Here is a 144179-nt window from a genome sequence, read left to right on the forward strand (position 1 = left end):
TCTCCTGAATAGCTGGAACCATAGGTGTGCACCAGCACGCCTGGCTAATTTTCGGGGTTTTTTTTGTAGAGATAAGATCCCATTATGTTGCCCAGGCTGATCTCAAACTCAAGACCAAACGTGGGCAACACAGTGGGACCTCATCTCTACAAAAAAAGGCTCAAGTGATCCTCCTGCTGCAGCCTCCCAAAGCGCTGGGATTAAAGGTGTGAGTCACCGTAACCAGCCAGGTATCCTTTATTTAAACGCTTGGGACCTCCATAAATATATACACCCACCTGTATACCCACAAAAATTAAAATTTTTTTTTTTTTGAGATGGAGGTTCACTCTTGTTGCCCAGGCTGGAGTACAATGGCATGATCTCGGCTCACTGAAATCTATGCCTCCTGGGTTCAAGTGATTCTCCTGCCTCAGCCTCTCGAGTATTTTTTAAATTAAAATAAAAATAAATAAATAAGTGTTTTGTTTTGTTTTTTGAGACAGAGTTTCTATCTTGTTGCCCAGGCTGGAGCGCAAAGGCTTGATCTCAGCTCACCAAAACCTCTGCCTCCCAAGTTCAAGCAATTCTCCTGTCTCAGCCTCCCGAGTAGCTGGGATTACAGGCACGTGCCTGGCTAATTTTTGTGGTTTTAGTAAAGATGGGGTTTCACTATGTTGGCCAGGCTGGTCTCAAACTTCTGACTTCATGATCTGCCTGCCTTGGCCTCCAAAAGCGCTGGAATTACAGGCGTGAGCCACCAACCCTCGAATAAATATTTTAAATGGGTTATCTCATATAATCCTCACAATGAGTTTCGGAATTAGGTTCTGTTATACAGTAGTCTCCTCTTTATCCAGTTCAGATTTCTGCAGTTTCAGTTACCCACAATCCAAAGATATTAAATGAAAAATTCTAGAAATAAGCCATTTATTAGCTTCTTAAAAATGCATTCATTCATTAAACTTTTTTTTTTTCCTTTTTTAGCTCTGTTGCCCAGGCTGGAGTGTAGTGGTGCAATTTCAGCTCACTGCAAGTTGGAAAAATAATTCTAAGACTTAATCGTGATCTGCAAATGAACTTTTTTTTTAATTGAGATGGAGTTTCGCTCTTGTTGCCCAAGCCGGAGTGCAATGGTGCGATCTTGGCTCACCTCTGCCTCTCGGGTTCAAGTAATTCTCATGCCTCAGCCTCCGTGTAGCTGGGACTACAGGTGTATGCCACCACACCCGGCTAATTTTTATATTTTTAGTAGAGACGGGGTTTCTCCATGTTGGTCAGGTTGGTCTCGAACTCCTGACATCAGGTGATCCTCCCACCTTGGCCTCCCAAAGTGCTGGGATTACAGGCATGATTACACTGGGCCCGGCCAAAAAAAATTTTTTTTTTGAGACAGAGTCTTGCTCTGTCCCCGAGGTTGGAGTGCAGTGGCATGAGCTCAGCTCACTGCAACCTCCGCCTCCCAGGTTCAAGCAATTCCTGCCTCAGCCTCCTGAGTAGTTGGGATTATAGGCATGCAACACTACATCTAACATAATTTTGTTTTTAATTTTTTAATTTTTTTTTAATAGAGATGGAGTTTCTCCATGTTGGTCAGGCTGGTCTCGAACTCCCAACCTCAGGTGATCCACCCGCCTCAGCCTCCCAAAGTGCTGGAATTACAGGTGTAAGCCACCTTGCCTGGCCTAAACTTTGTATTTTTTTTTTTTTCAGTAGAGATGGGATTTCACCATGTTGGCCGGGCTGGTCGTGAACTCCTGACCTCAGGAGCTTCGCCCACCTTCGCCTCCCAAAGTGCTGGGATTACAGGTGTGAGCCACCGTGCCCAGCCACATGTATTAGGTTAAAGTTGCATGCCAGGGTCTTCATTCTGAAGGCTCCTGTGTATACTTATTAAATAAATTTGTGTGCCTTTTCTCCTATTAACCAATCTGCCTCATGTCAGTAATTTTTCAGTGAACTTTTAGGGGACTGGGAGCCTATGGCCCCCACAGTATGGTGCAGTGAGCAGGGTGAACAAAGCTGCTATTCTCTTCTGGAAGCCACAGTGAAGAGAACCCAGGACACACACAACAGAGACACAATTGGGAACACCAGTTCTTTTACCAAGGCTTTGTCCAGAATGGCATATTTTACAATATGAGCAAATTACTTTGAGAAATTGAAACAGACTTTATAGAACTGACAAACGCCCCTTAGAAAGACGGCCTTGTGCCTTGTTTATGCAGTTCCTTTACAGAGTTCCTGACCTGTGGCCTGCAAGCTAAAGCTTATATCTTGTGATATAGAAAAGAAGACTAAGTTGGGCTGGGCGCGGTGGCTCACGCCTGTAATCTCAGCACTTTGGGTGGCTGAGGCGGGCGGATCACCTGAGGTCAGGAGTTCAAGACCAGCCTGGCCAACATGGTGAAACCCCATCTTTAAAAAAAAAAAAAGTAAAAATAAAAAAAAAAGAAGACTAAGTTGTGACCACAACTGGGCAGGTCTTTTTTGAGGATAATGACTGTCTCCAAGGATCATTTAAATTCCAAAGAAAACTATTTACAAGTTAATCCCTGTCCACCCATCCAATCATTCCCCTTCCCAACCACTTATTGCCCCTCAATAGAATTATTCTTCTCCCCCTTCCCATAGCCTGTTTTACCAGGATGCAAGCTCTCATTCTTTCTGTAACCTCAAGATGATATATAAATTTCTGTAATTAGCCCTGCGTGGTGGCTCACACCTGCAATCTCAGCACTTTGGGAGGCTAAGGGAGGTGAATCACTGGAGGTCAGGTGTTCAGACCAGCCTGGCCAACACGGTGAAACCCCGTCTCTACTATAAATACAAAAATTAGCTGGGCATGCGCCTGTAATCCCAGCTACTCAGGAGGCTGAGGCAGGAGAATTGCTTGAACCCGGGAGGTGGAGGTTGCAGTGAGCCGAGATCCTACCATTGCACTCCAGCCTGGGCAACAGAGTGAGACTCCATCTTAAAAAAATAAATAAATAAAAAAGTTTCTGTAATTCATGGGGAAGTTTGGTCTTCATTCTGAAGGTTCCTGTGTTTGCATGTTAAATAAATTTGTGTGCTTTGTCTCCTATTAAAAACAAATAAATAAATAATAAATTACATGCCATTCTGGGGAGGATGATGAAATCCTTTTTTTTTTTTTTTTAGACAGAGTTTCACTGTTGTCACCCAGGCTGGAGTGCAATGGCGCGATCTCAGCTCACTGCAATCTCCACCTCCCAGGTTCAAGTGATTTTCCTGCTTCAGCCTCCCAGTAGCTGGGACTACAGGTGCCTGCCACGGTGCCCAGCTAATTTTTGTGTTTTTAGTGGAGACAGGGTTTCACCATGTTGGCTGGGATGGTCTCAAACTCCTGACCTCAAGTGATCCACCTGCCTCGGCCTCCCAAAGTGCTGGGACTACAGGTGTGAGCATGATGAAATCTTATGCCATCTTGCTCCATCCCACTCTGGACATGGAATCTTCCCTTTGTTCAGCATCTCTACACTGTCTACGCTTCAGCCTCATTAGTCACTTTGTAGCTCTCTTGGTTATCAGATCAGCTGTGGAGGTATCTCAGTGCTTGTGTTTAATAATCCTTATTTTACCCAGTTGTTCTATTTTATTAGTAGCAATGTCATTATTCTCTTACTGTGCCTAATTTATAAGTTAAACTTTCTCATAGGTATGCATGTATGAGAAAAAAACATGGTTCTGTATATATAGCGGTTCATTACTATCCATGGTTTCAGGCATCCACTGGAGGAGTCTTAAAACATAGTTCCCTGCAGATAAGAGGGGTCTACTGTATTTCCTGCTGAAGCAGTAGGGAAACTTACTTGGAAGGCAGCTATGCTCACCACTCTATCACCAATGCCAGTGCTTCAGAGCAGACTTATTTGGGTTAGGTATGATAGCTTGCCCAATCTGGGAGTCTGGCAGTTTGCTAGGGAAGACCATATTGAGAACTGCAACACCACCCTTACCTCCCTGATGGGTGATGTAGAATCCAGACCAATGCTACAGATCCGTAAGAGGAAGGAAGGATAACTCCCCCTGCAAGGTGCAAGGAAGCTTCTTAAGGCAGATGGATATTTGAGTTGGGCCTTGAAGAATGGGTAGGAGCCTCCTTTTCCCATATCCACTTAGTATACAGTGTAGTGAAGAGGAACATAGGCTCCTAGAGAGTTGTGGTTTGATTCCCAGCTCCACCATCTTCCCAGTTGAATGACTTGTGACTCGTGGTTGGTTGTCCTCTAACCCTCAGTTTCCTGTTTTTTTTTTTTTTTTTTTTTTTTTTTTTTGAGACAGAGACATGCTCTGTCACCCAGGCTGGAATGCAGTGGTGTGATCTCGGCTCACTGCAGCCTCTGCCTTCCAGGTTCAAGTGATTCTCGTGTCTCAGCCTCTGGAGTAGCTGAGATTACATGTGTGCACCATTATGTCCAGCTAATTTTTGTGTTTTTAGCAGAGATGGGGTTTCACTGTGCTGGCCAGGCTGGTCTTGAGCTCCTGGCCTCGAGTGATCCACCCGCCTCAGCCTCCCTAAGTGCTGGGATTACAGGCATGAGCCACCGTGCCTGGCCCTCAGTTTCCTTATTTGGAAAATGGGGACAATGAAAATTATGTCTTGCAATTCTGGACGTGGCGGCTCATGCCTGTAATCCTAGCACTTTGGGAGGCCGAGGTGAGTGGATCACTTAAAGTCAGGAGTTTTGAGACCAGTCTGGCCAACATGGTGAAACCCCATCTCTACTAAAAATACAAAAATTAGCCAGGTGTGGTGGCGCATGTCTGTAATCCCAGCTACTAGGAGGCTGAGGCATGAGAAACACTTGAGCCTGGGAGGTGGAGGTTGCAGTGAGCTGGGATTACACCACTGCATTCCAGCCTGGGCAACAGAGTGAGACTCTGTCTCAGGAAAAAAAAAAAAATTAAGCCTTGCAAGACCATGATGAGTAAGTATGACTGGATATGAAAGCACCCAGCTAGGTGTCTGGCATGCAGTCTGGGATCTCAGTGACCGGTCAATAATATTGACAGATGGGTATAATACCAACAGCTAGTGTCTACAGACCACTTACAATCCAAGCGTTTACAGTCCAAGCACTTAAAATAGACTAATTTATCAATGATCCTATTCAATATTAGTTGGTACTAATTTTAGATCCATGGTTACACATGGGAAAATGGTCGTAATTAAGATCCATTTTTACTGATGAGGAAATGAAGCACAGAGAGGTAGTACATAACAGAGGCCCAGGCAGTCTGGCCCCAGAGTCCATGTACATAGCAGCTTATTCTGCTGCTGAAATTGCAGAACGCTGGGCTGAGACAGTCAGCAAATGGAACCACAGAGTCAGAGGTGGGAGGAGGAAAGTGTATCATCAGGGGAGGGTTACTGTAGGTGCCTTCCTGTCCTTTGGGAAACCTGACCCCTGTGAAGTGGCAGAATCATAAACACAAACCACCTGGCTTCTCAGACAGGGAGATCCCAATGGTATGTCAGGAGTACCTGAAACCATAGGATAAACACTCCATAAGTTTTTATTGTGTACCATGAGCTGTTTTCTGAGCCAGGAATATAGCCATAAACAAAACCAAACAAAAATCTCCACCCTCATGGAGTTTATGTTCTAGTGAGGGGAAGACAGCCAATAAGCAGATAAATAAGTAGATGTATATATCAGAGGGTTGTAAGTGTCATGAAGAGAGACAAAGTGGAGGGTGGAGTGAAAGATAGCAACTTGCAACGTTGCATAGGGCAGTGTTTCGGGAGAGCTCTCTGAGAAGATGACATTCGACCAAAGAGCCAAACAAAGTAAGGATGTGGGAGTTGCAGAAATTCTGGGGGAAGAATGTTCCAGAGAGGGAGAAGAGCAAGTGCAAAGGCCCTGAGGCCACAGTGTGTTTGGCATATTCAAGGACTAGAAAGGAGGCCAGTGCGGCTGGGGTGGAGAGCAAAGGGGAGAATGGTAGATGAGGTCAGAGAGGTGTGAGTGGGAGGAGACAACATGTCTCTACCTATCTTCAAGATTTCTGTGTGCTATAAAAACAAGCATGAGGGGCCGCGGTGGCTCACGCCTGTAATCCCAGCACTTTGGGAGGCCGAGGCGGGTGGATCACGAGGTCAAGAGATCGAGACCATCCTGGCCAACATGGTGAAACCCCGTCTCTATTAAAAATACAAAAATTAGCCGGGCATGGTGGCACGTGCCTGTGGTCCCAGCTACTCGGGAGGCTGAGACGGAAGAATTGCTTGAATTCAGGAGGCAGAGGTTGCAGTGAGCCGAGATTGCACCCTTTCACTCCAGCCTGGCGATAGAGCAAAACTCCAGCTCAAAAAATAAATAAATAAATAAATAAAATAAAAAATAAATAAAAACAAGCATGAGGGGCCACGGTGGCTCAGGTCAGTTGTCCTGGCGCTTGAGGAGGCAAGGCCTTGAGGCCAACCTGGGCAACATAAGAACCTCTCATTCATTTGAGGGAAAAAAAAAAAAAACCAAGCATGAGTAAAGAATGTAAAACAGGCGTGCATTTCAAAGTCCAAAGAGGAGACTTGACTGCAATGTGCTTAGGGAACCTCCCCTAAATATTCTCTATCCCTTTCACCTCCTCCCAGGACTGGCTCTGCCCATCCACAGGAGCCATATTGGGAAACTGTAGGTGTGACTGACTAGGTTTCTAAGCATAGACTCTGGGTCTGAGCCTCTTCTTGGGGGGCTTCCTGTTGGGTAGGAGGAGCCCAGGAGATTATCACCACCTCAGGGCTCAGTGGAGGGGAATGCCAGTGGCGTCCTCCCGGCTAAGATCTGTGTTTAGTCAATGAAGCCTAGAGAACTCTGGTCTGCTCCTTCTTCCATACCCTGGTGCTGTGAGGCCAGGTGGATGCTGCGATGGGCAACTCACCACTGGGAGTATTTGCTGCCTTTAACTAAAAAAAAATTTTTTTTTTTTTTTTTTTGAGACAGAGTTTCGCTCTTGTTACCCAGGCTGGAGTGCAATGGCACGATCTCGGCTTACCGCAACCTCTGCCTCCTGGGTTCAAGCAATTCTCCTGCCTCAGCCTCCCGAGTAGCTGGGACTACAGGTGTGCGCCACCATGCCCAGCTAATTTTTGTATTTTTTAGTAGAGACAGAGTTTCCCCTTGTTGACCAGGATGGTCTTGATCTCTTGACCTCGTGATCCACCCGCCTTGTCCTCCCAAAGTGCTGGGATTATAGGCGTGAACCACCGCGCCCGGCCAAAAAAAATTTTTTTTTAAGACAGATCTCACTCTGTCACCCAGGCTGGAGTGCAGTGGCATGATCTTGGCTCATGGCAACCTCCGCCTCCTGAGTAGCTGAGATTACAGGCATGTGCCACCATGCCCAGCTAACTTTTGTATTTTTAGTAATGACGAGGTTTCGCCATTCTGGCCAGGCTGGTCTCGAGCTCCTGACCTCTGGTGATCCACTCGCTTGTGGCCTCACAAAGTCCTGGGATTACAAGCGTGAGCCACCGTGCCCGGCTTCAATTTGATCAGTTCTCAGGCACAATGAGTTTCCGCTGAATTCTTTTTCAGCTGAGATCTGCTTTGAACTGATTGACCATTTGGTTCGTTTTTGGTAGGGTAGAGAGGGTGGAGTCTGGAAGGAAACTTTGCTTCAGCTTATGGTTCTATGAAAAATTAACACTGGGTTCAGTCCAGAGTCCACTCACTTCAGGTTTTTCATAGTTTAAGCCCCCATCTAAGGGAGCCTCCTGGAATTCATTTATTTTCAACGAACTAGCCGGGCATAGAGAAAGTTGAATATGATACTACATTCTAGCCTGCAGGGGTGGTAGGGACATGCAGATAACAGCCATACTGATGCAGCAGCACATATGGTAAGGCAAGAATCAGTAATTAGCCCCACCCACTTCTAGATAACGAAACTGAGGCTTAGGGGTTTTAAAGATATCGCCTGGTTGGATTTGAACTTAAACAGTCAAACTCCAGAGCTTGTGTTCCTGACCACTGGGATACACTGGCTCTTTCCCGGAGCCCCTGTGAGAAAATTTGAGCAACTTGCTTTGCGCTGGCAGAGGAAGAAGTTGCAAGTTTCACTGTATGTATTTTCATGCCTACATACAATTTCTTCAAACATTCTAATATGTGCTAGGCACTGAGGATATGGAGACACACCTCCCATGTGTGGGCCTTCTGGAACTCACTAGCCCAACCTGGGAAGTAGGGAGGAGTAGCTGTGAGTCAAGTATTGTGGAAAGTCAGAAGAGGGCACAAGTAATTGTTTCCAGAAGAGGTGAAATTTGCCCCAGGCACTCCACAGCAGCAAACCAGGACCAGGTGCCTGCAATCTCAAGGCAAGCACAGCTCTTATCCTTGGGGACTTAAATCCCAGTGCAGTTTAACTGGTTTGCGGACCACCTACTTCAGAATTGTTCTGGTGCTTGCTAAGATAACGGATTTCTCTCTTCCTCAGAGGATCTGGGAAACACAGAAAGCGGGGCTGCGTATAGTACCCAGGTGATTCTGATGCACACTCAAATTTGCCTGGTGAGCGGGGGCGGGGGGCGAGGAGGGGGAAGAAATGGGTGTGGGCAGTGGGGAACAAGATGGACAATGGCTTGAGAGTCCTTAGTGGCCTGCAGGCACTGGGATTGCAGTTCAAGATCGGGAGCTCTGGGAATTGTTACTCTCCGAGGGCTAGCCCAAAGCCTGGAACACAGAAAGGTTTCAAAAATATTTGTGAATATGCTGGCTCCCAAGATCGAAACGACCTGGAGCGTCAACGGGAAAAACAAAGTCAGAGGCAGAAGAAAAAGATGTTCCTCAGGCGATGAAAACTTTCCGGTAAGTCGTCTTGGAAAAGGCAACTCCGCGTAATAGAGGGAGTTGGGGAGGTGGCCGCTGCGGGAAAGAGCGATGAGTCCTGGGGTGCTTCAGTGGGGGAGCGCGCGGGAGGCGCCTCCTCGCTTCCCCAGGCCAGCCGAGGCATGAGGTCACCTGGCACAGCACCAGCAGCAGCTGCGGAGGACGCGCAGGCGCTGCGGAGAGAGGCAGTGTCAGGCTCTGGCCCCTGGGGAATTCCCCCTTCGCCCCCTAGGGAGGCGTGGCCCGGGTCACTCCCGCCTAAGCCAGCGCTTTGTACCGCCCACTAAGTTCACCACCACCGCCCAGGCCACGCCCCCTATCAGCTTAGAGGCTTCGCAGTGGTCCTTTCGTCGGCTCCAGAGCGCTCCCTCCGCCTTTCCCGCCCGAGGCCACGCCCCCATGCTCCAGCCGCACCGCTTTCCCCGGAGAGTCCCGAGGCGCCGCGCCTTGGCCCCGCCCACAGCCCGCGGCCCCGCCCGCGGCGCCCCGCCTCACCGCTTGAAGCGGCTCGAGCTGCGGCCGCCTCAGAGTCGCGCGCGGGGCGTGGGGCGGTGCTGAGGAGTTGAGGCCGCGGCCACCTCGACACCGGACAGTCCAGTGAGCAGCGCGGCGGGAACCGTCAGCCGGAGCAGCCCCGGAGCAGAAGCAGCAGCAGAAGCAGCCGTCGCCGTTCGCGGAGCGCAGCCGAGCCAGCCATGGCATTGTCGATGCCGCTGAACGGGCTGAAGGAGGAGGACAAAGAGCCCCTCATCGAGCTCTTCGTCAAGGTGAGCGAGCGCTCGCCTCGCGGTCCCTCCCTGCCGAGCCCCCAGCGCCCTCTGGGCTGCGAGGAGCGGCGTTCCGGGGCGCTCCCGAGGCGCCCCCGCTCGGCGCCAGCACCCGTCCCGCTGAGGGCTCCCGCGCCCCGGTCCCATTGTCCTGGGGCCGCCCGCGCCTTCCCGCCTCCGAGGGCCCGTTGAGGGGACCGGGGTGGGGACCCGGGCGGCGGCCACCGTCTCCAGCCGCGCGGGCTCCGGCGGACGCCAGACCAGCGTCCCGCGCCTCGGTGGGTCGGGAGGAGCCCGGGGACGGGACGAGCCTGCCCCCGGGCCCCAGCCCCGGGCGCGCGCGGGTCCTGTCACCACCCCCGCCCGGGCGCCGGGGCCCGGCCCCACCCGCTCGCTTCCCTGCGCTCCGCTCCGCTGCCCGATGAGCTTTCAAACGAACTTCTTGGAACGCTTTTTTGAAAAGGCATTTGCTCCCCGCTAGTCCGAAACGGAAACTTTAATTTTAGGTGCTATCTTAAAGAAATTTACGAAAGAGCAGGTGCTCCTGGACCTTTAGAAAAGACCGAGATTCCCAAGTTGTGTTTTTCTGTCTTGGGCATTTACTGGCTTTCTCATTTCTCAGGCGCGGAGTGTTCTGTATGATGCAACATTTTGGCTTCTCCCCTCGGCGTTGCTGCCTCGGGAAGGATTGTGTGTGCCCTTTTGTTTTGAAAGAAATTGAGGGAGAGAATTCTTAGCTTGCTTGGGCCTTAAAGGCTTGGCTTTCTGTTCTTGTGTCTTCAGCCCTTATGTCCTGGAACTTACTTGGTTACACATACTACCCCTCTTCCTTTCCTTTTCTCTTTTAATACTTTTCAGTTTAGCAAAGGAGAGAGTCGAAGTTATAAACATCTGGATCCAGCTCCTTCCCTCAAAACTTAAAAAAACACTGAGATTCTTCCAGCCGCTTAAAAAGCCAGGCTCATGCAGAGCTAGGCAACAGACTGGAAAGTAAAGGGGCATCTAGAACTATTTTCTTTTCCCCTGAGTTTACTTTAAAGAAAGGAAGACATTTCAGGGTGTGTTTAAGAGATAGAGAAGGGCCGGGCCCGGTGGCTCACTCCTGTAATCCCAGCACTTTCGGAGGCCGAGGCGGGAGGATTACTTGAGTACCAGAGTGCGGGTCCAGCCTGAGCAAGATGGCGAAACCCTGTCTTGACAAAAAAAAAAAAAAAAAAAAAAAAAACAAAAATCAGCCTGGAGCGATATTGACCGCCTGTACTACTCTAGAGGCCGAGGTGGGAGAATCGTTTGAGCCTGAGAGGTCGAGGCTCCAGTAAGTCCACGTCGCACCACTGCACTCTAGCCTGGGCGACAGAGCAAGACCCTGCCTCAAACAAAAGAGATGGAGAGAAGAAATAATCTGCAATTATTTCTGCAGCCTTCAGTAATGATTGAAGCAATGTTTATCTTAGGATTTTCTTTCAAATGTCAATTTCCTTTTTTTTTTTTGAGACCAGAGAACTGAAACAGCAGATAGGTAAAGAACTCCCAGAATATCAAAGAATTTTGGTTATTTTGAGTGGCAGACATAGTACTTTGAGGTGTGTAGAATGTAGGAAGGAACCTGAAATATAAGAAAGGAGGGGTCGGGGGTGGAAAGCAGCATGGAGAAGGGAAAAGAGTGGGCTAGAGGTGAGTTAGAAAAATTTTTTACTGAGTGAGGTATAGAAAGGAATTTCCATAAACTCAAAAAAAGTGCATCCATGAATAATCTGTAAAAACATGATACTTAATGGTGAAACTTTAGAACAGTATTAAACTTAGAATAAGATAATGCTACAATCGGGCTGGGCCAGGTGGCTTATGCCTGTAGCACTTTGGGAGGCTAAGGTGGGCAGATCACTTGAGGCCAGGAGTTCAAGACCAGCCTGGCCAGAATGGTAAAATCCCATCTCTACTAAAAATAGAAAAATTATTTGGGCGTGGTGGCAGGCCCAGCTACTCGGGAGGCTGAGGGCATGAGAATCGTTTGAACCTGGGAGGCAAAGTTTGCAGTGAGCCAAGATCGAGCCACTGCACTCCAGCCTGGGCGACAGAGCAAGACTATGTCTCATTTGAAAAAAAAAAAAAAAAAAAAAGCTATTATCAGTTATGGCTCTATTCAGCATTCTTTTGGAGGAGCTAATCAAAATAAGACAAGAAAAATGAAGTATCTGAATTAGGAAGAGATCAGTGCTTAATGCCCTGCTTACTATTAATTTGATCTTTCAGTTAAAATAGCAGAGGGGTGTGGTCAGTTTTCCAAACTTGAGTCACTTGCATGCCCCTTCTGTTTTTCAAATTGGTGTTGTGAACCACTTGAAATAGTCCTTCCTACCACTTGTTGTAAGCCTTTTGGGCTTGGTGGCAGAGGATCAGGGTTTAAGTCACAGTTCTTTACTCCTTGGTTGGCTTACCCTAGGTAGTTTTCATTCTTTAAGCCTTATTTTTCTCATTTGTGAAATAAGAAATGTTTTCTGCTACCCAGTGCTTCAACATAGGCAAAACTTTGCACTGATGCAGACCAATATTTTTTTTTTTTTTTTTGAGATTACGTCTCACTCTGTTGCCCAGGCTGGAGTGCTATGGTATGATCTCGGCTCACTGCAACCTCCACCTAACAGGTTCCAGAGGGTCTTCTGCCTTAGCTTCTCAAGGAGCTGTGATTACAGGTGACCACCACCATGCCTGGCTAATTTTTGTATTTTTAGTAGAGATCAGGTTTCACTATGTCGGCCAGGCTGGTTTCAAACTCCTGACCTTCAGTGATCTGCCCGCCTCCCAAAGTGCTGGGATTACAGGCTTGAGCCTCTGTGTCTGGCTCCTAGACCAGTTTGTTTGAAAGGGAAGAAAGGGACAGGTAAAATGTGGTAAAGGGCATTCTTGATCTCTTCTCAAAACCCGTGTGTGGGAAATGCAAATGGGGGAAATACCCTGGTAAATATAGTTATTTTGAAAGCAGTGGGCCGGGCGTGGTGGCTCCTGACTGTAATCCCAGATCTTTGGGAGGCCAAGGCAGGTGGATCACTTGAGGTCAGGACCAGCCTGGCCAACATGGCAAAACCCCATTTCTTCTAAAAATACAAAAATTAGCTGTGCATGTTGGCGCATGCCTGTAATCCCAGCTACTTGGGAGACTGAGACAGGAAAATTGCTTATACCCGGGAGGCGGTGGTTGCAGTGAGCTGAGATTGAGCCACTGCAGTCCAGCCTGGGTGACAAAGCGAGACTCCATCTCAAAAAATAAAATCAAAAAAAAGGAAAGTAGTGAGGGTGCTGAGGCTGTGGTTGTCCAGAGTGCTATGTTGAACAGTGTTAACCTGCTAAGAAGTATCTGAGTTTGTAGAAGAAAACTATTTACAGTTGAAGCACATAGCATGTATAGAAATTAGAAATTTGGCGGTGGTGATGGGGGAATGCCAAGGGATTTAACGGGGCTTTGAGCCTACCCGTTTAGGAGTGAGAGATGAGAGAGAGAGATGAGCACCTTCTCCAATAGCGTGACTGAACTCACAACTACATTTCCTTCCTTGTGAGTATTGTTTTTGGAGTTGTCTGCTCATGAGCCCAATAACTCCCCATCATCTATATAACGGCAGTATGGTTTTTTTGGTTTGCTTTTGTTTTGTTTTGTTTTAACCTCAACACCTAGAGGATAGATAGGATGCCCTCCCAAAAGTAAAAAAGGCAGCTGGGCCGTGGTGGCTCACGCCTGTAATCCTGGCACTTTGGAAGGCCAAGGTGGATGAATCTCTTGAGCCTAAGAGTTCTAGACCAGCCTGGGCAACATGGCAAGACCCTTCTCTAGCAAATTATTTAAAAAATTGCCAGGCACAGTGGCTCACGCCTGTAATCTCAGTACTTTGGGAGGCTGAGGCAGGCAGATCTCTTGAGCCCAGGAGTTTCAGACCAGCCCGGGCAACGCAGGGAAACCCCGTCTCTACAAAAAATACAAAAAATTAGCTGGGCCTGGTCCCAGCTGAGGTGGGAGGATTACTTTAGCCTGGGAGGTGCTGCACACCAGCTTGGGCAAGACTGTCTCTAAATAAATAAGTTAAGTAAGTAAGCAAGCTGGGCATGGTGGCCTGCTCTACCTGTAGCCCTAGCTCTAGAGGCTGAGGGTGGGAGGACTGTTTGAGCCCAGGAGTTGGAGGCTGCAGTGAGGTTATGATCATGCACCTGCACTCCAATCTGGGTGACAGAGCAAGACCCTGTCTCAAGGAAAAAAAAAAAAGGCTTAACAATGGCAGTCATCCTTAATCAACAGTGAAGATGGTCTCTACCCCACCCACAGGAGCCTGGTAGGTGTATATATTTCCACCTGGGAACCACCAACAGATATGGTAAATTTCAGACCTTTTAGCAAGGGCATAAAGTCCCTTATAATCTGACTACTGCCTGGGTTTCTAATCCAATATGTCTACTTCCTAATTGTATATCCCAAGATACATTACTTAAACCTCTCTGTGCCACATCTGTACAGTTGGGATATTAATAGAATAGTTCTATGGGATAAATTAAGGTATGTAGTATGCAGCAATCTTAGAAAAATGTCTGGTACACAGTAAGCAAATAAATGTTAGTGTGTATAATTTTGTATGTATATATTTATATGCAGATCTCCCCTGCTAGATAGACAATAAATTCCTTGAGGATAGGGTGTGCGTATTGTTCAGTGTGCCTACAGCTTAGAGAATACCAAATGTTTGAAATGAGATTGCTCCCTTCTTTCAGAGCATTTGGTTGTCAATGTATGTCTCTACCATGCTTTGAAATTAGAAACCGCTTACTGAGATCCTGATGGTTGGAACTTGAAGCATGGTTCATCACCTTATTTTTTTTAGCCTCCAGTCTCCAAACCCAATGTAATTTTATGTACTCACCTCTTTTTTTCTCCATTATTTAATACTTCTGGTTTTTGGCTTTTTGGTTTTCTTTTTTTTTTTGGACAGAGTCTTGCACTGTCATCAGGGCTGGAGAGCAGTGGCATGATCTTGGCTAGTGAGGCAACCTCTGCCTCCTGAATTCAAGTGATTCTCTTGCCTCAGCCTCCTGAGTAACTGGAATTACAGGTGCCCAACACCATGCCCAGCTAATTTTTTTGTATTTCTAGAAGAGATAGGGATTCATTATGTTGGCCAGGCTGGTCTGGAACTCCTGACCTTGTGATCCACCCTCCTTGGCCTCCCAAAGTGCTGGGATTACAGGTGTGAGCCACCACGCCAGTCTTTTTTATATTTACTAGTATTTCTTCTTGGTTGGTTTGGGGAACCAAGATTTTTGTTTGGGTAAAACCAAATATTAACTCTTGAACCACAAATGAGAGTAGTTGAGAAGAGACTGGAGTTTTAGATTTTCCTTTTGCCCAGCTCCTGTTGACACTGCCCCCACATCACCATCTCAGGTAAGTTTGGTATGATGTGATGGTATTCCTTTTTTTTTTTTTTTTTTGAGATGGAGATCGTGCCATTGCATTCCAGCCTGGGTGACAAGAGCAAGACTCCGTTTCCAAAAAAAAAAACAACCCAGAAAGTAATCCCTTTGCAGAGTTCAGTTTTATGGGTTGGAATATAAACTTGTTGCTGTGCCACTATGAATTGGGACAATCACTGTCAGCGAGTAGTCACCAAGCTGCTGGGATTGGGGTGGTGGTTGTAAAAAGGTAATCTGGTGCAGGGTGGCATAACACATAAGAGTCTGTTTCTTTCGACATATTTGGCAGAGGTTCCTAATGTTTATGGACCCTGGAGCCAGACTGCTTGACTTGGATCTGGCTTCTAATAATATGTCAGGCAAGTTTTTAAGCTCTCAATGCTTCAGTTTCCTAACTTCTAATATGAGGATGATAATAATAATAACAATTTTGTATGCTTACTGAGGGGATTAAAACTTAATCTGTGCATATTAATTAGGATAATTTAAGCTGCTGTAATAAGTCATCTCCCCACAAATAATGGTTCAAATAAGATGGAATTTTATTTTATTTAAAAAAAAAATTTTTTTTTTTTTTGTAAAGATGGGGTTTCACCATAATGGCCAGGCTGGTCTTGAACTCCTGACCTCAGGTGATCCACCCACCTCGGCCTCCCAAAGTGCTAGGATTACAGGTGTGAGCCACTACGCCCGGCGGAAGTTTATTTCTTAACCAGCGGTCCAGGAGAGTCTCTTAGATCTTGGGTTGGCTTTCCTCCTCAGAGTTATTAAGGGACCCAGGCTCTTTCTAGCTTATTTGTCCACTAGCACCCCAGAGCATATCCTCTTCTGAATTGTCAAAGTTGGTGGCTGACAAGTAATGTCCGCTGCCAGTGGGGGTGGAAAATATGGAGGAGGCACATCTTAAGTGCCCCAGCTCAGAAGTTCTACCTGTTACTTCCCGTTACATTCTCCTGAAGAGAACCTAATCACATAGCTTCATTTGCAAGAGAGGCTGGCAAGTATGGTCTAACTTTATATCATCCTATGTAAAGCTTTAGGAAGAGTGCTTGACACATAGTAAACACCTGTTTTTGTCATGGATAATGGTATATTATTTTTAAGTGTAGGCTCTATTAGTAGGGTCAGGGGGTTCTGTAAATCCTTGAAATTACATTAAAAATTCCAGGCTGGGCGCAGTGGCTCACGCCTGTAATCCCAGCACTTTAGGAGTCTGAGGCGGGCAGATCACAAGGTCAGGAGATCGAGAACATTTTGGCCAACATGGGGAAACCCCGTCTCTACTAAAAATACAAAAATTAACTGGATGTGGTGGCATGTGCCTATAGTCCTAGCTACTTTGGAAGCTGAGGCAGGAGACTCGCTTGAACCCGGGAGGCAGAGGTTGCAGTGAGCCCAGATCTTGCCACTGCACTCCAGCCTGGGCAACAAGAGTGAAACTCTGTCTCAAAATAATAAATAAATTTTAATGTGAGGCTTTTTTTCTGGGAATTCCTAAACCAAGGCTAAGAATCACTGTTTTAAAAGAAGTAAATAGTGGAATTCTGAGTGTCAAGAATACTTTATATAAGCAAGGACTAAAAGAAGGGCTTGGGTTGGATGATCACTAAGGTCACTTCTAGTTATTATTAACTATGACTTAAAGAATGTACTGGCATGAACTAAGTGCTAATACTTAGTTTAGTACTATAGAAGATATAAGAAATTATTAAACAGTTCATTTCTTTAGGTTGACAAATTTTATTGGAAAGAAAATAATGCAAGATGGTCCATGCTTAAAGAGTCAAGTGTGGCTCACATTCAGCTGGACTAGGATAGGGGAAAGGTGGAAGTAGGCTTCAACTTGACCTTGAGAAGGAAGGTGAATAGGTGGATTGGGAATAGTCAAGAATGGGAATGTGAGTTTTGACATCGTTTGGAAACTCCCTGTGCAGGAAACAATTGGTAGATTGATACCTAAGAGGGAACCAGGAGTGATTCACATCTATAGTGCCAGGGAAACAAATTATTTAAAAGTTGAAGATGAGACTTGTAAAACCTAACTTGGGTTTTTGTTAATATGTACATTTTCCTAGCCTTTTTCATCTCCCCACACTTTCCTAGTGTTTGGATTGCTATCTATTCAGCAGCTTCTCAGTGGCACTTGGGAAGGTGCAAATGGACTGTACAGATGGAGTGTTTGACAGTTTAAAGTGGGAATTCTTTATATTTTATTTCAAGGGGAGGCTTCAAACCTCCCCCCTTGTTTTTTCAAACAGAAAAAATGAAATAAATTTTCTATAAGAAATGCTGAAAACTTTTTTCTAGTAATTGAACAAAAACTAACTCAATATTTAGACAATATTACCTTGAATCTAATTGATTTGCCAGTTCATTTGAGGTTTCCAGGGGAAATTCAGGAGACAGAAATGAATGCAAAGTATGAAGTTAATGGAAACCTATTACTGTAACTTTTTGCCTAAGCTATTCCTGAAGACCTACCAATGCTACTTTTGGCAAAGGCCAAAGTTGATGATTTTGGTTTACTGTAAAAACCTCTCAAAAAGGAGCCTAGAATGGGAAAGAGGCAGGAGGCTTTTGAGCCAAGGAGACTGAGCACATGAAAAGCTTAACAGTATGAATAATGATAGGAAAGAGACAATTGGGAGAAGAACCTGACTGTCACGAAAAGTCACAGTTGGTTTGGAAAGATGCCCTCAGAGGTACCTAGAAGCCAGTAAAAGGATGGTGAGCCATACTTTCCCACTTCCTGTTTCATTAGAGCTGTGGAGCCTCTGTTCTGATATCTCCTGAATAGGGAATTATGAGTCCATAAAAGGAAAATGTGTTAGGCAGGATGGGAAGTGTGATTAAGGCATGAGTTAAGATTTTGGTCAAGTAAAGGAGTAAGCTAGGATGGGTTTGCCCATTTTAGAGGCTTGTATAGGGAATGAAAAGGGACTTTCTGAAGAAAAATAACATTAGGTCATGGTTACCTATTGTCCAAGTATGATTTAACAAATATAATTGTAATTTAGGGCATCAGCTTTTGAATTTTCTTGGGGCTTTTAATCATGTTGCCTGTTTCGAGAGTTGGCTTTTATTTCTCAGTGGTCAGTTCCAGATACTGGTATAAGAAATAACAATTGGCCGGGCATGGTGGCTGATGTCTGTAATCCAAGCATTTTGGGAGACTGAGGCAGGTGAATCACGAGGTCAGGAGTTTGAGACCAGCCTGGCCAACGTGGAGTAACCCGGTCTCTACTAAAAATGCAAAGAATTAGCTGGGCATAGTGGCAGGCGCCTATAATCCCAGCTACTTGGGAGACTGAGGCAGGAGAATCTCTTGAACCCAGGAGGCGGAGGTTGCAGTAAGCTGAGATGGCACCATTGCACTCTAGCTCGGGAGACAGTGCGAGACTCCGTCTCAAAAAAAAAAAAAAAAAAAAGAAAGAGAAAGAAATAACAACTATAGACTGGGTGTGGTGGCTCACACCTGTAATTCCAGCACTTTGGGAGGCCGAGGTGGGCAGATCACTTGAGATCAGGAGTTTGAGACCAGCCTGGCCAACATGGTGAAACCCCATCTCTACTAAAAATACAAAAATTACCTGGGCATGGTGGCGGGCTCCTGTAATCCCAGCTACTTGGGAGGCTGAGGCAGGAGAATCGCTTGAACCCAGGAGGCGGAGGTTGCAGTGAGCCAAGATTGCGTCACTGCACTCCAGCCTTGGTGACAGTGAGACTCTGTCTCACACAAAAAAAGAAATAACAATTACAGCCTGGGCAACATAGTGAGATTCCATCTCTATAAAAACTAAAAAATATTAGTCTGGTTTGGTGGTGATGGTGAGTGCCTCTAGACCTAGCTTTGGTGGCATGAGATGAGAGGATCACTTGAGCCTAGAAGTTCGAGGGTACAGAGAGGTATGATCGTGCCACTGCACTCCAGCCTGGGTGGCAGATGGAGACCCTGTCTCTTAAAAAGAAATACCAATTAGCCTTTGGTTTCTGTTTTTTTCCTTTATTTAAAATAAAACCACAAAAACAAAAAAACAAAAAAAAACTAATAAAATAAAACCAGGATAATTTATTAGTCTAATTCACGAAAGTGATAATGTAGATAAATAAGACTATATTTGAAAATTGTGTCAAATGTAGACTAAGACTATCTTAAATTTGAACATTAATGTTTTGAACAAGTATTTATTAGAACCAGGGCCAGGTATTGACTTGATTCAGCATGCATATATTTTGTACCTTTAAGCATCCTTTCATAGGTTTCTTTGCTTTTCTTAAAGTTGAAATAAGCTAGGAGTGTGACAGGTTTTCTTTCTCTTTTTGTGTAATAAAATTATTACTTCCAACTTACATGTGACTAACTCATTCTTATGAAAAGATTTAGTTCTCATAATAGAGTTGCAAAAATGTCAATCACCTGTAATAACTTAAGTATTGAGTTTTACCACTGTGCAGCATAGCTATTTACTTGTGTATGTGGGAGAAGAAAAAAAGAGAATCTGAACAAATATAGGAGAATACAAAACCAAACAATTAGATGAAGGCTGAGGTAATTAAAACCTTTTTTTTTTGGGACGGAGCCTTGCTCTGTCGCCAGGCTGGAGTGCAGTGGCGCAATCTCGGCTAACGGCAACCTCTGCCTCCTGGGTTCAAGAGATTCTTCCACCTCAGCCTCCTGAGTAGCTGGGACCACAGGTGCATGCCACCATGCCCGGCTAATTTTTGTATTTTTAGTAGAGATGGGGTTTCACCATGTTGGCCAGGATGGTCTCGATCTTTTGACCTCGTGATCCACCCACCTCAGCCTCCTAAAGTGCCAGGATTACAGGCGTGAGCCACTAAGCCTGGCCTTTTTTTTTTTTTTTTTTTTTTTTGAGACAGAATCTCACTCTCTTGCCCAGGCTGGACTACAGTGGCGCGATCCCGGCTCACTGCAACCTCCGCCTCTTGGGTTCAAGCAATTCTCAGCCTCCCGAGTAGCTGGGATTACAAGTGCCCACCACCACGCCTGGCTAAATTTGTATTTTTAGTAGAGACAGGTTTTACCATGTTGGCCAGGCTGGTCTCAAACTCCTGACCGCCTTGGCCTGCCAAAAGTGCTGGATTACAGGCATGAGCCACTTCGCCCGGCCTTAAGAACTTTTAAGGATTTGTGAGTTCTCTGCATGTTTTCTTCTGCTAATAACCAGTTACTTTATTTTGGAAGTAGAGAACAGGTGGTAGATTACGAGAGTGAATATTCATTAAAAACTAAAGATGGGCCAGGTGTGGTGGCACACGCCTGTAACCCCAGCACTTTGGGAGGCTGAGGCAGGAGGATCATTTGAGCCGAGGAATTTGAGACCAGCCTGGGAAACATAGTGAGACCCTGTCGCTACGAAAAAACTGAAAGTGAACCAAACTAGATTACTGTGCTGCCTAGGAAAATGGGAGAAGTGGTAGCTGTGAAAAAAAAGTGATTGGATTTAAGAAATTAAATTTAAGCCTTGACCATAACACACACCCAAGACTGAAATGAAATTTTTTCTTTTTATTCTCTTCTTCCTTTCTTCTTTTTCTTTTCTTTTTTTTTTTTTTGTTCATGATGTGGTCTTGCTCTGTGGCCCAGGTTGGAGTGTGCTGGTGTGATCATGGCACACTGCAACCCCAACCTTCTGGGCTCAATTGATCCTCTTACTGAGCTCAGTCTTCCAAGTAGCTGGGACCACAGGCACGTGCCACCATGCCTGGCTGCTTTTTGTAGAGATGAGGTTTCTCAGTGTTGCCCAGGCTGGTCTCAAACTCTGTGGCTGAAGCCATTTTCTCGTCTCAGCCTCTCAAAGTGCTGGGATTACAGGCATGCGCTGTTGTGCCTGACCCCATTTAACCTTTCTCTGTTTTAGTTTAAATATTGGTCTGAAGTTTGAAAAGGTACTGTCATTTCCTTTCTGCTTCCTAGTATATTTATTGTGTGTATCATGCTCTTTTTTAAAAAGTATATTTTTTCCACTTATAAAAACTATGTATGTTTACTCTAGACAACTTAGTAAACAACAGAAAAGCATAAATGAAAGTAAAAATTACTTATAACCCATTGACTAGAAATAGTTGCCATTGCTATTGTATGTCTTAGTCTTTTTTTTTTTTCTTTTGCAACAAAGACTTGCTGTTTTGCCCAGGCTGGAGTGCAGTGGTGCAATCTCAGTTCACTGCAACCTCTGCCTCCTAGGTTCAAGTGATTCTCCTGCCTCAGCCTCCCAAGTAGCTGGCGTTACAGGTGCCTGCCACCACGCCTGGATAATTTTTTTTTTTTTTTTTTTTTTTTTTTTTAGGCAGAGTATCACTCCATTACCCAGGCTGGAGTGCCATGGCGCAATCTTGGCTTACTGCAGCCTTCACCTCCTGGTTCAAGTGATAATCTTGCCTCAGCCTCCTGAGTCGCTGGGACTACAGATGCACACTACCATGCTTGGCTTATTTTTGTATTTTTAGTATTTAGTAGAGACAGGATTTTGCCATGTTGGCCAGGCTGATCTTGAACTCCTGACCTCCGGTGATCTGCTCGCCACAGCCTCTCAAAGTGCTGGGATTACAGGTGTGAGCCACCGTGCCTGGCCCTTAGTCTTTTTTTTTTTTTTTTTATAATTTTGCATGAATTATTAATGAGAATTTATATATAATATTTTAATGTTCTTCATGACAGAATACTTGAATGAGTGAAGAATGAGACCCGATCTGATGTGTAATGTGTGTTGAATTAAATGAGTTGCTTTAAAGAAATTTTATTTAGGTTTTGTAAAAGAAACTCAGGTTGTGTCTGTATATTCCTTAGAACATTTGATCTTTGGTGGCAGACAGCAGGGTTTTATGTCATGAAATGTGTCATCACCTAGAATGGATATTGATTACATGATTCGAAGGTAGATCCTCCCCTTGTGCTCTTTAGGAGAAATCCGTTCTAAAAATGAAAGTTGTTTTTCAGTATTAATTTCTTCCTTCAATATCTGTGTAATAGGTAAGATAAGCCCATTTTATAGTTCAAGCATAATAAGAAACCAATCTTTGCCTAGGAACAGTTCAGCACAGTATAGGGGATCATAATAGAAGCAAACATCAATTGAATACTTTCCATGCACTAAGTGCTGGAGAGGTAAAGGAATAAGAATGAGCCCCTTGTCTTCAAGAACTCTCACTAACCAAATAGACAGTCAGAGAGTGAGTAAATGAGCCATGGTTGATGGTGGTAGGTTCTTAGCATCATCTTTTTCCTATACAATACAGTGACTTTTTTTATCTCATGTACTTTTTTATTCTAGCTAAATTAAAAGCTTAAGAAATGATTCAAGTGGGAAATTAAATGAGGTAATTGATTTAGAGATGAGTTAAATGTTTGTGTTGTATTCTAACAGTTTAAGGGTTGTTAGTATTACTGAATCTATTACACTGCTTATCATCAGTTGTTTAAAGAAACTTTTGACCAGGCACTGTGGCTCATGCCTGTAATCCCAGCATTTTGGGAAGCCAAGGTGGGTGGATTGCTTGAGCCCAGGAGTTCAAGACCAGCCTCCGCAACGTGGCAAAACCCCATCTTTTTGTATTTTGTAAAAACACAAAATTAGCCAAGAATAGTGGCACGTTCCCGTAGCCCCAGCTACTTAGAGGCTGAGGCAGGAGGATCACCTGAACCTTGGGAGGTCCTGGTCACAGTGAGTCGTAGATCCGTAATCGTGTCAGCGCACTCCAGCCTGGGCCACAGAGTGAGACCCTGTCTCAAAAAAAAAAAAAGAAACCAAAACAAACTTTTATCTTTTCCCTCAATAATTAGTTGCATATTATATTTGCTAATTTTGATCTATCTAAAATGAAAGGGATACTTCTTGCCTCAAATCTTAAATAGGGATCAGGCACAGTTGCTCATCCCTGTAATCCCAGTACTTTGGGAGACTGAGGTGAGTGGATCACCTGAGGTCAGGAGTTCGAGACCAGCCTGGCCAACAAGGGGAAACCCCGTCTCTACTTAAAAAAAAAAAATCAGGTGGGCATGGTGGCAGGTGCCTATAATCCCAGCTACTTGGAAGGCTAGGGCAGGAGAATCGCTTGAACTTGAGAGGTGGAGGTTGCAGTGAGCCGAGATTGTACCCTTGCACTTCAGCCTGGGTGACAGACGGAGACTCTATATCAAAAAAAAAAAGCTCAGCTGTTACTGTAAAAAGAAAAAAGAAAATCTTAAATAGATTCTACCTTCCCTAGTTGTTTATTGAATTAGATACAAGTTTTAGATCTGGCATTTATCCAACTTGTATTTCCACTCTTAACCCCCCACTGCAGCTGCAGATATGCCTCATATTCTATCTAGATTGGTCTTAAACATGCCCTACATGGCTCTGCCTTCATGGAAGATTTTTGCTGATATTTCCTTCATTTGATATACTTTTGGCTTCTCCACCCTCTCCCTGCCCCCGATTTCTGCTTGCCAGAATAATATCTGTTCTTCATTCATTCATTCATTTAACAAATATTGAGACACTGTTCTAGGTGCTTGGTTGGATACACCTAGTGAACAAAGTCTCCACTTTTATGGCAGTCATATTCAGTTGAGGGAGGCAAACAATAAATGCTGGCAATTAAATGCTGTAAAGAAAATTAAGTAGGTTAAGGAGTATGGACAATGATAGGGGGTGCTGTTTTCAGTTTATGGGGCATTCTGTTAGCCCTGTGGAGAATGGCAATTAGGAAGGCAGGGGCAGAAGCAGGGAGACTAATCAGAGGTGTAGCCTTTCCAGTAATTCAGGCACGAGACGATGGTGGCTTGGAATAAAGTGCAAAGCTGCTGGATTCTGGATATATTTCTAAGATGGCGATAATAGAATTTCCTGATGGACTGGATGTGGAATGTGAGAGGAAGAGTTAAAGATGATTGACATTTTTGTTCTGAACAACCAGAATGATGGAGTTGTCATTAACTGAGGTAGGAAAGGCTGTGGGAAGGGCTAGTTCTAATGGGGAGAAGATCAGGAGTTTAGTTTTTTGACACGTTAAATTTGAATTTGTTAATACTTCATAGATCCTATTGTCTACTTGGAGAGGCATAGGTTAAAGAAATACATAAATAAGGATAGTAGATAATTACATCAAAGAAAAGAGCAGTACAACTGGAGAAAGAATGGCAGGAAACCCAATTTAGATAGAGGCAGAGTGAGAGCTTTTCTGAAAAAATGACATGTATGATGAGTAGTAATTAGAATCAGGGGAAAGCATTCTAGGTTAAAGGAATCAGCATGTGTAAAGACTGGAAATATTCAATTAAGGGTGTGACTGGAATATAGAGAACAGAAGTGAGGAGTAGAGTGAGGATTTGACAGGGGCCACATCATGGAGGGCCTTGTATGTCATGCAAATTTTGTCCTTAGTACAAATGTCAGTTCTCAGAAGGGTTTAAGTGAGGGAGTGTCGAGGTTAGAGTTGCATCTTAAGATGAGTAGCCTGGCTCTGTGTAAAATGAATTGAATGGAGGCAGGAGTGGCAGTAATGACAACTATTTGGAGGCCACTGCAACCAAGAACGGTGATGGTGGCTTGGATTAGGGAGATGACGGAGAGAAGAGAATGAATTTGAGGTAGATTTTGGAACTGGTGTCAATAGGAAGATGTTTCAGAAGGAGGGATGAGAGAGAGAGAAAAGTGTGAGAAATGACTTGGGTTTGTAATTAGCGTCACTGGTCAAGAGATGCCGTTCATAGAGAGGGAGGAGGAGCAGACAGTGTTCAGGTTTTGACTTGTGAGTTTAAGATGGTTGAAATGTCAAGTGGAGATGTTAGTAGGAAGTTGGATATGCAGATCTGTTCAGAAAGAAGTCTAGGCAGGATAGAGACATTTGGGACTTGACGACATCTATCTGTGTCATACTTGCTGACAGACATACATGCATAGATGACATACACACACTCATATATAATATTTGGTATTTAAAGTGCATGGGCTGGATGTGGTATCTCACACCTATAATCCCAGCACTGTGGAAGGCCGAGTTGGAAAAATTGCTTGAGACCAGGAATTTTCAACTAGCCTGGGCAACATAGCAAGACCCCATCCCTGCAAAAATAAAAATAAAAAATTAGCTGGGCATGATGTCGCATACTTATAATCCTAGCTACTTTAGGAGACTGAGGTAGAAGGATCCCTTGAGCCCAGGAGTCAGAGGCTACAATGAGATATGATCACGCCATTGCACTCCCGGATGACAGAGTGAGACTCTGTTTCTAAAGAACAAAAAAGTGTGTGAGATCATTCTGTGGAGGAGGAAAGAGTAAGGAAAATGCCTAGAATTAAGTTCTGAGGAACTCTAAACACTTAGAGGTTGGATAATGGAGGTGAAGCTAGAAAAGGAGAACAAAGAGGAACTGTGGGAAAGCAGTAGTGGTGAGAAGAAAGCTACTAGAGTGAGATATGAAAGAAGCTAGGAGAGGTTTGTAAGAAGGAGGGAGTGACGAGTTGTATCAAGTTTACTGTTTGTTGGATTTAACATCCTGGAAGTTATTGGCAACCTTAGTAGTAACAGCTTTGGTGGAGTAGTGGAGGAAGTTATAATACAGTGGGTACAAGAATGAAATAGGAAGAGACTGGAGTCAGTGTGTACAGCCAACTCTAACAAGAAACTTGGCTATGTAGAAGAGACAGGTTGATAGCTGTAAAGCGGGGTATGCATATGAAGGGAAGGCTTTAAAAAGTATGAGCTGTAAGAGCTGGGTTAAATGCTGATCTATTAGAGAAAGAGGTGGAAAATTAAACAGAGACATGGTTTAACGGATGCTATCCAAGGAATCTCCCAAATGGCCACCTATTCCACTAGGTCCCCCTCAGTGGTGTGTATTGCTTCTTCCTATGAACTCTCATACAACCTTTCCCCCTGCTTATTTACTTGAGGCCAAGTAAACTCTGAAAAAGATTTTGTTCTTCATCTTTGTATAGGCCAAACTGTCTAACATTGTTTTTTGAAGAACCAGCTAAGACAGGTTCTTCCATTTCCTTACCCCCACACTCTGCAAGTGCAAAAACCATTTTGTTGCTCTCTACTATAGAAATAATTAAGTTCAAATATATAGTCTGGCATTCAAGTCTTTAGCCTTCATGGTCTAACTCCAATTAACTGAACACATTTATCTCCTACTTCCTGGGTCTTACAATCCAGCTAAATTGAACTCTTCTTTGTTTCCACGTGAGCTACCTTGTTTCCCTGAAGCAACCTTTCCTATCTCTTCCCTTCCTATTTGTTTAAGCTCTACATAATCCTGTAAATCTCAGTTTGTAATGTGACTTCCTTTGTTAATCCTTCAAGATTCTTATTTCATGCTTCTTATGTGACTTCTTTGTTATCTATTTTGTTGATAGTTTTGCCTGTATGTCTTATCTTTGCTATAATAAAGTAAGCTCCATGAGGGTAGGTTCCTTGTTTTATTCATCTTTGCATCCACCACAGTGTTTAGTAGATTGCCTGCCTCAAAATAGGCATTCAATAAATCTTTCTTATTCAATGAGTAAATGCACTTAAGTATAGTTGATAGACCCTAACCTACTGCTAGTAATTATAGTTGGCTAAAAATATTCTTTGTAAGTGCTGTGCTTTGGAAAAGGATCATCTGCTTAGCAGCACTATTTGGTGGGTAGTTGATGGAAAGCAAAGCATGAACTGGTTGAAATTGCTGGCAGACATAGCATTCTACCAGATTTGGTTATGTCACTAAACACTGTCACTAAAAACGCTTTGGTGTAGATTTGAAGGGGAAAATGCTACCTTATTAGTTGTCAAGTCAGTATTTGTCAGAAGCCTTTTGCTCACTTTTTCTGGTGTGACAGTACTTTGTTGACAAGATCCCAGTTCATAGTGATAGAACCTTATACTCTAGACTTTTAAATTTGGGTCAGTACTGCTTACAATTATGTAAGCTTTTTAGTTACAGTGTCTTTTTTTCCCCACCTCAGGATGGAGTCTTGCTCTGTCGCCCAGGCTGGAGTGCAGTGGCGCCATCTTGGCTCACTGCAACCTCTGCCTCCCGGGTTCAAGCAATTCTCTTGCCTCAGCCTCGCAAGTAGCTGGAATTACAGACGTGCAACATTACACCCTGCTAATTTTTTTCTTTTTTTTTCAGTAGAGACAGGGTTTCACCATGTTGACCAGGCTGGTCTTGAACTCCTGACCTCAGGCGATCCACCCACCTCAGCCTCCCAAAGTACTGGGATTACAGGAGTAGGAGTTAGCCACTGCACCCAGTCCTTACACTATCTTCTAAGTCAAAAGCTGTGTATTAAAGAATTTTCTCCTGAAGCATGTGCACAGTTAGGCTTTGCAAGAGAATCTCTCCACAATATAAACATATTGTGTATTTTTTCTCTAAAGCTGGAACCAAGAGCAGTCTTCCCCGTAAATAAAATGAAGTTCAAGCCTGAGTAACATCTGCCCTTAAACAGTAATTTGACCTGTTAAAAATTTTTTCAGCCAGGCGTAGTGGCCCACACGAATCCCAGCACTTTGGGAGGCTGAAGCAGGTGGAATTCTTGAGCCCAGGAGTTTGAGACCAGCCTGGACAACATGGTGAAACCCTGTCTCTACAAAAGATGCAAACATTAGCTGGGTATTGAGGCACATGCCTATGGTCCCAGCTACTTGGGAGGCTGAGGTGGGAGGATTGCTTGAGCCTGGGAGGTGAAGGTTGCAATGAGCCAAGATGGCGCTACTGTACTCCACCCTGGGCGACAGAGTAAGACCGTATCTCAAAAAAAAAAAAAAAAAAAAAAAAATCATACTCTAGTATCTTCTGGCATTTCATAGATTTAATATTATTGCTTTCTTCCTTCATGACTGGCAGATATTCCTTTAAATGTGGTGGTAAGAAGGCTGTGATTTTAGGGCATCTGGATTTCTGCCAAAATTGATTCTTTTGTCTTTCATTAAAAATAATCTCTCAAGCAAATTTGGGACTCACCACTAAAGCCCTAAATTCCTTTTTATTTACTTTGTGTTTTAACTCTCTCTCATGCAGATTTTTGGTTGTTTTTTTGGTAAATACAGGCTACAAATTAAACAATCTTTCCTTAAACAGGTCTTTGTTGAGTATCTACTAGGAACTGCTCTAGGCCCTGGGGAAGCAAGAAAATGTACCCTCAAGCATCAGTAATGAATGAGCTATAAGGAAGGAGCACTATACACCATTATCTTAGATAGAATAATATTTTCCACTGGAGTCATTGTAACTCACTGACTGGGAGGCCTTTTCACTTCTAGGAAGACCTGGGTTTCCTGTATTTAGAATAGATGCTGTTTCCATTGACTTAGTTTTCTGTTGGATTTCTTAAATGCATGAGATAGAAGAAGCATGTATGGAAAAGTGTTTCATATTTAATTGAACTAATATATACACTTATGGAGTGCTTTCTGTGTGCCAGGCACTGTGTTAATTACATTATATGTATTAAATATTAACTCATTTGATGGTTAATAATTGTTTGCTGAAGGAATTATGGAAACTTTTATTTTTCTGTGCACAGGCTTGATTTCAGAGGAGGCTGGGAGGAAAAGAAGACATAAAAGGTCACATTGATTGGGAAAAAGCAACTGCCTATAAAATTCACAGAAATACTCATACAAGAAGTCAGAGAAGTAGGCTGAGAGAGTGATGCGAATGACTGGGCTTCGTTCATATTTTAGATAGAAATGAACAGATTTACTTGTTTTTCCTTGCAAAGTGAAAAAGATTTAAGGGAGAGTCTGCAACTGTGTTTTGACCCTGAGCATGTGGCTTGTTAGCCATTGGGATTAAGAGTGGTGGGAGCACTGGGCAAGGTGGCTCATGCCTGTAATCTGGCACTTTGGGAGGCCGGATAAAAGAGAGTAGTGGGAGCAGCTGTTGTCCTGATGACTCAGCAAGGTCCCCGTGTTAGATTTACCATTGCCTCAGTATTGCATGTAAAAAGTTCTTTATATCCTTTGAAATATTTGAGATCATAGATCCCAAAATCAGAGCCAAGGATGATTGTTGACTTGAAGTGTCATTTGTATTTTTTGTTTCCTTTTTTTTGCTTTTTCGTGTTTTTTTTTTTTTTTTTTTAAGACAGGATCTCACCTAGGCTGGAGTGCAGTGCATGATTATGGCTCACTGCAGCCTCAACCTCCCAGGTTCAAGCAATTCCCTGCCTCAGTCTCCTGAGAAGCTGGGACTATAGGCATATGCCATCATGCCTGGCTAATTTTTGTTTTTTGTGTTTTTGAGATGGAGTCTCACTCTGTAACCCAGGCTGGAGTGCAGTGGCGCCATCTCGGCTCACTGCAACTTCCGCCTTCTGGGTTCAAGCAATTCTCCTGCCTCAGCCTCCCAAGTAGCTGGGATTACAATGCCTGCCTTCATGCTCGGCTGATTTTTCTGTGGGCCAGGCTGGTTTTGAACTCCTGACTTCAAATGATCCACTCTTCTCGGCCTCCCAAAGTGCTAGGATTACAGGCGTGAGCCACTGCGCCTGGCCTTTTTTCTTTTTTCTTTTTTTAGAGAGCAGATCTTGCTATGCTGGTCTTTGTTTTTTTGTTTGTTTGTTTGTTTTTGAGACGGAGCCTTGCTCTATCACCCAGGCTAGAATGCAATGGCACAATCTTAGCTTACTGCAATCTCTGCTTCCTGGGCTCAAGCAATTCTTGTGCCTCAGCTTCTCTAGTAGCTGGAACTATAGACATGTGCCACCACAACTGGCTGATATTTTTTTGTATTTTCAGTAGAGAGAGAGTTTTGCCATGTTGGCCAGGCTGGTCTTGAACTTCTGGACTCAAGTGATCCACCCACCTTGGCCTCCAAAGTGCTGGGATCATAGGCATGAGTCACCACGCCTAGCCAGTATTTCCATATAGGTGCTGAAATAGTTTCTTTTGGAATTGAAGATCATTAGAATATTTCAAGTAGGCAATTGAGTCATCATATGGAAGACTAGATCTTTAGTGTTAATGCTGTTATAGTATGCAGAGCTGTCCAGTTTTTGGCTTCCCTGGGCCACATTGGAAGAAGAAGAATTATCTTGGGTCACGCAAAAAATAATACACTAATGATAGCTGACGAGCTTAAAAAAAAATTGCAAAAAAATCTTAGTGTTTTACGAAGGTTTACAGATTTGTGTTGGGCTTCATTCAGAGTGGTCCTAGGCCGCATGTGGCCCATGGACCTCTGGTTGGACAAGCTTGATGTAGTGGCGAAGAGTGTAGACTCCCAAGCCATGTGGCCTGTGTTTGAATCCTAGTTCTACCCTTCATTAGTTAGTTACCTTGGTGTCCCCACTGAGGTAATCTTCTCGGGCTTTTGTAAAGGGTACAAGACTTAATATAAGAAAAGCACTTAGAGTCTGACTCATAGTAAGCCTTGTTCACTTGCTATTTTGACTTTGGAAATGCAGAATTAAGACCATGTTGGCTTGGCCTATGGTTAGTTTATGTATTCAATATACCATATGTGGTTTCAACCTCCAGGATTAGAAGCATCTGCCAGACTGCCACTGCAACCAGGTGGGAACTTTTCATTCTTTATCAGAAGAGCAGGGTTAGTACAAAAAAAGTCCAAGGTTAAGCTTGAATTTGCTTCTGAATTAACTTCAGTGAACCCTGATCCTGTTGACACTTACTAGGTAACTAAAGGACTGTCAGATTGGACTCTGCCATCTTAGTCCATCTGCCTCAGCAGCTCTTTCTGAACTTGTAGCTAAAGCTGAGAGTCCATTATTAAGGAGAATGTTCTTTTTTTCTCTCTCTTTTCTTTTTTTTTTTTTTTAAAGTGAAAGCACAAAAGAAGTAAAGAGGAGTAATCTATGACATAGGATCTTATTGGTTCTCTAGAAGTCCTCTTAATTAAAATTTTTTTAATTAAAATAATTTTTTTTTGACATGGAGTCCTGCTCTGTCACCCAGGTTGGAGTACAATGGCACGATCTTGGCTAACTGCAACCTCTGCCTCCTGGGTTCAAGCAATTCTCCTGCCTCAGCCTCCTGAGTAGCTGGGACTACAGGTGTGCACCACCATGCCTAGTTAATTTTTGTATTTTTAGTAGAGGTGGGGTTTTGCCATGTTGTCCAGGCTGCTCTTGAACTCCTGACTTCGGGTGATCTGCTTGCCTCAGCCTCCCAAAGTGCTTGGATTACAGGCACAAGCCACTATGCCCGGCCTAAAAAAAAAAAGAAAAAAATTTTTTAAATATTTGGGGATCTTAACCATGGTTGTCCAGGATGGTCTCAAATTCCTGAACTCAAGTGATCCCCTTACTGTGGCCTCTAAAAGGGCTGGGTAAAAGTACTTACGAATTATGGATTTTGGCTTCCTGTGCTACCAAATTTCACTATTCCTTGATTTTTGTGGTATTCACAATATAGTTGAACAGGTTATATATTAACTAGCCTTTATCTAATGCTTTCTTTAAAGGAAGTGTAGACGTGTTTATATTTTTAACACGTCTACATTTCTCCTAAAGGGAAGAAGAGATTAAGCTCTTTTTATTTAATTTGTCTTGAAGAAGTTGAGATAGTGTAGATTTACAGATTTTATATTTAGTAATTTTTTTTTTTTTTTTTTGAGTTAGAGTCTCACACTGTTGCCGGGCTGGAGTTCTCGGCTCACTGCAGCCTCCGCCTCCCGGATTCAAGCAATACTTCTTCCTCAGCTTCCCAGGTAGCTGGGATTATAGGCGCCTGCCACCACGCCCAACTAATTTTTTGTATTTTTGGTAGAGACGGGGTTTCACCATGTTGGCCAGGCTGGTCCTGAACTCCTGACCTCAAGTGATCCACCCTCCTCAGGCTCCCAAAGTGCTGAGATTACAGGTGCTCACCACCACGCCCAGCTAATTTTTCGCATTTTTAGTCAAGACGGGGTTTCACTATGTTGGCCAGGCTGGTCTCAAACTCCTGACCTTGTAATCCGCCTGCCTTGTCCTCCCAAAGTGCTAGCATTACAGGCGTGAGCCCTGGCCCAGCCTTATATTTAGTAATGTTTAAGGAGTAAAAACGAAGTCTCCTAATTTACTTCTAGACTCTACAATTATTGTTGTTACTAGAATTTTTCACCTTATACCACAATGGGATGATGATGAAGCTTAAAACTTTAGCATGTCTGTAATTGGGAGATACCATCTCTACAAATGGTAATTAAAACAAAAATAGCTGGCCATGGTGGCACGTGCTTGTGGTCTCAGCTACTAAGGGAGGCTGAAGCAGGAGGATTGCCTGAGCCTGGGAGATTGAGGCTGCAGTGAGCTGCCGTCATTGCACCACTGCGCTCCAGCCTGAATAACAGAGTGAGACACCCTGTCTCAAACAAAAGAAAGAAAAAAAGATAAGGATCACGAAGTGACTTTAAAATCCTTCATTTTATAATAATGTTATAAGTTTCCTAAAGCTACTTAATTTATCACTATACAGAATAAACTGATATATAAAAAATGATCAGTAAGTTTTCGTTTCCCCATTAATGCCAGAATAATGATCATGAGATAGCATTGGTTGCTTACTATGGACCAGGTACAACATGCCCAGTCTTTTAGGTGTATTAGCTAATTTAATCCTCATATAAACTTTGAAATAGGTGCCATCAATACTGTTTAACACAAGAGAATGAGAGAGATCATTATTTGGGTACAGTTGCAGGGCTAGTAAGTAGCAGTACTGGAATTTGTACTGACTTCTTTGGGATTTCAGAACCTGAATCAATAACTTTGTTTATGTTCTTTTTCTATATTTAAAACTTGAATGTTTTCCTAACAGTTTCTTTCTTTCTTTCTTTCTTTCTTTTTTTTTTTTTGAGGCAGAGTTTCATTCTTGTTGCCCAGGCTGGAGTGCAATGTCATGATACTGGCTCACTGCAACCTTTGCCTCCTAGGTTCAAGCGATTCTCCTGCCTTAGCCTCCTGCGAGTAGCTGGGATTACAAGGCCTGCTTTGCCACACCCAGCTAATTTTATATTTTTAGTAGAGAGAGAGTTTCTCCCTGTTGGTTAGGCTGGTCTTGAACTCCCAACCTCAGGTGATCCGCCTGCCTTGGCCTCCCAAAGTGCTAGGATTACAGGCATGAACCACTGCACCTGGACCCTAACAGAGTTTCTTATGTTCTGTTTTTAGTCACATTGAAAAAAAAATTCTGAGAATATTTAAGGATATTTCTAAAACATACTAACAACTAGTGAGCCCAGATGGTTCATTGGATTAGTTTGGTTGCTTTTAGTTCTCTTAGTAAAATTTGAAAGGAAACCAAAATTTCCATTACCTTACCTCTTTGCATTTTGGGGGCCTGGTTAATTAGTATTTTATAAAGCACTTTAGAGGGTTTATTTATAAACTTGTTAAGGAACCTGACTTGAATGTCAGTTGTGTTTTTTTGTTTTTTGTTTTTTTTGAGCCAGAGTTTCACTGTTGCCCAGGATGGAGTGCAGTGGTGCCATCACAGCTCACTGCCACTTTGACCTTCTGGGCTCAAGTGATCTCTTCCTTTAGCCCCCGAGTAGCTGGGACTTGTAGTGCCATCATGCCTAATTTTTTTTTTTAATTAATTTTTTATGGAGATGAAGTCTTGCTATGTTGCCTAAGATGGTCTTGAACTCCTGGGCTCAAGTTATCCTCCCACTTTGGCCTCTCATTACAGGCATGAGCCACTGTGCTCAGGCTCACAGATTTTAATTTCAGGGTTGTTTTCCAATTGAGAAATGTCTAAATGGTTCAAATTTAACAAAAATCATATACTCATTTGTTAATTGTTTTTCTGTGAGTTCTTTCTATCCCCTCCCTTCTCCCTTCCTCCGCCTTCAGAGGAGTCTATACTTTTGCATTGTTGATAGGAAAAAAAAAAAAAAAAAAGCAAGGAAGTTTCTTTTTGTGGAGAGAGGAAATGGCTGTTAGTTCAGGACTTTATCCATATTAGGTATAAACTAAATATAGACATGTAATCCAGGAGTGAAGTCACATCTATAAAGTTTCTTAAGCAAAGCTAATGAGATCAGCCAGTGCTTTTGGATCTGTTTTTTTCCCCCCTTACTTTTGGCTCACTTACCAAACTCATTAGTCCTGTAGTCTTCCTGCCTGTGACTCTTTAAAAAAAGAAAAAAAAAAAAGCACATTATAAGGAATCTTTATGTAAAACAAGCACACAAATTTTTAAAAAGTTGCTTTGTATGTGAAGCATAGTTACTTATGCCTCCTTCTGAGGGGAGGTTGTAAATAAATTAGCTTCTTTAATTTCTCAACCTTATCATTTTCCTATCACACCAATTCTTCTTTTTTTTTGTTTTTTGAGTTGGTTTTATCCTTGAGTCTTTGTCACATATTTTTACTGTGAGGCTGGATTCATCTTTGCAAGTTGTAAGAAACATCCGTTTTACTTAGTATTTTCTTTGTTTATGCCATTTTTCACCATTAAAGCAGATCTTAGTATGGCTAAATGGTAATAGGATTTCTTCTGATTGGCTGGTTAGAGAGATTGTAGTAGAACGGAATGATGGAATAAATCTTTTTCTGGTCACAGCACATGTCCTTCTCAAACAAGGACTTTGAAAAGTCTCCCAAAGCATTCTTACAGTAATTATTTTCAACTCTTGTGCTCCTTCTTAGAGCCCTTGCAAGCATGCCTAAACGCTTAGACCCTTATGAATGTGCTATACTTCTGAAGAGAAGAACGGTATACACACATCTATGGCATATCTTATAAATATTTTGGAATACAACTAACTGTAAAAAGTTTAGCTTAACTTATTTCAGGGGTTTTAGGGGTCAGTTCATGAAACTAAATGTTCTCCAAGGCCTAAGTTCAAATCTGTTCTGAATCCTTCTCTGACCTTCTTCCCTTAGCGTAGCTACTCTTTCCTGCTGTTTGGAGCAGTTAGTAGTACATTTTGGTATTCTGCCACTCATCTGAATCCCCTTTGATTACATCTTTTTTTCTAGGCTAGAATGTAAATTCCAGAGATCAGGGATAAGGAACTATTTTCTTTTTTCTTGTTTTTATTTTTTAAATTAAAAAAAAATTATTTTCTTCCAAAGACTAAGAGACTATTTTCTTCATCTTTTTGTATCTACCCCCTACCACAAACCTTTATATATAAGAGATAATTCATTAATTCCGTAAGATTTATTAGTGTTTTGGGGAAATTGGTATGCATAGTATGGGACTAGAGGCATGTAAGAGAGAATATATTAACTATTTTCTGTTACTATGTTCTGTATTACCTCATAGTAAAATACCAGAGATGAAAGTTGTATTCAGTTATTGAAATTGAGACGTGTAATTTGCATTTTGTAACTAGCTGCTCACTAGATAGCTATTGGTCTAAACTTAGTAACAGATTGGTTTAGAGAACTAGAATATTCAAATTATGTAACTTGAAGGCCAGGTTCAAGTCCTATGTGTATCCTAACTGATCTGCTATCTCATCTGTAAAGTGTGTGTGTTTCTTGAAGGTGATGTTCAGTCGAGTTTGTATTATTTTATATGCCAGGGTAGCCTTAGGCTTGGTTTAAGCTTAGGTCTAGGCAGAAAGTTGAGACCCAAAATTCTAACATCAGATCCAGAGAATTAAATTCTCATAATTAGAAGCAATCTATTAGATAACAAATAAAAATAGAGCCAATACAAATTCTTCATCATAATGAAGGCCATAGAAAGAAAAAAATATTTCAGGAGTGAATTCTTTGATCAGAAAGAATAGATTTTATTTCCCAAATGAACTCCTAAAAGAAAGTTTAAGGAAAGATTTTGTTTGTTGTATCTAAAATAAAGCAGACACAGAAACATTCTTCTTCTTTTTTTTTAAAGCCAATCAAATTTATAGAATTTTCCTTCGTCATATTTCAGGAACCTGTGCATTGAAATAGGAAGTAACAAAATACAACAACAACAACAAAATATATATTTTTTGAAACGGACTCTTGCTCTGTTGCCCAAGCTAGAGTGCAGTGACGTCATCTCAGCTCACTGCAACCTCTGCCTCCCAGGTTTAAGCGATTCTTCTGCCTCAGCCTCCTGAGTAGTGGGGATTACAGGTGCCCGCCACTGCGCCTGGCTAATTTTTGTATTTTTAGTAGAGATGGGGTTTCACCATGTTGGCCAGGCTGGTCTTGAACTCCTGACTTCATGATCCACCTGTCTTGGCCTCCCAAAGTGCTGGGATTACAGGCATGAGCCACAGTGCCTGGCAAATTTTGTAATATATTTTAATGAACATTTAAAAAATAATCCAAAATTAAAACATCTGAGTATTCATTCATTTATTCATGTTTGAGAGCTAATATTTTATAATATTAATAAAATATTCTATAGCATCTTCATGATTGCAGTTTTTCATTGTTTATTGTCATCTTCATTAATCCATTGTTCTTATTTAGAGGTCCAAAATTTGGCTATTAAGCAATATTGTGCTATATATCCTTATAGCCAATTTTCTGTGAGGATCAAGTAATTCTGTTTTAAAAGTCCCCCACATATCTCATTTACCCTCTGAATTCTTTCTCTATTTTACTTTTGTTTACTTAAACTGTAATCTCTCTCTCTCTCTCTCTTTTTTTCCCCCACATACATTACCTGGAATGTAATCTCTTAAAAAGAAAAAAAATTTCTGAATTTAGGTTTTTTTTTTTGAGACAAAGTCTTGCTCTTGTAGCCCAGGCTGGAGTGCAGTGGTACTATCTTGGCTCACTGTAACCTCTACCTCCCGGGTTCAAGCAGTTATCTTGCCTCAGCCTCCCAAGTAGCTGGGATTACAGGTGTGTGCCACCACGTCCAGCTCATTGTTTTGTATTTTTGGTAGAGATGAGGTTTCACCATGTTGGCCACGCTGGTTTCGAACTCCTGACCTCAGGTGATCCGCCCGCCTTGGCCTCCCAAAGTGCTGGGATTACAGGTGTGAGCCACCATGCCTGGTGAATTTAGGTTTTTTACAAAGGGAAAAATTGGATTATTGAGTCTACTACTGACCTCTTGATGGAATGTCTAATTAAAATTGGTCTGAGAACTTGGTGAACAGAAATAGCTCTCACCCACTAAATTTAGATAGCTGCCATAGCACAGATGGGAAAGAAGAGTATTAATTTCTTGAACATTTCATTGTTTTCCTGTACTCTTGGGATTCTTTCTGAATTTAGTCTCTACTACAGTATAATGTGTATTTTAAAACTGCCCTTAGGGAGAGTGGGCTACTGCATTTTGACTTGCAGAAGCATTTCCGCCATCCCCCAAAATACTTGTCTTCAGTTGATAAACAACGGAAGACACTGATAGTGAATTTATCTTTGGTTAGCAGATATTTTTTCTCCTTCCAGACGGAGTTTCGTTCTTGTTGTCCAGGCTGGAGTTCAATGGTGAGTCAGCTCACTGTAGCCTCTGCCCCTCAGGTTCAGGCGATTCTCCTGCCTCAGCCTCTAGAATAGCTGGGAGCCACCACGCTTGGCTAATTTTTGCATTTCACCATGTTGATCAGGCTGGTCTTGAACTCCTGACCTCAGGTGATCCACCTGCCTTGGCCTCCCAAAGTGCTGGGATTATAGGCATGAGTCACTATGGCCAGCTAATTTTTTATATTTTTAATAGAAATTGTATTTCACCGTGTTAGGATGGTCTCGATATCCTGACCTCATGATCTGCCCACCTCGGACACCCAAAGTGCTGGGATTACAGGCGTGACCCACTGCATCCAGCCAGCAGATAATTTTTAAAAATTAGGGCCTCACTTTGTCATCCAGGCTAGAGTGCAGTGTTGAGATCACAGCTCACTACATTCTTGACCTCCTGGCTCAAGGGATCCTCCTGCCTAAGCCTTCTGAGTAGCTAGGACTAAAGGTGTGTGCTACCACATGTGGCTAATTTTTTCATTTTTTTGTAGAGTCGGGGGTCTCACTATATTGTCCAGGCTGGTCTCAAAACTCCCAGCTTCAAGTGATCCTCCCACCTTGGCATCCCAAATTGTTGGGATTACGGGTGTGAGCCATTGTACCTAGCCAGAGATGCACTTTTTTGATGTAACCAAAGAGAGAACAACTAATTATAAAGGAGCATTTTTTTTTAAATAAAATAATCATGGCTTAATATATTAAACACAAATTAGTGTTCTGTATTTCTGAAATTTGCTCATTTATTGCCAAACTTTCACATTCTAAATAGTTTTATCTGAAAATGCTTTGACTTCTCTTCCATTCCTTTAAGATAGTTTTGTTGGAAATAGAATTTTGAGTTGATTTTTATTGTTTTTATTGTTTTTCTTTCAGCACCTTAAAAATGTTCTTGGCTGGGCATGGTGACTTAGGCCTGTAATCTCAGCACTTTGGGAGGTTGAGGTGGGAGCATCACTTGAGCCCAGGAGTTTGAGACCATCTTGGGCAACCTAGTGAGACCCTGTCTCTACAAAAAATAGAAAAATTAGCTGGACATGGTGGCAGGTACCTGTGGTCCCAGCTGCTTGGGAGGCTGAGGTGGGAGGATGCCTTGAGCCCTGGGGATCAAGGCTACATTGAGAGCTGCGCTCCAGCTTGGGCGACAGAGTGAGACCCTGTATCAAAAAAAAAAGAGGGAATTCAAACCAGCCTGTACAACATGGTGAAACCCTGACTGTACTAAAAATCCAAAAATTAGCTGGGTGTGGTGGTGCAGGCCTGTAACCCCAGCTACTAGAAAGGCTGAGGCGGGAGAATTGCTTGAACCCAAGAGACAGAGGTTGCAGTTAGCTGAGATCATACCACTGCACCCCAGCCTGGGCGACAGAGCAAGACTCCATCTCAGAAAAAAATCTTCTGTATTTTCTGGCCTCCATTACTCCAAGTGAGAATTCAACAGTCATTCAAATTATTATTATTTGTATGCAGTGTTTTTTTTTTTTTCTAGCTACCATTAAGATTTTTTCTTTCTTTTTTTTTCTTTTTGTTATTTCAATTATGATATACTTAGGCATGGCGTTCTTTATATTGAATCTACTTCATGTTCATGAAACTTGAATCTGTAAATTTGTCTTTATTTGGGAAAATTTTGGCCATTATTTCTTGAAATTTTTTTCCTCATTGTCTTCTTCTGCAACTCTAAAATATAAATGTTGTAATATTTTCCTATAGGTCTTTGAGGCTTTTTTTTTTTTGTTCTTCAGATTGAGTAATTTCTTGGATCTGTCTTCATGTTCACAGACCCTTTTCTTTCTTTTCCTTCTCTTCCTCCCTTTCTTTCTTTTCTTTATTCTACTGTTGAGCCAATCCAGTAATTTGTAAAATAATTCAGATATTGTAGTTTTTAGTTCTAGAATTTATATTTTTATGTGTGATTTCTTTCCCTACTGAGATTTCTATCTTCCTTTATTATGAACCTATTTTTCTTTTGGCATTTGAGCATAGTTACCATAACTGCTTTAAAATCTTTGCCTGCAAACTGTAAAATCTGGATCATCTTAGGGTAGTCTCCTTGATTACTATTTTTTTTTTTTCTCTTGAGAATGGGTCAGGTTTTTCCATTTCTTCTTATGGGGAGTAATTTTGGATTGTATTCTGAATATTACAAATGATAACTTACAGAAACTCTGGATTTTGTTATGTCCCTCTTAAGAGCATTGATTTTCTTTTCTAAAGCAGGTAATTAACTTAGCTGAATTCAAGCTGCAAAACTGTCACCCCTGTAGTAGGTGGCAGCTTATATTTTAGTTCAGTTCTCTTAGCTGGCCTACTTGGAGACTGCTCTGTGCATGTGTATTGCAGGGATCAGCTAGAGATTTAGACAGATTTATGCAGATTTTAGAGCTCCCCCTTGCTGGTTCTGCTGCTCGCTCTCTCACTTGCTCACTCACTTGCACGCTCTCTCTCTTTTTCTTTCCAGTGGTGATGGTTGCACTAGACTGTTTTTTGGTTCTTAAAGTCAGCAGGACTGTGAATTTTCCATTGGTGTTTTAGCTTCCCTGTATGGTGCAAGGCTAAAAGATAAAAACTGGGGAACCTTGTCCAGTGCAGTTCCCTTCCTGCAAGTAGCAACTCCCCTCTAATATTTGCCTGCTTTTCTCACTCTCCAGTGCCTTCAGGTGGTTGTTTTTGTCTGGAAGTTACAGCTGTTATGATAGGCAGAGTTGATCTTATAAGAGGAACTGCCTGGTCTTAGTAGAAGCCTCAAATTTCTTTTTTTAAAAACAGAAACCTTTAAATTTTAGAATAGTTTTAGATTTATAGAAAAATTGCAAAAAAAAAGCCCACAAAGTTCTCAAATTTAGTTTAAATAAAAATATTTCTAAAATATATTAATGCTTCCTTGACTTTTGAAAATGCTGGGTTTGGCCAGGCTTGGTGGCTCACGCTTGTAATTCCAGTACTTTGGAAGGTTGAGGCAAGTGGATCACCTGAGGTCAGGAAACCCTGTCTCTACTGAAGATACAAAAATTAGCTGGGCATGGTAGTGTGTGCCTGTAATCCCAGCTACTCTCGAGGCTAAGGCAGGAGAATCGCTTGAACCTAGGAGGCGTAGGTTGCAGTAAGCCGAGCCAAGATTGCACCATTGAACTTCAGCCTGGATGACAAGAGCAAAACTTCATCTCAAAAAAAAAAAAAAACAAAAAAAACCACGCTGGGTTTAACTGCCAATTAATGTCAACATTCTGAATATAAATTTAGTAACGCAGCAATGGCCTCGGGAGCCATTGAGGCATGTAAGACTATTTTTGCCTTTCTGCTAAATGGCCTCAGCTATTGTGCTCTTCAAACCTAAATCTCCTTTGTGCGTGTGCATATGTGGGTGGGTGTGTGTGCGCACATGTGTGTGTGTATTTTGTATTTCTTCCTTTGCCAACTTAGCTCTATTGATGCAGCCCATTTCCTTTAATTTTCTATTATAATTTGTTGTGGCTCAGTACACCAGATAAACTTGTTAAAATTTGTTTGAAATAAGAATAAATAGTTTCTGAGAGCTTGAATGTTGAGTTGATGAGTCAGGTACATCATCTTTAGTACATGGTCTTGGTGACGTTGGTGCCCAGAGGCCTTTTCTCGAGATGCATGCTATCAATACAATAGTCACTACCTATACGTGGCTGTTGAGTGTTTGAAGTACGTCTGGTTTAAGTTGAGATGCACTATAATATGAAATATACACCAGGTTTTAAAGATGTAGTACAAAGAAAATAATGTAATAACTTTTTATGTTATGTGTTGAAACCATTTTTGATACATTTGGTTAAATAACAATAAATTAATTATACTGGTTTCTTTTACTTTTTAAAAAATGTGGTCTGCTTCACAAGTTTGTGTGTCATTCTTGTATAGGGGCCATGCTAATCTGTTTTGAATTGTTCCAATTTTAGTATATATGCTGTCAAAGCAAGTGCTCTTTTTACATTTTTAATATGACTGCTAGAAAATTTAATATAACATTGTGGCCTACATTACATTGGTTATAGTTCAGGTAATTTATCTTACTTGATGGTAGTGTCTATGAGTGAGATGGTGGTTGTACTGTAAGAATCTTGAGATCAAGCAGGTGAGATTCTAGCATCTCCTCCTTTGCTTTGGTATAGGAAACTATCACAGTGGTTAGTAGATAGTATGGACCTTGAAGTTGAAACCTCAGTTTTGACACTCCTCAGATTTGTATGACCTATGACAAATTACTGAGCTCCTCTTAACCTGAGTTTCCTTATCAGAAACTCATGTAAAACATGAGGAAAACGATCCCTAATTTCATATGGTTATTGTGAAATACATATAAAATAGTTTCATATAGTGCATGTCAACTACAAAATACACTACTCAATAAATAGTAGCTTTCAACTTGTTTCCAGACTATTTTGGTGACATTTTGATTTATTCTAGTTGATACTTACAGGGAGTACAATCAAGATAGATCCAGTCAGAGAAAAAGGACTATGACTTTGGTCATTTTTTTTTTCCGCTCACTCTCTTTTTCTTTTCTTTTCTTTTTCTTTCTCTTTCTTTTTCTTTTCTTCCCTTTCTTTTCTTTCTTTATTTATTTTATTTCTTGTCATTCAGGTTTTTTCTCCCCACTAAAGAATATGTCTTTGATGAAGAATTTGTAAGAAAAAATGATGGACCCTCTGTAAAAAGAAGAGATGTTGCCTCCAGACAGTCAATATTTTTAATTATTTGATTTATTAGTTATTCTAAAGAGATAATAGACTTTGGTCCTCCTGTTAGGCTTTTGATGAGTGAATGTGAACAAGCAGAACTCGTTTTCATCATGCATCTGTTGTGCCTAGATGGAAAGTCTGGTCATTGTACATCTGACACTTTGGTTCTGGCTGAGATATTTCAGATTTGATTTTCCTACAGATTAAAGCCTTTGTTTCCATCTTAAGCATATTCTTCAAGTAAGTAACAAAAGTACTCAAAAGAAACTCAAGTGACGTTAATTCCCTTTGTTATTTCAGCTAGTAGTTTTTGAATGACTACTTTGCATTTAGCATTTATTCAAAAGAAGTTCTATTATAGTTAAGCAGTTTGACATTTTGGTACTGATTAGAGACAGTAATGAGATTATTATGTATAAACATTAAAAAAAAATTTTCTTGAATCTACGAAGAATAAAAAAAATATTAGTTGTAATCCCAGCACTTTGGGAGGCCGAGGCGGGTGGATCCCGAGGTCAAGAGATCGAGACCATCCTGGTCAACATGGTGAAACCCCGTCTCTACTAATACAAAAAATTAGCTGGGCACGGTGGCGCGTGCCTGTAATCCCAGCTACTCAGGAGGCTGAGGCAGGAGAATTGCCTGAACCCACGAGGCGGAGGTTGCGGTGAGCCGAGATCGCGCCATTGCACTCCAGCCTGGGTAACAAGAGCGAAACTCCGTCTCAAAAAAAAAAAAAAAAAAAAAAAAAAAATATTAGTTATAAAAAGATAAATGGGACACAAGTATATAAAATTCATACCCCTAGGCTGGGCATGGTAGCTCACACTTGTACTCCCAGCACTTTAGGAGGCCAAAGTGGGTGGATCGCTTGAGCCCGGGGGTTTGAGACCAGCCTGGGCAACATGGTGAAACTCTATTTCTACCAAAAAAATGCAAAAATTAGCCAGGCATGGTGGTGCATGCCTGTAGTCCCAGCTACTTGGGAGGCTAAGTTGGGAGGATCACTTGAGCCCAGGAGGTCAAGGCTGCAGTGAGCCATGATTGCGCCACTGCACTCCAGCCTGGGCGGCTGAGCAAGATTTTGTTTCAAAAAATAAAATAAAAATAATCTCCTTTCCCTACCTCTCCCCAGATCTGTTCTGAGGTAAACAATGTTAATTTTGGTTTATAGCCCTCCATACCTGAGCAGTATTTTCAAGATGTAAATGCCGGGGTTACAGATCTGTGGTGTCTCCTAAAGGGATTTATTTCCCTTTCCATCCCCCAGCAAAGTATAGGCCTACCCGTACTCCCATCTTGAGGTTTCCTTGACTTAGTTGCTCAAAGCAGAGATGTAGGAGTTACTTAATTTCTTTCTTTCTCTCACTTTCCACATACAGACCATCCACACATCTTTAGGATTATGCTACCCCAATTCAATTTAACCCACACTTTCTTTTCATGTCCATTGCTTTTACCTAATCCAAAGCACATTTCACCACAACTACCTTAAGAGGCCCCCCAGCTTCAATTCTTCATTGGGTTGATGCCTCCAACCTGTTTTCCACATGGCAGAGGGTTATTTATTGTCTTAAATGGAAATCAGATTTTGCCCTCATATACCCCCACCCATCAAAAGCCTTCAGTGGTATCCTGTTATCTTGTTCTGGCATTCCTTACCCCCTTTCCCCTCCCACCAGTGGAAGCTCCGTGAAGTCAGGAATATGTTCTCTGACACATACTGTTTTACTGAGCACTTAACCACATGCTGGACTGTGTGTGTGTGTGTGTGTGTGTGTGTGTGTGTGTGTGTGTATATATATAAATTTTTTATTTTTATTTGAGATGGAGTTTCTCTCTTGTTGCCCAGGCTGGTGTGCAATGGCGCGCACAACTCACTGCAACCTCTGCTTCCTGAGTTCAAGCCATTCTCCTGCCCCAGCCTCCCAAGTAGCTGGGATTACAGGCATGTGTCACCATGACCAGCCAATTTTGTATTTTTAATTAGAGGTGGGGTTTTTCCATGTTGGCCAGGCTGGTCTCAAACTCTGACCTCACATGCTAGGCAATATTTTAAGAGCTTTTCATCTATTAATTCATTTATATTCATGATAACTCAGGGAAGTAGGTATTCTTCCAACCATTTTACATATAAGGCAACTGAGGCCCAGAGAGGTTTAAGTAACTTACCCAATGTCACATTCATGCTTAAGTACAAGAACCAGTATATCAAACCAGGCACTCTGTGTTCAGTCCTTGCTGTTAAACTTTGTATTAAATGGTTTTTTTCCTACACAGTAGGTACTTGGTAAACATTTGTTAAAAGAATGAATACATTGTTCCCTCTTTGCATAAGATTCAAATACTTTAATTTGGTCTAGAAAATCTTTCATGATCTGGCCTTGCTGACACCACTTTCTCATGTACTCACAGCAGTCTTGTCACACGGGCTCTTTGCATGGCTGTTTCCTTCTCATTCTTTATGTCTAAGAGGTCTTCCATGGTCATCTTATCTAAAGTAGGTACTCCTTGTCCTCTCTGAGTACTTTGTTTCCCTTTAGGCAAATCATGATTAATTGTTAAATAAATGGTATTCTTGCTATTCCCTGGGAATTTGTAAGAGATGCAGAATCTTGGTTGTTACCCCAGATTTACTGAATCAGAATCTGCGTTTTTACAAGATCTCCTAATAAGTCGTGTTGACATCAGAGTTTGAGAAGCTGGGATAGAAATTGAAAGGACAGGTAATTGAATTATTGGAGGTGAGACTTGAGCTTGACCTGAAGCACAGATGTGGCAGTGAGCATTTCAGCTGGAGGATAATTTGATTGTAGTCACATAAAGGTCCAGATTTATGTGGGCTTATTGTACAGAATGAATGGGAGTGGGGGTGGAGCAGTGCTGCGGGTCCTCAAGGACATCAGCGGGGAAGTCATTCTAGGAAAGGAGGATGGAGAACTTTGGTAAGACCTAATTTTTAAAGACTATTGTATACTTTATGGTTTTTATTTTTAATGAAACTATTATATTAGGTAATTGATCATAATTTGGTCATTTACCAAAAGAAACAGCAACAGCTAACCTTTGAAAACTACTGGAAGGTGAATCATCTCTCCCATTTCAACATTTGAATGACTTTTCAATTCACAGTGACTTAGACTAAAGCAAGAGAACATCAGGTGTTCTGTTATAAGCTGAACTACTAACTCAGAGGAGAAGCTACTGGCAAGCCCATAAAACAAATTCACAAAACCATAATTTATTGGGAGATGTTTATGTCACTTTTGAGAAAATATTAAACAGGTGCTTTTTAAATTGTGGTAAGGTTATGGGGTTTATTGGGAGTTTCATTGTATCCTAAATTGAAATGTAGTACTTCTAGAGTAATCTGAAATTCTTGAATGAATCAGATTAGACTTTGTACACTACAGGTAATGCAAAGGCAGAAACCATTTCTTCTTTTATTCATCACTAGATCTCTGGTGTTTAGTGTAGGTCCTCAAATGACTGGTGAATGAATAAAAAAATTTTTTTTTTAATTTTAAAAGATTGATTTCTATCTGCCCTTGAAGGTAATAAATGAATGATACAATAAAAGTGAGCTATAATACAGTTAGAAACTATTAGGACTGAAGTGGAAACTAGATTAATAATTTAAAAAACACTTTATTTGGAAATAATTTTATACTTACAGACAAATTGCAAGCATAAGAGGCTGGACACAGTGGCTCTGTAATCTCAGTGCTTTGAGAGGTTGAGGCAGGAGGATTGTTTGAGCCCAGGAATTCAAGACTAACCTGGGCAATATGGCAAAACTCAGTCTCTACAAAAAAGTAAAAAATTAGACAGGCATAGTGGTGTTTGCCTGTAGTCCTAGCTACTAGGGAGGCTGTGGTGGGAGGATCACTACAGCTTGGAGAGTTCAAGGCTGCAGTGAGCTACAGTGACACCAGTACATTCCAGCCTGGGCGGCAGAGCAAGACTCTGTCACAAAACAAAACAAAACAAACAAAACAAACAAAAAAACAGCTCAAAGGAATCTCTTTACCCAGGTTTACCTATTGTTAACATTTTACTCTATTTGCTTTATTATTTGCTCTTTTTCTCATAAGTTGCATACATTGTGACATTTTATCCCCAAATACTTCAGTGTGGATTCCCTAAGAGTAGGGATATATCTTGTGTATGTAATGTTGTTACATTACAGTCGCAACTTCAATAAATTAATCTTGCTCCTTACCTTCCTTTTCCAGAACAGAAAACTAAGACCCGAAGAGGTTAAGTGACTTGCCCTCTGGTTAGATAGCTTCTAAGTGGAAAATCCAGCTTACTCTGCTAGTCAGGTATTAGTCCTGGTCCCTAACATCACAACAGAATCTTTTTTTTCTCCCTGACAAGCCAAATCATTTAGAATATAATATAGTCCGGGTGCAATGGCTTACGCCTGTAATCCCAGCACTTTGGGAGGCTGAGGTGGGTGGATCACCTGAGGCCAGGAGTTTGAGACTAGCCTGACCAACATGGTGAAACCCCACCTCTACTAAAAATATGAAAATTAGCTGAGCATGGTGGCACATGCGTGTAATCCTAGCTCTTGGGAAGCTAAGGTAGGAGAATTGCTTGAACTTGGGGAGGTGGAGGTTCCAGTGAGCTGAGATTGTGCCATTGCACTCTACCCTGGGTAACAGAGCAAGACTATCTCAAAAAAAAAAAATTGTAATTATCTTCTGAACCAGATATAACTATCCACCGGAACTCGATCTATAAAGGATTTTGGATCACCAAAATTGTGCTTGACATTATATTTGGCTTAGTTTAAGTATGTCCAAGTTTAAGGCATGATAGTGGAGGGAATAGACTGTTATTTACCAAATTTGACCCTAACAAACAGTGACCAGTTACTGGCCTACAAAGAGTTGAGTCCAAAAGGCATCATGAGGAATTCAAAGTTTAACCATGGGGCAAACCTCTTTCCAGTTTTGACATTTTTTTTTTTTTTTTGAGATGGAGTCTCTCTCTGTTGCCCAGGCTAGAGTGCAGTGGCGCGATCTCTGCTCACTGTACCCTCTGCCTCGCCGGTTCAAGCGACTCTCCTGCCTCAGCCTCCCAAGTAGCTGGAACTACAGGCACCAACCACCATGCCCAGCTAATTTTTATATTTTTAGTAGAGACAGAATTTCACCGTATTGGCCAGACTGGTCTCAGATTCCTGACCTTGTAATCTGCCCTCCTTGGCTTCCCAAAGTGCTGGGATTACAGGTGTGAGCCACTGTGCCTGGCCTTGATTTTTTTTTTTTTAAATGTCTTTTTCCTCTGTCAGTGTGTGAATGTTTATGAAAATATGGTCTATGCACCAAATACATCCAAATTACAATTGCTTGAAGTACTTGTTAAAAATTATAGATTCCTGGGTCCCACCACAGACATATGGAATCAAAGTATCTGGAAGTGGGACGTGGTAATCTGCGTTTTAAACTTTTTCCTCTCTGTCATCCAGGGTGGAGTGCAGTGGCATGACTGGCTCACTGCAGCCTTGCCCTTCTGGGCTCAAGTGATTCTCCGACCTTAGCCTCCCAAGTAGCTGGGATCACAAGCGTGTGCCACCATGCCCAGCTAACTTTTGTATTTTTTGTAGAGACATGGTTTACTTTGTTTCCCAGGCTGGTCTCAAACTCCTGGGGTCAAGCTATCTGCCTGCCTCAGTCTCCCAAAGTGCTGGGATTACAGATGTAAGCCACTGTGCCCAGCCTTTAAACCCATTTTTTAAAGAGTTTTTATGGTATATAAAAACAGCTCCTATATACTTCTGTTATGTAGATTTTGTTTATCTTTTTTTTTTGTTATAATACAGGCAATGAGTGAGATTTTGTTTATCTTCAGAGTTTTTCCACATTCATTCTTTAACTTGTGTTTTACTCTATTTTCGTATGTTTTTGATGAGAGGGTTTTTGTTCGCTTGCTTTTTTGAAATGAAAGATTCATGTCCATATGACAAATATCAAAAAGCATGAGAAGATATACAATGAACAACTCCCCCTAACCCTGTCCCTTGGGTGCTGTGCTGTTCTAAGCCCTTTATACGTGTTAACTCATTCAGTTCTCCCAACTATCCAATAATGTTATTATTCCCATTTTATAGAACATAAAAACAGGCCCAGTTTTTCAATCACTGAGCTAGGAAGTAGTGGAGTTGTCTGAGAATCTGGCTCTAAATTAGTAGTCTCAACCACCATTGTCTGCTGAGCAAGAGGATACCAGGATTAACTAGATTAATATATGTGAAGAGCTTGTTTTGAAGGAGCAGAGAGATTGTCTTCAATAAGGTAAATGTTCCATGTGAATGAACTCTTAATAGCCTGTCCTGGAGTTTCATCTAGCCCTGCTAATTGGGCATCCTCATGTAATTTCAAGCTAATCATTTCCTCTCTAAATTACAAAAGCTTTTATCTGAAGAGTAGATTTCATGAATTGGCGATGCTGAGTAAGGAAATGGTAGCAACCGAAGTCTTTGCAGTTTTCTCTCCTTAGCTGTTTTATTTACATAGACAGAGCTTGGACACATAGTAATTCTTCCAGTACATGTCATTTGACTTTATTTATCAAGTTAGTTCTGTGACATGGTTATGGCCAGAAAACAATAATCTTTGCACGGCCAGAGATTTTTTGACACATTAAAGGACATCTTTGCGTTTTTCTATTTAATGAACTATTTAAACTTAATATAGACTTTTTTTAAGCATCAAATCATAATCTGTGTCAGTTGGAATAATTTATGTGGAAGATATTTAGATTTTTTTCCCTTCTCTCATTGTTTTCTGAAAGAATAAAGCAATCTAGGGATTCTAATGACTAAGTGCTTGAACTGAAGAATCTATTCTTAGGCCTTGAGTTCTTTGCATGGTGTGTCTTTAAGTCAAGTAACATTTTAAAAACTCTTACCGTGTGCCTGAAACTATATGTACCCTAACTTATTTGATTCCTACAATAACATGGTGTATAGTAAGTTAAGTTTCACAGGTGTTAAGTAACTTACTGAAGATTACACAGCTAATGAAGTAGTGAAATCAGGATTCAACCCTAGATGTGTGTAATTCTAAACTGTAGTTTCCCACATGCTCTGCGAACCCTGTAGAAGAAGAACAGCTTATAAAACCTCTAGACTCCAAACTTGGTTCCATCATGTGTTAGCAAAAATTCTGAAGAAATAGGCCGGGTGCGATGGCTCACGCCTGTAATCCCAGCACTTTGGGAGGCTGAGGTGGGTGGATCACGAGGTCAGGCATTCGAGACCAGCTGGCCAATTTAGTGAAACCCCGTCTCTACTAAAAATACAAAAATAAGCTGGGCCAGGTGGCGGGTGCCTGTAATCCCAGCTACTTGGGAGGGTGAGGCAGGAGAACTGCTTGAACCCAGGAGGCGGAGGTTGTAGTGAGCCGAGATTGTGCCCTTGCACTCCAGCCTGGGCAACAGAGCGAGACTCCTAACTCAAAAAAAAAAAAAAAAAAAAGAATCGTGAAGAAATAGGTAATAGAAGCCAGGCAACTTTGCTCATTTATTACATTGTTTTGTGACTTTTAAGTTAATCTAAATCCAAGTGACCATTTTGTATATTCAGACAGCTAATTTAGATAGAATTCATACTAAAGGAAATGATGTATTAAAGTTTTAAAGTTCATTCTTTTTTTTTTTTTTTTTTTTGAGACGGAGTTCCACTCTTGTTACCCAGGCTGGAATGAAATGGCGCGATTTCGGCTCACCGCAACCTCCGCCTCCTGGGTTCAGGCAATTCTCCTGCCTCAGACTTCTGAGTATCTGGGATTACAGGCACGCGCTAAAGTTCATTCTTTAACAACATATTACTCTATATGCTCCCCAGAAAATGTGTCGAGGAAAATAATTTAATGGTCGGAAACCTGTTCTTACCTTCAGATCCTAACTTCTCTGTCTCTTCCCCCAGTCATCACCACCACTTACCCTTAGTTCCATAAACATAAAAAAAGAGAAGAATGAAGTTAAAGCTTTTCTTAGCTGTTTAAAAATCTGACTGTTCTAAAGATTGATTAAACTAGGTTTTCTTTCTTTCTTTTTTTTTTTTACAGTCCAGAGGTCTTTTATTTTTTTAACACCGATTACGCCATGAATTCATAAGGAATAGGTTCCAGCAGCTCAGGCTCCTTCCCATTGGTTCTCACAAAGTGTGTTTCTCTGGGTGGAGCAGGCTGGCGCGTCAGTTGAACCCAGGTACCTTTCTCTTTGGCTTCTTTCTTTTTCTGATCATTTTTCCTTCAAATGTTTTAGGAAGTTATCTTGGCTCTTAGAGTGTTTGATGTGCTCAATACACACATTAATTCTCTTGGCAAGAATTTTGCCCTTAACTTGTTTGTTTACAACAATGCCAGTAGCATGCTGGGTAACATTGTAGACTCTTCCAGTTTTGCCATGATAACATTTGTGGGGCATTTCTTTTTGAACAGTACCCATTCCCTTGATGTCTACAATATCACCTTTCTTATAGATTCACATATGCGTGGCCAAAGGAACAACTCTATGTTTTCTAAAAGGCCTAGAGAACATATATCGAGTGCCTCTCCTCTTTCCCTTTGTGTTCGTCATTTTGGCGAATTACTGGAAGATGGCAGTTCCGGCCGAAAGGCTAAACTAGGTTTTCTAAGTGAGCAGTTCTTTAATCTTGACTTAGTAAAACATTAAAATATTTGGCATCTGTCGTTGACCCCTGTTCTGCAATATAGGAGTTAATTCAGCAGTTTCTGATTAAATACCAGTATTATGCAATTCAAGAATTACCACAGAGGTGTGAAGGGAAGAGGGTGAGGCTAGTGAGGAATATCCAGACAGCAAGGTAAAGAAAATACTCCTTTTATAAGAATAAAACCCAATGGTTGCAAAAATGCTGACAACCCAGGGGGGAAAAAAAGAATAAAACCCAAATGAATGCTAAGACTCATTATCTAGAGACTTATGGTTATTGCTGTCAGTGGGATTATTTAAGTTTTCTCTTTGATTATTTGAGTTTAAAATATATTTCTATTTTTATTTTTTGGAGACAGGGTTTCACTCTGTCAGCCAGGTTGGAATGCAGTGGTGTGATCATGGTTCACTGCAGCCTTGACCGCCCAGGCTCAAATGATCCTCCTGCCTCAGCCTCCTGAGTAGCCTAGGACCACAGGCATGAGCCACCCCACCTGGCTAATTTTAAAAAAAAGTTTTTGTGGAGGTGGGATCTCACTTACGTGTTGCTCAGGCTGGTTTTCTAATTTTTAAGAAAATATAATAGACATGTATGTTTTTGTTACATGAAATCGTAACTTTAAAACTATGTAACCCAAATTAAAATCTTCTACCAGGCGCGGTGGCTCACGTCTGTAATACCAGCACTTTGGGAGGCCAAGGCAGGCGGATCACAAGGTCAAGAGATCGAGACCATCCTGGCCAACATGGTGAAACCCCATCTCTACTAAAAAAAATACAAAAATCAGCTGGGTGTGGTGGCACATGCCTGTAATCCCAGCTACTCGGGAGGTTGAGGCAGGAGAATTACTTGAACCTGGGAGGCAGAGGTTGCAGTGAGACGAGATCGTGCCACTGCACTACAGTCTGGCGCCTGGCGACAAAACAAGACTCTGTCTCAAAAAAAAAAAAAAAAAGAGAAAAAAAAAACAAACTTCTTAAGCATGTGTATATTTATATTTATAATCTGTGTATATTTTAAAACAACTTATTGGATGTAATTTATATACCATATAATTCACTCATTTAAACTATACGGTTCATGGCCGGGCGCGGTGGCTCACGCCTATAATCCCAGCACTTTGGGAGGCCGAGGCGGGTGGATCATGAGGTCAAGAGATCGAGACCATCCTGGTCAACATGGTGAAACCCCATCTCTACTAAAAGAAATACAAAAATTAGCTGGGCATGGTGGCGCGCGCCTGTAGTCCTAGCTACTCGGGAGGCTGAGGCAGGAGAATTGCTTCAACCCAGGAGGCGGAGGTTGCAGTGAGCTGAGATCGCGCCATTGCACTCCAGCCTGGGTAACAAGAACGAAACTCCGTCTCAAAATAAATAAAGAAATAAATAATAAACTATACAGTTCAGTGGTTTTTAGTATATTTACAGTTGTGCAACCATTACCAGGGTTTAATTTTTTTTTTTTTTTTTGAGAGATAGAACCTTTTGCCCAGACTGGAGTTCAGTAGCATGATCTCGGCTCACTGCAGCCTCTGCCTCCCGGATTCAAGAGATTCTTCTGCCTCAGCTTCCCAAGTAGCTGGGACTATAGGCATGTGCCACTGCGCCCAGCTAACTTTTGTATTTATTTATTTATTTATTTTAGTAGAAATAGGGTTTCACTCTATGTTGGCCAGGCTGGTCTTGAACTCCTGACCTCAAGTGATCCACCCGCCTCAGCCTCCCAAAGTGCTGGGATTACAGACATGAGCCACCATGCCTGGCCACCAGGGTCTAATTTTAAAACATTTTGATCACCCCAAAAAGAAACCATGTACCCATTAGCAGCCACTCTTCTTCACCATCCTCAATTCTTAGCAACAACTAGTCTACGGTCTATGAATTTGCCTATTTTGGGCGTGTCATACAAATGGAATCATATATAGTTGTCCCTTGGAATCCATAGGGGAATGGTTCCAGGACCCTTCTGTGGATGTAGAAGTCCATTATAGTTGTCCCTGTATCTGCGGGTCTGCTTCTGTGGATTTGGAGGGCCAGCTGTGATATGTGGTCTTTTGTTCCTTTCACTTAGTTTATTCAAGTTACAGCATGTATCCATTCTTCATTGCTTTTAATGGTCAAATAATGTTCCACTGTATGGATATGTCACATGTTACGAATTTTTAATTTTGCTTTTAAATCTAATACTTCTGAGAGACTTCTGCTTCTGGGAATATAGAATTTCCTGCTTTTTTGCCTCCTTATTCCTGACTTGGAGCTAAAGAAGCTAGCAACCAGGACACACTAGCAGGCACTGAAAAAAAAAAAAGAAATCTCCAACAAAATCCTGCTGCCTCTTGCCAAAGAACCAGGGAAGGGGCAGCCTAAGCAAGACCACAAACTTTTAGATAATAATTGCTATACTGTAAACACCACAGAAAAAGTTGTGGCTCCATCCTCACTCATACCAGCGAAGGCTGAATGGGTGGCCTAGGTTTCCATCTTCTGGTAGTATTCTATAAATTTAACAAATCTTTTACTGATGGGCTTGGGTGGTCTTTAGTGGTTTGCTGTTACAAACAATAAGGCCTCAGTATTCCTCTCTCTTGTATTTTTGGACATCTATATGACCGTTTCTACAGAATAAACTTCTAGATGTAAAATTATTGGGATGATAGCATCCAATGAAGCAGAAGTGGCAGTTTAGATGGATAACCTCAAAACATGGAAATAGGCCAGGCATGGTGGCTCATGCCTGTAATCACAGCACTTTGGGAAGCCGAGGCAGGCGGATCACCTGAGGTCAGGAGTTCAAGACCAGCCTGGTCAAGATGGTGAAATCCCGCCTCTACTAAAAATACAAAAATTAGCTGGGCATGGTGATGTGTGCCTGTAATCCCAGCTACCTGGGAGGTTGAGACAGGAGAATCTCTTGAACTCATGAGGCAGAGGTTACAGTGAGCCAAGATCTTGCCATTGCACTACACAGCCTAGGTGACAGAGCAAGACTCTGTCTCAAAAAAAAAGAAAACAAAAACCATGGAAATATGTAAGAAGTATTACATTTCAGTGTACCTTTTTCTCCGTTGTTGAGACTAGGTAATTTTTATTATTCTACCTTCCACTTTACTGATTGCTTCTCCAGTCTCCTTCATTTGACTTTTGAGACCATCTGCTGAGTTTTTAAATTCCTATTGTATTTTTCAGTTTTAAAATTTCCATTTGGGTCTTGTTTTCTTCTTCTTCCTCTTCTTCTTTACCTTCCTGACATATATCTTCTATTTTTTTGCTGAGGCTTTCTGTTTTTTCATTTGCTTCAAGCAGATCATTCTGTATGATTCTTGGTATGACATGTTCAGTTGAAACATGGACATTTTCATATTATGTTAAGAGACTCTGGATCTTGCTTAATCCTTCTCTTTAAACTTCTGACACTCAGGTAAGAGTCCTTTGACATTTCTGTGGAGGGAAAAGGAGAAGGGAGATGGCATTGCTTTGTTATAACCAGGTGAAGACAGAAGTCCTAGTGCCCCACTGGGTTGTCTCATTTTTATTTTTTTGAGACGGTGTCTCGCTCTGTCGCCCAGGCTGGAGTGCAGTGGTGCAATCTTGGCTCACTACAATCTCTGCCTCCCGGGTTCAAGCAATTCTCTTGCCTCAGCGTCCCAAGTAGCTGGGATTACAGGCATGCACCACCACACTCGGCTAATTTTTGTATTTTTAGTAGAGACGGGGTTTCACCATGTTGGCCAGGCTGGTCTCAAACGCCCGACCTCAGGTGATCTGCCTGCTTTGCCCTTCCAAAGTGCTGAGATTACAGGTGTGAGCCACCCTGCCTAGCCCCATTTTTAAATTGAATACTTCTTGCTTTCAGAATGCAATTTAAAGCAAAAGAACAATAAATAAATTTAATATGTCTGAGAGACTTCTGCTTCTGGAAAGACAGAATTAGATGGTAGTGAGTTTCTTAGTTTTTTGCTTTATATATCTCAGACTTACGGCCAAAGAAGCCAGCAACCATGGTGAAAGAGGCTCCTTATTACTGCTGGGGTGGGGGAATGGGAGTTCCAGCTCCCCGTGTGACCTCCCTGATACACTAGTGGAGATGGCCTCATTACCACTGGTTGGTGTTCAAAGTCCTGACTCTGTTAGGCCTCCTCTGACCCCACTCCAGGGGCAGGGACCTGGCAGGGTTGAAGGTCCTGGTTTCCTCCCTGGCCTTCTCTGGCTGTATTGTGGCAGAGATGTTACAGCCACTAGAGAATTGGCTACATTAAGTTGGAAATAAAATATATAAATTTTAAAAAAAGTTATATATAGTGTGATCTCATTTTTTTTTTTTTCTTTTCTTTTCTTTTTTCCAGATGGAGTCTCTCTCTCTCACCCAGGTTGGAGTGCAGTGGCGCGATCTCTGCTCACTGCAACCTCTGCCTCCTGGGTTCAAGTGATTCTCCTGCCTCAGCCTCCCGAGTAGCTGGGACTGCAGGCATGCGCCACCATGCCTGGCTAATTTTTTGTATTTTTAGTAGAGATGGGGTTTCACCGTGCTTGTCAGGATGGTCTCGTTCTCCTGACCTTGTGATCTGTCAACCTCAGCCTCCCAAAGTGCTGGGATTACAGGCCTGAGCCACCGCACCCGGCATGATCAAATTTTTCAAGGAGTGAAGTAGGATGGGCCAGGCACGGTGGCTCACACCTGTAATCCCTGCACTTTGGGAGGCAAGGTGGGAAGATCACTTGAGGTCAGGAGTTTGAGACCAGCCTAGGCAACATAGTTAGACCCCTTTCTCTATTAAAATAAAAAAAGTATTATGTACATAGAAAATAAAAATGTAGAATAAGAAGTAGCAAATTATTGAATGGTTCAAGGGTAAGAGAACTTTGACTTTCTGTAATGTTTCAGTTTTTATTTATTTTAAAAATAATTAGTGTATATTGCTGTTAGAAGCAGTGAAAAGTATTTTTTAAAGGCATACTTTTCTTAGATGCTCTCATTAGATATCTATATGCTAATTTTTATACTAATACAAAACTGGGTATAGAATAAACGTATCCTGGCTCCCAGTGTAGGATGTTTTCCATTATATCACAGTGCCATCAGTCAGCTGTAGCAATAGGCTGTATTCAGTGTGGTTCATGCTAAACAGAGTAATTTGATTCTATAATTTTGTTGAAATGGAATTTTATATATAACTTGGATTAAAGGAGAAAGTTTTTGACTTATGAATTCTAGAAATTTGAATTTTTTGCCAGGCACAGTGGCTCACACGTGTAATCCCAGGACTTTGGGAGGCTGAGGCAAGTGGGTCACTTGAGGTCAGGAGTTCGAGACCAGCCTGGCCAACATGGTGAAACCTCATGGTTGAAAAATACAAAAATCAGGCCTGGCACAGTGGCTCATGCCTGTAATCCCAGCACTTTGGGAGGCCGAGGCAGGTGGATCACCTGAGGTCAGGAGTTTGAGACCAGCCTGACCGACATGGTCTTGCTCTGTTACCCAGGCTGGAATGCAGTGGTATAATCATGGCTTGCTGCATTTTTGAACTCCTGGGCTCCAGTGATTTCCTACCTCAGCCTCCTGAATAACCAGGACCACAGGAGTGTGCCACCACACTGGCTAACTTTCTAATTTTTTGGTAGAGATGGGGTTTTGCTTGGTTGCCCAGGCTGATCTCAAACCCCTGGCTTCAAGTGATCCTCTTGCCTTGGCCTTCCAAAGTGTTGGGATTACCAGAATGAACCATTGTGCGTGGCTTTTTTTATAAAAAATTTCAAAAATAAAATAATATTTCATCTGACTAGTAGCTCCCAATTGTCTAATGCTGTTAAAACTTTGGAAAAATTGTTCATGGTGTTGTTTCTTATTTGACTTGACATTAGTGGTTAATAAAAAAGGGACTTTTCCCAGGTCTGTATTGAAGAATATGCATCCTTTTATTTATGTGTGCATGAAGGAAAGTGCTTATTACGAGTATGAGATGTGTAACAAGCTTCTGATACACTTGAAACAAAAGTCAACTTACTTTGCTAGAAAATTATAGAAAAAAGAGGCAGTCAGTCACCTGTGAAAGGAAGGGGGCATTTGTATCCTGACCAGGTCTTCATGAACTGTTCTGTATCCTGAGATTCCTTTGCCCATGTTCGAGGACTGGCTCTGCAGACCATTGTAGGAGATTATGTATGGTGACTGATGTGTAGCCAGTCCTCATTCATCTTTAGCCTGCTTTTAGTTTAATGTGTTTCTAAGTTCCTACATGTAACATCTTTTTTTGAGATGGAGTCTTGCTCTGTCATCCAGGCTAGAGTGCAGTGGCGCAATCTGAGCTCACTGCAACCTTCGCCTGCCCGGTTCAAGTGATTGCCCTGCCTCAGCCTCCTGAGTAGCTGGGATTGCAGGTGCACTCCACCACGCACGCCTGGCTAACTTTTTTTATTTTAGTAGAGACAGGGTTTCACTGTGTTAGACAGGATGGTCACGATCTCCTGACCTCATGATCTGCCTGCCTCGGCCTCCCAAAGTGCCGGGGTTACAGGCTTGAGCCACCGCGCCTGGCCCTGTAACATCTTTATTATGTCTTCTCTACCAACTTAATGATTTTAACACTGCTTTGACAGGCAGCTTGGGAAATTTTAGTTAATTTTACAGATTAAATGGATGAAGATAAAGACCTTGAGTCAGAGTCAGACTAGTTCTTTTTTTTTTTTGAGACAGAGTTTTTCTCCTGTCGCCCAGGCTAGAGTACAATGGCGTAATCTTGGCTCACTGCAACCTCTGCCTCCCAGGTTCAAGTGATTCTTCTGCCTCAACCTCCCAAGTAGCTGGGACTACAGTCCTGAGCTACCACATCTGACCAATTTTGCATTTCTAGCAGAGACAGGTTTTTTCCATGTTGGTCAGGCTGGTCTTGAACTCCCAACCTCAGGTGATCCACCCACCTCCACCTCCCAAATTGTTGGGACCACAGGCGTGAGCCACTGTGCCTGGCCCAGACTGGTTCTTCGTCTACCAAAGTACTGTTTTTTTTCCCCAGTAAGTCTCAAATTTGCATTATGAAGCTAATTGGAAAGGTGTAATGTATTAACATTTTTTTGTCTGTAGTAAATTCACTTGTGTTATCAGTGTTCCATGCTATTAATAGTCAGTGTCTTCAAAAAGGCAACTTTGAGCACCAGTTTGTTATATAGTAGGATGATTTAGTGATGTAAATTGATTTATATTCTGAGAATTAAATATCATCCTAACCAATGTTTCTTAATGTATCCAGCAGGTAGGTGCTTCAATTTGGAATCTCCTTGAGTGCCTATAACAAAATAAGAATTCCTGGGCCCAAACCCAGGAGTTCTGCTGAATCAGAATCTCTAGATATGAGGCCCAGGGGCCTTCATTTTAAATGTTTTCCTTAGGTTATTTGTAATCACACTAAAATTTAAGAACTAGACCTTTTTTTAGGAAGTACATTTTTGTACAAGTTGTATGTAGCATTAGGAATTAATATTATTCTGCCCTCAAATTCTGTATATTTTGTTACTGATAAGGAATGATTAGTTTTTTTTTTTTTTTTTTTTTTTCAATCAAGCTCGGTTGTAACTGTCCCATGCTGTCTGGTTAGGGTTCTAGAATCCTCTTTATAAGCCCATGTTTTTTGTTTTTGTTTTTTAAACTCCCTTTACCTCTCTATTAGAGGAATTAATGACTTTTGACTGATTTAGCATTTTGCTGAAATGCTTCTGAATTTTTTGAGAGTTACTTTAGGATAAACAGTACATTTACCAGCATCTTTGAATGACTTATTGGAGAGTTATTTCTGGCACTCTCCATCGACGTCATGGTCAACAGGCTGTGTTGATCTCTAGCAATGTCAGAATGTTCTCTTCCAGCATTCCAGTTCTCTCTCCTTCCCATCTCTCCTTTTCTTTCAGCCCATCTTTTCTTTCTAAACTTGGGGCCAATTCCATGTCTTTGCTATCATGAATAGTGCTGCAGTGAACATACGTATGCATGTGTCTTTATGGTAGAATGATTTATATTCCTTTGGGTATATACCAAGTAATAGGATTGCTGAGTCAAATGGTAGTTCTGTTTTTAGCTCTTTGAGGACTTGCCACACTGCTTTCCACAAAAGTTTAAGTAATTTACACTCTCACCAGCAGTGTATAGTGTTCCCTTTTCCCTGCAACCTTGCCTGTATCTGTTTTTTTTTTTTTTAAAAATCTTTTTAAAAATAGCCATTCTGGTGTGATATGGTATCTCATTGTGGTTTTGATTTGTATTTCTCTGATGATCAGTGATATTGAGCTTTTTTCCATATGCTTGTTGGCTGCATGTATGTCTGCTTTAGAAATTTGTCTGTTCATGTCTGTTGCTCACTTTTTAATGGGGTTATATGTGTGTGTGTGTGTGTGTGTGTGTTTCGTTTGTTTGTTTTGAGACAGAGTCTCTCTGTTGCCAGGCTGGAGTGCAGTGACACAATCTTGGCTCAATGCAACCTCTGCCTCCGTGGTTCAAGCAATTCTCCTGCCTCAGCCTCCCGAGTAGCTGGGATTACAGGTGTGTGCCACCATGCCCAGCTAATTTTTGTATTTTTAGTAGAGACAGGGTTTCCCCCTTTTGGCCAGGATGGTCTCAATCTCTTGACTTCGTGATCTGCCTGTCTTGGCCTCGCAAAGTGCTGGGATTACAGGTGTGAGCCACTGTGCCCTGGTGGTTATTTGTTTTATACTTGTAATTTTAAGTTCCTTATAGATGCTGGATATTAGACCTTTGTCAGATGCATATTTTGTAAATATTTTCTCCCATACTTTAGGTTGTCTGTTTACTCTATTGATAGTTTCCTCTGCTGTGCAAAAACTCTTAAGTTTAATTAGATCCTATTTGTCAACTTTTACTTTGGTTGCAATTTTTTTTTTTTTTTTTTTTGAGTTGGAGTCTCACTCTGTCACTCAGGCCAGAGTGCAGTGGCTCGATCTTGGCTCACTGCAATCTCCGCCTCCTGGGTTCAAGTGATTCTTCTGCCTCAGCCTCCTGAGTAGCTGGGACTCCAGGTACGTGCCACCATGCCTGGATAATTTTTGTATTTTTAACAGAGACAGGGTTTTATTGGCCAGGCTGGTCTCAAACTCCTGACCTCATGATCCACCTGCCTCAGCCTCCCAAAGTTTTGGGATTATAGGCATGAGCCACCATGCCCAGTCACTTTGGTTCCAATTGTTTTTGTCATCTTCATCATGAAATCTTTGCCAGTTCCTATGTCTGGAATGGTACTGACTAGGTTGTTTTCCAGGGTTTTTATAGTTTTGGGTTTTACATTTAAGTCTTTAATCCATCTTGAGTTGACTTTTGTGTATGGTGTAAGGAAGTTTTAATCTTCTGCATATGGCTAGCCAGTTATCCCAACACTCTTTATTGAATATGGAGTCTTTTCCCCATTGCTTGTTTTTATCAGCTTTGTTGAAGATCAGATGGTTGTAGGTGTGTGGCCTTATTTCTGGGGTCTGCTTAAGGGTGGAGGGTGGGAGGAGGGAGAGGATCAGAAAAAATAACTATTGGGTACTAGACTTAGTACCTGGGTGATGAAATAATCTGTACAACAAACCCCTGTGGCATGAGTTTACCTATATAACAAACTTACACATAATACCCCTGAACCTAAACTAAAAGTTTAAAATAAGCAACAACAACCTTGGTGCACACATGATGGGACTAAAAAAGATTTGTACCACTCTGAGTTTTAGGAAAATCTACCTTATCATTGAGCTTTGGGAAGCCAACTCTGCCATTCATTAAGTAGGATTAGGAATAGGTTATTATAAAGATATCTTTTGTTATTTTTTTGCTTCCTAAAGGAATTTGTAAATAGGATATGGGCGGGATGTGGTGGTGCATGCCTGTAGTCTCAGCTACTGGGGAGGCTAAGGAGGGAGGGTTTCTTAAGTCCAGAAATTTGAAACTGCAATATGCTGTGATTGTGCCTGTGAGTAACCACTGCATACCAGCCTGGGCAACATAGTAAGATCCTATCTCTAATTGAAAAAAATAAACAAAACAGGATATGGGATGTTTATAATAAATATTTTTTGGAGACAGGCACACCTATAAGTTTCCCTTTTTACTTTGCCTTATAAAGAATCCTGTCTGATAGAATGAAAAATGATTTTTGCATTTCATAAATCCATAACAGACTTTGCCTTTGCCCTGAGGCAAGGATATATGTACAACCTAGGAATTACTGTTCTGTCCAACATAGCAGCCATTAGTCACATGTGGCTATTTAAATTATAAAAACGTATTGTTTATGTTTTAAATGATGAATTATACTCATGTGCTGCATAGGCCAGTGGTCTCAGAAGATTTTAATTTGTATTTCTATTCTACCTTTTCTATGTTTAGATGTGTCTAGATGTACAGATAACTTACCATTATGTTCCACCTGCCTGCAGTATTCAGTACAGTAACATGCTGCACAGGTTTGTAGTCTAGGAGCAGTAGGCTGTATATACCATGTAGACTAGGTGTGTAGGGCAGGCTATATCATCTAGGTTTGTGAAAGCATACCCTGTGATGCTTGTACAATGCCAGAATCCCCTAACAGCATATTTCTCAAAATGTGTTCCTATCAGTAAGTGATGCATGACTGTAATTTACAATTAATAAAAGAAAAATCAGTTCACTTGAACTAGCCCCATTTTAAGTACTCCTTAGCCAAATGTTGCTAGTGGCTACCATATGGGACATTGGCAATATGGATCATCTCCATCACTGCAGAAAGTTCTCTTGGGCAGTGCTATACTAGACTGAACTTTTTTTTTTTTTTTGAGACGGAGTCTTGCTCTCTTGCCCAGGCTAGAGTGCAGTGGCATGATCTTGGCTTGCAGCAACCTCTACCTCACAGATTCAAGCAATTATCTTGCCTCAGCCTTCCAAGTAGCTGAGACTACAGGCGCCCGCCACCACACCCGGCTAAATTTCGTATTTTTAGTACAGACGGGGTTTCACCATATTGGCCAGGCTGGTCTCGAACTCCTTGTGATCCACCCACCTTGGCCTCCCAAAGTGCTGGGATTACAGGTGTGAGCCACTGCGCCCAGCCCTAGACTGGTCATTTTTAAGAAAAGAAACAGGCTAGCGTTAGCTGGGTGCAATGGCTCATGCCTGTAATCCCAGCACTTTGGGAGGCTGAGAATGGCAGATCACTTGAGCCCAGGAGTTCAAGACCAACCTGGATAACATGGTGAAACCCTGTCTCTACTCAAAATATTAAAAATTAGCCAGGGTGGTGGTGCGTGCCAGTGGCCCTAGCTGCTTGGGAGGCTAAGATGGAAGGATTGCTAGAGTCTCGGAGGAGGAGGTTGCAGTGAGCCGAGATCACACCACTGTACTCCAGCCTGGGTGACAGAAGGACACTCTGTCTCAAAAAAAAAAAAAAAAAAATGGCTAATGGAAGAGCAAAATAGTAAAGACCTAAATTTCTTAAAATTCAGCAAAAGATATGTTGAGTATCATCACTTTGACCTTGTTTTTTAATGTTTAATTCTGTTTTCCAGGCTGGCAGTGATGGTGAAAGCATAGGAAATTGCCCCTTTTCCCAGAGGCTCTTCATGATTCTTTGGCTCAAAGGAGTTGTATTTAGTGTCACAACTGTTGATCTGAAAAGGTAAGACACGGTCGCAATTTGCAATCAACTTAAGCTGAACTGTCTTTTCAGTTTGATCCTATTTTAACTTTGATGGTATGTATTCTCTAAAGAGAATATATTAAATTTCTGCTAGTTTATGGACAAACTTAACTTGTATATACAAGTCACACTGTCAGTATACTGCATGTGGCTACTCAGTCTTTTTTAGGAACTTTTGTATGTTTACCTTAAATTTATGAGCAGCACCAGGAGCTAAGTTTTAGTGTGGATGCAGTGAAATCCTTGACTTTTCCAGTTTGAACATGGAGTCGTGAAGAACTTTCTAAGCAGAATCTTGGCCCCGAATGTGTTAAACATATGACCTATATAATCTGGATCTTTAAAGACAAGGATTTTTAGGAGGTTGAATACCATTATTGTCAATTTCATTTAATTTACTTTTTAGGGAATAACAGTAATTTTCTATAGCATGATTTTAATCGTATTTGTTTACATCTATTGTAAAATAAGAGCAATTATCTGTGGACCCTGACTGTTCTTAAGTGAAGAGTTGTTTGCAGCTTTCTCTCCTGGATGACTTTATGGCTTATTTTCCATAGTGGAGAGGGCTGAGAAGAGCCCTGATGAGTAGAAAGCTGTTTTTTTTTTTTTTTTTTTTTTTTCTGCCTCAGGTTTATTTGTACAAATAGCACAGGAGGACCCCAGCCCCATGCAGATGGCAGCCCCGGGGGATCGCACCAGTCCTTCTATCCTCACGTTGGCAGACAGAGATATCTACTCTGAAGCCTTTGTAGGGGCCTGGGCACCTTTGGGAGCCTGAGCTGGAACTGAAGCTGGAGCTGCAGCCTGGGCCTTGGTTTGATCCTTGGCCTTGGCCTTGACCTTTGGCCCGCAGAGCCTGAGCCCCTTGGCAATGCATGCTCGAGTGTGCTTCCCAAGCTTGGGGTGGGCAATGTAGGCAGGTCGATCGAGCTTGCGGCTGACACCCTTTGGGATCTTAGGCTCAACCTCCTTGGGCTTTACGAGGGCCTTGACGGCCTTGGTACGTGCACTCATGGCCTTGGCATTGTTGGCCTGCATCTTCTTTAGGCCCTTCTTGTTGTGCTTCTTGGCAAAGTGCATGTTCCTCAGGAACTTGGGGTCCACCCCCTTAAGAGATTCGTATCTTTGTGATCAGGGTTTCTTGATACCATTTCTGTGCCATTTTTGGGACTGGTTGTGTGTGGTGTGGTTCTTGGACTTGGCCATGTCTGCACCTAAGCCGCGGTTGCCGAAGCGCCTAGGACCGGAAGCGAAAGCCCTGTTTTATTCAGGAATGTCTATTCGCCTTTAGCAAACAGGTCTGGGGTGAAGAACATTTATACATCCCCTTCCACAAAAGATTTAAATCAAGGATTAAGAATAGTTGTATTATTGGGAAAATCTAGGGTTTGGCAGTGGATTCCCCTTAATGCAAGTGTTACATGTGATTTGTTATTATACTTATTTTTAAAGCTATTGTATTAGTTCATTCTCACATTGCTATAAAGAACTACCTGAGACTGGGTAATTCATAAAAAAAAGAGGTTCGATTGACTCATAGTTCTACAGGTTGTACAGGAAACATGGCTGGGGAGGCCTCAGTATACTTAAAATTATGGCAGGAGGCAAAAGGGAAGCAGACACATCTTACATGGCTGGAGAAGGAAGAAGAGAGAAGTAGGGAGGTGTTGCACACTTTTAAACAACCAGATCTTGTGACAACTCACTCGCTATCACAAGAACAGCAAGGGAAGTCTGCCCTTGTGATCCAGTCACTTCCCACAAGGCCCCTCTTCCAACATTGAAGATTACAATTTAATATGAGATTTGGGCAGGGACACAAATTTTAACCATATTATATATCAAGTTATGAACAATGTCCAGGAAAGAATAATGACAGCCTATCACTTGATAAAGTGGCAGAATTCATATGTGTTATCCTGCTGAGCATCACATGCTGATAGTTAAACCTGAAAGCTATAATTTCATTTCCAGTTCTATGTTAGTGTACTCAGATTACTGTCATTCCCTTAAAATATATTTTTCCTTAACTGCTAGTACATAGATTTGAAATTTTACAGACTTTAAAATGTATTGAAAATAAGCCATAAAGTCATCTAGGTACCCCTTTAGTTATGTATATAAATTCAAGATTACACACATAATCGAGTTAAAACTGCAAGCTCTTGGGAAGACATTACCTCGTTCATGTTGTGCAGAGATGTTGTAAGAATGAAATAAGTCATGTAGTTACCCTTCTATTACTGTTTTTTTCATACATGCATACACAAAGGAAGTTTCCCAATATAACTCCTAAAAATAGACTGTGCCACCATGCACACACCCTTACTGTGTCCTAAAATACATGAATTTCTCCTATTCCATTTTTGGCTTGGAGCAAGTGAGTTGACTGCCATGCTTTGAAAAAGCCTTCATTGAATAGTTTAATACAGTGCTTAATTGTGATGCATACCAGTAACAGTGCCATAAACGATGGGAATCTGGGTCAGAAAAGGAAGTAAACTCATTATAGCTATTTCAGAGTTGTCTGTTTCTTTTCATTTAGACTTTTTAAAGGCATTATTCATATACATTGATTGATATTTGCAGATTTGTATATATATGTAGGTATATGTGGAAATATGTGTAAGTGTATATTTTAAGTGCATATGTTAAGTATTTCTGTGTATAAAAATTGGCACATGGGAGACAGGCATTTCAGGACCTCATAAATAGAAAATATCTAAGAAGATATATGTTTATCACTTAGAACTTTTTGTAAAATCAACAGCAGATAGCACTTAAAATTGAAGCTTATATTCTTTGGTCTTCTTTAGCAATCATAGGTCTCCAGCAAAGCTAAAAAAATGCTTCTTAGGACAATTAAAACTATATAAGTAGTACATGATAATGAGTCCCTACCATCCCTACCCCCTAGTCATCAACTTCCTCTTCAGAAAGACAATTTATTTTAGGCTTGGTCTTTATCCTTCCAAATCTTTTCTTTTTTTTCTTCTTTTATTATTATTATTTTTGAGACAGGGTCTGTCTCTGTCACCGAGGCTGGAGTGCAGTGGCATGATCATGGCTTACTGTAGCCTTGAGCTCCTGGGCTCAAGTAATCCTCCAGTCTCAGCCTCCCAAGTAGCTAGGACTATAGGCATTTACCACCACACTTGTGTAATTTTTTAAGAGACAAGGTCTCCCTGTGTTTGTTGCCTAGGCTGGTCTTGAACTCCTGGGCTCAAGCAGTCCTCTGGCCTTGGCCTCCCAAAGTGCTGGCATTACAGACGTTAGCTACTGTGCCCAGCCTCGTCCAGATCTTTTCTATGAGTTTACACACTTATAATCTTGAACAAAATTTTAAAGAGAAGGTACCTCAAGAAAGTGAACATTGGCTCAAAAAAACAAAAACAAAACCCACCAGTATATATGAAAGTTATCACAGAGAAATAAAACATATCTCTAGTACCTTTCATAATAGAGTCTTAATCTTAAAACATTAAATGTGACTCTTTTTAGAAATTTGTAGGGGAGAAAATGCCTATAGTGCTTATTTTCCTGCTTTTCCTGGTAATTGCATAATTTCTCGGTGAGAAGTACTGACTCCAGAACAAACCAGTGGAGAACAATAGAACTCCTCTGAGAGTTACTTAGCAGCTCACTGTATGATTTGAAAAAGTGGTTGTTACATGACATTTCATCCATAAGAACAAGCCCATTTCTAGTTCTGGCACTGTGTGACACGTTCTCTTTGAATCTCTGTTGGCATTAATGACTGTGCTGGTAGTATTCATGTGTCCCTTGTGAGGCTTTGAACAATCTCCCATTACTTGCCTGCCTGAGCAGCCTTAATGGTTGAGTGGGAGTCATTTCTAAACCTAATTTTCTGTTCATACTGCAATTTAAAGAACGTTTAGATTTTAAAAAGTGCCCAGGCTTCAGAAAGAATTTCAATTTTTTATATCAAGATTTGAACAAAAGCTTCAGATAATATAAGTGAAAATACTAAAATTGGGGGCATAAAGATGTTCTGGCATGTCATCAGTTGGGAAACAACCATGGCATAGTATGGAAAGTTTCAAGAGTAAGACCTGGCTGTGTATGAAGAGAGCCCTATCACTGATTTCACTGGGATCTTGTGCAAGCTGCCTCATCTTCCTTGGAGTCAGCTACCTCATATTTAAATTCAGGAAAAAGGAAGGGAAAAAACTTCACTTTTGTAATAGTTTAAAACATTACCATGGAACTATGAAACTGATAGTTCTGCATATCTTAAAAGGCAGTTAGAAACTCAGGAGAAAATCTGATTCCAAAATAGACTCTTCAGATAGTTTTATTTTCATTATCATGTCTCTGTGTTTCCACCCTTCTGAAAACAGTCTGCAGTAACTTGAGAAAGCAGTTCAATTTCCGCTATCTTCAGTAGCAGCAGCATGAATGACACATGCCAAGAGACTAAATGGAATGAGACAGGCCTGTCTTTTAGAGAAATCATCTATTTCCTGCTGCTGGCCAGACAGCAAAGTCAGACTCCATTTTTCCCCTTTGTAAAGTTGACTTGAGCTACATGAAGCACTTGTTAGAACAGTCCTAAAATTCAAGATAATTGTGTTTTATGACTGCATTCAGAATCACATGTGTACCCAGTGTGTGTGAGTGAACGTGTGTGTATGTGTGGGTGGATGGTGGGGTGTGTGTGTGTGTGTGTGTGTGTGTGTGTGTGTGTGTGTAGGTGGATAGGAGTATGTGTGGGTGGGTGGTGGGGAGGTGTGGGTGTGAGTGTGTGATTGAGAGGTAGGGGAGACATAGACACACCAAGAGGGAGTACTTTGTTGCTATGTCTTTATGTTCTTTTTCAAGACAATTTCAAAGATGATACATTCTGTTGAGGTGCTAAGAGCTGAATTAATAAAATTATTATGAATGTTTTTCTAAACCTGTTATCAGTATATACTTTACTTCTAAGCTGTTATTAAGATGTTAAAAATGATAGAATCTATATTTGGACTGGGCAAGGTGGCTCACTCCTGTGATCCCAGAACTTCGGGAGGCCAAGGCAGGCGGATCACTTGAGGTCAGGAGTTCAAGACCAGCCTGGCCAGTGTGGTGGAATCTTGTCTCTACTAAAAGTATAAAAATTAGCCAGGCATGGTGGTGAGGGCCTGTAGTTCCAGCTATTCGGGAGGCTGAGGCAGGGGAATCGCTTGAACCTGGGAGGTGGAGTTTGCAGTCAGCTGAAATCATGCCAGCCTGAACAACAGGGCAAGTCTTCATCTCAAAAAAGAATCATGGAATCTATATTTGAAATCTTTTCATGCGTGCTTTTTTTTTTTTGAAGTATTTCTCCACAGATTGACTTTAAAATTGACATTGAAAGTAGACAGATTAACAATATTTAATTCATATTAGTAAAATTCTTTTTTTTATTTTATATCAAGATGATCTTGTTGCGTGTAAAATTCTTTTAACTGGTTGAACTGGGACAAAGACAAATTCGTAGTGATCAGGAGTCTTGGTGTGTGTGTTTTGTTGAGTCCATGATTAATTCGTTCAGTTAGTGACTTGACTATCAGTCAAGCCAAAATATATCAAATCTAGTAAAGAATAAATAATAGTAGTAAAGTGTTTTGAGACAAATAATTCTGATTCTATGGTGTTAACTTTTGTGGGGTTTTTTTTGTTGTTGTTGTTAATATGTTTATATAGTGTCCAGTAGTCTCTTGATATATGTGAGTTAATTTTATGCCTTGAAAATCAGCACCTTCAAAAAGGAAACTCGATTTTGTTGTTGTTGTTGTCGTTGTTCTCTTTCTGGAGAAAAAAGGAGCTCAATTTAAAAGATAAGGCCTATATACCTAGTACTTTTTTCTTCAGTTGGCAAGTCAACTTGTTACAGATAGGTCGTCTTCAAGAGCCAGCTCCAGTGTCTTAGAGCTATGCTGCACTCATTTCATACCAAGCAACTGGAACTGGACCACCAGCCCAACTTCCTCCAGTTGTTGCAAGTGTACTAAACTACATTTTAATATAAATTAAGCCATTTAACTCTTAAAATGTTAGCTCTTATAGGAGTTCTCCTTTTCATTCCTTTCTTTCCCTTTCTGTTTTTGTTTTTATTTCTTTTCTTCACCTAGAATGACAATGGGGAACAACAGAATAATTTATTTCATCTGAAAGACTACCATGATATGTGAGGCTAAAAATAATAAACCCAAAACACTGAAGAATATTTGTGCCCTACTGTAAGGCGTGAATTCTGTGCACTTTGCCCTTGATCTCATGAAAGGGAAACATTTGAATGAGTTTTAATCAATTGTTGAGTATTTACTGAAGGCCTTTTTCAAAGTAAACCAAAAATGTTTTGAAATTTTTTGCCATTTCCTATTGCCTCAGTTGCATTTATCTCAAACTGCAGTTCTTACAGTGTTAAGTTTCTGTGAAACATCTGTAAAATGAGCCTTTGTGGGTCAAACAGAACACCTGAGGCCTGAGAATGCCAGGTGGGAACTGCAAGTTGAAGAATCTTAGATTCTGTTTGGTTGATACATAGCTTGTGAGTGAATCAGATTACCGTCTAGAACTTGTCCATTTATTTGAAGTCTGCTAATACATTTGGAGGCACTAAAGTTTCTTCTCAAATCGTTCACTTGGAATCGGGACCTGCTATGTTGTCTGTCATCTCAATGGTTAATCCTGGAAAATAGTTATATTGCTTTTTTTATTTTAGAAATATATATAGCTTTTCAACCAAAACAAGATAGACTATTCACTAATCACAAATATTAATGGAAAATGGGTAATCATATGCCCTTTTAAACTTTCCTTGGTTGTGTATATGACTCTAAATTAATCAGATTTTATTACCAATCAGTTAATTCTAGGTAACCATTTATGAACCATCAGTTCTATTAAAATTAAAACTGCCAATCTTATTTCCTGCATAGTGCTTTGTTAATGTGATACTAAAAGTAGTAATGAGTTTCATTTGCATGCTTTTAGTTGACTTTCACATGCCTTATTTGATTTAATCTTTACAGACAAAGCAGGTCTTATAAAGAGGAAATCCAGACTCAAAGAGGTTGTAATTTACTTAGTCATGTAGCTGGTAAATGGCAGAGCTTTTCCATTTGGGACGTCAAGCCAGTCCTTTTTAGTCAGCCTTGGTTCTTTTTTTTCTCTGATACGCTAGCTTTCTCCCTCCCCTAATAAATATTCTTATTTGGAAGCCAGGGGCAGTGGCGTGCTCTCTATTCCCAGCTACTCACAGCTGAGGATCTCTTGAACCCAGGAGTTTGAAGACAGCCTGGGCAACATAGCAAGAGAGAGAGAGACCCCTGTCTCTAAAAAAGATTGAATAAAAATTTAAAAAATTAAGAATCTTTTTGTTTAGATAGCTTAAAAGCTTTCATAATTAATTATAGACATAATGGGTATTATTGATTTTGTCCTACATGCCCTACTCCACCTACCCATGTGGGTTTTTTTGTTTTGTTTTGTTTTTAAAGCATCGAGACCTCCTTCTCCTTTCTCTAATCTACCCGGTTCTTTAAAAAACTACTTGTGAAAACACACTTATTACCTTACACTTAGGCATTTAATTGACTGTTTGTTAGTTATAAAAATGTTAATGGAGGCGGGCATGGTGGCTCACCCTTGTAATCCTAGCACTTTGGGAGGCCAAGGCGGGTGGATCACCTGAGGTTAGGAGTTCGAGACCAGCCTGACCAACATGGTGAAACCCCATACTAAAAATACAAAAATTAGCCAGGCATAGTAGCAGACACCTGTAATCCCAGCTACTCAGGAAGCTGAGTCAGGAGAATCACTTGAACCTGGGAGGCAGAGGTTGCAGTGAGCCAAGATTGCACCATTACACTCTAGCCTGAGTGACAGAGTGAGACTCTGCCTCAAAAAAAAAAAATGCTGAGAGAGATCCAAGATGGCTGATGATTAGCAGCTCGGGCACGTACCTCCCAGTGAAAGCGCAAAGAACGAGAGGACGCCACACTTTCAGACGAATATTAGTTGCTCACGGACCACGAGATTCCCAGTGGAGGAGCTCCACGGGTCGCCAGGGCGACTCTTATGGCCGGCGTGGCGGTTTTGCTGGTGCCTTAGCACGCCAGTTCTTGGTGCAGAGTCCGGATATTCCCGGGCAGAAAAGCACCATCAATCTTAACACCGCTGTTTTGACCGGCTCAGTGGATTGCTCAGATTTCGGCGCAGGGAATCAACAAGTTGGACGTCAGAGACCCAGTTAGAAAGTCGGTAATTATAAAGACGACAGACGGACAAATATATAATGAAGGGAAGAAACCAGCGTAAAAAGGTAGAGAATACTCAAAATCAGAATGCCTCTCCCTCTACAGGGGATTGCAATTCCTCATCAGTAACGGAACAAGGCTTAATAGATTACACGGGTGTTCCAATAACAGAAGCAGGTTTCCAAACGTGGGTGATAAGAAACTTCTGTGAATTAAAAGAACTTATTCTAACCCAATGCAAAGAAACTAAGAACCTTGAAAAAAGGTTTGACGAAATGTTAATGAGAATGGACAATTTAGAGAAGAATATAAGTGAATTGATGGAGCTGAAAAACACAACACGAGAACTTCGCGAAGCATGCACAAGTTTAAACAGTCGAATTGATCAAACAGAAGGAAGGATATCAGAAGTCGAGGACCAGCTCAGTGAAATGAAACGAGAAGACAAGAATGCAGAAAAAAGGATGAAAAGGAATGAGCAAAGTCTCCAGGAAATATGGGACTATGTGAAAAGACCTAATTTACGTTTGATAGGTGTACCTGAATGTGATGAAGAGAATGAATCCAAGTTGGAAAATACTCTTCAGGATATCATTCAGGAAAACTTTCCCAACCTGGCAAGGCAGGGTAATATTCAACTCCAGGTAATACAGAGAACACCACAAAGATATTCTTCAAGAAGACCAACCCCAAGGCACATAATTGCCAGATTTATTAGGGTTGAAATGAAGGAGAAAATACTAAGGGCAGCCAGAGAGAAAGGTCAGGTTACCCATAAAGGGAAATCTATCAGACTTACAGCAGATCTCTCAGCAGAAACCCTACAAGCCAGAAAAGAGTGGGGACCAATATTTAACATCCTTAAAGAAAAGAACTTTCAACCCAGAATTTCCTATCCAGCCAAACTAAGCTTTATGTGCGAAGGAAAAATTAAATCTTTTGCGAACAAACAAGTACTTAGAGAGTTCACCACCACCAGGCCTGCTTTACAAGAGCTTCTGAAAGAAGCACTATACATATAAAGGAACAACCAATATCAGCCTTTCCAAAAATATATCAAAAAGCAAAGAACTTTAACACAATAAAAAATTCACATCAACTAATGGGCAAAACAGCCAGCTAGCATCAAATGCTGGTATTAAACTTATATATATTTTAATTGGATAAAAAGCCAAAACCCATCGGTATGCTGCATCCGGGCCCATCTTACATGAAACAATACACAAAGACTCAGAGAGAAGGAGGAAGATTTACCAATTGAACAGAGAGTAAAAATAAACTAATAAACAAAAAGCAGGAGATGCAATTCTCACCTCTGATAAAGTAGACTTTAAAGCAACAAAGATCAAAAGAGGCGAGGAATGACATTACATAATGGCAAAAGGATCAATGCAACAAGAAGAGCTAACGATTCTATAGATCAACGAGATAGAAAATTAACAAGGATATTCAGAACTTGAACTCAGACCCGGAACAAGTAAACTTAATAAATATTTATAGTACTCTCCACTTCAAATACACAAAACATACATTACCACCTCACACCTATTCCAAAGGTGACTATATAATTGGAAGTAAATCACTCCTCAGTAATCGCATAGCATTTCATAGGTTTAAATTAAATATTGGTTGGCTGTTTGTTTGTTATCTTCTTCCCTTATTCCTTCCTGACTACATCATTAAGTATAATTATCAGTATAAAAGAGGTTTTCAATACCCATTACTAAATTGCATTCTAGTCTGGGCAAGAAAGCAATACTCCCATTCTCTCTCCCTCTTTCTTTTCCTTCTCCCTCCTCCCCATTCTCTCTCTCTCTCTTTCTCTTCCTTTTTTCTCCTTCCTATTCTCTCTCTCTCAAAAAAAAAAAAAAAAAAAAAATGCTCATGGATATGTTTATGACTTTGGAGTGAGAAAATTGTTTTCCAGGTAATCACAATTTATATATGATAAGATTAAAGAACATTCTTTTTTTTTTTTTTTTTTTTGAGAGAGAGATTCTCACTCTGTTGCCCAGGCTAGAGTGCAGTGGTAAGATCTCGGCTCACTGCAACCTCCACCTTCCAGGTTCAAGCAATTCTCCTGCCTCAGCCTCCTGAGTAGCTGGGACTACAGGTGTGCACCACCACACCCAGCTAATTTTTGTATTTTTAGTAGAGACGGGGTTTTACCATGTTGCCCAAGTTAGGCTTGAGCTCCTGACGTCAGGTGATCCACCAACCTGCCTCGGCCCCACAAAGTGCTGGGATTATAGGCGTGAGCCACCATGCCTGGCCAATATTCTTTATTTTATTCAAATTCTGTGCATTTATGGAAGGAAGGAAGAAGGAAGGCAGGCAGGCTAACTTAATAACAAGATAAACAACTCTGCGCTATAATAGGAGGGATAAATATTCTTTGAAATAATGTTATTGTATTGCTTTTAAGTAGAAGTTTTTATGTTTGCTTTTTTAATTAAAGTTTTCAAACGTGCATAAGAATAGAACAAACTTCTCCATAAACCTGATTCATTTATCAAGATTTTGCCACATTTGCTTTGTCCCTTTTTTCTTATTTTCTTTGCTGAAATGTTTTAAAGTAAATGCTAGACACCATGTCATTTCACCCCTACTTACTTCAGTGTATGTCTTCAAACAGGGTAGACATTTTCTTCCCTAACCACATTGCTGTTCTCTCCTACAGTTCCTAGTATACAATTTGAGATTTCCCTGGTTATCTCTGAAATATCTTTTTATCTTTGGTTGGTTTGTTTAAATCAATATCCAAGGAATTTCTACCGCTGCAGCCTCGACCTCCTGGGCTCAACCAATCCTCCCACCTCAGCCTCCCACGTAGCTGGGACTTCAGGCACATGCCACCACACCCAACTAATTAAAAAATTTTTTTTTATAGAGATGGGGTCTCACTATGTTGCCCAGGCTGGTCTTGCTCCAACTCCTGGACTCAAGCAATCCTCCTGCCTTGGCCTCTCAAAGTGCTAAGGTTACAGTTATGAGCCACTGTACAGCCTGCCCAAGAGGCTTGATTAGAACCACTTCGATAATTTTTCTTTTCTTATCTTTTTTTTTTTTTTGATATGGAATCTTGCTCTCTCGCCCAGGCTGGAATGCAATGGCACAATTTCAACTCACTACAATCTCCACCTCCCGAATTCAAGCGATTCTCCTACCTCAGCCTCATGAGTAGCTGGGATTACAGGCTTGTGCCACTATGCCCAGCTAATTTTTGTATTTTTAGTAGAGACGGGGTTTTGCCATGTTGGCCAGGATGATCTCGAACTCCCAACCTTGTGATCTGCCCACCTTGGCCTCCCAAAGTGCTGGGATTACTGGCATGAGCCACCATGCCAAGCCTTTTCTTTTTTTTTGAGGCAGGGTCTCGCTCTGTCACCTAGGCTGGAGTGCAGTGGCAGGTTCTCAGCTCACCGCAATCTCTGCCTTCCAGGTTCAAGTGATTCTTCTGCCTCAGCCACTTAAGTAGCTGGGACTACAGGCACATGCCACCATGCCCGGCTAATTTTTTGTATTTTTAGTAGAGATGGGGTTTCACCATGCTGGCCAGGCTGGTCTCCAACTCCCGACATCAGGTGATCCGCCTGCCTTGGCCGCCCAAATGGCTGGGATTACGGACATGAGCCACTGCGCCCGGACAATTTATTTGTTTTCTTTTTGAGACAGGGTCTCTCTGTTGCCCAGGGTGGAGTGTAGTGGTGTGATCATGGCTTACTACAGTTTCAACTTCCAAGGCTCAAGTGATCCTCCCACCTCAGCCTCCCTGGTAGCTGGGACTATAGGCACACAGCACCATGCCTGGCTAATTTTTTATATTTTGTAGAGACAGGATCTCACCATGTTGCCCCGACTGGGTCTCAAACCCCTGGCCTCAAGCAGTCTCCCACCTTGGCCTCCCAAAGTGCTACAATTACAGATGCAAGCCAACGTGCCCGGCCCACTTTGAGAATTTAAAGAATTATTGCTGTTTTAGTGCAAAAAATGATCTGATTTTGACCAATATTTTGCCCAACAGGAAGCCTGCAGACCTGCAGAACTTGGCTCCCGGGACCCACCCACCATTTATAACGTTTAACAGTGAAGTCAAAACGGATGTAAATAAGATTGAGGAATTTCTTGAAGAAGTCTTATGCCCTCCCAAGTGAGTATCAAAGAAAATATGTATGAAAATATTGTCACTTATTTCAAGCTTGTGTTTTTTATCTGTAGAGACCTTTCTCACAGCATTAATTTGGAATGGCTAGGACTCTTTTTTATGTTTCTTATAATTAATGCTACACAGATATAAGAATTGGCTTCCAGCTAGGCCAATAAACCATACTAAGAAAGGTGGGGATTTGTCTAAGCTGTAGAGTACATGGTAGAAACAGATTTGGGATGTGTGTGATAGGTCAAGAAAGATTGGTTATTTGTGGGCTGTAGGTCTCAAACTGAGAGAGACGTTTAAAGAGGAGAAGGGATGGGGAAAGACACATTCCAACTGAACCCAGTAAGAATCTTTTAGCAAGAGTGTGGCACAGACTGCTATGAGATTTGATTTCAGTTCATTTTAAAGGTAACTTTCTAAAGCTATAATCAGACAATTTCCCTAGGATTCAGAGTTTTTATTTACTTATTTCTTTAAGGTGTTCCAGATCTCTAGGTCCTGCCTATACTATAATGATAGTTACATAAATTACAAATATGCAGCTTTGCATCATACTACAATCTTGGCATAGATTCAAAGCATTATTGGTTTCTTTTAGGCTTTTCTAGTTTCATTATACTGAAAATTGACATGTTTTGTTTCTCCTGACCCAAACCTTTATTACTGGTTAACTTGACTCTTACCCTCCATGTCCAGATATATTTTCCAGGATTATTGGGATAATTGAGATAGAGGGTTCTCGAATAATTATAGGCATACCCTGAAGATATTGTGAGTTAGGTTCCAGACTACCATGATAAAATGAATGTTGCAATAAAATGAGTCACATGATATTTTTGGTTTCCCAGTGCATGTAAAAGTTATCTTTACAGTAGTATATCATAGTGTTCTAAGTGTGCAATAATGGCATTATGTCTGAAAAAATTGCACATACCTTAATTTTAAAATACTTTATTGCTTAAAAAATGCTAATGGTTATCTAAGCCTTCAGCAAGTCAATCTTTTTGCCAAATGGAGGGTCTTGCCTTGATGTTGCTGGCTATTGACTGATGAGGATGGTGGTTGCTGGTTGAGATGGCTGTGGCAATTTCTTGAAATAACAATGAATTTTTCTACATTGATGGACTCTTCTTTTCATGAAAGATTTCTCTGTAACATGCAATACTGTTTGATGGCATTTAAAAATTTTAAAATAAATATTCTTTGCCTGAGGGATAATCTCAAGAGGTCATGCGCCCCTCTTTGATAGCATTTTACTCACAATAGAACCTTTTTCAAAATTAGAGTCCATCTTCTGAAACTCTTCTGCTATTTTAACAACTAAGTTGATGTAATATTTTAAATTCCTTGTTGTCATTTATCAATGTTATTAGCATCTTCACTAAGTATAGATTTTATCTCAAGAAACCATTTTCTTTGCTCATTCATAAGAAGCAACTCCTCATCCATTCAAATTTTTTTATGAAGGTAGAACAATTTGATTACATCTTCCAGCTCCACTTCTAATTCTAGTTGTCTTGCTATTTTCAACACATATGTAGTTCCTCCCTCTACTGATGTCTTGAACCTATGAATGTCATCCATGAGGGTTAGAATCCACTTCTTCCAAACTCCTGTTAATGTTGCTATTTTGACCTCCTCTCATGAATCATGAATGTTCTTAATTGCATCTAGAATGGTAAATCCTATCCAGGTTTTCAGTTTGCTTTGCCCACATCCATCAGAGGAATCCACTTTTTATGGCCTTATGAAATGCGTTTATTAAATAATAAGACTTGAAAGTCAAAATTACTCTTTAACTTACGGACTGCAGAATGATATTGTGTTAGCAGGCATGAAAACAACCATGATCTCCCTGTAGATCTCTCTCAGAGTTCTTGGGTGATTAGGTGCATTGTCAATGAGTGGTAATATTTTGAAAGGAATCTTTTTTTCCTGGGCAGTGGGTCTCAACAGTGTGCTTAAAATATTTAGTAAACCATACTGTGAACAGATGGATGTGCCATTATCCAGGCTTTATTGTTCCGTTTATAGAGCATGTGCAGAGTAGATTCAGTCTTTTTTTTTTTTTTTTTTCTGAGACAGAGTCTCACTCCATTGCCTTGGCTGGAGTGCAGTGGTGTGATCTCGGCTCACTGCAGCCTCTGCCTCCCAGGTGCAAGCGATTCTTCTCCCTCAACCTCCTGAGTAGCTGGGACTAGCATGTGCCACTGCACCTGGCTAATTTTTGTATTTTTAGTAGAGACAGGGTTTCGCCATGGTCGCCAGGGTGATCTCAAACTCCTGACCTCAAGTGATCCACCCGTTTCAGCCTACCAAAGTGCTGGGATTACAGGCGTGAGCCACTGTGACCAGCTGATTCAGTATAATTCTTAAGCTTTCTGCAAATTTTGGAATGGAAGATGGGCATGGGTTTCAACCTAATGTCAACAGCTGCATTAGACTCCAACAAGAGTCAGCCTGTCCTTTGAAGATCTGAAACCAGGCATTGACTTTTCCTCTGTAGCTAAGAAAATGATAGATGACATCTTCTTTCAGTAGAAGGTTTTAAAATCTGTTAAAATTCTGTTAAAATTTTAAAAAATCTGTTAAAAATCTGCATTAAAAATCTGTCTAGTGTAGCCACCTTCATCAGTGATCTACCTAGAGGATCAATGATGAAGGTGGATCACATTTTCTAGATAGATCATCTGAGGAAAGTGATGAAGGAAGATCTAGATAGATCAGCAAGATCTTCTAGATAACTTGCTGCAGCTTCTGCATAAGCATTTGCTGCTTCATGTTGTACTTTTATGCTTTTATGTTACAAAGATGGCTTCTTTCCTTAAACCTCATGAACCAACCTCTGCTAGCTTCAAACTTTTCTTCTGTAGCTTTGTCACCTTTCTCTGCCTTCATAGAACTGAAGCGAGTTAGGACCTTGCTCTGGATTAGACTTTGGCTTAAGGAAATGCTGTGGGTGGTTTGATTGTTTATCTGGACCACACAAACTTTCTTCCTACCAGCAGTAAAGCTGTTTTTTCTATCATTTGTGTGTTCACTGGCATTGCACTTTTAATTTCCTTTAAGAACTTTTCTTCTGTTTATGCAATTTGACTGTTTGGTACAAGAAGTGTAGCTTTTAGCCTATCTCAGCTTTTGGTCTGTCTCAGCTTTCGACATGCTTTCCTCACTAAGCATAATCATTTCTAGCTTTTGATTTAAAGTGAGAGATATGTATCTCTTCCTTTCACCTGAACACTGAGAGGTCATTGTAGGCTCATCAGCTGGCCTAATTTTAATATTATTTTGTCTCAGGGAGCAGGGAGGCCTGAAGAGAGGGAAAGAGACAGGAGAACAGCAAATCACTGGAGCAGTCAGAATACATACAGTATTAATCAGTTAAGTTTGCTGTCTTACATGGATGTGGTTTGTGGTGCCCCCAAAACAATTACAAGAGTAACATCAATGATCACTGATCACAGATCATCATAACAGATATAATAATAATGAAAAATTTTGAAATATTGTGAAAAATGCCCAAAATGTGACAGAGACGTGAAGTGAGCACATGCTGTTGGAAAAAATGGTGCCATCTTGCTTGACGCAGGATTGCCATAAACCTTCAATTTGTAAAAAATGTAATATCTGCAAAAATGAAGTAAAGCTCAGTAAAGCAAACAGTAAGACAAGGTGTATGCCTGAAGTTACTCAATTTTTTTTTTTAAGAGAGTCTCACTCTGTCGCCTAGGCTGGAGTGCAGTGGCACCATCTTGGCTCACTACAACCTCTGCCTCCCGGGTTCAAGCAATTCTCGTGACTCAGCCTCCCAAATAGCTGAGATTATAGGCATCTGCTAATTTTTGTATTTTTAGTGGAAATGGGGTTCCAAATGGTTCCACCATGTTGGTCAGGCTGGTCTTGAAATACTGACCTCAAGGGATCTGCCTATCTCGGCCTCCCAAAGTGCTGGGATTACAGGTGTGAGCCATTTGCCTGGCTCACTCAGTATTCATCCATTTATTTATTCATTGGTTTATTCATTCTGCAAAGGGTTAATGGACTACAAAGCATTGTGGATATGTTAGTGAATAAGACACAGTTCTTGCCCTCCAAAAGTACAGTCAAGTATGAGTGGAGAAGTGGTTATGGTGGTGTGATGAGAAGGTAAATGGAATCAGGAAAGGCTTTAGAGAAGAGACAACACTTGAACTTCAAACTCTCTTAATTAAAAAAAAGTGGGCCAGGCGCTGTGGCTCACATCTGTAATCCCAGCACTTTGGGAAGCTGAGGCAGGTGTGGATCACAAGGGCAGGAGTTTGAGACCAGCCTGGCCAAGATGGTGAGACCCTGTCTCTACTAAAAATATAAAAATTAGCCAGACGCAGTGGTGGGCACCTGTAATTCCAGCTACTCAGGAGGCTGAGGTAGGAGAATAGCTTGAACCCGGGAGGCAGTGGTTGTAACGAGCTGAGATTGCACCACTGCACTCTAGCCTGGGCGACAGAGCAAGACTCTGTCTCAAAAAAAAAAAAAAATGTTCAGCAGTTGAACAAAGGAATGACAAGTATTCCAGAGTAGAAGAGTCATTTTAAATATATAGCATAAATGTTTATATTTATGCTATACACAAATAGTATGTAATAATATATATTATTAATTATTAACATAATTAATATATGTATATTTGGGGGAAACTTGGGCGAGTGGCTGGACTGTGATGTGCATGGTTGGGATGGCAGGCAGGAGGCCAATGAGCAACAACGCCTCTGTCTATAACCAGCTTCTCATCTGTTGTGAGCAGAATTGCTCTCTGGTTAGCGATGTTGTGCTAAGCCTAAGATTTTATTTTCTTAATTCTTTTTTATAATAAAATTCTGAAAGCCTATCCTCTATTATCCTTCCTGTCCTTCTAAGAGCCTGGAATTTCTTTTTATCTCTACCTTCCCAGGAGACCTAACCTTCTTTTTATCCTAGTAAAGTATCTCCAAACCAACATTAAGAAAACTGTATCTTGATTTTTCTTTCAGGCCATGCATATAATTAGAATTGCAATAAATCAAAGTTAGGGTATTTGTGAATATAAATTGAAGCTTTATATCTCTCAGTGGGGCACTATTAAGAACATGCATTCAACTTACTGGAAATAACTTTTTTTTTCCAGCCACTGCACTCAGCCTGGGCGACAGAGTGAGACTCCATCTCAAAAAAAAAAAAGTATTGACAAACTAAAACTGAAATCTCCTGTTCCCAGGTCCAGTGTTTTTGTTTGTTTCTATTACAGTTCAGATTTTCTCTAAAAGATAAATCAAATTCTAAACCAGTAGGGACTTTTATGCATCTTCTCCAAACATTACATTTTAATTTATACATTATTATTAGCTTTAGCAAATAGCTTAATTAAGCAATGGTTTTCAATTATTGTGAGAACTCATTTTAACATTGTAGCGTTGAATTGGACCTTGAAAATAGACATTTTCATATTGCTTTTTTACATAAAAATTCCAGCCCCATTATAGTTGAGCATATTCCTAGAGATACTGTAACCAGAAATGGTCTTTTTCATGCAGTTTAAACACATGGGAATCTTTGTGTTATAAATGTTCACAATGTGCCAAATCCTTTGTAGGGGTAAAAGTTTTTACTTTTTTTTTTTTGTTTAGAGACAGTCTTGCTCCTCACTTTGTCACTCAGGCTGGAGTGCGGTGGTACAGTCTCACCTCACTGCAGCCTCAACCTCCTGGGCTCGTAATCCTCCTGCCTCAGCCTCTTGAGTAGCTGGGACTACAGGCACACACCACCATACCTGGCTAATTTTTCTATTTTTTTGTAGAGAGGATGATCACTTTCAATTAGTGTCTGAGAACAGGGTCTTGCCATGTTACCTAAGCTGTGGTCTTGAACTCCTAGGCTCAAGCCATCTGCCCGCATCAGCCTCCCAAAGTGCTAGGATTACAGGCGTGAGCCACCATGACTTGCCAGGGATTGTTTTTGATGCTGCTTATCCGTCTGCTCTTATTAATTACACTCAAGTGCTAATTATGTGCCATGCATTATGCTTTGTGGGTTATTTTATGGATTATCTCTGTTAATCCTCACAAAGACTTTGTGAAGAAACTGAAGATGTAATCCAAATAATTTGTCGAAGGTTTCATAGTTAATGGTGGCAGAGCAGGGATACTTTTGAAGCCATATCAATGTGACTTCAAAAATCTGTGTTTCGTCTGTTCTCTGCTTTCTACTTCTTATTTTATTGGGTTTGGCTTTTGTAAAAGAGGGAAAATGTTGTCTTTAATTGGGATTGTGCTTTAATGAGTAGAAAATTGAAAGCTAGCTCAAGTTTAGAGGAAAGGTAAGAGGGAAATCAAAGATAGTTTACTTGACTGCGATGAGCAAATTAGACCAAAGGTGGTTATCAAACTTAATTCAGTGAATTCTTTTTCTTTTTTTGAGACAAGAGTGTTGCTCTGTCACCCAGGCTGAAGTGCAGTGATGCCATCTTGGCTCACTGCAACTTCTGCCTCCTGGGTTGAAGCTATTCTCCTCCCTCAGCCTCCCAAGTAGCTGGGATTACAGGCATGCACTACTATGCCTGGCTAATTTTTGTATTTTTAGTAGAGATGAGGTTTCACCATGTTGGCCATGCTGGTTTGGACCATGTTGGCCATGCTAGTTTGGAACTCCTGACCTCAAGTGATCCCCCCCACATCAGCCTCCCAAAGTTCTGGGATTACAGGCATGAGTCACGACACCCACCCTTAATTCAGTGAGTTCTTTGACAAAGTAGATGAATCTGAACTCTTCTGATGAATTTTTATTTATTTGTATGCATTGAAACAGTATGTTTGAAGTGGGAATGCCTTCTTCTTAGTGGGCTCTGTGGACCCAGGATGTGAAATGCTAATTAATTAGCATAATTTCCATCATGCAGAATTGTTTCTAGGTGAAGAGTGGGAGGAGGAAGTGTTTTTAGGATTACAACCTGCATTTATTTTCTTCCTCCTCTATTGTGTTATATTGTTCCAGGGCACCCAGGGACGATTCTGTCTCACTGTCTTTTCCTTCCAGAACAAGGAGGTCTCAGGTCTTTATTGCTAGTCCTCTTCAGGCTCTGCTTGTAAGAATTTTTGTTTCTAAATAGGTTGAGGAGAAAAGGGAGAAGAATTGTGCAGGCTGGTTGACTGGAATCTAGCATTTCTAATAACATGTTTTTGGCATTTGATGATACTGAGAACAGAGTGGCTTTTTGTGAACACTTCCTGATTTGATCATGACAAATATAAATACAGGCAATTGTCTACTCTAGAGTTGCTTAAGATTGAGAGACTAATGAAAAGCTCAAATCAAATAACTTTTACTGGTGTGTGTAACTGTAGGTTTTAAAGTGAACTTTATCTTCTCTGGGGAAAACTATTTTTGTGTATAGTTTTTAGTTCCTCTTGTTTGAATATGAAGAAACCACTTTGCTAAAAAACTTTGAAACTTGGATTTTTAACTGAAACAGCCTGGATACTTGGCTAACTTATTAATAAAAGGATAAAATAGAAGGGAGGTAGATAAATTTGGAGGGGCATGCGATAAAATGTTATTACACTTTTTTTTTAAATGAGACATACAGTAAAGGAATTTGCAAGGCTAATCAGCCTTCATTTGTATATTAACACTAGAAAGGCAAAAACGTCTGAGATCTTTCCTAGAAGCATAGAAACGTTCTTAGCTAGTCTACCATTAAGAGTCTGTGATATAAGCAGAATTAAGGACTAATCTGAAAGTCTAAATACCCTGGGTGCCCATGTCTGTTCTGTCACTGACACTTAGTCTTTTATTAATTATTTGCCTCCCTTTTGTTAAATGTTAAAATGAGTTCTTACAATAATTGAAAACCATTGCTTGATTAAGCTATTTGCTAAAGCTAATAATAATGTATAAATTAAAATGTAATGTTTGGGGAAGATGCATAAAAGTCCCTACTGGTTTAGAATTTGATTTATCTTTTAGAGAAAATCTGAACTGTAATAGAAACAAACAAAAACACTGGACCTGGGAACAGGAGATTTCAGTTTTAGTTTGTCAATACTTTTTTTTTTTGAGATGGAGTCTCACTCTGTCGCCCAGGCTGAGTGCAGTGGCGCAATCTCTGCTCACTGCAACCTCTGCTTCCTGGTCTCAAGCAATTCTCCTGCTTCAGACTCCTGAGTAGCTGGGATTACAGGTGCCCACCACCATGCCCAGCTAATTTTTGTATTTTTAGTAGAGACAGGGTTTCGCCATGTTGGCCAGGCTGGTCTCGAACTCCTGACCCCAAATGATCCACTGGCCTCGGCCTCCCGAAGTGCTGGCTGGGATTAGAGGTATGAGCCATTGCGCCAGCCTAGTTTGTTAATACTTTTAATTATAATCAAGTGATTTGGGGGCCAAGTGTATAAACTTTCTGGAACGTAATTTCCTTTTAGGTAAAATGAGAGATCTGAGGTGAACATTCGCTTAAAGCTATACTATTCTGTGCATTAAATTAATAGTACAGGCCGGGTGCAGTGGCTCATGTCTGTAATCCCAGCACTTTGGGAGGCTGAGGCAGGAGGATCACTTGAGCCCAGGAGTTCAGCACTAGCCGAGGCAACATGGTGAAACCCTGTCTCTGCCAAAAATACAAAAAGCTAACCAAGTATGGTGACACATGCCTGTAGTCCTAGCTACTCAGGAGGCTAAGGTGGGAGGATCGCTTGAGCCTGTAGGTTGCTGCAGTGAGCCAAGATCCTGCCACTGCACTCCACCCTGGGTGACAGAGGGACACCCTGTCTGTCTGTCTATCTGTCTCTCTTTCTTTCTCTATCTCTCCCTCTCACACACACTCACACACACATACACGTACACATAGAAAATTAGTAATTCATCTCAGAGGGACAACAGGGCATATTATAATAATTATACTGTATAGATGAATGATGAATATGTAAATGATCTGTAATTCAAGCTTGCCTTCCTGTAAATTTTGAGAATTATGAGGCTTACTTCATTAGTACAACTAGGTACAGCTAAATAGTGGTTAGAGAAAAGGAGAGTTTGGGAAACTTGGCTACAGGAAGACACAGATGTATTGAAAAGGCACTTATGTTCACTGTACTATTTTTTGTTTGAGTCAGTGATGGTCCTGTATTACAAGCTGTGCAAACATTTAAACTGGAGGCTTGTTTATATAGTCAAGGGAAATCCAGGGATGGTGGACCTGTGATTAACTCTTTCAGCTCAGGCAGAAACAAAAAAAAGTAGAGAGGGTAAAGGCTCCTATAGTTGGGGATGTACGGTTAATGTATATCTAGATAGATACAGATATCTAAATTCAGGTGAAACTCACTATAATTTTTTACAGAAAAACTCTTTAAATAATTGTGTTTATGTGTTTATAAGATCAATCTTTAATCTTAAAAAATGAGAGCTATCTAGAGACTAGGTAGACCTTTTAAAAAGAAAGATGTCTTGAGCATGTAAGTGTTCAATAGCTAGTTTACATCCACCTTACTCACATAGTACTCTGCTCAATATTTAGAAGATATATCTCTTCCTTAATTCAAAATAGTAAACAGAAGAAGTATGAATATAATAACTGAAACACAACTTGCAACTGAACTAAATTTCGAAAACTACTTCCCTTTATTTTTAATTTAAAGAAAACTGGTAAGACAGTGTCTTTAAATACATGAATGAATTGAAATAACTAGTACACTGTAAGATTTTTTTCTGAAGTCTTACTGCTCCCAAGTCCATTTTCTAGTGACATTTTGCAGGACCTTCAAGCTGATTAATCTTCCCTAAAATGGGGCTAAGAATCTGAATTCCTCTAGCCCTGACTCCTGAGGCTAACATGAATGAATCCTGCTAAAGAGAGGATGAATAATTGAGCTTTTTCACATATTTTTCAATTTGAATAAAAAATATACACAGAGTATATGTGTTTTAAATCTAAATATGTGAAATGCGCATTTTTATGTGTTTTAAAAAGCTGGCATGTACGTCTGTTCTAAAAGTGGAAAAATATGACAACACAATAGAGCACTTGTCAGCATGCTTCTGACATCCTAATTTTTTTGTTGTTCAGCACTACCCTCATAAATATTCTAGGGAATGTTTAATATAAGGGAGGTTTTGGCAAATCCCAGGTGTAGGTTTCAAGCGATTGATCTGCCTTCTACTGTTATGTCCGTAACCTGCTATGGATGATCATGATGTTTGACCAGCCTACGTGCTTTTCCTGCTGTTGAGTTCTCTGGCTGGTTTAGTGTAGGGCATACTGAGGATCTGGTTGTCCGCTGTTTGAGAAGGCGTGAGAGCTGTGCTGTCTGGTGACTACTGAGCACTTGAAATGTGACTAGTGCAACTGAGGAAGTGAATTTTTAATTTTATTTAATTTTGATTTAAATTCATATTCAAATAGGTATATGGCACTGGTAGCTACTGTATTGGACAATGAAGATATAGAACATTTCATCATCACAGAAAGTTCTCTTGGACAGCACTGCTCTAGCAGTCTCATTCTAAGACTCCCGTTGGCCTGGCACTAATCTCTGAACAAGTCAACTGTTTCCCTGAATTCTAATTTATCAGATGGAGGTGGAGTGCAGATGCCGTGTGGTTGCCATGAAGATTAATATGTGAACAAAAACACAGTGCAGAGCTTTGTCTCCTAAGGAAAAAAACATTTTTAAAAAATATTAAACAAATGATGCTATTTCTTAATGTAATAACTATTAAAAGATGTCTAGTAACTGCTAGCACAGTGGTTTGAGAGAACTTATGCTAATGTATCTTGGAAGGATCTATAATTTGTATCACTTTTTCTATTTAGGTACTTAAAGCTTTCGCCAAAACACCCAGAATCAAATACTGCTGGAATGGACATCTTTGCCAAATTCTCTGCATATATCAAGAATTCAAGGCCAGAGGCTAATGAAGGTAAAAAAATTGAATTACCACTGCAGGAAAACCCCCCAAACAACAAGCTGTTATTATGACAGTGATTATAAATGAATACTTTAGAGTCCAGGCATTCCTATAAGTAATAAAAACTGTCTTTTAGAGTTGATCAGAAATTTGGTGATAAACTGGAATAAGTCCCTATGTTGCTGTTTTTCTGTTTCTAGCTAGTAGCACTGTATGTAGTAAGTGTGTGATAAAATGCTTCTTGAATGAAGTTGATTTCATATTATTTTGAGAAGTTACTGTGAAGGGAGTTATGGAAAGAATGGTGCATCAGAAACAGTGGGTTGTGTGGTGCTGGTGCTGGTGTTTTAGAATAGATTGGTTGAGCTTAATTTAAACTATAACGAAATCTTGTTGAGTGGCTGCAGCCTAAAGTCAAGTGAGGGATTTTTTTTGTTTTGTTTTTTTACTAATTATCCTTAAAGAGCAAATTTTGGAGTTGCTTTAAGAGGGTAATTAGACATACCAGATTTCCAGGTTTCTCTGTGTCTTCAAACTGGAATTTCATTTTCAAGTCATGTTTTCATGGTGAGAATTGTTTAGGTAGTACAGATGCAATTTTCTCTTATTTATTAAAGGACACTATTTTTATTATTTTATTTACCAAATGGATGTATAGTGTAGGGAGGTCTCTTTGGAAGAGATTCCATTTAATGAACCTTGTCTTAACTATAGCATTCAGTAATTTCCCTTTCTCTTCTCTTCAGGATGTTAAACATAGTTCTCTCTGGGGAAAACTGTGTACCACACATTAGTGTTTATTTGAAAGTAACCCAATAACCAAAAATGCTGGCTCCTAAAATATTTATGATAGTTTCAGATAGTTTGGTAGCTTGGGTGGGGTTCTTTTGAGAAGAAGTTTATGTCGGCAAATGAACAAGAATACCAAAGGGGAAAATACCAGTGCTGGTTAAACAAGAATAAATATATTTTTAAAAAGTGAAATACTTGCTAATTTCCTTATGTTATTTCAGTAGGCAAATTCCCAAGCTACTCAGGCTGTTTCTTATTACAAAATTTCCAAATTGCAGCATTTTATAATATTGAATTCCAGTGTCTATTTGCTCTTGATTTTTGGAACAATACTGCATGGAATGTTTTTCTACAGTGAAGGGAAAAAAGGGAAAAATGTTAGTGCTCAGGTCTGGCTTATATCTATTAATAATGTATTCCAGTAGCTGTCGTGGTTTGGAAGCAAGTTTCTTTAGTAATTGGCTTTTTTTTTTTTTCCTGACTAATATTTCTGTCTGAGCAATTTATACATTAAGTAAGGGTTGTGCTGGAGCCCCTCCTTTCCACAGACAGTGTCTTTTCTGTTCTGCCCTTCCTTCATGCGCACTTTATTTTCATAAAACTACCCTTGTATACCCAGATGTTTCTGCTGCATACTTCTTTGAGCAATCTTAGTTACAGTTACACTTTTATTTCTCTGTGTGGTTTTTGGGAGTTGGAGGGTGGTTAAATTTCTTCTGACACTTGGTGGGGAGGAGAAAGGAATAAAATGTGTTTGCTTCTGCTTTGAGAGGTAAGGATGGGGAGGGGAAGAAAAAGGTTGTAAAGTGATTCATTTAAGTATAACTTTGTATTCTATTTTTTCTCTATCAATTTGTTACTATCTTAAGTAACCACCTACTTTTCCTGTCCTCAGAATGCTGTAACCAATGAGAACAAACAATAGAATAGAATAGGTAGTATATAATCTAGAAGGCTTTATATTAAATTACCTGCTGGCAAATAAAAGTTACAGTTGCCAAGCAACTTCTCTCCACAGGGACCTGTTGAGGCCATGAGACTTTAGCAAACAATATTTCAAATCACTTTGGAGCTTAATGGGCCCTTCTTATGTATGTTTGGTGCAGGTCTCATATCTGTTTAGTGCAATCAAATGCCTTTAGTAATCCTAGGAAATTAGTGATTCACCTTTTTATTTCCCCAAACCCCCACCCAAATGCTGACAGTCTACACAGAGATGGATTTGTCATTTTACATGGTAAATCAGAGTAGACAAGTTGATTAGTTTTTCTAGCCTATTAAATATTTTTAAAATCCAATATATTTGGACAATTTTAAGACCCTTTAGGACTTAATTCTAAGTAAGGATTAGATGCCTGGATGCTACAGTTTTGGACTAGTGAAAGTGAAATAGAAGGGCTAGTGTTTAGGTTGGGAGATGAAGTAAACAAGTAAAATTTAAAGAATAAAGGGAGACACTGACGATGGATCGATAATACATATATAATTCTTTTGGTAACACGTTCAAATTGATTGGGAGTAAAAGTTTATGTAACCATTTAGGCATTCATAGAGAAGCTCATGGGTAATTCCTTTTGTGGGGATGCATTAAGTATAACCTGTTCCCAGATCTCCTATGGTTTTTTAAGTTCTGTGATGGCATTAATTTATGTAATTTACTAAGGCCCCAACTGTAACTAGTCATTGGTATTTATAATACTTCTAAGAGAGAAATGAATTTAGCATTGTGAACGTACTCGGAGGCATATTTCATAATGTCCAAATTCCTATTTTTACATGGAGACAAGGAATCTAGAGGCTCTGATTAGTTCCTTTTTATTCAAGATCCTCTCCCTTCTCCTCTCCCCACTACTCCTGCCTTTCTCGCTGGAAAAGTGTTTGGAGTCAGAAGATGGTTGTTCATTATTGTAGCAGTAAGCCTGCATTGTATATTTAATTATCTTTAAATACCCATTACCTGTTTCTGTTTTCCACTGATGTGTAACTTAGCCTAAAAACTTGTTTGTATAAGGTTACCCTTTATTAAGACTAGTGGTAGCTTGAAAATTCAGTTTTATCCATGTAAGTGCTTATAATTTTTAGTCTTTGTTGTATTCATTGTAAATTGTCTTGTTTTTCAGTAACAAATACTCTTATTACAGGTAATGTTTTCTGCCTTGAATTTTACTCATTCAGATCATACAAATAACAGAAAACATGCTTGTTGAAAAAGTTAAAATAGTACAGGAATAAATTTAATAAAACTTAATTGCCCCTCCTTAATCACATTACGTGACCTCTTCAACAATTTAGTGTCCTCCTTTTTTAATATAATTTTGCAAAGATTTCTGTAAATATGTGTTATGTACATACCCACATTATACAGTTATATTTTTCACTTATACAGTAGAAATGCTTCTATATCAAAATATAGATCTGGCTGGCTGCAGCGGCTCAGCTCTGTAATCCCAGCACTTTGGGAGGCTGAGGAGGGCAGATCATGAGGGTTAGGAGTTCGAGACCAGCAAGACCAACATGGTGAAACCCCGTCTCTACTAAAAATACAAAAATTAGCCGAGCACGATGGTGGGCACTTGTAATCCCAGCTGCTAGGGAGGCTGAGGCAGGAGAATCGCTTGAACCCTGGTGACAGAGGTTGCAGTGAGCCTGGATCATGCCACTGCACTCCAGCCTGGACTACAAGAGTGAGACTCCATCTCAAAATAAATAAATAAATAAATAGATTAAAAATACATATATATACGCGCGCGCACGCACACACACACACACACTTACCTCAATTTTTAGAAATTCTGCTTTGTATTTTATATATGGGTTTTCATTTAACTATTTCCATGTTGATAGACATCTAGACTGTCTCAAGGTTTTTTTTTTTTTTTTAAACTATAACAAACAGTGCTGCTGGTGGATGTCCTTGAGCTGGATTCCAAATATTTCAAGAAGTTTTTGTACATTTTAAATTTTGCTTTATTTTGCCAAATTGTTCTCGAAAAGTCTATACCAGTTTATAGTCCCACTAACATGAAAGTATTCATTTTCCTACACTTTGGACCCTGGTGTATGTTAATCTTTGTAATTTTGCTGTGTTCTCTTAGACAAAAAAGGGTGTTTTGACTGTCATAATTAATTTTAAACTGATTATGTTGCTCTATTGCACCTAATAATTTTTTGAGAGCTTTTGAAATAACTTCTTAGAGATACCAACATTACTACATCAGGGGTATTGGAGAATAATAGTGCTACTTATTAGATATAAAAAAGACAAGGAGCTACTTTCTGATGGCTTGCTACTGCCTTCTAGTGGTTAATTTTGACATTTTTTAATCTTTATATACTCCTTTGTGATGATTATTCTTGAAAACCGTAGTATGTTTATTGAATGGTGCTATTTAGTACTTTTTGATACCTCTGTTTGTGTTTGTTTTATTGGCCATACCTTATGTTGGTACATATAATTGTACCAAACCAGTTCATCATTCTTTGTTTTCATTAATATACCCTTGTTATGGCATTCTTAACTATGAAAAATTACTAACACTCTAGTCAGGTATAGCAATTCAACTTAATCGAAAGTGCTAAGTCCAAAATTATGGAAAAAACAGTCATTGTAATGTTATGCTAGACTTTTTATTTTCTTTTTTAAAAAAAATTTATTTAAATGAGACAAGGTCTTGCTATGTTGCCCAGGCTGGTCTTGACCTCTGAACTCAAGCAATCCACCCAGCTTAGCCTCCCAAAGTGCTGAGATTACAGGCATGAGCCACCGTGCCTTACATTGAGGAATACTAAATGTTATAAACCTTGTAAATTTAGGATATTATATATATATGTGTGTATATATATGTATATAATATATATGTATATATATTATATATATTTTATATATGTATATATAATGTATATATATAGTGTATATATATATATTTTATATATATATAATTCAGGAAAAACATTAATTTAGAGCAGGTCCAAGTTTAAAAATTTGCTCAAACTTATCAAAACACTCAAGTAGCATTTGAGACAATAATTCAGTGTTTGAATTCAGGCAACATTATCTTCCCAACAGACTGATTCTATTCATTGTAATCGGATCAAAGAACAAGTCCTTGTATTCTAATATGTTCTTGTTGTGCATTCACTGCCCGCCCCCCGCCCCCCTGCTTTTTTTTTTGAGACAGAGTCTTGCTCTGTCACCTAGACTGGAGTGCAAGTGGTATGATCTCCACTCGGTGCAACCTCCACCTCCCGGGTTCAAGTGATTCTCCTGCCTCAGCCTCTCGAGTAGCTGGGACTACAGGCACACACCACCATGCCTGGCTAATTTTTGTATTTTTAGTAGATACAGGGTCTCATCATGTTGGCCAGGCTGGTCTTGAACTGCTGACCTCAGGTGATCCACCTGCCTTGGCCTCCCAAAGTACTGGGATTACAGGCATAAACCACCGTGCTTGGCCATGCATTCACTGCTTTTAATAAGAAGCATATTGAATCTTGTTTTACAGCCTTGAGATTCTGCTCTCTCCTTTTTCTCTTTTTTTCTCTTAAATATAACCATAAGAAGTTTATCATTTCCTGGAATTCTTACTGACCTAACTGTTTATCACATTGTATTCTCTTGTTAATTTATAAACTTTACTTTTCAGCTAACGATATGCATTATCGTTGGCCTGAATGTAATTAATAAAAGTTCGTTTATTGTTTTGTGTTTTTGATCTTTTATTTTTAAGTGGCTTCTCTGTCACTTCTCTAGTTCCAGTTGAGCTCTGCTAATGTCTCAACTTTATTTTACTGGGTTCCAGTGCCCTCTACTGATTATGTTTCCTCTAAGAAATAAGGTAGCTTGATTATGGCTATGGCTAGCATGATCCTTATTAATATAATGGGTAGATCTTTGATCTTGTCACTTATGATTTAGGTAACACATTCTAGTTTGTTTGATATTTATCTAAGTAAAAAATATTACCGTGCAGGCATGGTGGCTCAAGCCTGTAATCCCAGCACTTGGGGAGACCAAGGCAGGTGGATCACTTGAAGCCAAGAGTTCAAGACCAGCCTGACCAACATGGCATAACCATGTCTCTACTAAAAAATACAAAAATCATCCGGGCATAGTGGTGCCCACCTGTAATCCCAGCTACTTGGGAGGCTGAGGTGGGAGAGTTGCTTGAAACTGGGAGGTGGAGGTTGCAGTGAGCCAAGATCACATTACTACACTCCAGCCTGGATGACAGAGTGAAACTCTGTCAATAAATAAATAAAATATATGTAGAATTAAAATACATAACAATAGTAGCATATAGGACAGAAAGGAAGTTAATGGAGTTCTAAGGTCTTTGTATTATCCTGGAAGTGGTAGCAGTTATAATTAAACTTTAATGAGTCAGGGAAACAAAGACTAGTAAAAGGATGTATATTAAGCTAATAGAAGGGGAAACAGAGGAATAATTTTAAAAAAAGTAATCCAAAGGAAGTTAGGAGAGAAGAAAAGAACAGAACAGGTGGGCAAGGATGTCCACAGAACAGGTGGACAAATAAGAAGTATGATGGCAGATTTAACCAGAGTTTTTAGTAATGACATTGAATATACATTATTTAAATATTCCAAATAAAAACAAAGTTTACCAACTGGATTAAAAACAATGTTGCTTGTGTGCAAGACTGTGTGTGTGTGTGTGTGTATAGATATATATGAAACACAATGAGCCGAGATCATGCCATTGCACTCCAGCCTGGGTGTCAGGAGTAAAACCTTGTCTCGAAAACGAAAAAACAAAGCTACAGCTAGAAAGTTTCTACATGTTTGAAAATTAACTAGTATATTTCTAAATAATCCACAGATTGAAAAAGAATAAAAAGATGAAAATACAGAATGTCTACATTTGTGAGATATGGCTAAAACTGTGCTTAGAGGGAATTTTATAGTTCCAAAAGCCTATATTAGAAGAGCGCTAAATATTGCTGATCTAAAACTTAGAAAAAGATTAGCAAATTAAACCTGAGAAGTTAAAAGGGAGGAAAAACTGAAGAGCAGAATATAATGAAGTAGAAAACAAACATGACATTGAACAGGGAAACTAGAAGCTGGTTTTGGAAAAGTCTAACAAATAAAAAATTCATAGGTCCTTGACAAGAAAAATCAAGAAAAATGAGAGAAGACAGCAAAAACCAATATTAGGAATAAAAAGGAGGATTGCTACAGATCTTACATTAAAATGATTTTTGGAGGCTATTTTGAAAAATTTTATGCTTATAATTTTCAAAACATTGGAGAAATTTACAGAAAGTACAGTGTAACAAAATTGACACAAAGAGGAATTAAAAATGTGAATATTTTTATGTTATCATTTAAGTTTCTTGTAATTAAAAGGAAAACTCCAGATCCAGATGGCTTCACTATTGAACTCTTCCAAGCATTTGAGGAATAAGTAAGATCATACTTGCATATACTTTCCCAGGGAACAGAAAAGAGGGAATACTTTCTAACTTGCTTTTAGAGGGCAGGCAGCCTTGATACCAAAACTGTACAAGAACATCAAAAGAAAGGACAATTTCAAGCCAATCTTTCTTGAATATAGGTGCAAAAGTCTGAAACAACATATGCCAAATCCAGCAACATAAAAAAATAATACAACCAAGTTGGGTTTCTCAGGAATGGAAGATTGTTTAAAAATTCAAAAATCTGACTGGATGCTGTGACTTATGCCGGTAATCCCAGCACTTTGGGAGGCAGGTGGATCATTTGAGATCAGGAGTTCGAGATTACCCTGGCCAACATGGTGAAATGCCGTCTTCTCTGCAAGCTCTTCCTTCTACCTATCCTTTAAATGATGTTCCTTAGGGCATTCTGTAGGCCTTCTGCTTCTCCTTTACTCCATGGTTTCATTGTTTATTTATGTTCTCATAACTTCTAAACACGTTGCTCCAGCTCTGTTTGTGACACTTGAAACCATGTTTGTTTGTCTTTTGGACATCTCTACTCACATGTCTTACAGGTACCTCAAACTCAGCATATTAACTGAACTCATCTCCATATCCCCTAAATCTGTTTCTCCTTGGGAAGGTAAATGGCTCAGTAAATGATACCAGCATTCACCCTTGGAGTCTTTAGTTTGTTTACCAGCTTCTCTGTACTACCCTCTGTCCCCAAGATTTAAACTCTCTGAGGATAGAAACCTATTCTGCTTTATTCAACAGTGAATTTAATAATCCTTAGAATAAGACTTGGCATGTAGTAGGGGCTCAATTTATATTTTGTCAAATGCATCTTCCCCCCTTCTCCATATTCATTTTGGTTTCTGAACTCTTAGTTTTTATCTCCTACAATCCATTCATTCCTTGTTGTGCCTGTAGCCCCTTACCTAACTAAGACTACCATCTATTACCTTGACTACCATGAAGGGACCAAGTGATGAGTGGGTGGCTGCAATTTGCAAGAAGAGGTATGGGATTAGGACATATTTACGTTGCTGGTAAAATGTCTAAGATGCAGCATGTAAACTTTTACCTTTTTCCTTAAAGGACACAACTGAATTAGACTTAATTACATGGTTTGCCATCCCATGATAATTAACTTTCTTTTATGGCCAGTTACCTCAATCATCAGAGTGAGTTCATCTATTCTGAGAGTGAGGGGGAAGGTGAATTGGATGTAAAGGATAAGCAAGGATAATAGAAGATCTGTCTGTTGCTATTCCATGTTTTTAATGACATTCCTGCCCCCATACTGCTGAGGGCCACTAACTTTGACTTTTCAGATATACAGTGGTGCTCTGTCCCACCAGAGCTTCCTAATCTACTTGGCTGAAGAGGCTCCCAGTTCAATGTTGTCAACTGAGCTCGTTCATCTGACCTTTGTGCTTTTTGTATAAGATAGTGCTGTTCTTGGCTTCCTGTGTATTATAAGACAGTTTTGAAAATCCCAGGTTTTCTGTTTGGATTGTTTGAATTGGTATTTCTTTTTTTTCTTTCTTTTTTTTTTTTAAATAGATAAGACATCTTTATTACTTAACCTTTTAAACAGTCACTTGACTATTGAATTCTGAAATGTGTCTTTTCTTCTTCTACTCTGATGTACAAGCTTGTTGTAAAAATGATGTAGAAACATTTACACCAATCTGTGAAATACGACCGACTCTCCCCCACCCTATATCCAAAGTTGAAAAGAAGAAAAAAGGCTAAGAATAGAACTCATTCCTGATTTCCACCAAATTATTTCCCTAATTCTTAAAATCCTCACATAAGTTCTTTTTTTTTTTTTTTTTTGAGACGGAGTTTCGCTCTTGTTACCCAGGCTGGAGTGCAATGGCGTGATCTTGGCTCACCGCAACCTCCGCCTCCTGGGTTCAGGCAATTCTTCTGCCTCAGCCTCCTGAGTAGCTGGGGTTACAGGCACGCGCCACCATGCCCAGCTAATTTTTTGTATTTTTAGTAGAGACGGGGTTCCACCATGTTGACCAGGATGGTCTCCATCTCTTGACCTCGTGATCCACCCGCCTCGGCCTCCCAAAGTGCTGGGATTATAGGCGTGAACCACCGCGCCCGGCCCACATAAGTTCTTAATCTCCAGCCAAAGTCTTGGTTGTGGGAAAAATATTAATTTGTGCAGTCCAACACTTACATACTCTTGAGGGGAGGGCGATCCTGTCCCTTCAAGCTCAATGAAGGCAACGGCCAGGTCCTTCTGGGTCCCTGTACAAGTGCCTAGAACTTAACATTTAGTATTTATAGTTCTTTTTTTTTTAAAGAGATGGAGTCTCGCTATGTTGCCCAGGCTGGAGTGCAGTGGCTATTCACAGGCGCAATCCCACTACTGATCAGCACGGGAGTTTTGACCTGCCCTGTTTCCGACCTGGGCCGGTTCACCCCTCCTTAGGCAACCTGATGGTCCCCCGCTCCCGGGAGGTCACCATATTGATGCCGAACTTAGTGTGGACACCTGATCAGCATAGCGCACTACAGCCCAGAACTCCTGGGCTCATGTGATCCTCCCACCTCAGCCTCCCGAGTAGATGGGACTACAGGCACACGCCACTGCGCCCAGCTATAATTCTTGGTTTACAGACGGATCTGATGGCAAGAAACTATTACTTCCTCCTCTTTCCTCCTGGACACTGTCCTTTTCTCTTGACCGCCTTTCCTCTTGCCCCCAGGCCCCTGCTGGCCTCCCTTTCTCTTGCCCTTCTGACTCATTTTCTTCCTCTTGGCAGCCTCCTCCTGGTCCTCCTCCCTCATCTGCTTATTGGTGGCCCTCGTCACATCCAGCTGAGGCTTCCTGCTGTTCATGACACGAAGCAGCTTCAACTGGTTCTTTTTCTCTGCTGCAAAGTCCCCGAAAAGGGGTTGAAAATTCCTCTTCTTGCTGGAGCTCCAGGGCACCTTCTCCTTGGGGAGGCGCTCCTGGAAATGCCCCACAGAGGCTGTGGAGACCTTGGCCACTTGCATGGCATGGCCCAGCTCCTCCTTACTCTGGTGTCCGGTAAGGTGCAAACCGACTGCGCTGGGCAGCTGCATCTTGTGCTGGCGGGCCAAGTTACACAGCCGGTTCAGTTCGTTTTTGGCCACCCCTTCCTTCGGCCTGAATCCACTTGGTGAACTAGACCTCCAAGGGGTCGGCATTGCTGGGCACCTCAGTCAGCCATTCCTTGGCGTCGTCCTGGGTGCGCTGGTCGCCCCAGCGCCGCTGCCACTGGCCGCTCACCTCGCCCCACACCAGGTTGGTCGTCTTCTTGAGACAGATGCCCTTGAGGCACGCGAACTGCTGCTAGCGTGTAAGTGGCCGCAGCCGGGGAAGAGGCTTCTCTCGCAGCAGATGTGTGGTGGGCTCCGGCAGCTGCGCCATTATCACCTCTTCCACGTGCTCCGTGGGCAGCTACCACAGCCTGTTGGTGAACAGCTGCATGTTGTCTGGTGGAGGGCCCACAGCTCAGCCTCCAGTGTGGGTCCGGGGCACCTCAGCCCTGTCGGGGGGTTCCGGTCGAAGCTAGCAGGTTGTCCAGGTCAAACTCCACTTCCAGCTCCTTGTACACCGTGATGCACTGCAACTTCTCTGCCTCGTCCTGCTCAGCCTTTGCCAGCATGTCCTCCACACTTTGAGCCTCCATGGCTCCAGCTCGGTTCACTAGCTTTGGGGCTGTGGCTGAAGTTACTTTTCCTACCTGAATTGGTATTTCTTAACACATTTCATGCTGATAAATCAAAATATTCCTGGGGAAGCAGGAATTAAAAATGAAGGCAAGAGTCTTGTCTGTAAGATTTTTTTAATCCCTAGATTTGAATTAATATGTTTGCCTTTTCTCATCCATACTTTCTAGTTTAAATGTCAACTGTGTTGGGCCATATGTGTTCATGTATGGGACATTTAGTTGTTAGCAAGATTTTACAAATACCACTGTGTGAAATTATCATACTTATTTGTACATTTACCTGAACAAACTTGTTTCATCCCCCGCCCCACATAATTAAGCACTAGGAGAGCAGGAGCCTTGTCTGTTTTGTTCTTCAGTACCTCGCCTCAGAGTAAACATTTGATAAACAGTTATTGACTCAGAGTCACACTTCTTTTTGAGGATTTGCATGGTTTTCTTTCTTACAGTATTCTCATCTTTTTTTTCCCCCCAAGCACTGGAGAGGGGTCTCCTGAAAACCCTGCAGAAACTGGATGAATATCTGAATTCTCCTCTCCCTGATGAAATTGATGAAAATAGTATGGAGGACATTAAGTTTTCTACACGTAAATTTCTGGATGGCAATGAAATGACATTAGCTGATTGCAACCTGCTGCCCAAACTGCATATTGTCAAGGTGGGTCTGTAGGGTATGATGTCACATTGCCATTACCTTGTATTGTATTTACTAAGGTGGCATTACCTTTATGCTCAAAACATTTCTGATCTTATATATGACTAGCTGTTTAACTCAATGCTGTTTAAGCAATAGTTGAAACACCCTAGAGTTAGATGGAAAATTATGTCTTAAAATTTAAGAAAAGAGAAATGAATGTTTTTTTTTTCTGTGACTGCATAAAAATTCGAAGATGTAATGCATGACTTTGAATTGGAGTTTGCCACACTGACTTCTGTTGTCAAATTCTGTGATCACGTCTGGCTTTCTCTATTCAAGGCAAAAAGTATTGAGCATTTATTATATGAGACACGGGTGGGCACATTGTTAAATAGAATAACAATAAGCACTAGTTGTAAATAAAGACCTAAGATAAGAAAAGCAGATCTAAAATAGTGTATGTGTGTTGTGAAGTATTTCCCAGTGATTACACTTGGCTGTCTTTCATGGTGTCCAAGGCAGTTATTTGCAGTCACTTTCACACTTCTAAATCCTTGGTGTAACTTGCAGTCTTGGTCATTATTTAAAACCCTAGTTAGAATAATGGCAACAGGCTTCTTTTCAAATAGAAGCAGTTCTCAATGATTTCGAGCGTTAATTATTTGCTCTAAAATCAGAGACATGTCTAGTTCACAAGACATGGAAAATAAGTCTTTAACTTTCAGTCTCTTTGTATTTCAGGTGGTGGCCAAAAAATATCGCAACTTTGATATCCCGAAAGGAATGACTGGTATCTGGAGATATCTAACTAATGCATACAGTAGGGATGAGTTCACCAATACCTGTCCCAGTGATAAGGAGGTCGAAATAGCATATAGTGATGTAGCCAAAAGACTCACCAAGTAAAACTGCATTTATGAAAGAGGTGTCTTCATGTCTTCCCTTAAAAATATGCTTTTCCTAACAGGCTACTCCTCTTCCTATAGAGCAGAAATTGTATTTTGCACGAACATGCAGTTATTGAAGATTAGGATCAAGGATAGACCAGGTATAGTAGTTATCTTAAAATATATACTCCTAAGCAGTATTATTTTAAAATCCTTTTATCCTGCCTACCTGCCCTACCCGGGTTCCCCTCTTTTTAATTTGGAGACACTCCACCACAAACTTTTCACTTTAGAGGTAGTTTGCCATCTCTCAAGAGCCCTCACCATTGTGTCCATTTACTGTGTATGGATGGCAGAACTTTGAGGTGCAATGTTTAATCGTTAAAGTAGTAGCCATGACTTTGTCAGGTAGCCCCAAACTGGTGTATAATGCATGGTACAAGGAATATTTATGTATTTTTTGGAGTTTTATAATATTTAGTAAGAGTATATGAAAGGATTGCTACTGTATCAGAAATATTGTTTCAATTTAGTCTATCCTAGATGTGTACTAAAGAATATTACCATCAGAGAAGAGAACTTTCTGCAAAAGTCACTACAGATTTGGCTATATTGCTTTGTAGATGGATTTTTACTTTTGCCTAAAAGTGTTTATCCTTCATACCAATTGTAACGTTTGACACCATGTAGAAGCTAAAAGTTTAGAGGGAGGGAGGATTTTCTCAAGACCTTCCTCAAGCATTTTATCTTTATAAGAGGAACTGATGGGCACCTGATACATATTCTGTCTAAATATGTTTGTTATATGTGTTTTGCCCTGTGCCATTCATTTGGAACATTATTGCTTTCTTCCTTGATTTTAAAAAGCTTGTTTTTAGGTAATCATAGAGCTTGCTATTAGTACATCTTTTGAGCAACACTACATAAACTGACATTTAGTTGATTTAGCTGTAGCAGTACAATGATTAGTAATGTAAAAATTAACACAGAAATTAACCTAAGGAATGAAGGGTGGATTTGTCAAAATAACAAGTAAGTTTTTGTTTCTAAAGCACATTTAATGTAGGTGATCTAAACACATTATCCATTCTATGTAAAAAAAAGAAAAGATAAAACACAGATCACCAGCTTTCTCATTTCACCCCATTTACCTTGTAGAGAGGATTGTTCATTCCTTTTGGACTAAGTTATAGTAATGGTGAGTGTATATTTACTGCAGTTTTGCCTGATCTCACTCATTGCACTTCCTTGAGTTAAATTTTTCTACAGCCATGTTGAGGAATAGCACTCTTCCATGTTTTTGCTTTTTTTGTTGTTTTTTGTTTTTTAAAATTGAAGCCCTAAACCAGGAATTATTTGTACTCTAACAAGGGGGGATGAACTTGCTGAAAATAAAACTTTGCCATGTATTTACTCTTTTTAAAAGACAAAAACAAAGCCAGACTTCCTAAGTACTGCTCTGAAGGACTTGATTGTGACTATAATACATTTTTTGGTAATTTTTTATACCTAACTTGTATAGGAAGTGCTATTTCTCATAGGCTGTTTTTTTGAAATTTTAAGTTTATTGCTTTAAAATGGCAGTGTTTCCCCCCTCCTCCACTTTGATATGCGAACATTTAGTAAGCACTGGCTTTATGGAAGCAGCTTTTTATAAGTGTGCTGCATTTTTTTGAAGTAATTAGCTTAGTACAGAAAGATAAGAAAATCTCCATGTTGTATCCATTTGGCTCAGGGAGAGTCTTTGCCTTACCTTTCTTAGAACTCTTTATTGTTGATCAAAAGTTTGAGCACCCACTTTTTTTTTTTTTTTTTTGGTAATTAAATATTGTATGATGATTTATCTGGTTCAAGGAAGTAGCACTATACAGTTATCTATTAAGAAATTATTTTGCAGTGGTTTTAGTGGGTGAAAGTGTCCCATCTGCACCAGTACACAGGCACGCATTACCACTCTTCACTTACTTTTTAAATAGTGGCAACTTGGCATTCATTCAGGTGATACTGAACCTTGCCTCATAGCTTAAAGTATGAAAAAGATTCAAGCAAAGTGAGGTTTGTTCTTTCCAGTGAATGGTGGACCAACTGGTGCAGGGTAGAGGGCTAACAGAGGAAAGAGCTCCATTCTTTAAAATAGAGTGATGAAAATTCATTCTGAAGCTCAAAATATTTTCATTTTGGAGTTCTCTTGTTTTTATTAACCCAGTGACACTGGGCCATCCCTCTAAATGTTCGAAGAAGGTGTGTCTATTGTGATTTTGATGAAGACAGAATTATTTTTCTCTGTAGAAAGATACTACTTTTTCAGGGAAGTTAGTAAAATGAAATGGAAATTGGTAAATGGACAAAAGCTAGCTAGTAAAAAGGAGGATCCAACAACATGCTTTAACCCCATTGTATGTTTGGAAAGAGCATAGTTTAAAATCTCGAGAAATTTACGACATGAAAGTTTTCATGGTAGACAGTTCATGCAATATATGAATTGACATAATGGAAATAATCTAATTTTATTTTTACAAATAACAAATCCATTCCCCTTCATTTAGACCCCTTTTGTGTTTTACTTCAGTGAAGAAATTGAAGTCTCAATGGAAAGTCAAGGGATTCTGAGAAATTTTTGTATTCTACAATGGAAAGCTCTCTTCTAGTTGATAAAACTTGCCTTTTTTGATGTAGATGCGGATTTTCTATACAGTTCTATTGTCTTACTAGGACTGTTAATTTTTGTGATAAAATTCAAGTAAGATTTTATTTCTTGGTAATTTTGGCTTTTACAATTTATCTTTAAATCTTTGAGCAATCTGTACACAATGGAGAGATTTCTGACATACTACATGGATCAACTCTAGGATTTAGGCTTGTTAACTTTACTTCTATTGTGTTTCGAATCTCTCCAGAGTTGCATGTAGATAGCGTTTATTTCTGTGAACTTAAACTCATTTAGAAAATATCTACAAAGTAAAAATGGCGAGGAAATAGAAATGTATTTTTTCATGAACATTTTGATACAAATTTCATCATTTAATCATTCACCAATTTCTTACATTAATTTGAATTAAGCATTTAATGCAAAGAGAGGGGAGCATTCATTATTGATATATGTGGGCTTTTAAAAATTCCATCCTTTATAAATAGTCAAGGTTTGGGCCATACAAATTATATTTTTATCATGGAAAAATTTAAACTCCTCAAGCCATAATGTTGAATAGAATTGGATTATTTTCTTTAGAATTTCTTGAACAGGCAAATGAAAGCTTATTATAGAATGCATGTGTTTTCTTTCCTCTTTGGAACATCAACAGCAGTATATTGCTGGCAGCTATTGTATTAAAAAAATAAAGTATATTTTCACTATCATAAAGTATTCTTTTTTCCCCCTCTCATAAAAATAAATAACAACTTGGGGTAAAAGTGTTTTGAGACTACTTTTTTTTTCTATGGGTGATTCAGCACATTTAATAGGTTAAAGGAGAAAAACCATAGGATCATTTAAATAGGTACAGAAAATAACTTGATTAAAATACTCATGTTACTCATTCTTAGCAAAATAGGACCAGAGGTAACTTTTTTTTTTTTTTTTTTAAGATGAGTTTCGCTCTTGTTGCCCAGGCTGGAGTGCAATGGCGTGATCTCAGCTCACTGCAGCCTCCACCTCCCAGATTCAAGCGATTCTCCTGCCTCATCCCCCTCCCCGAGTAGCTAGGATTACAGGCATGCACCAGCAGCCTGGCTAATTTTGTATTTTTAGTAGAGGCGGGGTTTCTCCATGTTGGTCAGGCCGGTCTCAAACTCCTGACCTCAGGTGATCTTTCCGCTTTGGCCTCCCAAAGTGCTGGGATTACAGATGTGAGCCACTATGCCCGGCCCTTTTTTTTTTTTTTTAACTTGATAAAGACTTTTATTGAGAACCTATAGCAAATGAAACAGAAGCAATCTCATTAAAGTCAAGAATAAGACAAGATTGCCCTCTATCACAGCTGCTATCCAGCTACTTTCACAGCTACTTTATTTAATGATATCCTAGTAAATGCAGTAACATCAGTGAAAGGAATAAGGAATGGAAAAGCAGCAACAAAATGACTACCCTTTGCAGGTGATGTTGATGATGGTGGTGGTGGTGTGTGTATATAAAATCCAAAATAACTTACAAATATTAAAAATAATTCAGCTGGATTTCTAGTTACAAGATTGAGGAACAAAATTTAATATAACTGCAATATACAAATAGTAACCACATTAAAAACTAATAGAGAAATTGGCAACACTGTTTTCTTCTGGAGGAGAATTGGGTGTCAGAGTAAATGGGTGGGAAATTATCAGTGTATACTTTTAAGTTTTTAGAAATTGGTAAATATGTTACCTATTCTAATAAACAAAAAGTGCTTTTTTTAAAAAAAAAAAAAGTTCCTAAGCAATTTAGAATCAAATCAAACAATGTGCAATTCCTAGCCAACCATGGTGGCTCATACCTGTAATCCCAGCACTTAGCGAGGCCAAGGTGGGAGGATTACATGAGACCGGGCGTTCAAGGCCAGTCTGGGCAACACAGCAAGACCCTGTCTCTACAGAAAAAAAAAAAAAAATAGCCAAGTGACATGAGTCTATAGTCCTAGTCTATAGTCCTAGGAGGCTGGGGAAGGAGGATCTCTTGAGCCAAGGAGTTTGAGGCTGCAGAGAACTATGATTGTGCCACTGCACTCCAGCCTGGGTGACAGAGCAAGACCCTGTATCTTTTTTTTTTTAAGTGCAATTCTTTAGGAGAAAAGTACAAGACATTATTGAAAGGCCTAACAGAAATTTAGGATAGACATAACCATATTCATGGATGGAGAACTCAAAAGCATGAAAATTTAAATTCTGACTATAAATATAGTTTTCAACAGGTTCCTAACAGGTGTTTTTGGAAACTAGATAAATGGATTCAAAAATTTATGTGGAAGAGTTATGCCCCCCAAATAGCCAACATATATCTGAAGATGAGAAAAGAAAGAGAACTTGTCTGACAAGATATCAAGACTTAGTTTTCATTAATCAATGGATAGGATATAGGTCACAGCAACACAATACTGCTGCAACAACCATAAAAAACTATTACAACACCAAAATAGGCTGGGCCCAGTGGCTCACACATGTAATTCCAGCACTCTGGGAGGCCAAGGCACGGGTGGATCATGAGGTCAGGAGTTCGAGAGCAGCCTGGTCAACATGATGAAACCCCGTTTCTGCTAAAAATACAAAAAATTAGCCGGGTGTGGTGGCGGACACCTGTAATCCCAGCTACTTGAGAGGCTGAGGCAGGAGAATTGCTTGAACCCAGGAGGCAGAGGTTCAGAGGTTGCAGTGAGCCAAGATCATATCACTGCACTCTAGCCTGGGCAACAAGAGCAAAACCCCATCTCAAAAAATAATAATATTTTAAACACCAGAATACTGTGTAGGCAACAAGGAGTAAAGGATTGGGGTTGGCCTGTGCAGGAGGGCTCTGTTGAAAAAAAAAAAAGATTTACAATGCTCTTGGTTATAGTGCATACTAAGAAACCTGAGACACCCCAAATACAGGACTGATTTTCTCACTGGACATTTGCTGAACTCTAGAGCTGCCCATTGCATGCTAAAAGCTAAGTGTAGGGCTTCTAAAAAGCTGAGCAAAATCCTCCACAGTCTCTCACTGCTTAGGAGATACATTTTCATTAGAAGGAGGGGCCTGCCCAGAACACACAGAAAACATCTTCATTGGTCACCTGGCACTAAGTTGCTTGAGGGTGGGAATTGACTGCAAACAGGCAAGAGGAATCTTTATGGTGTAATGGAATTGTTCTAAAAATGGATTGTAAATAATAGTATAGTGTCTAGAAAATATGAAGAATTCTTACAACTTAAGACAACCCAATTAAAAAATTGGCAAAAAATGTTAATTGACATTTCTCTAAAATAGATTTGCGAATAGTCAATAAGCACATACAAAGAAGTTTATCATTAGAGAAATGCAAACAAAAAGTACAATGAGATACCACTTCACACCCACTAGAATGGCCATAATCAAGAAGGTAGACAATAACAAGTATTGTCAAGGATGTGGAGAAATGGGAACCTTCATACATTGCTAGTGGCAATGGGTGATGGTACAGACACTTTGGAAAATAGTTTGGCAGCTCCTCAAAAAGTTAAACGTAGAACCACTGTATCACCCAGCAATTCTACTTCTAAGTTTAGGAGGATTGAAAATGTCTACAGCTCTTATACATGAATGTTCATAGCAGTATTATTCATAATGGCCAAAAAAGTGGAAATCACCCAGATGTTCATCTAATGAATGGATAAGCAAAATGCATATCCATATAAAGGAATACTATTGAGCCTTAAAAAGAAAGTACATACTCAGTGAAGAAAGTCAGATCCCGGGGGAGAGATCCAAGATGGCTGATCATTAGCAGCTCGGGATTGTAGCTCTCAGTAAAAGGGCAGAGAATGAGAGGACGCCACACTTTCAGACGAATTTTTGTTGCTCACAGACCAGGAGATTCCCAGCGGAGGAGCCCCATGGGTCGCCAGTGTGACTCTTGTGGTCGGCGCAGTGGTTTTGCTGGCGCCTCGGTGTGGCAGTTCTCGGTGCAGAGTGAGCAGGACTGGGTCCCCTTTTGGCCGATGTTGTTTGGAGCTCTGGGAAGTCAGTCGCCTATTCAGCTGATTGAAGGACAGACTCAAGAAGGGAGCTAGACCGGAGATTACCGGGCAGAAAAGCACCATCAATCTTAACACCGCTGTTTTGGCCGGCGCAGTAGATTGCTCAGATTTCGGCCCTGGGAATCAACAAGTTGGATGTCCACTCAGAGACCTAATTTGAAAGTCGGTAATCACAAAGACGACAGGTGGATAAATTTACAATGATGGGAAGAAACCAGCGTAAAAAGGCTGAGAATACCCAAAATCAGAATGCCTCTCCCTCTACAGGGGATCACAGTTCCTCATCAGCAACGGAACAAGGCCTGATGGAGAACGAGTGCGTGCCATTAACAGAAGTAGGCTTCAGAAGGTGGATGATAAGAAACTTCTGTGAATTAAAAGAACTTGTTCTAACCCAATGCAAAGAAACTAAGAACCTTGAAAAAAGGTTTGATTAAATCCTAACGAGAATAGACAATTTAGATAGGAATATAAGTGAATTAATGGAGCTGAAAAATAACACGAGAACTTTGCGAAGTATGCACAAGTTTTAACAGTCGAATTGATCAAGCAGAAGAAAGGATATCAGAGGTCGAAGACCAACTTAATGAAATAAAACGAGAAGTCAAGATTAGAGAAAAAAGGATAAAAAGGAATGCGCAAAGTCTCCAAGAAATATGGGACTATGTGAAAAGACCTAATCTATGTTTGATAGGTGTACCTGAATGTGACAAAGAGAATGAATCCAAGTTGGAAAATACTCTTCAGGATATTATTCAGGAAAACTTTCCCAACCTAGTAAGGCAGGACAATATTCAACTCCAGGTAATACAGAGAACACCACAAAGATACTCCTCAAGAAGACCAACCCCAAGGCACATAATCGTCAGATTCATTAGGGTTGAAAGGAAGGAGAAAATACTAAGAGCAGCCAGAGAGAAAGGTCAGGTTACCCACAAAGAGAAACCTATCAGACTTACAGCAGATCTCTCAGCAGAAACCCTACAAGCCAGAAAAGAGTGGGGGCCAATATTCAACATCCTTAAAGAAAAGAACTTTCAAGCCAGAATTTCCTATCCAGCCAAACTAAGCTTCACAAGCAAAGGAAAAATAAAATCTTTTGCGAACAAGCAAGTACTTAGAGATTTCACCATCACCAGACCTTCTTTACAAGAGCTTCTGAAAGAAGTACTACACATATAAAGGAACAACCAGTATCAGCCTTTCCAAAAATATTCCAAAAATATATCAAAAAGTAAACAGCATTAACATAATGAAGAACTTACATCAACTAATGGGCAAAACAGCCAGCTAGCATCAAATGGCAGTATTAAACTCATATATATTATTAACTGGATAAAAAGCCAAAACCCATCGGTATGCTGTATCCAGACCCATCGCACATGCAACGACACACAAAGACTCTTATCAGTAACATAATTGGAAGTAAATCCCTCCTCAATAATTGCATAGCATTTCATAGGTTTAAATGAAATATTGGTTGGCTGCTTGTTTGTTATTTTCTTCCCTTATTCCTTCCTGTCTCCATTGTTAAGCATAATTATTGGCATAAAAGAGGTTTTCAATTCCCATTTTTAGACTGCATTCTAGCCTGGGCAATAAAGCAATACTCCCATTCTCTCTCCCTCTTTCTCTTCCTTTTTCTTCCTCTTCTTCATTCTTTTTTTCTTTCTCTCTTTCTTTCTTCCTTTTGTTTTCTACTTTAAAAAAAAAAAAAAAGCCAGATCCCAAAGGCCACACACTGTATGATTCCACTTGTAAATGTCCAAAAATAGACAAATCTATAGAGACAGTGGTTGCCAAGGGCTGAGAAGGAGAGGAACTGCCAGTGGGTGTGGGATTTCTTTTGGGGGTGATGAAAATGTTCTATAATTAGTGGGAATGGTTGCACAACTGTGAATATACAAAAAACGAATTGTACACTTTGTGAGCTTTATGGCATATAAACTGTATCTCAAAAAAAAAATGTAAGGGGCAATTTGTCCTAAAGTTATGGATATTTGATGTATTGACAGATTGTTTGGCAAAGTGATTTGGATTTCTTCCTTGTGTTTGAGTTAAAATTTAAATATCCAAAATATATTATTAAAAAAGTGAAAAAATAGGGCTGGGGCCAGTAGCTCACGCCTGTAATTGCAGCACTTTGGGAGGCTGAGGCAAGAGGATTGCTTGAGGCCACGAGTTCAAGACCAGCCCAAGAAACATGGCAAGACTCCGTCTTCACAAAAAAAAATAGCTGGATGTGGTAGCATGTACCTGTAGTTCCGGCTACTCAAGGGGCTAAGACAGGAGGGTCTGTTGGGCCCAGGAGGATGAGGCTGCAGTGAACCATGATTGTGCCTCTCTGTACTCTAGCCTGAGTGGTAGAGTGAGACTCTGTCTAAAAACCCTTAAAAAAAAAAAAAAAAAGAAGAAAAATGAATTGTGTGGGTGCATGCTCAACTTTATAAATTTATTAAATATCATTTAATTTTGTTCACCTAAAGTGGATGAATTATATGGTTTGTAAATTACACCCCAATAAAGCTGTTGTTTAAAAAGGGAGTTAAACACATTTGAAACTAAGAATTCATTAGATGGGTTTCATAGCAGAATGGACACAGCAGACAATAGGAATAGTGCTTGAAGATGGGTCAGAAGCTATCCAAACTGAAGTGAAGAGAGTAAAAAGAATGCAAGATGCAAGACAACAAAAATAAGAACAGACATGTGGGACACAATCTAAACATGTAATTGGGGTCCCAGAAAGAAAGGGAATAAGACAATAATATTTGATGAAATAATTTAATGAGAACTTTTCAAACTCAAGGAAAGACATCAACCCACAAATACGTAAAGCTCAGTAGAGTCCATGTGAAATAAAAACAGAAACTACACCGAAGAATAGCATAGTCAAACTGCTGAAAACCACAGACAGAAAAGTCCTAAAGATAGCCACAGAGAAATAGCACATAACCTTTGGAGAAATAATAATAAAACCCAATGCCTGACTTTTTAGCAGGAATCTTGGCAGCCAGAAGCCAGAGGAATGAATTTGTAAAGTACTGGATTGGTTTGGTTGGTTGGCTGGTTTTTGAGACGGAGTCTCCCACTGCCACCGGGGCTGGAGTGCAGTGGCATGATCTCAGCTCACTGCAACCTCTGCCTCCACGTTCAAGTGATTCTCCTGCCCCAACCTCCTAAATAGCTGAGATTACAGGCGCCCTCCACCACACCCAGCTACTTTTTGTATTTCTGATAGAGATGGGGTTTCACCATGTTGGCCAGGCTGGTCTCAAACTCCCGACCTTGTGATTCACCCACCTCAGCCTCTCAAAGTGCTGGGATTACAGACATGAGATACCACATCTGGCCAGAATTACTTCTTAGTATAAATATTCTCAACAATGAAGGCATAAGAAAGCATTTTCAGACAAAAGCTGAAAGAATTTGGCGCCAGCAGACATGTGCTACAAAAAAATACTAAAGGAAGTACTTCAGCACAAAGGAAAATGACCCCAGATGGGAGTATAGAACCAAAAGAAGCGCGATGGAAAGGATAAATATGTACGCAAATGTTAAAGCAAATTGACCATTTAAACAAAAGTAATTTTTTTTTTTTTTTTTGGAGACATAGTCTCACTCTGTTGCCCAGGCTGGAGTGCAATGGTGTGATCTCAGCTTTCTGCAACCTCCGCCTCCAAGGTTCAAAAGATTCTCATGCCTCAGCCTCCCGAGTAGCTGGGATTACTACTGCACCACCACACCCAGCTAATTTTTGTATTTTTAGTGGAGATGCAGTTTCACTGTATTGGCCAGGCTGGTCTCGAACACCTGGTCTCAAGTGATCCACCCACCTTGGCCTCCCAAAGTGCTGGGATTACAGGTGTGAGCCACTGTGCCTGATAATGCCTGGACACACTTTTGTTATGTACTTTACAGAATATATAACAATAGTGATGGAAGGAAGGTAAGTGGAGTTAAGTTCTTGTAAGATCCTTACATTATTTGGGAAGGGGTAAAAGTACCAATTTAAGAAAATGATAATAAATCATGGATAAATATCACAGTTTCTAGGGTAACTACTAAAAGAACTACAAGAATAAATAACTGAAAAATCTAAGACTCAAGGAGGAAATGGAAGTTAAAAAATTCAATTAATACAAAAGAAAGGACAAGAGGACCAAATGAACAAAAGATAGGACAAATTGGAAAAATAGCAAAAGGTTAACTGTAAATCCAACACTGTTAGTAAATTTATGAAATGTAAATAGGCTGAACAAAGTAAGTGTCAAACTGGATAAAAAAATCAAAACCCAATATATGCTATTTACAGGAAACAAATATATGGGCCCAGAAAGGTGAAGTTTAAGAATGGAATAGTTAATTCATTGACACAGTAAATAAGAAAGAAAATGTGACTATCATACAAAGTAGGTTTTGAGGCAAGAAGTGTTACTGGAGATGAAGAAGGATGTTTTACAATATAGGACATTGATAATCATGAGCAGTTTATTCACTATGAAAATATAACAGTCCTAAATTTCTATGTATCTAATAACAGCTTTAAATAAAATAAAAATTGGCGAAGCTAAAAGGAGAGAAATAGTCTCCACTTAGGAGGACAAATTCATCCTCATAATTGGAGTTTTTTTTTTTTTTTTTTTTAGACAGAGTTTCGCTCTTGTTACCCAGGCTGGAGTGCAATGGCACGATCTCGGCTCACCGCAACCTCCGCCTCCTGGGTTCAGGCAATTTTCCTGCCTCAGCCTCCTGAGTAGCTGGGATTGCAGGCACGCGCCACCGTGCCCAGCTAATTTTTTGTATTTTTAGTAGAGACGGGGTTTCACCATGTTAACCAGGATAGTCTCGATCTCTTGACCTCGTGATCCACCCGCCTCGGCCTCCCAAAGTGCTGGGATTACAGGCGTGAGCCACCGCGCCCGGCCAAGAGCACATTTGGCTTTTTTGTCCTGTGGGGCAGGTCTCTTGCACCCAGCAGGAGGTAGAGGTCCTGGGCCCAGAGGAGCTCTGCATCCCCCAGCTTCTGCTGCCAAAGGCATCAGCCGGCCTTAACCCTACAGCCCCGGCTCGGCTTCCCGTCACCACTCGGGTGCGGTTCTGAAGTGGCCAGCAGGGGCCGCGGTTCCCCGCCTTTCGGCGCCACTTCTGCAAGCAGGGCTGGGACAGCTGCAGGACCTCGTCAGTTTGGGGAGCTGTCAGCCCGGATCTGCAGCGTCGTCGGCTTCCTTCCTCTTTATCAGATCTGTCAAGGCTGCTGCGCACTGCGAGGGCGCCTCCGGCCTCCTTCCCTCCTTCCTGTGTCGAACGGACGCTCCCCGGCGCCGCTGCGAACTGACACCTCCGCGCCTCCCCCGGGGGGCAGGGCAGGGGCCCGCTCGCACCCTCGGTGGGGTGGGGGGAAAGTGCTCGCGGTCTGGGTGTGACGGAGCCAAAGCCCAAGCGAGGTCAGGTCGTGCATGGGCTTCGGCGCTGGCACTTCTGCTCGCCCCCGGTTCTCGGCAGGCCACCGGCAGCTGGGGGAAGCACTTAGCCCGCGGAACCACAGGGCCGGGCGGTGGTTGGGTCGCGGCAGGGCGAGGGCTCCGCTGCAGTTGGCCCTGAGCGCCGGGGGCCCCTATCGCTGCCTGTGGACTCCAGAGCGCACCCGCCGCCGCGCCAGGCGTCGGTTCCCCGCTCCTCAGAGCGCGCGCAGGAGCCCAAGCGAGCCCGTCTGGACGCCCGGCACAGGCCCTAGAGCCTCTCGGAAGACGTGGCTGCGCCGACCGCGGGAGGGGCCCAGCCAGGCTCTAGGAAAAGGGGCCACGGTTCCAGGCGAGGCAGTACCCGCTCTGCCGACGCGGAAGGGCCTCACTTTCCTGCCAGAAGAAGCGGCATCCATTCCTAGGGAGGGACGGCCTCGGAGCATCCTTCGGGGAAGCCAGGGACACACTTCTGATCCAATTTCTTATAAAATAAGACATAACTCTCACCTTCCTGTGCTTCCTTCTCTCCTCTTCCCTCCCCTTCCCTCCTCTCTCCTCTCCTTCCTTCTCTCTCGCTCCCTTTTTCTCCCTTTCTTTTTCTTTCTTTCTCTTTTTCTTTCTTTCTTTTCTTCTTTCTCTTTCTCTTTCTTTCCTTTTCTCTCTCTTTTCTTCTATTCTTTTTTCTTTTCTTTTGACAGGCTTTCACTCCCGTCGCCCAGACTGGACTGCAATGGTGCACTCTTGGTTCACTGCCACCTTCAGGGAAGCTGATTTCTTAGCCCAGCTGTGGAACAGCCCAGAGTTCCCCAAGTGTCCTCTTCTTCCTCCTCCTCCTCCTCCTCCTCCTCCTCCTCCTCCTCCTCCTCCTTCTCTCTTTTTAATTTTTTTTAGAAACAATGTCAAGCGATTCTCCTGCCTCAGCCTCCTGAGTAGCTGGCTACAGGTGCGTGCCACCCCAAGTGGCCTTTTCTAGCAGGAAGTTTAGGAACCTGATGGGGGCAATGCAAGCAGAATCAAATGGTTCCAATACCACGCGCCAAGTGCACTGGCTCCACATTTCTGGATAAAAGGGTCCTGCTTGGCAGGGGGTACTTTGGGAAGTCAGGGAGGGCAAAAGGGGCCTCTCCCCCTCCTTGGCTCAGAGATGTTCAGGCAACTCCCTGCCGTCTGCAGAGGTCACTGTAAGCCAGCAGACTCGTTCTCATGTGGCTGAAGGGAGGTTTCCCAATCAAGGAAGGGGCAAGAGGAGAAAAGCCCAGGGCCCTCTCCATTCCCTTACTTCATAGAAATGCTTTTAAAAAATGATTGAAAGGCTGGGCACGGAGACTCACGCCTGTAGCCTCAGCTGCTTGAGAGGCTGAAGTGGGAGGATCTCTTGAGCTCAAGAGGTCGAGGCTGCGGTGAGCTAGGTTCGCACCACTGTACTTCAGCCTGGGCCACAGAGAGCCTGTCTCAAAACAAAAAAAAAAAAAAAAGAAAGAAAGAAAGAAAAAGAGTTTAATCTCATCTCTTAAGTATTTTACTGCAGAATTGCCACTAACTGTTACAGCTCCTTCATGAATTCTATGGTTTATGCCAGCATCTTGAGTTTGCCTGTTACTATTTATTTATTTTTGATCAGAAAATGTAAATAAATATAAAAAATGTAAATAAAGTGAAGCCCAAATGACTGGTGCACAGCATTGATTGAATTATTAATAGAGATTTTTTTGTTAGTTTAATCTGCAGTGTTCTAAAGTTACCTTTCAACTTGAAATTCTAAGTCAACTTGCATTATCAGATTTTTTAAGAAACCATGATGACATCAAGCTGGAAATATTCCAGTACCCTCATCTCCTTGATTAAAGAACTAAGGATGAGTGACTCACCCGAGGCTCTATTGGTTGTAGAATAGGGGTTCCTTGAATCGGACAGTGTGGGGACCCAACAGTGTGTTTGGCATAACCTTGTGATGGCAGCTAGGCTGGGACAGAGTTGCTACTGGAATGACATCTTTATTCCCTCTTGTCAGCTTTCAGGGAGTCACCTGACTTCATAAGGAATGGGCTTAACACATAATCCTTGGCAACCAGGATCTTGCTCTCATGTTTAAAATTATATTTATCTCATGTTAAAACACACGCACTTAATTATATAGCATGCTCTATTCATTAAAAAATAATACTGTTGAATGCCTCCGGGTGCAAGGCCCTGGCTTGATGTGAACTAATGGAGACACATGATTTCTGCCTTTAAGGGGATTCCAGGATCACAAGGGAGAAAAGACATGAACACAAATAACTGGGTCATAAAAGCAGAAGGTGAGAAACAATTCACAAGAGACTGAAAGTGCTATTCATTCATTCGTTCATTCATTCACAAAAATGTATTGAACCTGCCTTATGAAGATTCACAGGCTGGGCGCGGTGGCTCACGTCTGTAATCCCAGCACTTTGGGAGGCCGAGGTGGGTGGATCACACGTCAGGAGATCGAGACCATCCTGGCCAACAATGGTGAAACCTCGTCTCTACTAAAAATACAAAAAGTTAGCTGGGGGTGGTGGTGCACGCCTGTAGTCCCAGCTACTTGGGAAGTTGAGGCAGGAGAATTGCTTGAACCTGGGAGGTGGAGGTTGCGGTGAGCCAAGATTGCGCCACTGCACTCCAGCCTGGGCGACAGAGCGAGACTCCATCTCAAGAAAATAAATAAATAAATAAAATAAAAATAATACTGTTAAATGCCTCCAGGTGCAAGGCCCTGGCTAGATGTGACTTAATGGAGACATGTGATTTCTGCCTTTAAGGGGCTTCCAGGATCACAAGGGAGAAAAGACATGAGCACAAATAACTGGGCCATAAAAGCAGAAGGTGAGAAACGATTTGCAAGAGACTGAAAGCGCTATTCATTCATTCATTCACAAAAATGTATTGAACCTACCTTATGAAGATTCATAAAGGGACGTTTTCACTAGGAAAATCAACAAGGTATCAAGGAGGATTTTTTTTTTTTTGTACAGGTTTTGAATTGTTTAAGTGATTATCAAAGCAATTCTGCTCATTGTACAAATTTTGGAAAGTACAGAAAAGAGTAAAGAAACACATATACAAATTTCTCCCAAATTTACCACCCAGAGACGACTATCTATAGTTTGTTTTCCAGCCCATTTGGCTAGGATTTTTTTTTCTTTAAGAATTTTGGAGCTTAATTTCTATTACAAATCTGTTATCAGCATTTTCCCACATCATCTGGAACTTTTTTTTTTTTTGAAACAGGGTCTTGCTCTATTGCCGGGGTTGGAGTGCAGTCGTAAAATCATGGCTCACTGCAGCCTCAACCTTCTGGGCTCAATCAATCCTCCCACTTCAGCCTCTTGAGCCACTGGGACTACAAGCACACACCACCATGCCCAGATAATTTTTGTTATTATTATTATTTTTTTTGGTGGAAACGAGGTTTCTCTATGTTACTCAGGCTGGCCTCAAACCCCTGAGCTCAAGCTATCTGCCCACCTTAGCCTCCCAAAATGCTGTGTTTACAAGTGTAAGCCACTGTACCCGGCCTCTCTTGATTATTATAAGGCTATTTGCCCAATGTTTTCAATCACAAGGACCCATCATAATTGTCTTACTCATTCCCATTTGTAGGATGTTGAGGTGGTTTCCAGCTTTTTTTTTTTTTTTTGAGACAAAGTTTCCCTCTTGTTGCCCAGGCTGAGTGCAATGGCACGATCTCAGCTCACTGCAACCTCCACCTCCCAGGTTCAAGCGATTCTCCTGCCTCAGTCTCCTGGGTAGCTGGGATTACAGGCATGTGCCACCATGCCCAGCTAATTTTGTATTTTTAGTAGGGATGGGGTTTCACCATGTTGGTCTGGCTGGTCTCAAACTCTTGACCTCAGGTGATCTGCCCACCTCTGCCTCCCAAAGTTCTGGGATTACACGCATGAGCCGCCGCCCCCGGCCGTTTCCAGCTTTTAATCAGCGCACATTTATGTTGCAGTGGACATCTCTGTACATACTGCTTTGACTGTACTTCAACTTCTAAGCTTCGGAGGAAATAATTGGAAATATGAACCAAAAGAAATATGAACATTTTAAGGAGAATGATAAATATCACCAAAGTATTTGCCAGAGTTTCTAAGGAAATGATTAAAAAAAAAAGTGGATGAAAAGTAAGAACATGTTCAGGCTTTTGATAAATATCACCAAGTGGCTTGCAGAAATACTTCATTAGTTTATACACCCCCAGTGCCTGTGCAAATGCCATCTTCCTATGCTTCAGCTAACAGAGAGCAATATCTTTCCTGACTTAATGTTATTTCATTGCTATTTTGCATTTCTTTGGCCCTTAGAGAGATTAAGAATTCTCCCGAGGTCCCCCCAGCTGCCACCCACCAATATTTATTGGCTATTTGTATTTGCATTTTATTGTTTATGTCCTTTACCCTTTTATTCATGGACATTTTTGTCTTTTTAATCCATTTATGTAAGCTCTTTATAAATTAAGGATTCTGGCAAGGCACAGTGGCTCACACCTGTAATCTCAGCACTTTTAGAGGCCGAGGTGGGCGGATCACCTGAAGTCGATAGTTCAAGCCTGACTAACATGGAGAAACCCCGTCTCTACTAAAAATACAAATTTAGCTGGGCCTGGTGGCACATGCCTGTAATCCCAGCTACTCGGGAGTCTGAGGCAGGAGAATCGTTTGAACGCAGGAGGCAGAGGTTGCGGTGAGCTGAGATCGCACCATTGCACTCCAGCCTGGGCAACAAGAGCCAAACTCTGTCTCAAAAATAAATAAATAAATAAACAAATAAGAATTCTTACCATCTATTTGTGACCATTTCTGCAAGCCTTTTCCTGGTTTTTTGTGTTTTAATTTTGCTTGTATTTTTTCATTATACTGGAATTTTTTATTTTTATGTAACACAATCTGTCAAATATTTTCCTTGTGGTTTCTTCCACGGCTCTGAAGCTTAGAAAGCCCTTCATCATATAAAGACCAGTGGTAAAGGGAGTTCCTAGGTGTAGGGTACAGCGGGGACTTGGCCTGGAGGCCAAAGGAGACACTGTCTTGGGTGCATGGTGAATTGCACCTGCGCTTTCGGGCCCGATCAGGGACACCTTTTAAGACTGTGATGGCCGGATATGGTGGCTCACGCCTGTAATCCCAGCACTTTGGGAGGCTGAGGTAGGCGGATCACCTGAGGTCAGGAATTCGAGACCATCCTGGCCAAAATAATGAAACACTGTCTCTACTGAAAATACAAAAATTAGCCAAGCGTGGTGGCGCGTGTCTGTAGTCCCAGCTACTCGGGAGGCTGAGGCAGGGGAATCGCTTGGACTGGGGAAACAGAGGCTGTGGTGAGCAGAGATCGTGCCACTGCACTCCAGCTTGCACAACAGAGCGAGACTCCGTCTCAAAAAATAATAAAAAAAAAAAAAAGACTGTGCAGTCACAAGCCAGGAGAGCCACTGAAGATTTTTGAGCAAGATGATGACATATGGAAGGGCCTGCTAAACAGATTCTCCATCTTCGCAATGATACCTGAATATCAGAATGTTTTATTCCTTTCAAGAACTACATAGGACTTCTGGATAGCTATTATGGGAAATCCAGAGTTCATTGCTCAGTAAAACTCAAGAATTCTCCCTGATTTCTTGAGTCTGGAGCTGTTTTGGGATTTTTTTTTTTTTTTTTTTTTTTGAGACGGAGTCTTGCTCTGTCTCCCAGGCTGGAGTGCAATGGCGCAATCATGGCTCACTGCAGCCTCCGCCTTCCGGGTTCAACTGATTCTCCTGTTTTAGCCTCCCAAGTAGCTGGGATTACAGGCGCCCACCACCACGCCCAGCTAATTTTTGTAATTTTAGTAGAGATGAGGTTTCACCATGTTGGCCAGGCTGGTCTTGAACTCCTTACCTTGTGATCCGACTGCCTCGACCTCCCAAAGTGCTGGGATTACAGGTGTGAGCCACTGCACCCAGCCAGGGATTTTTTTTTTTTTTTTTTGAGACTGGGTCTTGCTATGTTGCCTAGGCTGTTCTTAAACTCCTGGGCTCAAGTGATTCTCTTCCCCAAGTGCTGGAATTACAGGCATGAGCCACCACATCTGGCCTGTTTGGGGGTTTGAGAGTGGTGTTTCTGCTTTGATTCTGTTCTATCAGCGCCAGGAAGGATCCTCCAGGTCCGTACATTTCCTTCTTAACTTTGTAGCAAATTGATAATTGCTGCTTGTTTGCCCACTATGTTGCCAACATCTTCGCTCTCACTTGGCATGGCTTCTCTCCAAGCCTGGCTGAACCGCGAGCCTTGTGAATAGACCTCCACTTTTCTGCCTTTGTAAAAACAGTAGTTTCAATAACTGATTCTGCTGGAAAAACCACACTTGAACAATATGCGGAAAGGAGTTATTCTGGATGGCCAATTTTTCAGTGAATAAAAAGCTTATTCCTTCGAGGACTGTATTTTACTTTTTGGTTAGACACTACGTGGAAATGGAAACCTCTAGGCCCTTTTTTCATTCTCTTTGACAAGGCACTATAATACATTCATCAATGAAATACCTAAGTATTTAAAAGCTACCCAGAATCCTTTGCCTCCCAACACAAACATCCCATTTACTTCCATCCTGCCTTCCATGTGCGTGTGCATTTCACGGGGCTGCAAATCATTGCACAGACTCTCCTGTGGTTCTGCTGGTTTCACTGAGCAAAGCCTGATCATATGGGTCTAGATTTTATACAGTGAGTGTAAAATGATAATTTAAGAACATTTTTTGTTGAAATACACAATATTTAAATATTAAAAACTTCTTTTATTGGAATACACAATAGTCTACACACAGCATGCACACAGACTAGGGCACAAATCTTAAATGTACAAATGTACAGCTCTGTTTGAATTTTTTTTCTTTTCTTTTCTTTTTTTTTGAGACAGAGCCTCACTCTGTTGTCTAGGCTGGAGTGCAGTGGCACAATTTCAGATCATTGCAACCTCCACCTCCCAGGTTCAAGTGATTCTCCTGCCTCAGCCTCCTGAGTAGCTGGAATGATAGGCGCTGGCCATGATGCCCAGCTAATTTTTGTATTTTTTGTAGAGACAGGGTTTCACCATGTTGGTCAGGCTGGTCTCAAACTCCTGGCTTCAGGTGATCCTCCTACCTCGGCTGTCCTGCGATTACAGGCATGAGCCTTTGCCCTCAGCCTTAGTTTGAATTTTTGAGAACTAAGCACACCCATGTAACCAGTCGCCAGATCAAGAAAGAGGACATTACCATTACCTGGAGGTCCTCCCCTTACCTGTCCCGGTCACCAACCTCCCCCTTCCAAAGGTAACAACTACTCCGATTTCTAACAGCATAGATTAATTTGGACTGTTTTGACCTTTGATTAATAAAATCATAAAGTATATTACTATGATTTGAATGTGTCCCCTAGAGTTTTCTGCATTGAAAACTTAATTCCAAATTCACATGTTGATGGTATTTGGAGGGGAGGAAGGGTCTTTGGGAGGTAATTAGAATTAGGTAAGGTCATCAGGGTGGGCCCCCATGATTGGGACTGGTGGCCCATAAGAAGTAGAAGAGAGACCTGAACTGGCATGCTCTTGCCCTCTCATCATGTGATGCCCTCTGCCATGTTATAACACAGCAAGAAGGTCCTCACCAGATGCGGCTTCTCAGGCTTGTGCTTCCCTAAATGTAAGATATACATTTTTTTCTTTCCCTTTCCTTTCTTTCTTTCTTTCTCTTTCTTTCTTTCTTTTCTTTTTCTTTTTCTTTCTTTTCCTCTCTTCCTTCCTTTTCTTTTCTTTCTTTTTTTTTTAATTTGAGAAAGAGTCCATCTCTGTCACCCAGGTTGGATTGTGTGCAGTGGTGTAATCTCAGCTCACTGCAATCTCTGCCTCCTGGGCTGAAACCATCCTCCCACCTCAGCCTTCCTAGTAGCTGGGACTATAGGTGTGCACTACCACACCTGGCTAATTGTTTAATTTTTGATAGAGATGGGGTTTTCACCATGTTTCCCAGGCTGGTCTCAAACTCCTGAGCTCCAGTGATCCACCCGTCTTGGTCTCCCAAAGTTCTGGGATTATAGGTGTGAGCCATCATGCCCAGCACATTTCTTTTTATGATTACTCAATCTGTGGTATTCTGGTATAGCAACAGAAAATGAACCAAGATGTATGTTCTCTTTGACATCTGCTACTTTTATTCAACATTAGATTTATAAAATTCATCAACATTGATGTGCACAGCAATAGTTCATTCATTCTCATTGCCATATGGGACCCCGTTGATGAGCCATCTATCTATTGCATCTATGGCTGTGGAACAAACTACCCCAAAACCTAGTGACTTAAAACAATAACATTTATCTCTTCAGTTTCTATGAGTTAGGAATTTCAAGAGCAGCCTCACTGGGCAGTTTTGGCTCAGGGCCTCTCCTGTGGTTGCAGCTGAGATGTCCTACAGGGCTGCAGACATCTGACTGGGGCTTGACTGTTGCTCGAGGGTCTCCATCTCCAACTTCACTCACATGGCTGTTGGCAGGAGGCCTTCCTTCCTCCCTACAGGGACTCTCCACAGTGTGGCTTGGGTTTCTTCATGACATGACATGACTCTGGCTTTCCCCAGAGTGAAAGATCAAGAGACCAAGGCAGAAGCTACAACATCTTTCATGAGCTCTCGTTGGAAATCACTCGTGGTCACGTCCATCATATCCTGTTGGTCGCCATATCAGCCCTATTGTAAGAGGGGACTTCACGAGGATGTAATCACCAGGGGACAAGGATTGCTGGGGCCATTAGAGGCTGGTGACCACCGCTCACAGACTGTAAAAGATCATGTTTTATAGCATCTCCCCTCACAGAGTTGTATTGTAATTTTTTTCAAATTTAATGAGTTGATTTTGAGTAAATGAGTACATTTTGTAGTTAATACTGATATGAACATCTTTGCGCACACAGTTTCTTATTTCTGAAGTAGTTCTTAGAAATCTGTCCCTGGGAATGGAATTCCTGAGTCAAGAGACCTCAACCCATTTGTGGCTATTTCTTCAGATTGTGACAATTTTCAATGCTGCTAGCAAGCATATGGTAGACCAAGTCCACTTCAGCTCCATCTACATTAGACCTTAATACCGCCAGACAGAGCAGGGTACCAGAACACGAAAATGACCCTCTGTCATCAAGATAATGGCAAATAATAAGCAGCAGGCACTGTCTGGGCTTCAATACCGTGTTGCCTGGTGGAGACCTTCCATAGTGAAGACTGGAGACTCTTCTCTGAGAGGCCCTGGATAACAGGTCCTTGGCTGGATGGTTTTAAACCAAACTGTTTTTCTTTTTTTCCTGATGGAGTTGCTCTGTCACCCACACTGGAATGCAGTGGTGCGATCTCGGCTCACTGCAACCTCCGCCTCCCATGTTCAAGCGATTCTCCTGCCTCAGCTTCCCAAGCAGCTGGAATTACAGGCATCGGCCACCACGCCCAGCTAATTTTTGTATTTTCAGTAGGGATGGGGTTTCACCATGTTGGCCAGGCTGGTCTCGAACTCCTGATCTCAAGTGACCTGCCCTCCTCAGCCTCCCAAAGTGCTGGGATTACAGGAGTGAGCCACGGCGCCCAGCCCGAAATGGTTTTGAAACTGCGTTTTCTGCCACCTCTTGGAAGGGCAGCATGGGAAGGTGGAGAGGACAGGGGCTTTGCAGGAAGACAGTCTGGTTCCAATTTTAGCTCTACCGCATGCCAGCTGGGTGAACTTGGGCAGGCTGCTTTCCCTCTTGTGCCTCAGTATCCCCATTGGTAAACAGAGATCACAGCACCAGCCTCCCCAGGTAGCTGGGAGGACTGAGGAGGCCACGGACGCAGGCTTCCCAGCACCACAGTTCCCGCAGCCCAGGCACCCAGCAAATGCCGGTTTTTCACCTCTTCCTCTCCGGTTTCCCCTTCTCGGTTCACACATTTTACACTTACTGGCTAAAATACTTCCTGTGATATGTCCTTGGTTTCTCCTGAAGAAGAAAAAAAATCCAGTCTTTTTTTTTTCTAATTATAATAGCGACGCGTATTCACCACTGAAAAATTTGGAAACTGTGGGAAAGTACAAAGAAGGAAATAAAAATCACCCGCAATTTCACACCCTAGAGCTGTCACTGCGAACATCTGGGTGTGTCCCCTCCTGGGTGTCGGGCCACTTCTTATTCTCAGAATTCTAAGGTGTGACTCCAAGGCAGTGTGACACCTCAGTCCAGGCCCCAGCAAGGGACAGGGGTCCTCAGACGGGCCACTTTGGCTGCATGCGTGGAGAGAGCTAGGACCTCAAGACTCAGTCCTCACCACCTGCAGAAGGTAAGACCAGGAGCCTCGAGGGGGACAGGACTGGCATGCATTTGCCCCCTGGCCCCCGCAAGGCCCTGGCCTCAGGACTGGCCGTCCCAAACTCATCCGGACGCTGGGCACTTCTTGTTTCTGGGCTTGTTTCTTCATCTGTTAAGTGAGCAGCTGGGTCCCTGACTTCCAGGTCTAACCCTGTGTCCGTGGAAGAGAAAGTGCTTTGCTGCTTGTGGGACCTGATGCATGTGTAGATGTTTATTTCTCGGGGGTCCTTTCCTCCTCCTAAGAAGAGAAGAGGACAAACCTCACGCCAGCCTTCAATCGCCTTCGCCCCTGAACTGTGTCCGGTCAGCCTCCTCAGCTGCTCTTACAGTACTCCAGTGAGGCGAGGAGCCCCTGGGGAACTGGAGAGGGGTTGTGAGGACCCAGTGAGACAAGGCCTCTGAGGCGAAAGAACAGAGTTGTAATGGCACTATCAGTTGAGAGAGACTTCCAGGTTTAAATCCTGGCTGTGTGACTGTGAGCAAGTTACTCAACTACTCTGTGCCTCAGTTTTCTTTTCTTTTTTTCTTTTTTTGAGACAAGGGGTCTTGCTCTCTTGCCCAGGCTGGAGTGCAGTGATGCGATTGTGGCTCACGGCAGCCTTGACCTCCTGGGCTCAAGCAATCCTCCCACCTCGGCCTCCCAAGTAGCTGGGACTACAGGTGAGTGACACCACACCTGGCTAATTTTAAAATATTTTGTAGAGACGGGATCTTAATATGTTGCCCAGGCTGGGCTCCAACTCCTGGTCTCAAATGATCCTCCCCAAAGCACAGGGATTGCAGGAGTGAGCCTCCATGCCCAGCCACCACTTATCTTTAACCTGGGAAAGAAGATAACATGGATTAAATTGTGTGCAGATTCAATGAGTTAATGTGTGTGAATGCCTTAGAACAGTGCTTGGCACGAAGTAGGTGCTATGCGAGTACTAGATATTATTACAGTGCCTGAAATGTAGCAAGTGCACTGAGATGTGTGCTGTGAGAACTATAAACAGATTCCAAAATGCAGGCATACTTGACGTGAAGAGTGACAGAGTCTTCTGCGCCACCTAATCTCACTCTCCAGAAGAAACCATTGTGAACAGCTAGGCCACCTTCTAGATCGTTTTCTAGAAATACACCATGATAATAGATATAGTGTTTTATTTTCTTTAGTTTTTTTCTTTTTCGAGACAGGATCCTGCTGTGTCTTTCAGGTTGGAGTGCAGTGGCACGATTATGGCTCACTGCAACCTCGACCTCCTAGGATCAGGCAATCCTCCCCGCTTGGCCTCTCAAAGTGCTGTGATGACAGGCATGAGCCACCACGCCTGGCCCATGTTTTCTTTTTGAAGTATCATATCATACACAGTGTTCTCAAGTTGCTATTTTCTTTTCTTTTTTTTGAGATGGAGTCTCACTCTGTCTCCCAGGCTAGAGTGCAGTGGCGCAATCTCAGCTCACTGCAACCTCCACCTCCCAGTTTCAAGCGATTCTCCTGCCTCAGTGTCCCAAGTACCTGGGATTACAGGCGCCTGCCACTGTGCCCAGCTAATTTTTGTAGTTTTTAGTAGAGATGGGGTTTCACCATGTTGACCAGGCTGGTCTTGAACTCCTGACCTCGTGATCCACCCGCCTTGGCCTCCCAAAGGGCTGGTATTACAGGCGTGAGCCACCGTGCCCGGCCAAGTCGCTGTTTTCTTCACAGTATCATGGACATACTTGCATGTCGGGATGCTATAACTATAGCACTATAATAACACACAGCTGTTAAATTTTCCTGCCAATTTCCTACTCATGGACAGTTAGACTAGTCCGTTTTCTCTCTTTTTTTAATTATACAAATAAGCAAGGAGCATCTTTCTATAGAGCTTCTCACTCCAAAAGGAGTATCCCTGAGGTTGAGGAGACAAGGGGACATGAGCAGGGCATCGTCAGCTGCTCCAGGAGGCACCGTCAGAGATGGTGAATGGTTCGCCCTTCGGAGTAGCTCTAATGTGTCATCCTGGGGGGACCCCCATCCCCACACCCAAAGGAGACAGGGGTCTGCCCAGGAGCATTCCTCTTGGAGGTGAAGAGAGAAGTGCAGGGTCAGGAGGGAACAAGAGAACCGAGATGACCCTGGGGGCCCTTTCTCACCTGAAATTATGTAGACATTTTCATTATGAAAATTTTCAAACATACTGAAAAGGTGCAGGAGTAATCTAACAAATCTCCATACAAATATCCAGGCAGCCACAGCCACCGACCAGATATGATAGCTGCTGACACTTGCTGTATTTATCTGTCTATTCCAAAACATTTCAAAGTGAGCTGTAAGCATGATGACATTTCACTCCTATGTAATTCAATATTCTGTCACCCAGGCTAGAGTGCAGTGGCACAATCTCGGCTCACTGCAGCCCTGACTTCCTGGGCTTTGGTGATTCTCCCACCTCAGGCTTCCAACTTGCTGGGACCTCAGGCATGCACCATGATACCCACTGCCCAGCTAATTTTATGCACATGCGTGCACGCACACACACACATATTTATTTATTTATAGAGATGAAGTTTCACCATGTTGCCAGTGTAAGGCTGGTTGCATCGTGGAGAGCTCGGACACGCCCCCTCCCCTAGCGGGGAGCTCGGACACACCTCCTTCCCTTGTTGGGAGCTTGGACACACCTCCCCTTCCCCCGCCCCCTCCCACCCCCCCACCTGCGCCGGGAGCCCAGGGAAAAAAGCCCCGTCAGGACCTACCTGATAGCATTTTGTCCCATCCAGGCCTCACTCCCTACCTACCATTTTGTCCTATCCAGGCCTCACTCTGTGCCTGCCATTTTGTCTTCCTGCTTACCATTTTGTCCTATCTAGGCCCCACTCCCTGCCTACCATTTTGTCCTATCTGGGCCCCACTCCCTGCCATTTTGTTCCATCCGGGCCCCACTCCCCACCATTTTGTCTCACTCACCTTGGGCACAGCCAATCAAACACCTCCACTCCCTATAAAACCCCGTGCCTGAGAGGAGCCCGCACGACTTCTCCGGCCCCTCCTGTTGGACCTCAGAACCTCACCCGGGAGACTGAATAAATTCCCTTGCATTGGATTATTTCTGTGCTGGCCTCAGTTTCTTCATTTTATCCTTGGTGAGAACAGACCTTACAGCCAGGCTCATCTTGAATTCCTGGGCTCAAGCAATTCTCCTGCCTCAGCCTCCCAAAGTGCTGAGATTACAGACGTAAACCAATGTGCCTGTCCCATAATCCTTTTTTTAGTTTTGCTCTGATGCCCAGGCTGGAGTGCAGTGGCATGATCTTGGCTCACTGCAATCTCTGCCTTCCGGATTCAAGTGATTTTTTGAGCCTCAGCCTCTCTAGATGGTACCACAGGTACATGCCACCACACCCAGTTGTTTTTTTGTATTTTTAGTAGAGATGGAGTTTTCTCATGTGGACCAGGCTGGTCTCAAACTCCTGGCCTCAAGCAATCCTCCTGCCTCGGCCTCCCAAAGTGCTGGGATTACAGGCATGAGCCACTGCGCCCGGCCCCATAATCTAATATCTAAAAAAAACTACCAATCATTTTCTAATGTCATATAATAATAAATAGGTTTTCAAGCTTCTCAGGTTGTCCTCTCTCTCTCCATATATTTATACACACACACACACACACACACATACACACACATATAATTATAGTGTAAAAATAAAAAAATATTTTTATATATGCATTTCTTTCTTTTTTTTTTTTTTAGATGGAGTTTTGTTCTTGTTGCCCAGGCTGGAGTGCAATATGGCATGATCTTGGCCCACAGCAACCTCTGCCTCTGGGGTTCAAGTGATTCTCCTGCCTTAGCCTCCCAAGTAGCTGGGATTATAGGCATCCACCACACGCCCAGCTAAGTTTTGCATTTTTAGGAGAGACAGTGTTTTGCCATGTTAGCCAGGCTGGTTGCAAACTCCTGACCTCAAGTGATCCACCCACCTCGGCCTCCCAAAATACTGGGATTACAGGTGTAAGAGATCGTGCCCAGCCTATCTATGCATGTCTATATATGCAAATTAAAAACCAGCTTGGGCCGGGTGCGGTGGCTCACACCTGCAATCCCAGCGCTTTGGGAGGCTGAGGCGGGCGGATCACGAGGTCAAGAGATCGAGATCATCCTGGCCAACGTGGTGAAACCCCATCTGTACTAAAAATATAAAAAATAAAAATAAATAAATAAATAAAAACCAGCTTCTAGTAGATTGCCATTCTCTTCTCTTCTCTTCCACCTGAAGCTTCTTCCTCTCCCACCTGGGCCTGGGCCTGCAAACCCCATCAGGGACAGTGGCGAGGTTGGGCAGGGGCACATAGCATCTGCAGCCTGCATGGATGAGGTGGAGGCATGGGGCGGGGTTGGGGCGGTGTCCTGTTGGGGAGGTACTGGGAGCCAGATGTTGGCCACCACCTTCTCAGGGTGGCTGAAGGCAGAACTTGGCAAACACCATCCCGGGTTCTGGGACTGACAGGGGCTGGGGAAAGCTCAGCCCAGGCTCCACAGCAGCCGTCACTCCCTGGATGACTTGCCCTGGACTCCCCCAGAAAATGGGGGGATGCTGCTGGTTCCTCCTCCCCTGGCCACAGCCATCAGTTTGGTCCTGGGAAGGCTGGTGGCAGCCACAAAGCTGGTGGCCAACATCTGGGGCTCTTGAAGCCTGCAGGTCACATTCCCTAAAGGAGCGGGTGGGAGTGGACTGGAGCAGATTCTGGGGTCACCAAGCCCGTCACTGTCCCCACAGGCCCCTCCTTCAGACAACAGACAGTTTACCGCATCCTTGTCTTAGACGGTGGCCGCAGGCTCTCAGACGGGCACTCCCTTCTGGCAGAAGCTGCTTTTGGCTTTGCCACCCTCTCCACAGACGCACCACAGTTTGGAGAGGTGCTTAGGAGGGGCGAGGCGCGGCCTTGGATAATTTCAAGGCTGTGCTCACCAGTCTTCTTTGCTGTATTATCCTCCAGAACCAGCTCCTCCCCGTGGCCTGCATCAAAATGCAGGGGCTGTTTCTCCACTGTGAGGAAAGGTGACGTTTTTGTACACCTGGACCTAGAGGAAATCAGGCCAGGCTTAAGGATCGGGGGCGGACCCAAAGACACTTCAACTGTGATTCCTTTTGGTTTGTTTGTTTTGCAGGGAGAGGCAATTGGTAGAAATTCTTGGCCTGCTGAGCTGCTGATTGATGGCAGTGTCTTGAGGGGGGTTGCTGCAGGAGGGCCGGGTGGGTAGGGACAGTCGGTAGCATTCAAATGAGCCATAAATCTGTGGGAGATGGGACCCCGCAGTCTGAAGCTGAGGTCCGAAGTAGTCAGTGGTGTGCCGGGTGTTGGCAGCTGGGGGCAAAGCTTCCCTGCACGACTGAGTGGATACTGGGCACCCTTCCAGGCCAACTCTGTCCCCTCCTGGCACCCAAACCTGCATTTCTCTTCCCCATGCTCAGTGGTGGGTGCACTGACCCCATCCTCATGGGGCCCAGGGGTTCCACATCCAATTTTCCTTCCCAACTGCCAGTCTCTGTGACCTGTAGTGGCTCCAGGCCCCATTACAGGGGCACAGGCTGCCCACTAGCTCCTGCCTCACCCCACAGTGGACCCACTCCTGGTCCCTTGAGGGGGGCCTGGGTTGCTGATGGGCCGGCTGACCTGGAGACGGTGCCCTGGCCTCTCCCTCCTCAGCCACGCTCCTCCTGCGTCTTCTGTCCTTCTTTTCTTCTCTCCACCTGTCCCACAGTCCCTCTCAGGGTCCCTACCTAGGGTAAGACACAGTGATGCTGAAAAGAAAACCTCCCATTCCCAGAAGCTCTGAACCAGGCTCTGCACTAGGAGCTTGGCGGGCAGCTGGACTGAGGCGCCCAACACCATCCCAGGTGCCAGAAACCGCCTCCTGCTGCCACCCAAGGGGCAGGGGCTGGCAATTGTGGAAAACACAGGAGTCGCAGGCAACCTTTCAGAGGTTGACCAAGATGTGTCCCCCAGAGGAAAAGATATTAAAGAAGTGTGTGTAAATGAGTGTGTGTGCATGTGCAGGTGTGTATATGAGTGAGACCACATCTTGTACCAGGCCTAACTCCTAGACCCTATGGGAGGGAATGGTGGGGGACAGGCAGTGAAGCCCACATGCTCCCTGTGGGTGACCGTGACACTGGGGAGCCCAGCTGGGGTTTTTAACCTTGTGGGTTATGTGTTCTTTTCCCCACCTCTGTTTTCCTTGGAATAGCTCTGTGTGTGTGCATATATGTGTGAGCATGTGTGTATGAATGTGCGTGTACATGTGTGCACCATAAATGCATGCATGTGTACATGTAAGCATGTGCATGTGTGCATGCAGGCACATGTGTGCACTGTGTAATATGTGCATGCATGAGGGCATGTGTGTACATGCTCAGTGTGCACGTGTGTGTGCACGTGTGTGTACGTGTGAACAAGCACAAGTGCATTTTCATTCACATTGATCGATTTCCCTGTGTCTCCCCTGAATCCCACCCCCAGACTTTCCGGAGTCGTCCTCGTTAGCAGCCCTCGTGATTCATTGTGGGAGGGGGATTTAAAGCTGCTCATAAAACACCACTTCACCTTCTGTTTTCTTTTCTCCCCTTTCTCTATCGGCCCCTCGGCTCTATAGCCTGGCTGCTTCCCCTGTGCTTGGCCAGATACGTAAAATAAATACATCCACAGTGCAGGAGGAAATGACCCTCGGGTTTTGGGGGCCCTCTTAATGGGGCTGAGCACTGCTGACAGTTCCACGCTTCCCCCGTCTAACTCTTTCACGTTCTGAGACTTTGCCCAGGAGCTGGCATCTCAGATTGCAGGAGTCCTGGGCTGCCCAGCAAAGCCATTCAGTAAGGCCGGGGCATGGCCCATACTGTGTCTCGCCTGGCTCTACCCTGAGCATACCTCTCTCTAGGGATCCCACTGGTTTTGTTTTTCTATTTTTAGTAAGAAAAGAAATCATGTTTGTCTCTAAAACTACAAGCAGCATAGAAGTGAAGTGCCAGGCACTGTGACTCACGCCTGTAATCCCAGTACTTTGGGAGGCTGAGGCAGGCAGATCACCTGAGGTCAGGAGTTCGAGATCAGCCTAGCCAACATGGCAAAACCCCATCTTTACTAAAAATACAAAAATTAGCAGGGCGTGGTAGCACGTGACTGTAATCCCAGCTACTCAGGAGGCAGAGGTAGGAGAATCACTTGAATCTGTGAGATGGAGATTGCAGTGAACCGAGATCGTGCCACTGCACTTTAGCCTGGGCAACAGAGCAAAATTCCATCTCAAAGAAAGAAAAACAGAAAGAAATGAAGATCCTTTCTCCCTTTTTCTCCCAGTCTCTCTCCTCATGGGAACAAGATCTGCATGGTGTGGGGAGCGGCTGAGGACTTCTCATTTCCCTTCGTGAATGCCAGTTGTACACGGCCACTACTGGAATCTTACTCATCCCAGCAGGAGGCCTGACTCCCGGCGCAGGTGGAATGAATGAATGAATGAATGAATAAACAATGAGGGCCGGGCGCGGTGGCTCACGCCTGTAATCCCAGCACTTTGGGAGGCCGAGGCGGGTGGATCACCAGGTCAAGAGATCGAGACCATCCTGGTCAACATGGTGAAACCCCGTCTCTACTAAAAATACAAAAAATTAGCTGGGCATGGTGGCACGTGCCTGTAATCCCAGCTACTCAGGAGGCTGAGGCAGGAGAATTACCTGAACCCAGGAGGTGGAGGTTGCGGTGAGCCGAGATCGTGCCATTGCACTCCAGCCTGGGTAACAAGAGTGAAACTCCGTCTCAAAAAAACAAACAAACAAACAAAAAAACAATGAAGCTGTGCAGAGCATCTGTCTCCGAGTGGGTGGTAGATCCCAGAAAACACATCTTCAACCATCCAGAGTGGGAGGATGTGGATTTAGGATGTAGCCCCTTCCTCCCTGTGTGACCTTCGGCAGATGACATTTACGTTTTGGAACCTCGGTTTTTCCATCCGCAAAAAGGGGATACTGCCTGTCCAGTTCACATCACAGACCTGTGAAGGTCAAAACAGAAGGCAAGAGGGAGCATACTCCATAGAAGACACAGCAGCCAGGCAGAGCAGCCCATACCTGGAATCCCAGCTGAGGCAAGAGGCTTGCTGGAGACCAGAAGTTTGAAACCAGTACCAGCAACATAGCAATACCTCATCTCCAAAAAAATTATTTTAAAAAGTCAGCTGGGGCTGAGCGCGGTGGCTCACCTGTAATCCCGGTACTCTGGGAGCCCGAGGTGGGCGGATCACTTGAGGCCAGGAGTTTGAGTCCAGCCTGGGCAACATGGTGAAACCTCATCTCTACGAAAAATAGAAAAATTAGCCGGGTGTGGTGACACATGCCTGTAGTCCCACTACACTCCAGCCTGGGTGACAAAGCGAGACTCTGTCTCAAAAAAAAAAATCAGTGGGCCGTGGTGGCACACATCTGTAGTCCCAGATACTTGGGAGGCTGAGTGGGGAGGATGGCTTGAGCCCAGGAGGTCCAGGCTGCCGTGAGCCATGATCGCACCACTGCACTCCAGCCTGGGCCGCAGAGTGAGATTCTGTCTCTACAAAAGAAAATAAGAAAGAAAGGAAGTCAGGAAAGAAAAAGAAATAAGTAAAAATAAAAGATAAAGCATGGAGATGTCGGAGACAAAGAGCTGAGTGGAAGAATCGAGTTAGGATTCAGCGACACAGGATGGCGATGCTCATCATTCTAAGGCCCTCCTCGAAGAGGCTGAAGACAGTCCTGGAAATTACTCACCGAACCAGCAGTGGGTGCCAGGGGCTCGTTAGCTTTGTGTGTCATTATAATTTTTTATAACTAGAATGGACTGAGCGGCTACTTTGGTAGGGAAAATATTTTAACATTTGTATGTGAATAAAGTGACATGAGTAACAGTCCCCGTTTACTGGACTCTGACCCTGTAGCAGGCTGTGAGGGAGGGCACTGTGCTCATTTGACAGAAGAGGAAACTGAAATTCAGGCGGGCAAAGTGACTTGCCCAGGCTCACACAGCCAGGAAACAGATTCTGATCCTCAAGCAAGACTGGCCCCTGTGGGGAATTATGGGTCCCTAAATGACACTGATCACAGCAGCAACGGGCAAGAAAGGACAAGTGACTCAGAGCAGACTCCTCTCTGACTTTGTGATGTCTGCACAGAGGCTGAGTGGGGTGTGGTGCAGGTCAGTGACGGGAAGCGCTTTAGGGGAAGTGTCAAGGGACAGCCCCAAGGAAGGGAGGAGCTGGAGCAGGTGAGGAACAGAAGGCCAGAGTGGGGAGAGGGGGCGAGGGGCCACTGGGCAGTTATTTTCTCCCCAGTGCATTTGGTGAGAGGCATTCTCACCTCTCACGCTGCCTGGAGGGCGGGCTTCCTCCTTACCATTGCCTGGTGGTCGAGCTCTAGCCCTTCCGTCTGGCTGGCTGTGTAGCCTTGGGGAAGCCGCTCAATCTCTCTGTGCCTCTGTTGCCGTGGCTATAAACAGGAGTGAGCTAAAGGTAGGTGGACCGAGGTCTGTGACCACATAGTAACTCATACTCAGTTCCAGAAATATTCACCCACAGAGGTGTCTGGGACAAGCCTGGAAGGCTGATCGTCCCAGCCCTCTGGGTGCTGCTCGGGCCTGAGAGAAGAGAAGGGAGCCGTGTCCACTGTGGGAAGCTGCTGTTTCCATCACCAGTCTGGGCTGCGGTGCAGAAAGAAGGAGGGGAGTCTGGGTGGGACGAGGGGGGCAGCAAAGGGCCCAGGCCTTCGTGGGAGCAGGGACACACAGGGCAGCCATCGTCAGGCTTGGACTGACCCTACTTAGTGACAGGAAGTTCCCAAGCTCCAAGAAACAGCAAGTGAGTTCTTGAGCCCAGTCCTTCCACCAAAGACAATCAGACACAAATCCAGGAGCAAGGGCTTCACGGTGCAAAACACTGTCTGTGTCCACATCGCCTGGGGTGGGTCAGGCCCTACTGCAGTCCTGAGTCAGCTCTGAATTCCCACCGGAGCCCCAGGAGATCGGATGCGGGGTGGACCCTGAGCAGCGCTGCTCTAGGGCACAGGTGGGCTCACTGCAGCCTTGTCCCCGGTGGGAAAATGCAGCGGACCTGCAGCAGGCACAGGCAAGAGACACGGCGAGCCCCAGGGACAGACAGGACCCGAGAAACGTAGTCAGGGTGGAAATAGGAAGAAGGAGAACCCAGCACAAAACTGATGATGCATATTAAAAACATGCACATGGCAGAGTTACATAAGGGAGAGTGTTGGGATGGTGGGTGCAATGGGAGCCGCATTGTGTCAATGTGAACTCTCCTGAACGTGATTATCATTCCCGGTTATGTAAGAGCAGGTCCTTGTTCTCAGGAGGCCAGTGGGAAATGGTCCTGACACGTGTAGGTACTTCTAAATGGCTTAGCAAACAAAATGTGTACAGATACTCGACGAGAGCCAGTGGAGCAAAATGCTGACGATCTGTAAGCCTAGGTGAAGGGCATATGGGAGGTGTTTTTTTTTTTTGAGATGGAGTCTCACTCTGTTGTCCAGGTTGGAGTGCAGTGGCGCAATCTCATCTTACTGGAGCCTCCACCTTCTGGGTTCAAGTGATTCTTGTGCCTCAACCTCCTGAGTAGCTGGAACTACAGGTGCACGCAACAACACTTGGCTAATTTTTGCATTTTTAGTAGAGATGGGGTTTTGCCATGTTGGCCACACTGGTCTCAAACTTCAAGTGATCCTCCTGCCTTGGCCTCTCAAAGTTCTGGGATTACAGGCGTGAGCCACCGTGCCCATCTAATTTTTGTATTTTTAATAGAGATGGGGTTTCGCCATGTTGGCCAGGCTGGTCTTGAACTCCCGATCTCAAGTGATCTGCCGACCTCAGGCTCCCAAAGTGCTGGGATTACAGGCATGAGCCACCGAACCCAGTCGGATCTGGGCGTTTATTGCACAATGTGAGGGTGTGGCTCCTGGGCTTCCTCCCTCGGCCAGAGGAGGGTCAGGCTGAACCAGCCGTGTCCCAGGAGACCAGAGGAGACCCCTGCAAACCACAGAGACTTTTACTGAAAATAAGTTTTCTTCCTCTCTTCTTGTAATTACAAACATAAACCAAGTTTATTGTAAAAATGTGAAATGACTCAGCAGTGTAGAAAGCTAAAAGCGAAGCCTTTTTTCACCTTTGCCCCTCCCCAAATCTCAGCCTCCGTGGACAGTTTGGCACAGCTCCTTCTAGACAGCTTTCTCTCCAGGGGCAAGTTCTGTCTATCTTTCTTCCTTCCAAAGGGAGTCCAGCACAATTGACTGTTCATATATCAGGGATGTTTCCATGGCAAGACGTACAAAACTCAATCTCATTCTTACTTTTTTTTTTTTTTTTGAGACAGAGTCTCACTCTGTCACCCAGGTTGGAGTGCAGTGACCCAATCTTGGCTCACTGCAACCTCCACCTCCCAGGTTCAAGCGGTTCTCTGGTTTTAGCCTCCTGAGTAGCTGGGATTACAGGCATCTGCCACCTTGCCTGGCTATTTTTGTATTTTTAGTAGAGATGAGGTTTCACCATGTTGGTCAGGCTGGTCTCGAACTCCTAACCTCAAGCAATCCACCCACCTCGGCCTCCCAAAGTGCTGGGATGATAGGTGTGAGCCACAGCCCCTGGCCCTTTCTTACTTTTTAAATCAAGGACTGAAAACGATTACTCATTACTCTTCTTAGAACACGGTCACGCCCACGGAAGTCCCCAAAGTTGGCTGGACGACCACAGCAGCGTCTGCTGAGTCACCCTCCAGAAGCCAGTTCTGATGCGCGGTCTTGCGGGGGGGCCTGAGAACCCGTTTCCTGTGAGGCTGAGCCAGGGACAGATAACAAGGGAGGCGAAGAAGAGTGCTGGCTGGGAGCCAGGAGGCCTGGGTTCCAGCCCCAGCCCTGCCTCCTGCTTACCGGGAGCCCTTGAGGAAGTCACTTTCCCTGCCTGGACCTCGGTCTCCTCATCTTCAGACGGAGATGCCCGCCCAGAGGGTAGCGGAGGCCTTTCCTGGCTGGCAAACAGGATGCCAGTCCATAAAGCCACAGGGCACTTCCCGGTTCTCTGTGCGGTTCTTCCCTGACTCCGAACGGCGCTCTGCTCTGGGGAACCTTGGAAAAGCGACTGGGCTCTTCTGGCGGCTTGGGGTGGGGGTTGCTGTTTCTGCTCCCAGGTGTTTGCTCACTTGGGTGGAGGCTGCCTGTCTGTTGCCCTGGAGGGAAGTTGGCAGTAGAATGGGTGGGGGGCTATGGATGTTGGGGGGCCCTAAAGCTGAGCCCAGACTCTTGGGCTTGGGAGGGACCTTCCAGACCAGCCTTCTGTCCATGGCTTGAATTTCTGTCTTGTGGCATCAGGAAGGACTTAAATCTTTTAGGGTCCAACCAAGAAAGCAGAAACACTCAGATGTTGCAGACAGGAGCCTTCATACAGGGAGTTAGGCACACAGGTTACGGGAGAGCTGAGAAGCCAGAGGGTGTGATGAGTCGGCCCAGAGATCAGCGACTGCGAGAAACTGTCACCGCCCCATGATGGAGGAGCCAGGGAGGTGGCGGGGTTAGCAGAGCCTGGGGTTGGGGCCAGCCGGTGCCAGCCAGGGGCCGATGGCAGGGAGCTGGAGCGCAGAGGAGACCCGGCTGCTGCTGCTGAGCTCACCGAGGCAGACAGGGAAGGGAAGGGATACCCAGCTTCTCTCGTCACCTCTGCCCCGTCTCCAGTCTCCCCCAGCGCCTCGCTTTGGCAGAACCTGCTGAAAAACACTGCCTGCAGGCATCAGCCCCCACCCTGCTCTGTACACAGAGATGAATGTATTTGAGACCAGAGGCCCCAGACTGGCCTGGTGACTATCTGTGTTTAAATGCTTCGGGCACTGGGGAGCTCACTCTCTAACTCTAACTGTAGAGGTGGTGGCATTTTGCTGCCAACTGGGCATGAGCGTTTGGCCCAGAATAAGGAAGGAACATTGGCTTCCTGTGACTCCCTACCGAAAGACGCGGACTTTGTCTTTAGAGCAGAAGCTCTGTGTGTGTTGCTTTGTGCTGTCGTGTCTACCAGGAAGGCCCTTCCTGTCCTCCCATCGCCCGAGACCCCGTTCTCCCGGAAAACCTTCCAGCACCTCCGCATCCTGGGATAGTACCCTCGTGTCCTTCCACAGCACCTGCGCTTTCTTCTTTATTTAGCAGAAGGTAGTTAACGTTATGTTCATAGGGGCATGGCACTTGGAGAACTTGACTTTGCCTTCCCAGAACTGGCACTAGGTGAATGAGATGCTTGCTAAGGCACCTATACCGTGCCAGGTCAGCCAAGTGCCCCTCGTGCATGATCTAATTTAATTCTCCCAACAACTCCGGAGGTGGATATGATTAGCCCATACCTGCTCAGCTGCAGAATCTGAGGTTCAGAAACGAGTGTGCCCAAGGCCACTTGGCTAGTGGGAGCAGAGCTAGGATTTGAACACAGTCTCTTAAAGGCCACATTCCTTAGCCACAGGACCACATGGCCTTGCCACAGTGCAGCTGGCCCAGGGTGGGATTGTGTGAAGTCCCTCACTGGGAACGTGTCCAGCTCAGCTCCTGGTGCCTCCTCCCCCGCCCTCTGTCCAAGGCTTCATGTCAGCCCTTTGAAGGCAAAGTAGCCATTCCCACAGCCACTTCTCTATTCTGAAATGACCAAGAGGCCAGGCTGGGCCAGCAGGCCTGACCACAGATTGACAGATGTTTCCACATGTGGAAGTGAGGTTTGAGCCTCGACGTGCCGTTTCTGCGGTTCCTTTTGCACTCTTTCCCTTGGGGGATGTGTCCAGTCACGGCCTCATGGCCTTAGTATGTTTCCATGTCTGTTGCGTACAATCTTTAACTGTTTGACGACCCTGTTCTCTGGTGGAGCTCTTCCCAGCTTGCACAGCACTTTCATAGGCATTGGCTCAGTGGCTCTTCCCAACTAGCCTGGGACTTGGGTTCATTTGCTGGACGGAGACTCAGATAGGCTAAGTCACAACAGCCACAACAACTCGTTGCCTCTTGCGGATCTGTCAGCATGCCTCGCTCAAGGGCGGTGAAAACCGCTCGGCACACAGTGTCTCACCTGACCTTCACAACAGCCCTGCGAGGTGGATGTTGTTATGATCCCTCATGTGGAAGTAGGGAAGCTGAGGTTCAGAGAGAATAATTGACTTGCCCAAGGTCACACAGTGGCAAATCCAGACCTAGAATCCATCTCTTGGTCTTGACTCCTGGTTCAGTGTTCTAGCCAACTCTTGAGAACACCCATCAAACATAAAAATATATATGACTATATTTCAACAAATCTATGACCTCACCGAATGTAGATACACCACTATTTTATAAACCCCAGGAAATAGAAACGCTGTCAGCTACAGTAAGATACAATACTTCTCATCACTTAGGATTTTTTATTTTAGACTAATTAAAGGAGCTCTTTCATATTCATATGCATCATATATGTGTGTGTGTGTATATATATATATAACTTGTCCATACATAAAAGGAAAATTTATATGAGAATAAATTTATATGACATGAAATGGATTTATATGAAAATAAACTTCTTCACATTCAAAATCTGACTGACTAGCTGGGCCTGGTGGCTCATGCCAGTGATTCCAGCACCTTGGGAAGCCAATGCCAGTGGGTCACTTGAGGCCAGGAGTTCAAGACCAGTTTGGGCAACATGGCGAAACCCCATCTCTACGAAAAATACAAAAATTAGCCAGGCATGGTGGCGCAGGCTGTAGCCCCAGCTACTTGGGAGGCTGAGGCAGGAAAATTCCTTGAACCGGGGAGGCAGAGGTTGCAGTGAGCCAAGACTGTGCCACTGTACTTCAGCCTGGGCAACAGAGTGAGACTCTGTCTCTAGATAAAAAAAGACAAAATCTGAGTGAGCAGTAGAAGCCCAGCTTTTTCCCACAATATTGTCCTCCGCACCAGCAAATGTTGGTGATGAAGATTCTCCCTCCCTCTTCAAAAATATGTTAGAGAGGAAAAGCATGTTTACATGTAATGGAGTACATAAATCATAAGTACACTTGATGAATTTTTATCCATGTTATTCATCAAGACTCACTGGTGGGTTGGAACTGGCTCACATTAGGATTATTGGCTGGGCGTGGTGGCTCACACCTGTAATCCCAGCACTTTGGGAGGCCAAGACTGGTGGATCACGAGGTCAGGAGTTCGAGACCAGCCTAGCCAACATGGTGAAACCCTGTATCTACTAAAAATACAAAAAAAGTTAGCCGGGCACAGTGACAGGCGCCTGTAATCCCAGCTACTCAGGAAGCAAGAGGCAGGAGAATCACTTGAACCTGGGAGGTGAAGGTTACAGTGAGCCGAGATCACGCCACTGCACGCTAGCCTGGGCGACAAAGCAAGACTCCGTCTCAAAAAAAAAAAAAAAAAAAAAAATCAGCTGTGGGCTAGGTGCAGTAGCTCACACCTGTAAGTCTAACACTTTTTGAGGCCAAGGCAGGAGAAATTGCTTGAGCCCAGGAGCTCGAGACCAGCTTGGGCAACATAGGGAAACCCTGTCTCTACAAAATATTGTTTTGAAAATTAGCCAGATGTGGTGGTGTGTGCCTGTAGTCCCAGCCACCTGGGAGGCTGACATGGGGGGATTGCTTGAGCCCAGGAGGTCGAGGCTGCAGTAGGCTATCATTGAGCTGCTGAACTCCAGCCTGGGTGACAGAGTGAGACCCCATCCCAAAAAACAAAAACAAACAAAACCAAAAAACAAATCCCAGCCGTAATGGGGGTATTTACATCATGGAAATTGGCAAATGCTACACAATTCAGGGCCGTTTTTTCCTCTTCAGAGGTCTGGTTTACTGGCCCTCCACTGAGCGTAGCTACCATCCAGATCAGGAGATTCCCAGCGCCCTAGAAGCCTCCTTTGTGGCCACGCCAGCCTCTTTCCACCAAGGGCACAACGACTGGATGCAGCACTTCCTAAAGGTCGCCGAGAGCCACTGGCGCTGGGCTCCTGCGCGGGGCTTGCCACTGTGTGGGGGCTGGCCCACTTCCGGCTCCCATGGGAGGAATGCTGCAGAACACGTCTGATGTACCACCTCCTCCACCCCTACCCACAGCCATTTGGTTCCTAGAGGTTAAAAGAACACTCCTCTATTGTCTCCAGGATTTCCTTCCAAGCCACAGAATCCCATCGTCAATGTGACAGCATAAGCGAGCTATGGCAACTCCCTGGGGAGGGCCTCCTGCTAACAATTACTGTAAGACACACCCAATTTCAGAGACACTAAAATGTGAAAAATCAAGCCTCTTAGAGTCACCAAAATACAACGTATTGGCTTTTGAACATCCCACAGCTCCTCCCGGCTGGCCATCTCAGTGGTCACCTCGCCCCCCAGACAGGTAGCGTCTGCCCACTTCTCTCATGGGGCAGCCGAGTGTTACTACCTCTGGCCCTGCCTGGAATAAGAGGGCTAGTGACCATGGGAAACCTCAGCTCTAATACCAGGCTGCTTCTGGACAGTCCTTCCTGGGTGTGGATAAAGACCGGGCTTGTGCCCTCTGGGGACTGTTCAAAGTGGTCTTCAGGGTTGGACCCTGTGAAGATTGTTTCAGGGTCCCAGTTAGTTACTTTCTCAACCTGACTATGAGCTTCTGCAACTATGCTTGTTTGTTTTTTGTCGTTGTTTGTATGTTTTAATATTTTTTTCTTTTTCTTTTCTTTTTTTGAGACAGAGTCTTGCTCTGTCACCCAGACTGGAGTGCAGTGGTGCGATCTTGGCTCACTGGAACCCCTGCCTCCTGGGTTCAAGTGATTCTCGTACCTTAACCTCTCGAGTAGCTGGGATTACAGGCATGTGCCATCATGCCCAGCTAATTTTTGTAGTTTTAGTATAGATCATGTTTCGCCATGTTGCCCAGACTGGTCTCAAACTCCTGATCTCAAGTGATCTGCCCACCTCAGCCTCCCAAAGTGTTGGGATTACAGGTGTGAGCCACCGCACCCAGTCATGCAACTGTGTTTTAATCACCTTTGTGTTCCCAAGGCCCTCACATAGAACAAGCAGCCAGTAAATATTTGAATGAATGAGCACATGAAAGACCTGGAAGGGAGAGCCTTTATTCTGAAGGCTGGCTGCCGGGCTGCCCTTGGGAAAGCCACTTTCTGCAAGTCACAGGAGCAAATGAGACAAAGATGGAGCATCGCTTTGCATGAGCTGTGAGGGGTTAACTGTGAATGTCTTTAAGTGACCTTCTTGGAGACCTCAAGACTACCCCTCTGTGACTTGGTTCAGGCTGCCCTGCTGGGGCCAGGCCTGGGTCCCCAGGTGGGGTGGGGCGGGAGTGGCAGCAGGAAGGATCTGGCTGAGACCCATCCTTGGTGGGTACAGGAAGGAGGGTGGCAGGAGGCAGAATCCACAGATAGATTCTGGAGCCAGGCAGAGCAGCCCTTAGATATACTCTCAGAAGGGGCTGGGAGAATGGAAGGATTTTGCTGAGGATGGAGTGAGAGGGTTGGAGGGTTGGGTATGTCTCTGAGCCCATTTCCCTGTCTGTGGGGAATTCAAAGAGAAGCCCGCTTGCTCCAGGCCAGTGGCGGAGCCTTCAACGTGGAGCTGGAAGACCTGGGCTCAAGTCCCACCTCTGCCATGTCCTGTCCTCCCTCATGACTCCCAGTAGTTACTGCCTTCTCTGGGCCTCAGTTTCCCCAACTGGAAATTCAAGAAAATTACCCTGCTCCTGCATACCAGATGGTTGGTTGTGGATATCACTGAAATCTGTTCACGTGGTATTGAGCCTCGCTCTTGGCCAGACACAGGGCAATTTACATGAAATGATTCTTAAAGTCTCATCCAGGGACCAGCAGTGTCAGCATCACTTGGGAACATTGTCAGAAATGCAAAGTCTCGGGCTCCACCTGCTGAATCAGAAACCCTGGGGCAGTGGCCAGCAGACTGTATTTTAACAGGCCCTCTGGGAGACTCTGATGAAATCTAACTGTGAGAATCATAGCATTCATTTAGTATTCTGCTAACCCACCCTGTGAGATAGGTACTGTGATCATGTGGAGCAAATGTCTTGGTGATCCCAGTTGGTCTCCAACTACTCTAGACCCAAAAACAGTTTTTATTTTTATTTATTTATTTATTTTGAGATGGAGTCTTGCTCTGTCACCCAGGCTGGCCTGCAGTGGCACAATCTCGGCTCACTGCAACCTCTGCTCACTGCAACCTCTGCCTCCTGGGTTCAAGCATTTCTCCTGCCTCAGCCTCCCGAGTAGCTGGGATTACAGGCATGTGCCATGACACTCAGCTAAGTTTTTTGTATTTTTAGTAGAGGCAGGGTTTCACCATGTTGGCCAGGCTGGTCTTGAACTCCTGATCTCAGGTGATCCACCGCCTTGGCCTCCCAAAGTGCTGGGATTACAGGCTTGAGCCACTATACCCGGCCCCAAGGATAATTTTTAAATGATATAATTCATAGTCCATAAAATTAACCCTTCACAGTGTGCAATGCAGTGGCTTTTAGTATTATTCACCAGGTCATGCAACCCATTACTACTAATTCCAGAATATGTTCATTCCTCTCAAAAGAAACCTTGTACCATTTCCCTATGTTCTCTGCCCCCACAACATACACAGCCTCCCATTATCCACATCCCCCACCAGAAGGGAACAATTTTAACAACCGATGAACTGACGTTGACATATCATTATCACAGCAAATCCATCGTTGACTTCAGGGCTCACTCTTAATGTTGTACATTCTATGGGTTTGGACAAGTGTATAATGACATGTATCTGTCATTATGGTATCATACAAAGTATTTTCACTGCCCTAAACATCCTCTGTGCTCCACCTATTCCTTCCTCCCATCCCCCAACCCCTGGCAAGCACCAATCTTTCTACCATCGCCACAGTTTTGCCTTTTCCAGAATGTCATTATCTTAGTTCATTTTCTGCTGCTATAACAGAATACCACAGACTGGGTAATTTGTAAAGAAAAGAGACTTATTAGACTCGTGGTTGGGGGAACCCAAGATTGAAGGGCTGCATCTGGCGAGGACCTTCTTGCTGTGTCATAACATGGCAGAAGGCAAGTGAGCTAATGGGATGAAGAGAGGAACTCAGAACGAACTCGTCTGTTTACCAGGAGCTCACTCCTGCCATAACTAACCATTAATACCATTTATAATGGTATTAACCCATTCAAGAGGGCACAGCTCTCATGGCCTAATCACTTTTTTTTGTTTGTTTTTGTTTTGAGACAGGGTCTCATTCTGTTGCCCAGGCTGGAGTGCAGTGGCACAAGGCTGCTCACTGCAGCCTTGACCTCTCAGGCTCAAGCGATCCTCCCACCTCAGCCTCCCAAGTAGCTGAAACTATAGGTATGCACCAACATACCTATATGCCATTAGCACTTGGCTAATTTTTAAAATGTTTTAGAGATGAGGTCTTTCTATGTTTCCCAGGCTAATCTGGGACTCCTGGACTCAAGTGATTCTTCTGCCTCAGCCTCCCAAAGTGCTGGGATTACAGGTGTGAGGCATTGCACCTGGCCTTAATCACCTCCTAAATGTCTTATCTCTCCAAACCGTTACAGTGGCAACTAAATTTCAACATAAGTTTTGGAAAAGACATTCAAGCCATAACATTCCACCTCTGGCCCAAAACTCTTGTCTTTCTTGTATACAAACAAACATTCATCACATTCCAATAGTCCCAAAGTTTTAATTCATTCCAGCACTGACTCAAAAAACCGAAGTTCAGAGTCTCCTCTGAATCAGATATGGATGAGACTCAAAGCATGACTCATGCTGTGGCAAATTCCATGCAGTTGTGAGTCTGCATAATCGAAACAAGTTATCTACTTCCAAAAGACAGTGGTGGGACAGGCAAAGGATAGAGGTTCCCATTCCAAAAGGGAGCAACAGGAAAGGAGAAAGGAGTAACAGGCCCCAAAGAAGTCCAAAACAAGATTTTGTTTGTTTTTGAGACACAGTCTCACTCTGTCGCCCAGGCTAAAGTGCAGTGGCATGATCTCAGCTCACTGCAACCTCTGCCTTCCAGGTTCAAGCAATTTTCCGGCCTAAGCCTTCCGAGTAGCTGGGATTACAGGCATGTGCCATCATGCCCGGCCAATTTTTTGTATTTTTAGTAGAGATGGGGTTTCTCCATGTTGGCCAGGCTGGTCTCAAACTCCTGACCTCGTGATTTGCCCGCCCTGGCCTCTCAAAGTGCTGGAATTACAGGCATGAACCACCGTGCCCAGCCAAGATTAAGTCTAAAGCTGGAGAACAGTCTCCTTTGACTCCACGTCCCGTAACCTGGGCACCCTGGGCAGCCCTGCCTCTATGGCTTTGCTAGGCTCAGTCCACGCAATTTTCACAGGTTGGAATCTCATGCCTGCAGCTTTCCCAGGCCACCATCACACACTGGCAGCTCAACAGTTCTGTGGTCTTGGGAGTGGCCCCACTTCCAGGGCTGCAGTAAGCATTGCCCTAGTGAGGACTCTGTGCAGGGCCTCTGATCGCGCATCTCCACTCGGCACTTACCTAGCAGGGCTTTCTGCAGTGGCTCTGCCCCTGTGGCAGGTTTCTGCCTGGGCCCCCTTTGAAATTTAGGGGAAGGTAGCCATGCCCCTACAGCTCTTGCATTCTGTGAGCTTGCAGACTTAACACCATATGGATGCTGCTAAGGTTTAAAGCTTGTACCTCCTGGAGCAGCAGGTTGAGCTGCACCTGAAATCACTTAAGCCACAGCCAGGGAAGTCAAGAAGTGCTGCACTGGAATGAGGGGAGCAGGGTCCTGAGATGGCTCTGGGCAGGTAGCCTGTGGAGGATGTCCCAGGCATGGCCCCTGAAACCACTCTGCTCTCCTAAAGCTCTGGGCCTGTGATAGGAGGAACAGCCTGGAAGATCTCTGAAAGGTCTTTGGAGTCTTTCCTCCATTGTCTTGATGAGTAATGCCTGGCTTTCTTCTGTCTACACTGATCTTTTAAGCAAATGGTTGCTTGGCCACGCTCTCAGTATTCTCTTCCAAAAGTGCTTGCTTTTCACTCTTCAGGTGGCCAGGCTGTGAGTTTTCCTTTGCTTCTATTTTAATTATAAATGTTGTCTTGAAGTCATTTCTTTCCTTTTGCATCTCACTGTGTATGATTGAAGGCAGCCATGCAGTAACCTGAATGCTTTGCTGCTTAGATCTTTCTTCCACCTCAGATATCCCCGCTCATTGCTTGAGTCCTGTACTGTACAAAGCCCTTGGACATAAACACAGTTCAGCCAAGGTCTTTGCTACTTTATAACCAAGATGGCCTTTCCTCTTAGTTTCCGATGCCTTGTTTCTGATTTCTACCTGAGACCTCATTAGGATGGCCTTTACTATTCATATTTCGACCAACATTCTGGTCATGACCACTTAAATAATTTCTAAGAAGATTTAAGCTGTCCTTATTCTGGGGTCTTCTTTTGAGCCCTCAGCAAAATTGCCCTTAATGCTTCATTCACAGACATCTAGCTTTTTCTAGCCTGCTCCTCCAAACTCTTCCAGCTTCTATCCATTATCCAGTTCCAAAGCAGCTTCCACATGTTCAGGTATTTGTCATGGCAATAGCCCCTCTTCTCTGCACCAATTTTCTGTTTTAGTCCATTTTCTGTTGCTATAACAGAATACAACAGGCTGGGTAATTTCACATATATATATAGAACATATTATATATAATAATACCTGAGTGTTGACTCATGGTTCTACAGGCTGGGAAGTCCAAGTTGAGGAACTGCATCTGGTGAGGGCCTTCTTGCTCTGTCATAACATGGCAGAAGGACCAAGAGAAAGAGAATAGAAGTCAGGTTGAACTCATTCTTTTTATCAGGAGCCCACTTCCTAGATAACTAACTCACTCTCACAATAACAAACAGCATTAATCCATTCATGAGGGCAGAGCTCTCAGAACCTAATCACCTCTTACAGGTCTCGCCTCAACAGTTACTATGGCAACTAAACTTCAACATGAGTTTTGCAGGGGACTTTCAAACAATAGCTGTCCTATAGTTGGAATCACACAGAAGCCTTTTCAGATTGGCTTCTTTCACTTAGTAACATGGATTTAAGTTTTCTCCATTCTTTTTTTTCCTCCATTCTTTTCATGGCTTGATGGCTCATTTTTTTTTAGTGCTGAATAACGGTCCATTGTCTGGATGTACCACAGTTAATCCATTCACCTGCTGAAGGACATCCTGATTTCTTCTTTTGGCAACATGAATCAACTGCTATAAACATCTGTGTGCAGATTTTTGTGTGAACATAAGTTTTCAACTCTTTTGTGTAAATACCAAGGAGTGTGATTGCTCTGTCTTATGGTAAAAATATGTTTAGCTTTGTAGAAACTGACAATTCATCTTTCAAAGTGGCTGTACCGTTTTACACTTCCACCAACAATGAAGGGGAGTTCCTGTTACTGCATATCCACCCCAGTGTTTGGTGCTGTTTGTATTCTAATAGACAGGCAGTGTCTTATAGTTGTTTTAGTTCACATTTCCCTGATGACGTGTGATGTGTAGAGTATCTCTTCTTATGCTTATTTGACACCCGTATATCTTTTTTGGTGAGATGTCTCTTAAGGCACTTGGCCCACTTTTTAATTGGGTTGTCTGTTTACTTATTGAGAACTTTGAGAGTTCTTCATATATTTTGGACAAATGTCTCTTATGAGATGTATGTCTTACAAATCTTTTCTCCCAGTTTGTGGTATGTCTTCTCATTCTTTTGACATTGTCTTTCACAAAACAGAAGTTTTAACAAATTTTTAATGAATTCCAGCTCATCTGTTATTTATTTCAGTAATCACGCTTTCAGTGTTATACCTGACAAGTCACCACCATACCCAAGGTCATCTAGATTTTTTCCTATGTTGTCTTCTCGGAGTTTTACAGTTTTGCATTTTTAATTTAGATTTACGAGGTATTTTGAGTTAATTTTTGTGGAATGTATAATGTCTGTGTCTAAATTCATTTTCTGTTTTTGCATTTGGATGCCTAGTTATTCCAGCATGACTTTTTGAAAAGACCGTCTTTGCTCTATTGTATTGTCTTTGCTCCTTTGTCAAAGATCAGTTGACTATATTTATGTGCGACTATTCTGGGCTCTCTATTCTGTTTATCGATCTACTTGTTTATTCTTTTGCCAATACCACACTGTCTTGATTAGTATAGCTTTAAGTCTTGAAGATTACTACAGCTAATAAGTCTTGAAGTCAGGTAGTGTCTGTCCTCCAACTTTGCTCTTCTTCAGTATTGTGTTGCCTAGTTTGATCTTTCCTTTTCCATATCAACTTTAGAATCATTTTTCAATATCCACAAAATAACCTGCTGAGATTTTGATTGGGATTGCAGTGGATCTACAGATCAGGTTGGGAAAGACTTATATCATGACAATATTG

The 144179-nt window shown here is 42.4% G+C and overlaps 1 protein-coding gene, 1 non-coding gene and 2 pseudogenes across 2 annotated transcripts; 1 reads left to right on the plus strand and 3 right to left on the minus strand.

Annotated features, from left to right (window-relative positions):
* Positions 1-9423: 9423 nt before the first annotated feature.
* Positions 9424-101661, plus strand: CLIC4 (chloride intracellular channel 4). The gene is made up of 6 exons (XM_012439929.2): positions 9424-9601; positions 62340-62449; positions 74744-74869; positions 85698-85804; positions 97203-97384; positions 98105-101661. Exons 1-6 carry the CDS (start codon positions 9530-9532, stop codon positions 98267-98269), a joined length of 762 nt encoding a protein of 253 aa, XP_012295352.2. The 5' UTR covers positions 9424-9529; the 3' UTR covers positions 98270-101661.
* On the minus strand, positions 41263-41365 carry LOC135269527 (U6 spliceosomal RNA). Its single transcript, XR_010337791.1, has one exon. It is a non-coding gene; the product is annotated as a U6 spliceosomal RNA (small nuclear RNA).
* Positions 63201-63692, minus strand: LOC105708491 (large ribosomal subunit protein eL29-like; annotated as a pseudogene).
* LOC105708489 (ribosome biogenesis regulatory protein homolog) lies at positions 95639-96684 on the minus strand (annotated as a pseudogene).
* Positions 101662-144179: the final 42518 nt, after the last annotated feature.

The sequence above is a fragment of the Aotus nancymaae genome, unplaced genomic scaffold, assembly GCF_030222135.1.
Source record: "Aotus nancymaae isolate 86718 unplaced genomic scaffold, 86718_ANA_hifiasm-v0.15.2.pri h1tg000053l, whole genome shotgun sequence".
NCBI classification, from domain to species: domain Eukaryota; kingdom Metazoa; phylum Chordata; class Mammalia; order Primates; family Aotidae; genus Aotus; species Aotus nancymaae.

What these genes read in the sequence shown, in the direction of transcription:
- CLIC4 (XM_012439929.2), top strand. Translation starts at nt 9,530, where the DNA reads ATGGCATTGTCGATGCCGCTGAACGGGCTGAAGGAGGAGGACAAAGAG. An exon ending in ACAACTGTTGATCTGAAAAG is followed by an intron (nt 62,450 to 74,743) that starts GTAAGACACGGT and finishes TTTGCCCAACAG; the next exon opens with GAAGCCTGCAGACCTGCAGA. An exon ending in CCAAACTGCATATTGTCAAG is followed by an intron (nt 97,385 to 98,104) that starts GTGGGTCTGTAG and finishes TTTGTATTTCAG; the next exon opens with GTGGTGGCCAAAAAATATCG.